At 40.1% G+C, this 144,179-nt stretch overlaps 3 protein-coding genes across 4 annotated transcripts in view; all 3 read left to right on the forward strand.

The window, feature by feature from the left end:
- The window catches only part of LOC133551467 (C2 domain-containing protein 2), a 58,945-nt gene extending 57,857 nt beyond the window's left edge, over nucleotides 1–1,088 (forward strand). For both annotated transcript variants that reach the window (XM_061898186.1, XM_061898185.1), the window contains one exon: nucleotides 1–1,088. This exon is cut by the window's left edge and continues 2,625 nt beyond it. The gene's annotated coding sequence lies outside the window, so the exon portion shown is untranslated.
- Nucleotides 1,089–10,171: 9,083 nt separating this feature from the next.
- prdm15 (PR domain containing 15) lies at nucleotides 10,172–79,452 on the forward strand. The gene is made up of 24 exons (XM_061898188.1): nucleotides 10,172–10,260; nucleotides 10,722–10,761; nucleotides 10,835–10,928; nucleotides 18,308–18,461; nucleotides 23,944–24,093; nucleotides 24,177–24,282; nucleotides 24,364–24,417; nucleotides 29,555–29,755; nucleotides 29,826–30,032; nucleotides 30,109–30,203; nucleotides 30,273–30,360; nucleotides 33,986–34,153; nucleotides 38,241–38,335; nucleotides 38,461–38,592; nucleotides 48,431–48,571; nucleotides 48,658–48,821; nucleotides 57,290–57,369; nucleotides 62,205–62,324; nucleotides 62,401–62,532; nucleotides 62,610–62,693; nucleotides 68,389–68,564; nucleotides 68,630–68,710; nucleotides 68,837–69,046; nucleotides 74,981–79,452. The coding sequence occupies exons 2-24, from the start codon at nucleotides 10,731–10,733 to the stop codon at nucleotides 75,518–75,520; spliced, it is 3,303 nt and encodes a 1,100-aa protein (XP_061754172.1). The 5' UTR covers nucleotides 10,172–10,260; nucleotides 10,722–10,730; the 3' UTR covers nucleotides 75,521–79,452.
- Nucleotides 79,453–100,332: 20,880 nt separating this feature from the next.
- The window catches only part of ripk4 (receptor-interacting serine-threonine kinase 4), a 71,025-nt gene continuing 27,178 nt past the window's right edge, over nucleotides 100,333–144,179 (forward strand). Inside the window, exons 1-2 of the mRNA XM_061898190.1 lie at nucleotides 100,333–100,645; nucleotides 132,653–132,944. Of these exons, the coding sequence (XP_061754174.1) occupies nucleotides 100,464–100,645; nucleotides 132,653–132,944 (474 nt within the window). The 5' untranslated portion in view covers nucleotides 100,333–100,463. The remainder of the gene's footprint in view (nucleotides 100,646–132,652; nucleotides 132,945–144,179) is intronic.

The raw sequence follows: 144,179 nt of genomic DNA on the forward strand, positions 1-144,179 counted from the left end.
TGCTCGAAATACAATTGTATGTCTAAGTCTAAATTTTGGCATGTGGCAAAAAAAAATTGCATTAGGCCTGTGTATGTTTGGCTCTTTAGAACAGTGGTCCCCAATCTTTTTTAGACCAAAACCAGGGGGCAGGGGACTAAGCAGTACAAATAACAATAAAAGGGGGAAATTATTACAAATTATAAATTATATCACACCAAAATAAGCTCATCCTAATGCAGAATAAGCTCGCTGGCCGGCTTACTGTAACAGTGCGATAGTGTGACAGACGGGCCAAAAATTTATTTGTGGCCTTTCAATTGAACCATGGGAGCACTACCTGAGAGGATAAATACTGTGAAACCTGCACCTTTCGATTAGAGCTGTCCTTGTATTTGATTAAAAAATTGATGACGCCTGCTGCGAGACAACCTGAACAGTCCAGGTGTGATGGAGTCAATGACCTGATCAATGAGACACAATGTGTGTGTTTGAAAACAGTATGCAGCGTTTATCCAAGTCTTCCTCAGAGATGTTTAACAATGACTAAATCGACCAGCACAGTGAGTAGGGCTTGTTGTTTACTTTTTAATCATCGGATTACTAGTCCTGTTGTTTTTATCTTCATGCGGTTTTAAATACGTTTAAAAAGAAATCCGGATAACGATTTTATCTTGAAGTAGCTTCATCGTGCAGTAGCGATACATGGCGATGCAAAGCAGCCACATGCAGCACTAAGATTGCCTTACAGTCTTCCTAGCACAAGTCTTGTATTATAGACTTGTTGTTTCTTCCCTCAGCTGCTTTGTTTCCATGCACAATGCCTCGTCTTAACGCCTACGCACAGATGAAAATTGCTACTCGACACAATTGGATACTAGTACGAACATTTTACAAGTGCAAATCCATGACAACACTCTTCTCCTAACTTTAAGAATTGTAGTATTACATTTACAATGTAGTTAAACTAAAAGGGCTACTGAGGTTTTTTTGTTGGCTTTTTTCCACACCGATCCAGATCATCTGTACTGTTCCAGAATTGAACTGCAGTTTTAACAGATTCAACAAGTCATTTAATTTCCATCAATAAACACTCAGACTGGCACGGATTATTTGTCTAGTTCTTTTATTTAAAACTACACTTTATCCATCCATCCATTTCTACCGCTTGTCCCTTTCGGGGCTGTAAATTGGTATGGCAAATATATGGTATTTTTTTTGACATTGCACAAGTACAACAAACATTCCTTTTCACCACAAACCCGTTCAAGATTAGACAAACAAACAGTGTACTGGGAACAAAACAGTAACTGTGATGGGTCGCCACTACGGCGCCCCGTAAAAGGTGGGGAAATAGGCAGACGCTAGGTGAGGATGAGTAAAAAAAAGTTTATATCAGACTGAGCTCCTATTGGGTTACAGGGCCAGTCTGGAGTGAGAAAAAAAACTTCATAGCAAAACCCATATACATTATACTCAAGACTTGCAATAAAAGGTGGGGGGCGGTATCCGGGACGCACGTGATTAGTTCTTGCGGTGTTTGTGTATACCTTCAGCATGGCTCTGTTCCGCGACCTTGGTGCTCTTGCAAACACGATAGCACAGCCATTCAGTCCAACACAAGTCAACAACAACAGGTGTGTGTCCATGAGAGACAGAGAAGGGGTTTATTGCATCTTCACTGCACTGTCCTCCGGGAATCTCGAAGTAATGACCCAGTGATGGACAGTAAAAATCTACATGTAGCAAAGCAACGCAGCTTAACTACAATTGTTCAGTGGCTTAGTTACTTTTAGACTCATTTAGCTATGTAGTTTATCTCAAAGTTACAAAGAAAGAGAAAGGACTGCGAATCCAGACCGCCATAAAAAAATGTAAACCCACAATAATGCGTCTTTTAGGCCATATTTGGACAAATGTATGTGTTTGAGAAAACAATGCCCAAAACCTTACTTTTTGGTTGTTTGCTCTGTAGACCAAAATCATAATTGCTCTCTTCATTTAAGTCATCCAACACATATCAAGGAATGGTTTTACTAACCATTAACCATTACCAACTGTTACCAAACAAGTATTTTTATTTTAATCAATATATAGATGAATGCTATTTTTTTACTGAAGGTAGAGAACATTATAAACAGAGTGGGCCAAAGAGTACAGTGGGGTATGGAGTACCCATAGAGGTACTTGTAGGGTTGTCCCCCAGTAAATGACATGGTTAATAGTAATGGACCTGTTGTATATTTGATGTGATAGGATATGAGGCAAGGAGACGCCAACGAGGAATCGTAGAACAAAAACGTATTTGTTTCAGCGAACCTCCGACTGGAGCTGCAGCTCCAGGAGAAAGAGTGGGCCGGATCTCTTCTAATGTCGTCTTGGACAACTGTCCTTAAATACCTTTTAACCAAAACACCCCGACTCTTCGCAACTCTAGTCTTGTTGTTTGGCCAGTTAACCTATTTCCTGTTATCGGTTTGAGTCAGACCACCTCCAACCATTATCCTCTACCCCTATCTGTGGGGGCTTCCTACCACATGTTGCTAATGTCTTTACTCTTCCTCCTAAACTCCAAATCTACATTCCTGTAGGATCCCAATTTTCTGGGGGCAAAAGTCACCATTATCTGGAGCGCTTGTAATTGACATGTGCACTTTTGACCTTAATAGAATAATCTTCCAAAGGATTCTGTGACCAAATACAAACATATGATAGTTAACAATCATATAAGAAAATGTTACATGGAATAATTCACCTCAGAACCTTATCGGGTCCATTTGTACACTCTCAGTTACATTAACATTGATATTTTACATGTGGGCCCGTATATATAAGTGTTGTTAAAAGTAGCTTTGCCGTGTAGCTTGCTACAATTCTACGGGGATAACTTCCCCTGTACCTTAGCTACATTTAATTGAAAGTAACTTGTAGCTTAGTTTACTACAATTTCCCAGTGGCTTGCCCATCAATACAATGACCTTACCATGTAGCTTACAAACAATCCAGATTGGAATGTTTGTTTAAACGAGCGAAAAAAAATTTTACTTTTCACTTTATCGTCTATTTCTGGTCCTCAAATGTATCATACTTCACCATCAGAGCAGCCGGCGTCTCCAAGATGTTGTCAAAGATCGCAATGTTGTCCTAAATCGCAAAAGTCTTGAGTGTCCACAGTTCTGCCCGCATCCTCCAATTATTTGTGGCAGCTTTGAGGTACCTTGAATGGCTGCCAGCATCTTCTAATATGTCGGTTACTCCAATCAGCAGATGTTATGATATGATTTCGAATAGGTATATATCTTCAACGTCCTTGATTGAAAGGGTCACCAGGCACACAGCACTCCACTTCTTCCAAGAGCCTGTCGTGTTCCGTCAAGACAGGCAGGTTCCGGTGGCGGGCGCCTTTTTGTACGCCGTGGCTTGCTGGGGCAGCGGGCTGAGAGTGAGGGACACATACAGACTGGACAAGTTGGTAGAGAAGGCCAGTAACGTGGTGGGAGTGGAGCTGGACTCTGGCGGTGGTATCAGGGAGGAGAAGTCTAGCAAAACTCCTAGCCATTATGGACAACACCTCCCACCCACTACACTCGGACCTTGCGGAGAGAATGAACACGTTCAGTGGAAGGCTCAGACTCCCAAAATGTAACACGGAACGACACATACCGACAGCCATCAGACTGTATAATGCATATGTTCCTTCTTGACTGCACTTAAATGTAGAATATATTTACACTATTCATTTATTATATATATATATATAATATATGTTGTATATTATTAATTATTATTATTGTCTATTGTGAGCGAACTGTGGTGCTGAATTTCCCCCAGGGATCAATAAAGTACTTTCTATTCTATTCTATTCTCCCCAAACCCGAGATCTTGTCAATTTCGTTGAGAGGCCAGTTGATCAATTTCAGTATTTAGATTTTAGAGCGCAGTGCACATATTATTGCTGAATATTACATCTAAATATTAGGTGTCTTTACATGTATTTTCTTGTACTTTAGTCAAGTCTGCTATTAGCTACTAGGAACTTGCAGCTACACAACAGCTAAGCACACAAGCTAGACATATGTAAATATATATATATATTAGGGGTGTAGGAAAAAAATCAATTCGAATACAAATCGCGATTCTCATGTTGTGCGATTTAGAATCGATTTTAATATTTTTTTTAAATCTTTTTTTTTTTTTGCTATCAATCCAAAAAAACAATACACAGCAATACCATAACAATGCAATCCCATTCCAAAACCAAACCTGACCCAGGAACACTCAGAACTGCAATAAACAGAACAATTAAGAGGAGACACAAACACGACACAGAACAAACCAAAAGTAGTGAAACCAAAATGAATATTATCAACAACAGTATCAATATTAGTTATAATTTCAGCATAGCAGTCATTAAAAATCCCTCATTGACATTATCATTAAACATTTATAAAAATAAGGAACAATAGTGTCACAGTGGCTTACACTTGCATCGCATCTCATAAGCTTGACAACACACTGTGTCCAATGTTTTCACAAAAATAAAAATAAAAATATTTTTGGTTCGTTTAATAGTTTAAACAAATTTACATTATTGCAATCAGTTGATAAAACATTGTCCTTTACAATTATAAACGCTTTTTTTTTTAAAAATCTACTACTCTGCTTGCATGTCAGCAGACTGGGGTAAATCCTGCTGAAATCCTATGTATTGAATGAATACAGAATCGTTTTGAATCGGAAAAATATAGTTTTTGAATTGAGAATCGTGTTGAATAGAACAAATCGATTTATAATCGAATCGCGACTACAAGAATCGATATTGAATCGAATCGTGTGACACCCAAAGATTTGCAGACCTAATATATATATATATATATATATATATCCATCCATCCATCCATTTTCTACCGCTTATTCCCTTTTGGGGTCGCGGGGGGCGCTGGCGCCTATCTCAGCTACAATCGGGCGGAAGGCAGGGTACACCCTGGACAAGTCGCCACCTCATCGCAGGGCATATATATATATATATATCAGTCTATAACAGAACATTTGTCAATATAAACTCGTATCCAATAATTATGGTTGCATATTACGCATACAAAGTCTCCAAGGCAAGCATATGAAAAAGTCTCCAGTATCAAATGTGTCCGCATCATTCAACTGGCTGTGTCATGGGGCTTAGCTTGAAAAATGATTGTGGCCTTTAGGTGTCAACTAAAAGACAGCTTGAGTCATTTCCAAACAGTTAATAATGAAAAGGTAAATGTTTTCCATACTTATCATTGTTTTCTGTTCGAGTGATTTCACTTGATTAAACCATTTCTAACATTCCACACTACAATATTGGTAAAAAATATTGGTAAGAAATACAACCCTATTAAATATGTTAAGCTAGTGATTATTGTTTCTCTCTCAAAGTGATGTAATTTACAGGGACTCAATAACCCAAAAGTAAAATAAATACATTTCTGTCCTGGGAGAAAAAAAAAATCGATTCAAAATCCTCCATCCATCCTTTTTCTACCGCTTGTCCCTTTGGGTGGCGGGGGGTCGCTGGCACCTATCTCAGCTGCATTAGGGCGGTAGGCGGGGTACACCATGGACAAGTCGCCACCTCATCGCAGCGATTCAAAATCCACTTTTAGAAATAAAGTTTTTTTTAGGCCTTGTCCACGCCGTCTCGCTGTGTGCATACGTATGTCATACGTCATCAGCCACGAGGAGCTTTTGTAACCAAAAATTTACTCTGAGAATCGAATCGTCACCCCAAGAAATTGAATCATATTTAATCGTGAGTTGTTGTAAAATTCCCATCCCCAACTGATATAGGTTCTAATTACATAAAAACATTGTACCATCACCAAAAAAATTATATACTTTATTGATTTCACACGTTTCTTCCTCCAACTTTTTTTTTTTCAATGAAAATAAAATACCCGTTTCAAACAAATATGACATTTTATCATGTAGATTTCAATTTGAAGTATTGCCAGAAAAGGGTGATTCTACAGTTACACCTGAAAATCCAAATAAGAAAATTAAAATATGCTAATAGCTTGTTTTTTATTAGTAGTATCAAAATGTTTTCTAATTTTCATTCCGCCTTTGTTTTGTCCACCTACTCCTCCACATTTTTCAACAGTTTAAAACCATTCCAATGTGGAAACACTCCTTGTTAATGATAGGTAATTACTATACTAATGCCAGTTTTTAGTATACACACTTCCGAGTCGAAATATTTTGTATTTTTGGCATGCTAATTGTTAAAATGGTAATTTAGGGGTGTCAAACTAATTTTAGATCGGAGGCCACATGGAGAAAAATCTACTCCCAAGTGGGCCGGACAGGTAAAATCACGACACGATAACTTAAAAATAAAGACAAATTCAGCTTGTTTTCTTTGTTTAAAAATAGAACAACCACAAATGTACAAATCATATTGTTTTTGTTGTTGTTGTTTTTACACTTACTTGTTGCAATTAATAATTTCTTTGTTGTTTTATATTCATACATTCGTATTTTCTGAATCAATTATGTGATAATGATCATCAGTCAACTCATTGGTGTCAATTTTCAATCTATCAAGATAAAAAAATAATACCAAAATCAAATTACAGGATGTTATTTATGTAATTTGATATTTCTTTTCGACTGATGTACTAACTTCATGTGGTTTATTTTTTACATATGTAGCATCATCTACAATGATACAGTCCTGCGATGAGGTGGCGACTTGTCCAGGGTGTACGGTGCCTTCCGCCCGATTATAGCTGAGATAGGCTCCAGCGCCCCCGCAACTCCAAAAGGGAATAAGCGGTAGAAAAATGGATGGATGGATGGATGATACAAAGAATTGTTACTGCGACATCCACACAGCAGTTTCTTTGATTCAAAAATTTCACGTACATTTTTATACTTAGCAAACACATCCAGGAGGCCGGATAAATCCTGTTGAAGAGCCTGATCCGGCCCTCGGGCCGTAGGTTTGACACCCCTGTGGTAACTGTTTCAGCTGATTTTGCAAGTGTACACCAAAGAGTTTAATATTTTTTTTTACCTGACGCTATCTAATTAGTTTAACTGCTAGCAATTCCCTTTTCAGCATTCTACCAAAATGTATATTTTTCTTGCGTTACTAATCAGTTCCAAAAGACAAAATTGTACAAAATTTAAAGGAATTGTTCCCATATAAATGTTAATACAACTAATTCAAGGCCTTTTCAGACCCAAAAATATATGAATACAAACAATGTGAAATAAATATGAATTTAATGTATTTATCAACTTTTAATATCACGTTTAACTTTCATTGATGCCTAGTAGGTGAGTAAGGAGAGGAGACCCACTTTCATATTTCACTACGACTTCGCTCTTGAGTTCAGTAGTGTTGCTCACCTTCTTTATCAAAGTGCTGTCCCTCACAACTTTCTTTGGTACCATGGTGGATTACTTTGCAGTCATACTCAATTCAAAAAAAGTACAGAAATTTTGTTTTGTATGGCACTCGATTGCTCAGAATGATACACCGGGGAAAATAGACAAGTTTGTTGTACACAATGTGTCTTGGTATGATAATCGAGACACAATGTAAAAACTGAGGCAAGATGTTGGCAATTATTTTTGTCCAGAACCGAATCACACAAAAGTGTGACCTAGACAAACCCAAGTACGGTATCATTGCATAATATGGTTATTGGAAATTAATTGGCAGCAAAAGTTTGAAACTGAAAAGTTTGTCTTGATATTAAATTTTGAAAAATACATTTGTGTGTAATATAAATGGGTGCACACCTTTTTTTCTCGGTTGATTATTATTATCATCCACTCTGGCAATTTTTATGAATGCCTTCTTCATTTCAATGTTTATGTATTTTGATACGCAAGCTTCTGTTTTTTTAAGATTCAAATTTTATTTTCAAGGGTTTAATTCTTTTTCAGTTGCAGAACTTTATTCTTCAGATTGTATTTTACCTTTTTCAGAATTTTTTTTCTTTCTAATCAGACTTTTGATCTTTTTGGAAACTATAAAAAAACAAACTCAAATCTCTAAATATATGGATGTGAAAAATAATTTGACAGATGGTGAAACGGGAGAGAATAGACTGAATAAGTACACCTTTAAATGTGTAAAAACTATTTGAAAATTGGGATTAAATAAGTAAATGTTTTGATTGATTGATACTTTTATTGGTAGATTGCACAGTACAGTACATATTCCGTACAATTGACCACTAAATAGTAACACCCGAATAAGTTTTTCAACTTGTTTAAAAACTTGTGTAGATATTTTTCATCAGCATCATACAGTCATCATACAAGTTAATCATCATAGTATATACATTGAATTATTTACAATCCGGGGGGTGGGATGAGGAGCTTTGGTTTATATCAGTACGTCAGTCATCAACAATTGCATCAACAGAGAAATGGACATTGAAACAGTGTAGGTCTTACTTGGTAGGATATGTACAGCCAGCAGTGAACATAGTGAGTTCAGATAGCGTAAGAACAAGTATATACATTAGAAGTACATTAGGTTATTTATAATCCGAGGAGATGGGATGTGAATGGAGGAGGGTGTTAGTAAAGGGTTGAAGTTGCCTGGAGGTGTTGTTTTAGAGCGGTTTTGAAGGAATATAGCGATGCACTTACTTTTACACCTGTTGGGAGTGCCTTCCACATTGATGTGGCATAGAAAGAGAATGAGTTAAGACCTTTGTTAGATCGGAATGTGGGTTTAACATGATTTGTGGAGCTCCCCCTGGTGTTGTGGTTATGGCGGTCATTTACGTTAAGTAAGTAGTTTGACATGTACTTCGGTATCATTGAGGTGTAGCAGACTTTATAGACTAGGCTCAGTGCAAGTTGTTTACTCTGTCCTCCACCCTGAGCCAGCCCACTTTGTTATTAGATGTGTATTTAAATAATTTTATTATATCTATTTATTTTACCATAACTGGCCCTGCGATGAGGTGGCGACCTGTCCAGGGTGTACACTGCCTTCTGCCCGAATGCAGCTGAGATAGGCTCCAGCACCCCCGCGACACCAAAAGGGACATGCGGTAGAAAATGGATGGATGGATGTATTATCTAAAATATTTACCATCAATACTATTTATTTCACAATTTAATTAATTATTTCATGTTATTAAGAAAACATTTTAAATAAATTAAATTTATTTTATTCAATTGAGATGCAGCCTCTTGTTTTCAAGAGGGTTCTAACACGCATGCAGAAAAACATAAAACATGCATCACAACAAAACACAAAAACACCCTGCTCTACCACTTCCACTGGTTTGATTATTTATTTAATGGTTTAAACATTTCAAAATTTGATTAATTATTAATGTAATTATTTATTTCAAGAACATGGGGTCTTTTTCTCTAATGCAGTGGTTCTCAAATGGGTGTACATGTACCCCTGGGGGTACTTGAAGGTATGCCAAGGGGTACGTGAGATTTTTTTTAAATATTCTAAAAATAGCAACAATTCATAAATCCTTTATGAAAGTATTTATTGAAATATGAATGTAAGAAATGCAACAATGCAATATTCAGTGTTGACAGCTAGATTTTTTGTGGACATGTTCCATAAATATTGATGTTAAATATTTCTTTTTTTGTGAAGAAATGTTTAGAATTAAGTTCATGAATCCAGCTGGATCTCTATTACAATCAAAAAGAGGGCACTTTTGGTTGATGCTTTCTTCTATGTGATTGATTAATTGATTGATTGATACTTTTATTAGTAGATTGCACAGTACAGTACATATTCCGTACAATTGACCACTAAATGGTAACACCCGAATAAGTTTTTCAACTTGTTTAAGTCGGGGTCCACGTTAATCAATTCATGTGTAGAAATCTTTATTTATAATTGAATCACTTTTTTATTTTTCAACAAGTTTGTTTGTTATTTTAATGTTTTTTTCCGAATAGTTCAAGAAAGACCACTACAAATGAGCAATATTTTGCACTTTTATACACATTTAATAAATCAGAAACTGATGACATAGTGCTGTATTTTACTTCATTATCCCTTTTTTTCAACCAAAAATGCTTAGCTCTGATTAGGGGTTACTTGAAATAAAAAAATGTTCCCTGAAAAAAGGTTGAGAACCACTGCTCTAATGTACTAGTTTAATGTCTTCCATTCAAATGTGCCTACAACTCCCATGATGCACCGCGCAATGTCTCGCTTCCGGTCCTGCGCTCTGTCTGGAGCGGATTGGAACCCGGAGTCAGGATTCGCTAAATGAAGTGTCTTTTGCAGGAAAGGTAAGATATTTCCCCACATATATACGTCACATTCGGACACTTTCTCGCCACGGTTGGATAAAAAACGCGTCGCCGGTTTGTTTGGTCCGCTTCGAGTCTTCTCCCGCCGCCTCCATTGCTGTGTGCTGGGCGAAGAGGCGCTGCGACTCCGGTTTGACTGTTTGCGTCTCCGGTCCATCCGCCATGCCGACTGTTCTTTGTTACATTTCTGTTGGAGAGCAGACGCTCAGATCGGAGTTAAAACCTGGATTCACTTTTGGAGCTGCTGAAATCCTGGATCTACTCGGACTGCACACGTTATTAACACGCTGCCTCCAAATGTTATTAGCTTCTGTTTGTGCATTCAACACAGCACAAATGGCCTCCATTCCAATAAAAGCACCCGATAAACGCTCTGTATTGCAAATAATTTCAACTGTTATTCTTTCCACATGTTCAATGGTCTTCTCTTGTGTTGCTAGCTTGACAGAATGGCAGCTGAGCCTCCAGAGGAGTTCATCTGTGAGTATTATCCTCACCGGTCAGGTGTCATCATCACTACAAGAGTGTGTGTTTGATGGCCTGTGTGACACAGGGTGTGAGGACTGTGGACAGTACCACGACTCGGAGTGCCCAGAACTTGGACCTCTGGTGACCGTCAAGGACTCTTTCGTCCTCAGCCGGGCCCGGTGAGCGTTTGTCTCAAAGTGTTTAGATGCAGCTTTTGAAACAAAAAGTCCCCCATCTAAGACACCATGTAAAGTCAATCGAACTCTACTCAAAACACACAAAGTACATGTCCGATACGGTCGTAAGAAGGTAAAACATACTAATTGGGAGGAGGAGGAGGCAGAATGCAGCTGAGATCGGCTCCAGCACCCCCCGCGACTCCAAACGGGACAAGCGGTAGGAAATGGATGGATGGAAGGTGTCAATAATGAGATCACTATGCTGTTTTGTTATTACAGTTCATTTCATAGCAAGTCATTCCACAAATGCAAAGATTAGGAGTGTTTCCATACCACTTTTTCATCATGGGATACAAACCCCGTTTCCATATGAGTTGGGGAATTGTGTAAGATGTAAATATAAACGGAATACAATGATTTGCAAATCATTTTCAACCCATATTCAGTTGAATACGCTACAAAGACAACATATTTGATGTTAAAACTGACAAACTTTTTTTTTTTTGCAAATCAGTAACTTTAGAATTTGATGCCAGCAACACGTGACAAAGAAGTTGGGAAAGGTGGCAATAAATACTGATAAGTTGAGGAATGCTCATCAAACACTTATATGGAACATCCCACTGGTGTGCAGGCTAATTAGGAACAGGTGGCTGCCATGATTGGGTATAAAAGCAGCTTCCATGAAATGCTAAGTAATTCACAAACAAGGATGGGGCGAGGGTCACCAATTTGTAAGCAAATTGTCGAACAGTTTTAGAACAATATTTCTCAACGAGCTATTGCAAGGAATTTAGGGATTTTACCATCTACAGTCCGTAAAATCATCAAAAGGTTCAGAGAATCTGGAGAAATCACTGCACGTAAGCCATGATATTACGGACCTTTGAACCCTCAGGCGGTACTGCATCAAAAACCGACATCAGTGTGTAAAGGATATCACTACATGAGCTCAGGAATACTTCATAAAACCACTGTCAGTAACTACAGTTGGTCGCTACATCTGTAAGTGCAAGTTAAAACTCTGTTATGCAAAGCGAAAGCCATTTATTAACAACACCCAGAAATGCCGCCGGCTTCGCTGGGCCTGAGCTCATCTAAGATGGACTGATGCAAAGTGGAAAAGTGTTCTGTGGTCTGACGAGTCCACATTTCAAATTGTATTTGGAAACTGTGAACGTGGTGACCTCCGGAACAAAGAGGAAAATAACCATCCGGATTGTTGTAGGCGCAAATTTCAAAAGCCAGCATCTGCAATGGTATGGGGGTGTATAAGTGCCCAAGGCATGGGTAACTTACACATCTGTGAAGGCACCATTAATGCTGAATGGTCCATACATGTTTTGTAGCAACATATGTTGTCATCCAAGCAACGTTATTATGGAGGCCCCTGATTATTTCAGCAAAACAATGCCAAGCCACGTGTTACAACAGCGTGGCTTCGTAAAAAAATTGTGCGGGTACTTTCCTGGCTCACCTGCAGTCCAGACATATCTCCCATCGAAAATGTGTGGCGCATTATGAAGCGTAAAATACGACAACGGAGACCCCGGACTGTTAAACGACTAAAGCTCTACATAAATCAAGATATTTGATGTTCAAACTCATAAACTTTATTTTTTTGGCAAATAATATTTAACTTAGAATTTCATGGCTGCAACACGTGTCAAAGTAGTTGGGAAAGGGCATGTTCACCACTGTGTTACATCACTTTTTCTTTTAACAACACTCAATAAACATTTGGGAACTGAGGAAACTAATTGTTGAAGCTTTGAAAGTGGAATTCTTTCCCATTCTTGTCTTTGTAGTGCATTCAAATGAATATGGGTTGAAAAGGATTTGCAAATCATTGTATTCCATTTATATTTACATTTAACACAATTTCCCAACTCATATATTGCAACAGGGTTTGTACAATACCGTTAAATAACTCACAACCTGCTCAGTGACCTTGTGGTTGGAGTGACCGCCCTGTGATCGGTAGGTCGTGAGTTCAAAACCCGACCGAGTCATACCAAAGACTATAATAATGGGACCCATTACCTCCCTGCTTGGCACTCAGCATCAAGGGTTGGAATCAGGGGTTAAATCACCAAAATGATTCCCGGGCGGAGCCACCGTGGTGGCTCACTGTTCCACTCGCCTCCCAGGGGGTGAAAAAGGGGTTGGGTCAAATGCAGAGGTTAATTGCACCACACCTACTGTGTGTGAGACAATCATTGGTACTTTAACTTTAAATAGTAGATTTTGTTTTTATTGTTTGCCATTCTCTTAAAGCTAAAATCATGGGTTCCCTAGTCCACACTAATTAGTAGCAAAAAGAATAAAGAAAAAACATGCACCAAACACACACAATCTGTACTGTGTCAGGTCAACCAAACCATAGACATCTTATAAGTAGACGCAGCATTGACCGCTACTGCCTACTGGCGCTGACGAGACGTGGGGCCACCATCTTGGAGTGGTGATCCGCTCCATCCATCCATTTCTACCGCTTATTACCTTTGGGGTCGCAGGACTGTATCATTGTAGGGCTACACTCAGTGCAATTCATTTGGCAGGAGCAATGAACAATCAGCGCATTTAGTTCATCGTACTTCACCGAATACCACTGATTTTCATGCAATTTTTTGTCATACGTGTAGTTATGATAAAGGACAAATGTTTTGGCGTGTTTTGTTATTCATAGTTTGCTTAACAGTAATAGAATATTCTTATACGCTATAAGTGACCAGATGTCCGATATCAAAACTGGGAATAATAATCCCAGAGAAAGGGGGGAAATACAGTCAGCTATTTTTAAGTTGAAGAAACAATATGATTAGGTTATATATACATGGGTATACCCTACATAAACAATTTATGAATACATTACATATCTATATATCTTAGGGACCTATAGACTGTATCTCTGTTGCTGCAGCAGCAGAGAGTTTATTCTGTCTTGACACTTTGTATTGATATTTTGTTTTACATTCTTCCCTTAAATGACCATGTTTACAGTGATTGTTTTGTATGTATTTTTTATGTATGTCACTTTGGATAAAAGCGAATATCAAATACTTAAACAAACATATATAAACACCTGAAAGTATTTATATCAGCTAAAACCACTAATCTGTTTCACTGGATTCAGAATAAAACCAAATTCTGTCTTACAATATTTATCTTCATCATTTATTTCAACGTTATGTTATTCAAGTATGACCTTTTTTAAAAATGTCATTAATTTAATTATAAATGATAAACGGGTTGTGCTTGTATTGCGCTTTTCTACCTTCAAGGTACTCAAAGCGCATTGACACTACTTCCACATTTACCCATTCACACACACATTCACACACTGATGGAGGGAGCTGCCATGCAAGGCGCTAACCAGCACCCATCAGGAGCAAGTGTGAAGTGTCTTGCTCAGGACACAACGAATGTGACGAGGTTGGTACTAGGTGGGGATTGAACCAGCGACCCTCGGGTTGCGCACGACTGCGCCACGCCGTTCAATTAACAAGCAATTCTATTATAGTCATACTCTTGTTTGCTAGCGGCTACGATTTCAGTACTATTGAAGATCTTTGCTCCTTCTCAACTCTGTGGTAATATTCTTTTCACAAAATACAACCAATAGTATGTTGATGTTAAATCTTACTTGTGAAAAGTAATCCCCCTATTCCTGTTTTCAACAGTCCGCTCATTTGAGCAGAATAACGCTGAACACCAGCCCGGCATCTTTGTTTTCTACCTGTCAACTGTCAGTTTAGGCTGCTTGCCGGCTCCTCCTCACCACTTCAAAGTGGCGGCCGAATTTTTCACGTTACAGCAGCCAATGCTGCGTCTACTTATAAGATATCTATGAACCAAACAGTTCCAATTTCCATAAATCCGCCGCCGGGGCGCTAATTAATTTAAAACCTCTTCTCACTCCTGTGCTTACCAAAGGCATGCGGTAAAAGTAAGCATGCGCTAATTATTTTAAAACCTCTTCTCACTCCGGCACTTACTAAAGGTATGCAGTAAACATTTGAGTGTGATGTAAGCTTGGACCTTAAATCCTACTGAATAGCTCTTAATCTTCCCTTTATGCGATTTCAAATTACCGGTATTGAAATCAGCCTCCTCCATTTTGAAAATGATGACAAGGGAAGTGTCACTCGTGACGTCACGAGTTTGACCAGGCGGTAATACTAAGCATGCGCTAATTATTTTGGGAAGCGAGTTTGACCTGGCAGTAATTCAAGGCAGGCGCATACTATGTGCCTATATTTGATCCTTCAAATAATTTTTAATAATATATTGAACTTTCTTTATGTCTCCAATATCAACTTCGTAATACTCTGCAATCTCAATTAATGGCCTTCTAATGTAGTTTTCCAAACCAAGCTCCCATCAGGAAAGTACACTAACACAAAGACGAGGAAATCCCGCTAGCTACCCAGCCAAAATCTTTACAAACTCAAACCTAGTCTTCGGAAAGCATGGCTATGTATACGTATGCGCTATATACCGACAGCATGCATGAGCAACCAGTAAGCTGGCAAACAAGCGTAACCACGGTGCGCTCCCGAGCCGATGTAGGGAATAAGTTAAATGACAAGCTGCAACCTACTCTTAACTTTCACATTAATGCACACAATTCAGTTAGACCCCTGTTGGGAAACACCGCTAAGCCTACCAGGGATTCCTATTTTATTCAACTTTCAGTGCACATTACAAGAAATACACTTAGCTTCTGGATCTGTACTCAAAACTTCAGCACGATACCCCAGGAGCACACACATAAGGCAAATGACGTTGCGGCGTAAACCCTTTTAAAGCGCCAATCAAAAACGCACGTCCAGCTCCACCAAGACTTCACAAGCCAATCGAAAAACAGATACAATGCAACCAAGCGCTCATAACCAAAACCAGATGACAAATTAACCATGGCAAACCAAACGTATACTACCTTACTCAAAATCATGTGGTGCGTAAGAAAATCCCATACTTGATACGGCAGGCCATGGACTGCAATGAAAATGAGCCTGATTTACTATGATCCAAATACCACGTGCTAGACAGCATGTGCAAAAAAATAAAATTGCGTGTACTACGAGTGGTCGTGTTGTGTGTGATCTATGGACGCTGCGTGTGCAATTCAGCAGTTCTGCAGACTGCCTTATGTAACTGAAAAATGTTTTGCATAAGGGGCTTCTACCACGTAGACACTTGATCTTTTTCTGTACAATGTTATCATGCTCCTACCTGCGTGTGATCTGTTAATCCCAATCTAAACAACAGAAACCAATTAATTGTGTTTGCCTAGCTGTGGCTTGCATAACCAACGCATTTGTGTGCCTGGAATGTCTCAAGTCAATCAAATCAATCAAAGTCCATATATATAGCTTTTAATCACTGATGTCTGAAAGGGCTCTGATCCCGCATTAGGGCATGAAAAGTACTCAACCCAATGGGCACAATGAGAAAGCCTTGGAAGGGACCTCAGATGAGGTGACCCCCTCCAGGGTGACCGGTGCAATGGATGCCAAGTGGATACTGTTAATAACGTAAGAGTCCAGTCCATAGTGAGGCCGGCAGGGAATCCTCTTGTATGTACACGAGTCAGCAGCGCAGAGACGTCACCAACTGATGCAAAGAGGAATGGTCCATCCCGGGCCCCGACTTGGAACAGCTAGCGCGTCCTCTGTGGGAACTGATCCGTGTCCACCTGATAAACTCTCTGCGCAGGAGAGGGGGGCAGAGCAGTAAAGAGAGATGGCAGATCAACTGGTCTGAAAATGGGTATATTTAAAGGCTTAGAGTATACAAATTAGTTTTAAAATTGGACTTAAATGCTTCTAGCAAAAAAGTGCAAAAAAATGCATAATGAAATACGTTTTTAATGTAGGAGATATATTATAGTAATATATTTCCTAAATTAAAAAAAAAACAATACAAAAAAAGTCAGCAGACACCAAAACACATTGGAATTTGTTTTAATCAGCCCCTTAAGTCATCCAGCAGCTATAAAATTATAAAAGGAAGTTGCTGAAGAGACAATATATCACATCTTTTAATTTTATTTGTGACTTTCCAAAATGTTGACACACACGAGCAACGATCCTGCAGCCGTGTGTAGAACTGTTAGTTTGTACGTCCTTCTGACACGTGCTCGATATAACACGAAATAGTGCTTGCAAAACAGTGATGGCTGTTGATAAATCACATTGCGCGAGCTAAATATTTGCATTTAATCCTCCCATTATCGTGGGCGCTTTGATAATAAGTATATATTTTGAATATTTAGGAAAACAGACGCAAAATTAATTGCATGCCTTTTTCTGCTCACTTAACAGATGTAATCTACTTTGCACAGTAGATCAGCTTTGCGTGTGCTATCAGGGGTGCACATGTTTTAGTACATGCAAACCTTTAGTAAATCAGGCCCAAAGGGGAGGCGAGATTGAAGTAAAACATGCACAAAATAATATTTAATATAACATAAGAGAATACAACAGTTAACAAAAAGAAAAAACTTACAAATGTACAAAACAAATGTGCAAATGAAACAAGGCTGAGCAGAGGAGATCAGAGCAAGGACTGAGGCCCTGGGGCTCCCAGCTGATACCCATTCTGTAGAACCTGCAAACACACACACCAGGCTCCCCCTAGGCCTGGGCCGTAACCATACTATACCTTCCATCCATCCATTTTATACCGCTTGTCCTTTTCAGGGTTGCGGGGGGTCCTGAAACCTACCTATACCATACAAACTTTATTTATAAAAGCCTTTAAAACAACCACAGTTGAAAAACAAAGGGTACACCACAAACTAAAAAACATACAAACTGAAAAGTAATTGCAAAAGACAGAGTAAAACAGGTAAAATATATAATTAATCAGATTAGATTAAAAAAAACACTTAAGATCAGTCAGATAAAAGGCAGTTTAAAAGTTAAAGTTAAAAACAGTTCAAAGTGTAATGCAGGGTTTAAAGCCAGTGAGTAAAATAAGTTTTAAGGATGATTGTAAAAGTAGCCAAATAAGAGGCCTTTCTCACATGGAGTTGGAGATTGTTCCAAACCCACAACAGAAAAGGCCCTGTCCCAATGAGCTTGCGCTTTGATTTTGGTACCTCTAGGAGCAGCGTAACAATAACATGACAAAATGTGGAAAAAGTGAAGCGCTGTAAATACTTTTCGGATGCACCATTATCAGTTATTTCCTTTTCATGCAGTATTAATAATTTATCATTTAACGTTGTAACACACATTTATAAGTATCCATCCATCCATCCATCCATCTATCCATCTATCATAAAAAACTTCTAGAACAATATGGGCTTCTTTTGGACCTGTTCAATAATGCTTAATATATTTGTACTCTTCTTCTATGTCCTGGTTCAGTTCCTCGCTTCCAAACAGTCTGGAAATCAGGCCAGCAGCAGATCACGGTGAGGGTGTCTTCGTCCAACGACAGCTGGTCAAAAGGACACGATTTGGCCCGTTTGAGGCTAAAAGGGTGCCCGTTTTGGAAAAAGAAGTTGGCTTTCCTTTGAAGGTACTTTTGAAATACAGTACAAGTGAGTACACTCTCTCATAGTCTGGGGCTCCACGAGTGCTGCAGCCACTGAAGAAAACCTAGTGGTGATGGACTGGCTAAGCATGTGTCCGAACTTAAATTCTGTTTAACATCTGTGAAAATATCCATGCTTTGGGCTCAATTGGGACATTTTCACTTGGTGTGTACTCACTTTCTTTGCCAGCAGTTTAGACATTAGTGCCAATGTTGTAACTTTTAAAATAAACCTAAATGTATGTTTTTCTGTCATTGTAAATCTAACAATACACATATTCTCAATTAATCCATTAATTCATTATTATTCCATCTCAGGCAAATTTAATACATTTTTGTACAAACTTTCTATGCTGACGATTTTTCCTTTTTGAGGAACAATTTTTAGCATAGAATGATCAAATACAGGAAATATAACCAGTTGACATTCATCCAAATAACATGTTAACACTAAACAAAATATTATAAAAAAATATTATATTTAAAAAGTGAAAAACAGAAAAAAATATAGATAAGAATTTAACCGAGAAGGACAGGACTCTCTTCCACTCTGGCGTTGCACGCAGTGAGAGGCGACGAGCTGGGGTGGCAATTCTTGTTTCCCCCCGGCTCAAAGCCTGTACGTTGGAGTTCAACCCAGTGGACGAGAGGGTAGCCTCCCTCCGCCTTCGGGTGGGGGACGGGTCCTGACTGTTGTTTGTGCTTACGCACCAAACAGCAGTTCAGAGTACCCACACTGTAAAAAAAAATTCTGTTAAAAAACGGTCATCTACTGGCAGCTACGGCTGCCAAACGAAAACCATAACATTAAAGTAAAACATTGTAAACTAAATAATGATCAAAAACATTATATTTACAGAAATTTACATGAAACGTTTTGCGGAGAAATACCATAATTTTACAGATTTTTAATAAATTATTAAGATCAACCACCTTTAATAAAGTGACGATGCTAACAGTTCTGCAGAAAAATACCTTTATTCTACAGTTTTTCCAAATTATTACGATCAACCACCTTTAATGAAGTGACAATGCTGGCAGTTACACAGAAAAATACCATTATTTTACAGATTTTGTCTGAATTGTTTGGATCAAAGGGTCTCTCATTCACTTTACCTGGGGGGCCACTGGATGCAGGAACTTGATGCAAAGTGGGTTCACCTTCTATGAATGGCTATCCCGCCCTAACAACATACTTACCGATCAACATACTTACCGATCCTACCGGTGACCGTCTCGTAGGAATAACCCGGGCAAACATATCACAGCCGTATATATATATCACAATGATTTGTCACCCTCTGCGTTACATTGTTTACCGAACCATCAGCGTGCCGACTTAAACGCATGATGTGTACGACTTTGACAGACATATGAGAGTGACTGCAAGACATACTTGGTCTACAGCCACACAGGTCACACTGACGGTGGCCGTACAAAGAACTTTAACACTGTTACAAACATGCGCCACAATCTGAACCCACATCAAACAAGAATGACAAACACATTTTGGGAGAACATCTTCACCGTAACACAACATAAACACAAAAGAACAAATACCCAGAATCCAATGCAGCGCTGACTCTTCCGGGCTACACCCCCGGTACCACTCAACGCTTATGTTGGCAACGACAGTGAAACCTGGAGAGGCGTGATTGGGAAGACCGGATCTGAACCCGAGTGGTGTTTTGTTATTGGACTTTTGTGCTCGTCACAGATTGTCCATAACAAACACCATGTTCAAACATAAGGGTGTCCATATGTGCACTTGGCACCAGGACACCCTAGGCCGCAGTTCCATGATCGACTTTGTAGTTGTGTCATCGGAGTTGCGGCCTCATGTTTTGGACACTCTGGTGAAGAGAGGGGCTGAGCTTTATACCGGTCACCACCTGGTGGTGAGTTGGCTCCGATGGTGGGGGAGGATGTCGGACAGACCTGGCAGGCCCAAACGCATTGTGAGGGTCTGCTGGGAACGTCTGGCAGAGTCTCTTGTCAGAGAGAGTTTCAATTCCCACCTCCGGAAGAACTTTGAACATGTTATGAGGGGGGTGCTGGACATTGAGTCTGAGTGGACCATGTTCCGCACCTCTATTGTCGAGGCGGCTGATTTGAGCTGTGGCCGCAAGGTAGTTGGTGCCTGTCGTGGCGGTAATCCTAGAACTCGCTGGTGGACACGAGCGGTGAGGGATGGCGTCAAGCTGAAGAAGGAGGCCTATCGGGTTCTTTTGGCTCATTGGACTCCGGAGGTAGTGGACATACCAACAAGCCTAGCGGTGTGCAGCTTCAGCGGTTGCGGAGGCAAAAACTCGGACATGGGAAGAGTTTGGGGAAGCCATGGAAAATGACTTCCGGACGGGTTCGAAGCGATTCGGGACCACCATCTGCCACCTCAGGAAGGGGAAGCAGTGCACTGTCAACCCAGTGTATGGTGTGTATGGTGTGCTGCTGACCTCGACTGCGGATGTTGTGGATCAGTGGAAGGAATACTTCGAAGACCTCCTCAATCCCACCAACACATCTTCCTATGAAGAAGCAGTGCCTGGGGAATCTGTGGTGGGCTCTCCTATTTCTGGGGCTGAGGTTGCTGAGGTAGTTAAAAAGCTGCTCGGTGGCAAGGCCCCGGGGTGGATGAGATCCGCCCGGAGTTCCTTAAGGCTCTGGATGCAGTGGGGCTGTCTTTGTTGACAAGACTCTGCAGCATCGCGTGGACATCGGGGCGGTACCTCTGGATTGGCAGACCGAGGTGGTGGTCCCTCTCTTTAAGAAGGGGAGCCGAAGGGTGTGTTCCAACTATCGTGGAATCACAGTCCTCAGCCTTCCTGGTAAAGTTTATTCAGGTGTACTGGAGAGGAGGCTACGCCGGATAGTCGAACCTCGGATTCTTGAGGAACAGTGGTTTTTGTCCTGGTCATGGAACTGTAGACCAGCTTTATACTTTCGGCAGGGACCTTGAGGGTGCATGGGAGTTTGCCCAAGCAGTCTACATGTGCTTTGTGGACTTGGAGAAGGCATTCAACCGTGTCCCTCGGGAAGTCCTGTGGGGAGTGCTCAGAGAGTATGTCTGATTGTGGCGGTCCGCTCCCTGTACAATCAGTGTCAGAGCTTGGTCCGCATTGCCGGCAGTCAGTCGGACATGTTTCCAGTGAGGGTTGGACTCCGCCAAAGATGTCCTTTGTCACCGATTCTGTTCATAACTTTCATGGACAGAATTTGTAGGCGCAGTCAAGGCGTTGAGGGGTTCCGGTTTGGTGGCCGCGGGATTAGGTCTCTGCTTTTTGCAGATGATGTGGTCCTGATGGCTTCATCTGTCCGGGATCTTCAGCTCTCACTGGATCGGTTCGCAGCCGAGTGTGAAGTGACCGGAATGAGAATCAGCACCTCCAAGTCCGAGTCCATGGTTCTCACCCGGAAAAGGGTGGAATGCCCTCTCCAGGTTGGGGAGGAGACCCTGACCCAAGTGGAGGAGTTCAATTACCTAGGAGTCTTGTTCACGAGTGGGGAAACAGTGGATCGTGAGATCGACAGGCGGATCGGTGCGGCGTCTTCAGTAATGAGGATGCTGTATCGATCCGTTGTGGTGAAGAAGGAGCAGAGCCGGAAGGCAAAGCTCTCAATTTACCGGTCGATCTACGTTCCCATCCTCACCTATGGTCATGAGCTTTGGGTCATGACCGAAAGGACAAGATCACGGGTACAAGCGGCCAAAAAGAGTTTTCTACGCCGGGTGGCTGGGTTCCTCCTTAGAGATTGGGTGAGAAGCTCTGCCATCCGGGAGGAGCTCAAAGTAAAGCCGCTGCTCCTCCACATCGAGAGAAGCCGGATGAGGTGGTTCGGGCATCTGGTCAGGAGGCCACCCGAACGCCTCCCTAGGGAGGTGTTTAGGGCACGTCCAACCGGTAGGAGGCCACGGGGAAGACCCAGGACACGTTGGGAAGACTATGTCTCCCGGCTGGCCTGGAAAGTCCTCGGGATCATCCGGGAAAAGCTGGACATAGTGGCTGGGGAGAGTAAAGTATGGGCTTCCCTGCTTAGGCTGCTGCCCCCGCGACCCGACCTCGGATAAGCACAAAAAGATGGATGAATGGAATTTAACCGCAAGTCATGATTGAAATATGATATAAGATATGATATATCTTATTTCAAATATGAAATAAAATACTTATAATCTCCCCATTGCCTGCAGAGGATGTGAGTAGTACAACTTCCTGTAGACTATTTGATTTGTGAAATATTCCATATTTAAAAAAAAAAAAAAGTGTTAGGGTAACAGGACTGAGTGAAAACTCAGAAAGACCACAAAATTGTAAATTTTAAGTACATTTATGTTGTTGTTTTCTAAAGAAAATAAACATAATTGGCTCACAAACGTACAAAATAATAAATTTTTGAAGGAAATGGGCATTCATACGCTTTTCTGCTAATTCATGACTTGTGTGCTACCATGTTTTTATTTTTCAAAAATTCACACATTCCCAGGAACTTATATTTTCCTGGACGTTTTCCTAATTGAAATAAATGGACACACTTTTTTTTAACATCCGCATTTATCACATTTTCCAACCAATTCATGCATTCCACCATGAACATATTTCACCCCTCCTGGACATTGAAAATAACCATTTTTTAAGTTCCAAAAATTTTAGATTTTTCAATTTCACTGTTTCCACCCATTTTTCTTTGGACTACTTGTCCCAAATTTATCAACCAATTTCAACAGTTCCACCATCAAAACATTCCTCTTTTTAAAAAATTCAAGCTTGCTATTTTTTAGGTTTTAAAAAAATCCAGGTTTGACAGATTTTTTTACTTTTTCTTGCCACTTATTATCTTTTAAAAAGTGTTGCTACTTAGTGTATACTTATATATACATATCTAGACCTTATTCAAAACATTCCAGAGTTAAAATGCTCTTTGCTAATGTTAGTCAATTGCTAGCATGCTAATGCTAGCCTGTTAGAAGCTTAAAACTAGCATGCTATTATTTTGTTGTAGCTATTTTTGCAGGTATACACTTCCGAGTCACATATTAGGGTACTTGACTCACACTAACATTTCATGCTTGCTTGTGTACTTAATTTTGCAGGTCTTCTTTTTTCTTACCCGAAGCTATCTGGCAAGCATGCTACCTGTTAGCGTTTTAGTTCGGCTTATTTTTTTTAGGATTTTCAATCAAATTTGAACAAAATTAAGATTTATTTTGGTTAGTAAGCCTAACAATGTCCAAGACACTTTTTACTGTAAAATTGTTTTTTTTTACACTTAATTTCATCCTGCATTTATCTGTTTTATTTTTACGGGATGCAAATGCCCCCTATTTGGTGAAATGGTTACGTTCTTTCCATTATATAGAAATGTAATTTTTTGGTGTTGTCCTTTGAAAAGATAACATTATATATGTACAGTGATTCTTCAAAAATACTCACTTTTGTGAAGTGTAACAAAAAGTATTTCCTCTGATAAACAGATCTTCCAGCATGACGGCATGGTGTGTTTTGACACCAGTAGTGAAGACGACTGTAACTGGATGATGCTGGTCCGACCTGCCACAGATCACCAACACCAAAATCTGACAGCCTACCAGCAGAATGATGAGGTGTTCTTCAACACAATCCAGGTGAGTGTGGACACATTTTTCCCAGTAGGTGTCTTATGTGCTCGTGCAACTCATCCTTCCTTCCTGTGCTTTTTGTTGAGCAGGATGTGCTCCCAGGAACAGAGTTGAGGGTCTGGTATGGAGCTTTCTATGCTAAAAAGATGGAGAAGCCCATTCTCAGGTGTCCCACTCAGCCCCTACCCCCTACAGGTAGAAAACCTAATGTATGAGACAACTTTATATTGTGTGTATGTTTCAGCTTGGTCAATTTGACTTTTTTTTTTTTACTAGAAACTAAGGAAAATGCTGCTGTTACACCCCCTCTGGCCAAAGACAACCATGCAGGTAAGCCTCAAAATTCAAGAGCCAAAGTTTACAGAATATTCAGGATTCAAGTTGTCTCTCAGCTAATCGTTGTGAGCAAACATTTGGATTATGTGCCTTCTTTACACTAATTGGCAGCAAATGTCACATTGAACCCTGTAAGATCTGCCCCTAAAGATCCAGTCATACTTGCCAGCATTAGCTTACAGCTAGAGATGGACATAACTTTGTTTTTCCAAGCATGGGAAATAAAGTTTGTGTGAAAGACGGTGCTTAAAAGAAGAAGTGGATTATATTCATTGAATTAAATTCAAAAACATTACAGCGCGTGAAGCAAGCCAACTGGGTGAAACAATTAGAGCATAGCACTGCTAGTCTGCACCATACTGAAGCAGATAAGTCTAACGCCAGCCAAACACCTTGAATAATATCTAACTGGTAGACATTTATCCATGAAAATATGGAAAAGCTGCTGATGGTATGTTTCACGGCGAAACATCTGAAAGGATGTACCTCTCCAACATAGATGCTGAATATTAATATTAAATCATGAAAACTACTGTACTTGTTTGTACTACATTCTACTATATTATCTAAAAGTCAGGGTGTTTTTAAAAGGCATGTTATGTGTTAAAATTATGCTGTTTAGGGGGGCCAAGTACCAATTAAATGGATTTTAATTTGTTTCAATTGCTTGTGTTGAGTCACATGACTTCTTTCCAGAAGTGAAAACCAGTGGTCAACCAAGCTTTAATGGCTGTTGTACAAACTATCTGAGTACAAGAGAAGCTTAGATATTCCTGCAAAAAATTATACTACGCCATGGAACAGATCCCTATACTTTATCAAAAAAAAGTTTGTCAAGCAATATACAGGATTATATTTTAGTTGCGTTCCCAGACATATTGAACTAATGTGCTTCAGGCGCCATTATACGTGACAAAACAGATGGAAACTTGGAAAAGCATTGAGGTCTACAACTTCTTTGTGTGTGGCTGGGTCAAGGAAATTGGTTTCAAGACTACCGGATAAATGTGTATTGTTTGATTTAACTTTGCGTCTAAGCTGCCATGTTTGTTGCTGTTGCACGAGTTGTTCGTTTTTCCCTGTTTTGTCAACATAGTGTATGTGTTGAAAGCTTAATTTATGATTGTTGCCTTTGGTAAAAATGTAACTCTTATTTTTTTGCTCCCATTTGTTTTCTTTTATTTAGACTCGTCGATTTGGTGCTTTTTGAAACATTCGTAGGAAACCTGTCTATCAAGATAATACTTAATTGAGAAATAATAAACATTGAAAGTATATCAAACCTCCTCTCTGAGCTGCCACCTTACCGTGGTAGAGGAGTTTGCGTGTCCCAATGATCCTAGGAGCTATGTTGTCTGGGGGCTTTAAGCCCCCTGGTAGGGTCTCCCAAGGCAAACTGATCCTAGGTGAGGGACCAGACAAAGAGCAGCTCGAAAACCTCTATGAAAAGTAAAAACAAAGGACCGAGATTTCCCTCGCCCGGACGCGGGTCACCGGGGCCCCCCTCTGGAGCCAGGCCCGGAGGTGGGGCACGATGGCGAGCGCCTGGTGGCCGGGCCTGTACCCATGGGGCCCGGCCGGGCACAGCCCGAAGAGGCAACGTGGGTCCCCCCTCCAATGGGCTCACCACCCATAGCAGGGGCCATAGAGGTCGGGTGCAATGTGAGCTGGGCGGGAGCCGAAGGCAGGGCACTTGGCGGTCCGATCCTCGGCTACATAAGCTCGCTCTTGGGACGTGGAACGTCACCTCACTGGGGGGAAAGGAGCCTGAGTTAGTGCGCGAAGTAGAGAAATTCCGGCTGGATGTAGTCGGACTCACTTCGACGCACAGCAAGGGCTCTGGAACCACTTCTCTTGAAAGGGGCTGGACTCTCTTTCACTCTGGCGTGGCCGGCAGTGAGAGGCGACGGGCTGGGGTGGCAATTCTGGTTGCCCCCCGGCTTAAAGCCTGCACGTTGGAGTTCAACCCAGTGGACGAAAGGGTAGCCTCCCTCCGCCTTCGGGTGGGGGGACGGGTCCTGACTGTTGTTTGCGCTTACGCACCAAACAACAGTTCAGAGTACCCACCCTTTTTGGGTACACTCGAGGGAGTACTGGAGAGTGCTCCCCCGGGTGATTCCCTTGTTCTGCTGAGGGACTTCAACGCTCATGTTGGTAACGACAGTGAAACCTGGAGAGGCGTGATTGGGAAGAATGGTCGCCCGGATCTGAACCCGAGTGGTGTTCTGTTATTGGACTTCTGTGCTCGTCACAGTTTGTCCATAAACACCATGTTCAAACATAAGGGTGTCCATATGTGCACTTGGCACCAGGACACCCTAGGCCGCAGTTCCATGATCGACTTTGTAGTTGTGTCATCGGATTTGCGGCCTCATGTTTTGGACACTCGGGTAAAGAGAGGGGCGGAGCTTTCTACCGATCACCACCTGGTGGTGAGTTGGCTGCGATGGGGGGGGAGGATGCCGGACAGACCTGGCAGGCCCAAACGCATTGTGAGGGTTTGCTGGGAACGTCTGGCAGAGTCTCCTGTCAGAGAAAGTTTCAATTCCCACCTCCGGAGGAACTTTGAACATGTCACGAGGGAGGTGCTGGACATTGAGTCCGAGTGGACCATGTTCCGCACCTCTATTGTCGAGGCGGCTGATCGGAGCTGTGGCCGCAAGGTAGTTGGTGCTTGTCGTGGCGGTAATCCTAGAACCCGCTGGTGGACACCAGCGGTGAGGGATGCCGTCAAGCTGAAGAAGGAGTCCTACCGGGTTCTTTTGGCTCATAGGACTCCAGAGGCAGTGGACAGGTACCGACAGGCCAAGCGGTGTGCAGCTTCGGCGGTCACAGAGGCAAAAACTCGGACATGGGAAGAGTTTGGGGAAGCCATGGAAAATGACTTCCGGATGGCTTCGAAGCGATTCTGGACCACCATCCGCAGCCTCAGGAAGGGGAAGCAGTGCACTGTCAACACCGTGTATGGTGCGGATGGTGTTCTGCGGACCTCAACTGCGGATGTTGTGGATAGGTGGAAGGAATACTTTGAAGACCTCCTCAATCCCACCAACACGTCTTCCTATGAGGAAGCAGTGCCTGGGGGATCTGTGGTGGACTCTCCTATTTCTGGGGCTGAGGTTGCTGAGGTAGTTAAAAAGCTCCTCGGTGGCAAGGCCCCAGGGGTGGATGAGATCCGCCCGGTGTTCCTTAAGGCTCTGGATGCTGTGGGGCTGTCTTGGTTGACAAGACTCTGCAGCATCGCGTAGACATCGGGGGCGGTACCTCTGGATTGGCAGACCGGGGTGGTGGTCCCTCTCTTTAAGAAGGGGGACCAGAGGGTGTGTTCCAACTATCGTGGGATCACACTCCTCAGCCTTCCCGGTAAGGTTTATTCAGGTGTACTGGAGAGGAGGCTACGCCGGATAGTCGAACCTCGGATGCAAGAGGAACAGTGTGGTTTTCGTCCTGGTCGTGGAACTGTGGACCAGCTCTATACTCTCGGCAGGGTTTTTGAGGGTGCATGGGAGTTTGCCCAACCAGTCTACATGTGCTTTGTGGACTTGGAGAAGGCATTCGACCGTGTCCCTCGGGAAGTCCTGTGGGGAGTGCTCAGAGAGTATGGGGTATCGGACTGTCTTATTATGGCAGTCCGATCCCTGTACGATCAGTGTCAGAGCTTGGTCCGCATTGCTGGCAGTAAGTCGGACACGTTTCCAGTGAGGGTTGGACTCCGCCAAGGTTGCCCTTTGTCACCGATTCTCTTCATAACTTTTATGGACAGAATTTCTAGGCGCAGTCAAGGCATTGAGGGGTTCCGGTTTGGTGGCCGCGGGATTAGGTCTCTGCTTTTTGCAGACGATGTGGTCCTGTTTGCTTCATCTGGCCGGGATCTTCAGCTCTCACTGGATCGGTTCGCAGCCGAGTGTGAAGCGGCCGGAATGAGAATCAGCACCTCCAAATCTGAGTCCATGGTTTTCTCCCGGAAAAGGGTGGAGTGCCATCTCCGGGTTGGGGAGGAGACCCTGCCCCAAGTGGAGGAGTTCAAGTACCTGGGAGTCTTGTTCACGAGTGGGGGAAGAGTGGATCGTGAGATCGATAGGCGGATCGGTGCGGCGTCTTCAGTAATGCGGACGTTGTACCGATCTGTTGTGGTGAAGAAGGAGCTGAGCCGGAAGGCAAAGCTCTCAATTTACCGGTCGATCTACGTTCCCATCCTCACCTATGGTCATGAGCTTTGGGTCATGACCGAAAGGATAAGATCACGGGTACAAGCGGCCGAGATGAGTTTCCTCCGCCGTGTGGCGGGGCTCTCCCTTAGAGATAGGGTGAGAAGCTCTGTCATCCGGGAGGAACTCAAAGTAAAGCCGCTGCTCCTCCACATCGAGAGGAGCCAGATGAGGTGGTTCGGGCTCTGGTCAGGATGCCACCCGAACGCCTCCCGAGGGAGGTGTTTAGGGCACGTCCAACCGGTAGGAGGCCACGGGGGAGACCCAGGACACGTTGGGAAGACTATGTCTCCCGGCTGGCCTGGGAACGCCTCGGGATCCCCCGGGAAGATCTAGACGAAGTGGCTGGGGAGAGGGAAGTCTGGGCTTCCCTGCTTAGGCTGCTGCCCCCGCAACCCGACCTTGGATAAGCGGAAGAAGATGGATGGATGGAGTATATCAAACAAACTTTTAACAAAGTTATCACCGCAAACTAATGCATTCTTCAACTCGGGGTGTGAGCTGCTTTTTTTGTCGTCGTTTCGTAAAATCTTGCACTCTTCTGATTATTTCTCAAAGAAATTCGAAGAAATGTTTATCCTTATCACGATTTGAACGATTTGTACAGTCAAAAACACAAGCATCGAGCATTTTTTCTTCGAGAAAGGCTAAATGTTGCTTCATACCCATTGGGAACAGAGATAGCTTGACCACCATGCATATATAACGGAATGGAACATGAGCCGAACAGGACGTCCATAAAATCCAAGCAATAGCCAATGATTTTTCATAAAGAGTTTTTTATTTTCAAGATTTGAGCTGCGTCACAAAATCAATTAAACTCATATCCCGATCTATCACAACTGTATATTTTTTTGCAAAATAGATCTTCAAATGCATCCTTTCAACAGCTTTACACCTTGCATCGCTTCTTCCGATCACAGGTCACATGACCGGTGCTGTCGATGAGGTGCTGACCTCAACAGAGGTTCCAAGAGACTTTCAAACATCACAAAAGGACGATGTGGTCGGAGAGGACGATGACGCTCCCGCTGCTCCGCCGCTTGCAAGAAAAGGGTCCATACGTGGGAGAAAAGCAAGGGGCCACAAACCTCGAACTGTAGTTGCCGTGAGCAGGAGTAAAGGTAAGAATAACAGTCAGGCCTGAAAGGGTTCACCAGATGAAGCATAAACAGCACATGATTTGGATTACAGATGTGAAGCAAGCTATTGAGAGCACACAGTCTCTTGCTTTAGAGGTGGCCGCTTCCTCAAAGGGAGGCGGCCCACCCTTGGTTTCGGACGTCGGGGCCGTGCAAAAGAGAGTGCAAGGCCGAGAACACAAGAAGGTGTACCGCTGCTCCCTCTGCAGCAAGGTCTTCCAGAACAGCAGCAACCTCAACAGACACATCCGATCACATGGTACTCGAAACGTACAAGAAACATACCATGCTCTACCACTAAATACCTGAAGAATGGCCATATATGATGTGTCCAGGTGACAAGCTCTTCAAGTGTGATGAATGTGACAAACTGTTTAGCCGCAAGGAGAGTTTGAAGCAGCACATCTCCTACAAGCACAGCAAGAACGGGGTGGGTCACGATGCACCGTTAACACATTGAGTTTCTGTAATGACCCTTTTTTTTATTTCCACTTTACAGCCTGACTTGGAATACAAATATAAATGCAACACATGCGACAAATCCTTCCGCCTGGAAAATGCCTTGAAATTCCACAACTGCAGGACAGGTAAGATGTTCTTTGTGTTTGGTGGAACTACTCTCGGTTGTATACCTGCAGAATGAGCTTAAATGCTAACATGCTTACTAGGGCTGCGAATCTTTGGGTGTCCCACGATTCGATTCAATATCGATTCTTGGGGTCACGATTCGATAATATATCGATTTTTTTCCATTCAACGCGATTCTCTATTCAAAAACGATATTTTTCCGATTCAAAACGATTCTGTTCATTCAATACATAGGATTTCAGCAGGATCTACCCCAGTCTGCTGACATGCTAGCAGAGTAGTAGATTTTTTTTTTAAAAAGCTTTTATAATTGTAAAGGACAATGTTTTATCAACTGATTGCAATAATGTAAATTTGTTTCAACTATTAACCAAACCAAAAATATGACTTATTTTATCTTTGTGAAAACATTGGACACAGTGTGTTGTCAAGCTTATGAGATGCGATGCAAGTGTAAGCCACTGTGACACTATTGTTTTTTTTTATAAATGTCTAATGATAATGTAAATGAGGGATTTTTAATCACTGCTATGCTGAAATTATAACTAATGTTGATACTGTTGTTGATAATATTCATTTTTGTTTCACTACTTTTGGTTTGTTCTGTGTCGTGTTTGTGTCTCCTCAATTGGTCTGTTTATTGCAGTTCTAAGTGTTGCTGGATCAGGTTTGGTTTTGGAATGGGATTGCATTTTGATTAAAAAAAAATAAAAAAAAGATTAAAAAAAAAAAAAGACAATCGATTCTGAATTGCACAACGTATTCGAATCGATTTTTTCCCACACCCCTAATGCTTACTGATAACAATACAATTTGGAAATATTTTTAATCCCAATGTTAAGTACTAGTTATCATGTTTGTTGGTCTGTGTCAAAATTTAGGCAATACTTATAAAAAAATAGCAAAAAATATTTAGATAAAAAAGTATTAATATGAGCCAACGTCTCATTTTATGCCCACATCAACTCTAATGTGAAGCAGTAATTTAAACATACCCTTCAGGAGTTCACAATGTTTCGATCGTACCAATTCACGCACATCCAATTAATCATTATGAATTATGCGCAACGTCACAACTTTGTCCAATGCCCCTTAACTTACCCGCACATTTTGGCCAATCAGCGTAATTTTCACCAACCATATTTATCTCTGAGCCAAAATCAACTGTCTAATTCAGGGGTAGGGAACCTATGGCTCTAAATCAGATGTGGCTCTTTTGATGAATGCATCTGGCTCTCAGCTAAATCTTAGCTGACATTGCTTAACATGATAAGTAATTAATAATTCCGCTGGTAATCACAGTGTTAAAAATAATGTTCAAATTATAAAATATTGTAATGCATTTTAATCCAACCATCCGTTTTCTATCGCACCTGTCCAAGATGTCGCATCAATGGTAAGAAGTTTTGTATTTATTATTGGTTAACTTTAGAATAACAATGTTATTAGAAATAATAAGAGACTTATTATACTCTAAAAATGTTGGTCTTACTTAAAAATGCACGCATTTAAAGGCCTACTAAAATTAGATTTTCTTATTTAAACGGGGATAGCAGGTCCATTCTATGTGTCATACTTGATCATTTCGCGATATTGCCATATTTTTGCTGAAAGGATTTAGTAGACAACATCCACGATAAAGTTCGCAACTTTCGGTGTTAAGAGAAAAGCCCTGCCTCTACCGGAAGTCGCAGACGATGTCGTTACACGTGTGGGGGCTCTTCACATATTCACATTATTTTTAATGGGAACCTCCAACAAAAAGTGCTATTCGGACCTAGAAAACGACAATTTCCCCATTAATTTGAGCGAGGATGAAAGATTTGTGTTTAAGGATATTGATAGCGACGGACTAGAAAAAAAAAAAATGCTAAAAAAAAATAAGTTAAAAAAAAAAACGCGATTGCATTGGGACGGATTCCGATCTTTTTAGAGACATTTACTAGGATAATTCTGGGAAATCCCTTATCTTTCTATTGTGTTGCTAGTGTTTTAGTGAGTTAAATTGTACCTGATAGTCGGAAGGGTGTCTCCACGGGTGTCTTGAGGCACAGTGTCTCAGGGGAGTCGACGGCAGCTATGGTCGGCACAAGCTCAGCTTTTCTCCGGTAAGAACTGACTTTTTGACCACAATTTTCTCACCGAAACCTGCTGGTTGACATTTGGTAGGGATCCATGTTCGCTTGACCGCGCTCTGATCCATCGGAAAGTTTCCCCTCCAGGAATTTTAAACAAGGAATCACCGTGTGTTTGTATGGCTAAAGGCTAAAGCTTCCCAACTCCATCTTTCTACTGTGACTTCTCCAATATTAATTGAACAAATTGCAAAAGATTCAGCAACACAGATGTCCAAAATACTGTGTAATTTTGCGGTTAAAGCAGACGACTTTTAGCTGTGTGTGTGTGCAGCGCTCTTATTTCCCAACAGCCCGTGACGTCACGCATACATGTCATCATTACACGACGTTTTCAAGAAAAAACTCCGGGGAAATTTAAAATTGTAATTTAGTAAACTAAAAAGGCCGTATTGGCATGTGTTGCAATGTTAATATTAATTGTATTCAGTGTTAAAAAATATTATATGGCTCTCACGGAAATACATTTTGAAATATTTGGCTTTAATGGCTCTCTTTCAGCCAAAAAGGTTCCCGACCCCTGGTCTTATTGGAAAAAAAGGTTGTTTCTTGTGTAGATGAGGCAGCAACAACGTGTAACACTTTATCAACTTTTTATTGTCCTGCCGCATAACTCAGACCTACTTCCTGTTCCTGTTTACAGCGCTAATCATTATGAGTAATCTATTTTAAAAACTTTTACTTCTTAGTTTACGTGTATTTACATATTTATTCAAAACATTTTTAACCAGGGTAAGACAATTAAGAACAGATTTTCATTTGCAACGCTGACCAAGCAAAGAGGAGGCATTTACATGTTAGAGCTGTTTAAGTGTGATGATAATCTTGTCCCTCATTTACCAACAAACAATAGCGCTATAGATTGCGCTCAACAGTTCATAAATGCTCTTAGCGTGCTGTGGTTAATGTGTTGAAACATAAATGAATGTTTAAGATGGACAAACAATTTTCACGTTTAAAACTGACGGAATGTTTGCAACTTGTGAAAGACAGGGCTGACTATGGACAACAATGAGGAAGCCTTTTGTGGTGTTTCTTTCTGTAATTATTGTCAGTTTTTACTGTTATAATGAATGAAAACAGTACAGTAGTCTATATGTTCTGAGAATGTGCTTTTACTGCCATAAAGTGTGTACTTTAAGTCTGTGTAGCATAAAATGAGTAAAACATCAATACAGTATTTCTTTTCCAATTTTGATTGGAATTCTGTGCTTTTTGAGGTCAATGTTAAAACTTCACTAACAGATTCATAAAAATTTATAAAATTTTATTAAAAAGAGAATCCTTAAAACATCTACGATTTTGCCGCAACTTACTGAAAAAGCTCCTGCAAATTCAGGCTTTTTTTAGGCTGCGACAATCAAAAAAATCCAGCTAAATCCTGGAGGGACTGATTAAAATCCCGCAGAGTCTCTGAATCCATGTCGTACAGTACTTGCATGTCATTTTAACAGGCCTCTTAACTTTATCATCATATTCCTCTCTCCAGACGACAAGACGTTCCAGTGCGACATCTGCTCCCGTTTCTTCTCCACCAACAGCAACCTCTCTAAGCACAAGAAGAAGCATGGCGAAAAGCTCTACTCCTGTGAGATCTGCAACAAGATGTTCTACCGCAAAGACGTCATGCAGGAGCACCACAGACGACACCGCTTTGGTGAGAAACTTTGAACTTATTCTTATCTTGAAAAGTGTGGGTTTCATCTTCTCTATTATACACCTTTTTTAATGGGCTGTGTAACTTTGCACTTCTGAGATTGTTTACCTGGAAAATTTTCGATGTAGTGGCGGTGGAAGGTGCAACATTATTTATAACACAAATACATACATTTGAACTCATGCAAAAATAACACATAACTTACACTTGAGGGTGTACACAATTCCTTTCCAATTACACAGGGCTAGTAATTATATCATATTAAAATAAGACCCATTACATTCTTGCTTGACAAGGGTTGGAATTGGGGGTTAGATCACCTAAAATGATTCCCGGGCGTGGCCACCACTGCTCCCCTCACCTCCCAGGGGTTGATCAAGGGTGATGGGTCAAATGCAGAGAATCATTTCGCCACACCTAGTGTGTGGGTGAGAATCATGGGTTCTTTAACTTTATATTATATTGTAAATAAAATGTTTGATATACTGTAAGCTACAGCTGTGAATCTTTGGGCATTGCACAATTAGATTCTTAAGGGTAACGGTTCATAATGATTCTCGATTCATAATCCATACTTTTTAATAACATTAGGTGCGAGTTCTATGAATACCGTAACTACATTCCCCCATAAAATAAACAACTGTGGTAAATGTGTCTTACCCTAAGACATAGGTCGGCAACCTTTACCACTCAAAGAGCTATTTTTACCCGTTTCACAAAATAAAGAAAACAATCGGAGCCACAAAACCCTTTCGAAATTTTAAATGAAATAACACTGCATACAGAGGGTTTTTTTTTTTGCTTTGTGCTATGTATTAACCAGGGGTCTAAGACACGCGGCCTGCATCTTAATATGAGAATTTAATGTTAGTGCGGCCCGCGAGTTATATATGAATGCCGCTTGACAGCATCATACTTGCCAACCCCCCAAATTTTCCGGGAACCTCCCGAATTTCAGAGCAACTATTCTCGCGACTGTCTGCTAATTTTCACCCTTCCACCACTAAAACGGGCGTGCTATGAAGGCACTGCCTTTACTGCCCTCTACAATATATACAAATATCTGGCCCAGCCCTGCCACGTGACGTACAGTAAGTGGCTTCTGTAGACACACATTAACGACTGCAACGCATACTGGTTCAACAGCCATACAGGTCTTACTGAGGGTGCCGGTTTACACAACTTTAACACTCTTCCTAATATGTGCCATGCTGTGAACCCACACCAAACAAAAATGACAAACACATTTCTGGAGAAAATCCTCACTGTAACACAACATAAACACAACACAACAAATACCCAGAATCCCATGGCTTCTGTAGACACATATTAATGACTGCAACGCATACTGGTTCAACAGCCATACAGGTCTTACTGAGGGTGCCGGTTTACACAACTTTAACACTCTTTCTAATATGTGCCACACTGTGAACCCACACCAAACAAAAATGACAAACACATTTCTGGAGAAAATCCTCACTGTAACACAACATAAACACAACACAACAAATACCCAGAATACCCTCCCTTGCGTCGGTTGAGGTGGGCGGTGTTGGAGGGGTCGGTGTTTGGTGCTAGCGGGGGTGTATAATGTAGCCCGGAAGAGTTAGAAATGCATGGGATTCTGGGTATTTGTTCTGTTGTGTTACAATGTGGATGTTCTCCTGAAATGTGTTTGTCATTCTTGTTTGGTGTGGGTTCACAGTGTGGCGCATATTAGTAAGAGTGTTAAAGTTGTTTATATCACAACTTTGTGTAACCTTTTTTTTTTTTTATAAATGGTTGATTTATATAGGTTATATAAATCAACCATTTATAAATACACGTCAGTAGGCTAAATGAACCTCTTCAACATCTCAGTGTAACCTGTATGGCTGTTGAACAAGTATGCATTGCAGTCACTTTCGTGTGCCAACATAGGCTGCACACTTCATGTTACCAGCTGGCACGCAGATGGCATGGTGTAAAAGCGGATGCGACGACATGTTCTCTCCCAACTTCGCCACGCCGTCCCCCCGTTTGTGGTTCGCTTTAGTACGGCTCTCCTTATCACGTGATTACGCGCGGATTCGCGAGTTCTCATTCAGTCTGCGTTATTTCGCTGCACAGCAGAGTCGCAACAGAACAGCAGTGGCGATTGCCGGAGAGCGGCGCCATCCAGTGGAAATTCAAGTACTCGGGCAAAGCCTTGCTCACACTGCAGGTCAATCTTGACTTTTTTTGCCCATATGTGACTTTTATCATATTTTTTTCATGTCAATGTGAAGAATGTAATTCAGAATTTTTCAAGTCCGACCCAGGCCTCTTTCGTATGTGGATATAAATTGACAATTTATCTAATGAGATTGCAGTCTGAATGACGGGGTCACATTCATCCAACCAGTACGTTATCAAATGGCGATATGTGTCATTATTCTTCGCCAAAATAGACGGTTGTTAATGTTGACAAATGAGTAGAAAACAGGCAAAAATAAGAGTTTAGGAACTCACGGCAATGTTCCCCAACTCCTGGCTTTGACTGTTTGCCCCCTTGTTGACGTCCCACAAACTGCGAGAGCCAAAATGCTTTTTCTCTTCCTTGTTAATATTATTAGAGCAATAATTCGGTTCAAACATTTTTCATTTTGATTGCACAAAATCTTTGACATTGCCACAAATGCGGAAAGACAGACATGCACTAAAATTGGCGCCATGATATCCTGCCGTGTAAAAGTGACCAGTCCTTCAGTAAGCACACAATGTTGGCCTTTTCTTGTATTTTAGTCATTTACAAAAGATAAACATTGTAAGCCCGCAGCTATGCAACAGCTAAGCCCACAATAGGACACACGCTAGAAAGACGTATTATAAAATATTGCGGTCTAAAACAGCACATTCGTCAATATGAACTAGTATCAAATAATATACCGTATTTTTCGGACTATAAGTCGCTCCGGAGTATAAGTCGCTCCGGAGTATAAGTCGCACCTGCCGAAAATGCATAATAAAGAAGAAAAAAAAACATATATAAGTCGCACTGGAGTATAAGTCGCGTTGTTTGGGGAAATTTTTTTGACAAAACCCAACACCAAGAATAGACATTTGAAAGGCAATTTAAAATAAATAAAGAATAGTGAACAACAGGCTGAATAAGTGTATGTTATACGACGCATAAATAACCAACTGAGAACGTGCCTGGTATGTTAACGTAACATTATGGTAAGAGTCATTCAAATAACTATAACATATAGAACATGCTATATGTTTACCAAACAGTCTGTCACTCCTAATCGATAAATCTCATGAAATCTTATACGGCAAGTTTCTTACGTGAATGAGCTAAATAATATTATTTGATATTTTACGGTAATGTGTTAATAATTTCACACATAAGTCGCTCCTGAGTACAAGTCGCAGCCTCGGCCAAACTATGAAAAAACCTGCGACTTATAGTCTGAAAATACGGTAGATGCACATTACTTTCACATACAAAGTCTCCAGGGCAGAAGCGTACTACAGAGAATCCAGTAACAAACTTATCCGCATCATCCGAAGACTGCTTGATGAGCTCAACTTCATGAATTAATGGGGCCACTAGTTTTGCCAAAAACAAAACAATTATCTGTCCACTTCAATTTAAAGACTGCATAAGTCCATTCCAGATGGTTAATAATAAATAGGTGGGTTATTTTCATACCTACCATTGTTTTCTAACTAATTTCACTTGATAAAACCTTTTCTCACATTCCACATCGCAAATGAATACATGTATGTATGATTCCAGCTGATATCGAATCCATTTTAAAATAGCAAACGAATAACGTACAATTTGTAACAGGTGCGCATTAATGTGGATAAATATCATAAATTTAAAAAAATAACTTGATGTTTAAGGTGTTTAATAAACACATTAAGTGCTTGTATAATATATTTCCTTCTTTACTTTTTGCTTCTGCAAAATGAAAAACCAATAATACACACTAAATTGAATGATTTATACCGGTAATGATGATTAATCAAAGTTAATCTACAGCAGCTCCGTGATGATTAATTCCATTTAAAAAAAAATATATTTTTTTGAAAGGTTAATAAGATTACATTTTGGCAGGATCAAAGCACATGAAGAAAGAGGAGTTGGAGGCCAATGGAGAAGAAGCAAGCAAGTACCGCAAAGAACCTTCACCGTGTCCAATCTGTGGCAAGGTGAGTCTTCTCAATCATGTTTGAGAATTTCCTATTTCAAACCCTCCTCCTTGCAAGGCCAAATACCTGCACGGATTATTGGCATTGACATCCTATTCTCCTCCTCTCATTGTAAACGTGAACAGGTGTTCTCCTGCCGAAGTAACATGAACAAACACTTGCTGACTCATGGCGATAAGAAGTACACCTGCGAGATATGTGGCCGCAAGTTCTTTCGCGTGGACGTGCTTCGAGACCACATTCATGTTCACTTCAAGGTGAGACCAGGATAGACGTGATTAATTAGTGTTCTTTGGTGTTATCATTGTTAGTCCTCAAATACATTTTTACTGTTGCATAGCATATCTACTCAGTGGGCTAGTGGTTAGAGTGTCCGCCCTGAGATAGGTAGGTTGTGAGTTCAAACCCTGGCCGAGTCATACCAAAGACTATAAAATAAATGGGACCCATTGCCTCCCTGCTTGGCACTCAGCATCAAGGGTTGGAATTGGGGGTTAAATTACCATAAATGATTCCCGGGCGTGGCATCGCTGCTGCCCACTGCTCCCCTCACTTCCCAGGGGGTGATCAAGGGGATGGGTCAAATCCAGAGGACAACTTTCACCACACCTAGTGTGTGTGTGACAATCATTGTTACTTTAACTTTTAACTTTACATGTTGGTTCCCTTCAAAGACCAACCTTTTATTCTGATTTGTTTTGTAGAATTCTCAACGAAGCACCTTTCCAAACATTATATATTACTTTTTTCTTAAAACAAGTTAGAAACTGACACATTAGTTAAACCAATAATCTTCTGTAACATCCAGTCCAGTGCATATTGTCCTACAAGATTGTTCAAACACAAACGTGTCTGTCTTTTTTCAACTTTACAGCTGATGATACACAACGACTCAAAATGCATATTGTTTTATCTCAGGCAACAATATTTATGCTAAAAATTAGTTTTTAGCATAGAATTTTCAAAAGTTATAATTCCCGGGCTGTAGAGAGCACTGATATTTAGGCAGCACACAGTTCAGACTTATTTTCCAGGAGTGGCAGAGGGGTAGCACTTAGTTCTGCAGGAGTGGCACCTATAAAACAGGAAGTCTACCCCAGGAGCAGCTGTAGCTTTTAGATTAGTTTACCACAGATACCACCACTAAGTACGGAGTGAATTTTCTTGTGAGACAATTGCTGACATTTTACAATATTGCAAAGTATTGAACAATTACAGTATGTCAGTCAACTTGTAGCAGTCTTTAAGAAGGTGAAATTGTAACATTCATAAACCTTTATTTAAATTTAAACAGATTAAGTCCTCATTCAAATTCACTATTTACACTGTTGGCAACATAATAGTTTAAAATATCACACAGTGTGCCTTTAAGAGTATTTCCACAACAATTAAATAACCTAGACTGAGTAGAACTAGAACCACGGTGAAATAACAAAAGATGGTTGGACTGAAATAACGTTCAAAACAGATCAATGTGCTTGATCTTGTGTTGGCAGGAAAACACTTAAGACTCACGTTTATAAAAAATATATATATTTTAACTAAAATGATTCAAGTGTAGTGAAGGACTACAGATGTTTGCTCATCATCGGTCATCAATCAAAATTGAATGACTGCCACCCGGTTTTAAGATATGTATTTGAAATTATTTAAGCCGTTATGGTGTCCGTAAAACGAAAGAGTTAGCCATTTCTATGCTATTAATTGTAAAGGACTGTTGTAGATCCAATGGTGATGTGCTAAAACCTATTTTTTTTCATGCACATAATAAATACCTGGTGTTACTAAAGTGTTTGGATTTATTCATTAAATCAATCTATTCTTGGTTGCCCAAAAAGGGATTCAAAGTGTTATTTTGATATTGATCTGTGCATAAATTACTAAAGTTCCCTCAGGAGATGTACAGAAGAAATGTGTCGATATCAAAATATTATTTTGAATCACTAAGATGTTGTTTGGGGTTGATTTCAGCTTTTTAAAAGATACTTCATTACGAAACAGTAAAGTATGTACTTATCATATATGTAACTCCCTTATGGGTATAATGGGTACTTCAACACATAATCAGTGCAGTATGTATTTATTATCAAATATATAATTCTCTTGAAGGAATAAATCCAAACACTCTTTAATAATTATTATGTGCACAAACAAATAACATTTATTTTGTATGTAGCTTCTAAACAAAAAAGAGGTTTTTGCACAACATCGGATCAATAACAGTCCTTTACGATCTCATTAGTACCATAGAAATGGCCAATGCTGTCATTTATCGGACATGATAAAAGCTTAAAAGCTTAAATAATTTCAACGTCATATCCGTATAACCACAAATATACATGTTTGTCTTACAGACGAAGCACGGAATATACAAAACCCAAACCAGTGAAGTAGGCTAGTTGTGTAAATCGTAACTAAAATTGCAAATCCTTTTCAACTTATATTCAATTGAAGACCATGCAAAGACAAGATATTTAATGTTCAAAACTTTTTTTTTTTTGTGCAAATAATCATTAACTTAGAATTTAATGGCAGCAACACATTCCAAGAAACTTGGCACAGGGGCATTTTTACTACTTTGTCACATGGCCTTTCCTTTTACCAACACTCAATAAACATTTGGGAACTAAGGAGACTAATTTTTTAAGCTTTTCATATAGAATACTTTCCCATTCTTGCTTGATGGACAGCTTAAGTTGTTTCAACAGTCCGGGGTCTCAGTTGCCCTATTTTATGCTCCATAATGTGCCACACATGTTCAATGGGAGACAGGTCTGGACTACAGGCAGGCCAGTCTAGTACCCACACTCTTTTACCCCAAAGCCAGGCTGTTGTAACATGTGCAAAATGTGGCTTGGCATTTTGGTCTTGCTGAAATAAGCAGGGGCGTCCATGAAAAAGACATCACTTGTATGACAACATATTTTGCTCCTAAACCTGTATGTGCCTTTCAGCATTAATGGCGCCTCTACAGATGTGTAAGTAAGTTACCCATGCCTTGGGCACTAATACACCCACATACCATCACAGATGCTGGCTTTTGAGCTTTGCGCCGACAACAGTCCGGTTGGTTCTTTTCCTCTTTGGTCCGGAGGACACAACGTCCTCAGTTTCAAAAAACTATTTGACATGTGGACTCGTCAGACCACAGAACACCTTCCCACTCTGCATCAGTCCAACTTAGATGAGCTCAAGCCCAGCGCAGCCGGCGACGTTTCTGGGTGTTGTTGATAAATGGCTTTCATTTTGCATAATAGAGTTTTTACTTGCACTTACAGATTTAATGACGAACTGTAGTTACTGACATAGGTTTTCTGAAGTGTTCCTGAGCCCATGTGGTGATATCCTTTACACACATGTTGCCTGAGGTACCGAAGGTCACGGGCTTTCAATACTGGTTTACAGCCATGCTGCTTACGTGCAGTGATTTTTCCAGATTATCGGAACCTTTTGATGATATTACGGACCGTAGATGGTGAAATCCCTAAAGTCTTTGCAATAGCTGGTTGTGAAATGTTGTTCTTAAACGTGTTTTAGATTAGATAGTACTTTATTTATTCCGTCAGGAGAGTTCCTTCAGGAAAATTACAATTTTCAGCACAATCCCATTCAAGATCAGACAAACATTACAGGGAGACAGAACAGGATCGCTGACGGGTCTGCCGGCTTCCAGCGCCCCTTACAAAAAAGATGACATACAGGTAAACAAGGGGGGGGGGTGAGAAAAAAAATAGAAGATTAAAATAAAATAAAAAAATAAAAAATCGGTCTTAGCCTAGGCCCTGGAGTGGGGGTGCAGACTGAGGCCAAGGGAAAAGAACAACTCATAGCCATAGTACACATCCCTCTTCCATGTGTGTAAGAGGGAAACATCAAACATCAAAGAACACAGAGGACATTAAAGACACTAAAGCAGCAGATACAACCAGACACTTCTACATACAGCTATGCATAAAAAGTAAAATAAACATATCCACTGTGGTGGCCTCTGTGGTGTTCCACACCATCATCCGCTGGGGTGGAGGGAGCATGGCCAGAGACAGAAGCAGATCCAACAAAGCAACCAAGACAGCCGACTCCACTCTCGGCTAGTGTCCAGTCCGCATGGATGAGCGAGGATACGTCCAAGGTGACTGAGGTGTTGACGATTTGCTTATGCATTTATGCATTTGATCACAAAGTGGTGACCCTCGCCCCATCCTTGTTTGTGAATGACTGACTGAGCATTTCATGGAAGCTGCTTGTATACCCAATCATGGCACCCACCTGTTGCCAATTAGCCTGTTCACCTGTAGGATGTTCCAAATAAGTGTTTGATGAGCATTCCCCAACTTTTTCAGTCATTTTAGCCCATGTGCCAGCTTTTTTTAAACAAGTTGCAGGCATCAAATTCCAAATGAGCTAATATTTGCAAAAAATAGCAAAGTTTACCAGTATGAACATTAAGTATCGTGTTAAAGACAACAGTGTATTCAATTTAATAAAGGTTGAAAAGGATTTGCAAATCATTGTATTCTCTTTTTATTAACGATCACACAATGTGGCAACTTTAATTGTTTTGGGTTTTGTTCACTTTTGGCAGGGAATTTGTTTTTGGCGCAAGACAGATAGTAGGAAATCATTGATTTGACTTCAGTTGTAGCGATGTCACCATAGCAGTAAAATTGAAAAAAGTCATGTTCACTTACTCCCAGGTGTACACATACAGTATACGAGTTGGAACAAGGTTAAGCCATACATTTTGGTTTTGGCGGTGACTTCATCTCGCAAGTAAAAGCATCTGATTGACTTTCGTTTATAACTACCCCCCAACCCTCTTTCAATATAAGCCATTAAAAAGCTCTGAATGGTTAAATTACAATCTTTTCCAACCCATCGACAAGACAAAATTACATATGATTGGATTTTGTTTCTGTCAACCTGCCTTTGTTTTGATTACTTACCATCCTTTTTTTACCTGCTCTGATGTAGCACAAAAAACAAAACAAAAAAATAATAAATAGATTGCAACCCAGGGCAGGCATTGGCTTACTGACGCTGAGACTGCTACATTATGAAGTATACACAATAAAACATTTAATATTGAGGGTATGCGAACTATTCCTACCGTGTTTACTTCCCTGACCTCAAAGTTTTGTAATACTTCAGAAATATCTAACCATACATTTATTTTCTATCGATGTTCCTCAATCAACTAAAATACATCAAACATGTCAATGTGGCCAACAGTAAATTACTTAAATGGGTGTATTTTTTAAACTGTGTATGGTAATGTTAGAATTTTTTTTAAATGTCCACATAATTTAGTGGGCAAGTTGTGTGTTTTTGTATTACATTTTTAACGTTCTGTGTAGTGGTGTGTCCAGACTTTTTATTTCAGAGGTGGCACCTAATTCTGCAGGGGTGGCACCCATAAACCAGTCAATGTACCCCAGGAGTAGCTGGAGCTAACATAGTAGTTTACCGCGGTTACCACCACCAAGTATGGAGTGAATCTTTTTCTAAGGCAATTGCTGACATTAAACAATATTGGTTGAGCTATTACAGTACGTAGGACATCTTGCAACAATTAGCGCAAAATACAAATACAGTTTATGTGCATGTTCTAAATAATAGTAAAACAAAAATACATAATTATGGACCATAAACATACATTAAAAATGTACAGACTCTGTCATTTACTTGAAAATGCATTTCTTTGGAGCATGTGCATGAAACTGATTTGTTAGGATTAAAAAATAAATTATCAATTGAATTGGTTTTGTCATATGAACAAGATTGCGTCTCAAAATGGCAGGAATGTTTGTTATTAGAAAATGTGCCAATTTTATGACTGAGTTTTACAGTCATTGTGTCTTATCTTGATTTTTTTTTACTATTCATACTACAACTAGGCCAAAAATCTTGCATTCTAAAATATCATATGTTTGTAACAGAGACAGGCACCCCACTAGAAAACAGACTAATGGAAACATTGTAGTACCAGGAGCAAGAACATGTGCTATGCAAAAAAAACTGTTGTACAGAGCTGCTTCCCAGTAGAATAGGCTTTTTTGTGTATTAAAGAAGTCAAATAATGTAAGGGCTTTTAAAATTGAGCTTAATAAGCTACTACACTAAAGACTGTTCCTTATTTCCTTGTGTTCATTTTATACATGATGGATTGTAGTACTGTTTATGTATAGCATTTTATGGGCATATCCTTTGTTATTGAGGGTCTTTTTTATGTATGTATTATTTAGATGTTGGTATTATTTTGACCCTAGAAAGATTAGTGGCTACTATGTAGCTTAACTATTTGCATGCCTATTCCTGACTTGCTCTGTGTGTGGCATGTTTAGCCTCATCCTCCAGTGATAATAAATTACTTGATAATGATACTTAAACTACTAAGAAATAGAGGTGTAAAAAAATAGATTTTTGAATTAATCACAATTCTTGTTCGTAACGACTTTTAATCAATTCAAAGGAATCAAATCCATTAAAAAAAATATACAAAAAAATTGTGTGTTTTTTTTTTTTTTATTGTTTTTTGTTTTTTTTCCCAAACACATATCCTTACCATAACCACAGATATAAGTGTTTGTCCTACCCATAGTAATCAATTGTGGACACACAAAGTCCGAAAGCAGTATATACGTGATCAGCGGGAATCAATTTTTGGCAGAGAATACGTTTTCGGCAGTGAAAAAAATATATACCGGTATATTTTTAATTTTAATTTTTTTTATTGCTTTTTGTCCTGTCCAGCCCCTCAGGCAAATCATATTGTTGATGTAGATGCCCATATTTGCTACTTTAGAAAAGAAAATTGTTGGATACTATATGTTATTGGACGTTATTAAATGTTTGGGTACAATTTTATCAATCAAGAACATTTTTTATGAAATAATATAGAAACTTATCGGAGTTGTTTATCTATTTTATGGAGGAATCTAGTTAATCATAGAATTGGCACCCAATTTTATTTAAAACTTATTGATTTTGAAACCAGTATTGTTTTAAATCGATTCTGAATCGAATTGGTACCCCCAAGAATTGAATCGAATGGTGTGGTGCCCAAAGATTCACAGCTCTACTAAGAAACGCGGTTTGTTGTTATGGATGTGATTATTATTGAATTAGGGGGGCGACTCCACATTGTGTAAGGAGACACACAATAAACTGCTATCTTGTCAGCCCGGGGGACTAAAAATAAATAGTGACAGCGGAAGGGGATCAAGGTTTGAGATCACAATTTAAAGACATTAATCTGCAATGGCGATCACATATTTTTCATGAAAATATGCCGATAATTATCGGTGGCAGACCGATCGACACATTCCTAATTTAATCTCTGAGTCTTTATAAGCCCTCCTCTAAACACCTCCACACACACACTTATTTATAAACATTTCATACGCTCTTAAACAACTTCATACACTCTAAAACCTATGTAATTTTTACATAGATAATTGATTGGGTACTCCATCTACTCAAAGGTACTTTAAAACACCCTGGTAGGAACCTCAAAGTGGAGTGGGTACACTTTACTACAGTAGAATTTGCCACTAGATAAGATCCAACTAATCAGAGCATGCTGTTCAATATCGTGGCCACTGAATGACCCAGCCTTAGGCAGAATCCAGTCCCAAGTAAAGATGACTTTGTGGGTATTATTTAATCTATAGAGAGCTCTCATAATGGTAAAAAAAAAACGCATTAAAAAGGTTGTCTATGCTCTGGCTATCAAAATATTATATTTATATTTGATCATTCCTTTTTTGTGGAACATTTTTTCTCGCTTTCGGAACCGGAGTCAATAATTTGCTATTCGTTGGAGTGTCCCATATACTGTCTAGTGTCATTGTATTCAAAATAGTGGTACAAAATAAACACAAGAAAAGTGTATGAGTATGAGTTTATTTTGAACATGCAAGCATACAACATGATACATCACAATTTTCAGTTTCTCTTTTCAACATGTTCGAAAAGGAGTAGGAAGAAGCAGAGCTTTTTTTTTTTTTTTTTTTTTTGTCCTGTCCAGCTTCTCAGGCAAATCATATAGTTGGTGTAGATGCCCATATCGGCTGTTCAGATTTACTTTACAAAAGAGAAGTGTAGGATACTTCTCTTGTTGCCTTATTTGAATTTGACTTTATTGAATGTGAGGGTGAGAAGCTCTGCCATCCGGGAGGAACTCAAAGTAAAGCCGCTGCTCCTTCACATCGAGAGGAGCCAGATGAGGTGGTTCGGGCATCTGGTCAGGATGCCACCCGAACGCCTCCCTAGGGAGGTGTTTAGGGCACGTCCAGCTGGTAGGAGGCCACGGGGAAGACCCAGGACACGTTGGGAAGACTATGTCTCCCGGCTGGCCTGGGAACGCCTCGGGATCCCCCGGGAAGAGCTAGACGAAGTGGCTGGAGATAGGGAAGTCTGGGCTTCCCTGCTTAGGCTGCTGCCCCCGCGACCCGACCTCGGATAAGCGGAAGATGATGGATGGATGGATGGGATTTATTGAATGTATTTATATTATCATTTGGTGCAGCCGGGCCGGAGCAGGAGGGGATAGAAAGAGAAAAAAAAAAGGAAGACAGAGGGGGAAATTGTGGGGATAAGAGGGGGATTAGACAGAGAGACAAAAACAACAACAGCAAATACAACAATAACAACAACAATAATAAAACAACACCAGCACATACAATATGTACAAATATGATCGTAAAAGTGATAGCAAATAAGCAGTTAGCGAAATAAATAATAATATAGTAATGACAATGAGCATTTTTACACTAAAACTGGAGCAATACAAATACCAATAGAAAAAGCGCTATTGGTCATGAACAAAACCAATAATTTACCTCTATTATCAACAATACAGTTGTTCAAATGCAACAATACGTATACATTATTTAATCCTACCCCTTTTCTTTTACATAACAGTTGCTAAAACTTTTGTTTACTTCCTGTTCTCAATGTCTTCACAATATACTCCATAAGTAATTAAATAAAAATAAATAAATAAATAATTGTTGAAGTTTTATTCCATATGATAAGTAAGATTATTTTGAGAATGAATGGGTGAATAAATTCAGAATGTTTATCATGATTCTTCTTTCTTGTATTTTTAAACACTTTAAGTTCAAAGAGTTTCTTGAAGTGGATCATATTAGTACATTGTTTGATTGCTTTGCTTAATCCATTCCATAGTTTAATTCCACATACAGATGTACTGAAGGTCTTAAGTGTTGTACGTGCGTACAAATGTTTTAAGTTACATTTTTCTCTAAGATTATATTTCTCCTCTTTTGTGGAGAAGAATTGTTGTATATTCTTGGGTAGCAGGTTGTAGTTTGTTTTGTGTATAATTTTAGCTGTATGCAAATCCACTATGTCGTGAAATTTCAGTATCTTTGATTCAATAAATAAAGGGTTTGTATGTTCTCTATATCCAACATCATGTATTATTCTAACTGATCTTTTTTGTAATACTGTTGTAATTAGTGTGGAGGTCACTTTGAACCAGGGGTGTCCAAGCTATGATGGACATAAATTTGGCCCGCAATAACAAACCATGGCAGAGAGCAGTGCATTCATATCATATACAATGTCCAGACATCTAATAACTGTTGTTGCCATTTGGTGATCAACGAAAGTACCTCAACCTCAAACCTCAACATTTTCCTTGAAAGAGTAGCAGCACAGCGTTACTTAAATGATTCCAAACCAAACAACCTTCCAGAGTCATGGTGCAGGAAAAAAAAAATCAGCCAGCACAAAAAGTCAACAAACATGGTCACGCATATCACAACCTGTTCATTGAACTTTGTGGATATTAGATAAAAAACGTCAAATTAACATTAGAAAAAAAACTAAGCAAGCTTGTGATATGTGACATAGTTTCATAATCATAGACACACCTTTTAGTGCTGAAGAATCTAACTGCCTCAAGCGATGTTTTTGTAATTGGGCAGTTTGTGACATAACAATTATTCAAATGTAGCTCATAACACAAGGATTTTGACATATCAAATTTGGTGTTCTGTTCATGTTCTTACTTTTTTTTTTTTTTTTACAAAGTGTACAGACGTATTTAGTACATCTGTTTTGTTGCAGGATATAGCCCTAATGGATGAGCAGAAGAGGGAGGACTTCATCAAGAGAATCGGCATTTCAGTTGGTGACAGCGACGAAAAAGAGGACGAAGACGAGGAAGACGACCCCGAGCGCCATAAGTACAACTGCAAGAAATGTCAGGTTAGCAAGATGTCGGGTTAGCAAAATGGAGTAGCAAATTTGTGATCCTCATGTACAAAAACGTGTCCTCTGTTCATGTCTTACAGATGTCGTTTGCGAAAGGCAGAGAATACCTGAAGCACATCATGGAGCAGCACAAAGAGCGAGGCTATGGCTGCGGGATTTGTGAGCGTCGTTTCGCACTGAAAGCCACATACAACGCCCACCTGGTCATCCATAGGGAGCAGCTACCTGACCCTGCTGTGCAGAAGTAAGAAACGCTAAATGTTGCACTGCTTGATTCCTCCACGGAGTTGATGCACTGCGATCCCTTGGATAATATACATTTACAGTAGATCCATCCATTTTCTACCGTTTCTCCCTCTTGGGTGGTCGGGGGTTGCTGGAGCCTATCCCAACTGCACTCGGGCGGGAGGCACTGTACACCCTGGACAAGTCGCCCCTCATTGCAGGGCCAACACTGATAGACCACATTCACACTTAAAACTCTAGTATCTCAAATATGCGTCGCCTACTGAAATAAGTGAAAATCAGCTTAATTGGTCCTTAGCCCACCAAAACATCACTATTTTTACTTGTAACATTCTTTTTAAAAACAAAAGACAGTATTTTAGATAAGAAATATTGTGTAGTGTAGTGTTGACAATGCTGTGGATACTTCCTATATGTTTGAAACAACTCATCGCCTGTCCATTGCTTTTTTGTACTCATACTGAGAAAGTGAAGTGTGTTCGTAGTCATTGAGAGGAATGTTTTTTTGGGAAATTTCCTAAAAAATGTAATCGAAATCAATTTATAACTATTTGAGTTATGTTGCTAACAAACAGAAAAACAAACACCGGAGGTTAGAGTGCGTTTTGAAAAGCGTGCCACTTTCGTTTTGAGCGTTTCCAAAGCGACACAGAGCCAGCGGGTAATCACCCCAAAAAATGTTTAATGCTGGAAATATGAAGACGCTGAAAAACTACTTGATAAATTCTCAATCCATCCACCCTTGTTTCCACCGCTTATTTATCTCGACGTTGTGGGGGGAATGCAGCTTACACCCTGAACAAGTCCTCTTCTCATAAATGTTCATCCACAAAATACATTTGAAGCCAAATATCAGTTTGTAAGGTATTTACATTATTATCAGTTCAATTGTTAGTTAAATTTTCTGAGAACTACCTTATTCCAGGCTGATATAAACATGTCAGAAAGTAAAAGTTGAAAAACGTTCAAGTGAAAATTATTGTTTTACATGGAATGTTTACATAATCACTTGAAGACACGCAACTGTAAATTGTTTTTTTATAGTATTTGCTTAAAACAGTGGATGTCCCTGCACAATTCTTTGTACTTAAAAATCAATTTTTATGTAGTAATAAATATGATTACAGCATTTTAGCAATGTTTGTGTTCAATTGCAGTGAATAAGCGGTAGAAATGGATGGATGGATGGTGTTTATCCTAAACATTCCTGCCACTTCATTTTACACACTAACAATTATCGAAAGGGGACAAGCGTTAAAAAGTGGATGGATGGATGTATTTTTTGCATAAGTGAAGCATACTAAAATTGTGTCCACAAATACCATACAAGTAACAAGTACTTTGCAAACATTTTACACGTTACAATGAAGGCACAGGTCCAAATATCTACTCAAGTAAAAGTAACTTGTTTTACAAGTTTGCTATTGCATTCAAGACTAAAAGCAGGTGTTCTTTTATAAAACACCAATTGTGAAGTACAAAAATAAGATGAATCATTTAAAAATATATCCAACGTGTTAAACATACTTGACCAATAATTCTGATTCTTAAATTCATCAATTTAAGCCATTCCACCCAATTTTTGCCATTTGTTTCTTGTTACACTCAAAAGATGACATTAAAAAATAAATATATATATTTTGGTAATAGGACTGTGCTGATGTTTCAACTAGGAATGTACGATGATGGAATTTTGAACGGATGACCCATAATTTCCAGACCTTTTCAACTGATAACAATAATCGATATTTATGTACACTGTATATTAGGGCTGGGCGATATATCGATATATTGCGGGTTTGTCTCTGTGCGATAGAGAAAATGACTATATCGTGATATTCGAGTATACCTTTCACGCAGTTGTTTTTAGCTGCGGGCATTACAATACAGGCTCTTCTCACTCCTCCTTGTGTCTCCTTCTCACAGACCGCAAGCGCACAAACTTACACACGTCACATACTGTCTCGTCATACGTCACATATGTATACGCCCTCACGGAGCAGAGAGGTAGCAGACTGGGTAACGTTAGCTGTGATGCTAGCGAAGCCCTGCGAGTGGTAATACGAGAGAAAGAAGGTGCCAATGAAGGAAAAATTAATTCCCCAAAAAAACAGCAGGGGGTCCATCGTTTGGTGGTGGTTCGGCTTCAAGCGGGAAGTTGTTGAATAGACAACTTTAATTTATTAAGTGTGGGGCATAAGCGTTGCTAATAAAAGTAGCATTACTACTAATATGTAGCATCATTTGAAAAGTCACCTGCTATTAACTTTAATAAATACAGTTTGGGTCAATTGACTTAGTTGTGATTTCCTTCTCTGCATGAAAGTTTAAAAGTAGCATATATTAATGCAGTATGAACAAGAATGTTTTAATGTAGACACATAGAATCATCATACTGTTGTGATTATATGTATCAAGTGGTCATTCAAGGCTAAGGCAAAATATCGAGATATATATTGTGTATCGCGATATGGCCTAAAAATATCGAGATATTAAAAAAAGGCCATATCGCCCAGTCCTACTGTATATATTTACAAAAGATCCATTTAACAGTTCATACTTTTACTGTAAATGTACACACACCATCACAAAATATACAAATCAATTGTAGGGGTAATGGTAATGTCTTTGCTTAGTTTACATTAATTTGAATACAAATACACTTCCTACTATAGTTTGGACCCATGCAAATGTATTATATCATAGAGCAAATATATTTTGGAATTTATTGATGTTTCAACCTTCCATTGATTTCCTTGGTAGACAACAATTAACTAAAACTGACTATGATTTCCAACACAACATGAATAAATGGAGCCAATAGAATTAGGCCAATAAGATTCTACATTGCCGTTAACAACAACACCGAAAAAGTAGAGTCACACGTCCTGTTAATTGACAAAAATAAAAGTAATACAATTGTATTTTTCCCTGACCATAAAGAAATTGTGCAATACGTGCCTGCCCCTTATAAAGGCAACATTCAATTGGAGAACACAAAGAAATTAGGTTTTGAATGATAAAGTACTTTTTGTTTTTTCCACTAAGAAATCATAAAAGATAAGTTACAGTTACCTGTGTCTCCAGATGAACAATGAAGGTAAACCTAAACAGTTACTAATTTTGTCATAAAGTTATTTCCCTTTAAGGTATTTTCTTTGAAACTGTTGCCTAGAACCTTTATTTAACCAGATAAGAAACCCATTCAGATCAAGATCTCTTTCACAAGGGTGACCTGGCCAAGATGTCAACAGCACATGTCACAGAGCAGTTTCAAAAATGTAATACATTAAGACATACATCTTAAGATACATAAAAGAGAACTGTACAACAAAGATTTACACCTTTTAAAAACACAGGCACTGTGCAAAATTCTCTTGATCTCTGTCCCTCAGGAAAGAAAGGAAGTCTCCAAATGGAAGTAGTTCAGTGAGTTTCAGTTTCGTCTGCAATGCATTCCATGCCATAGGGGCAGCAATGCCAAAAGCCCTTTTGCCAAATTCAGTCCGTACATGGGGAACAGTTAAAACATACAAATTGTTACAACGTAACGCATAAGAGCTGTTTTTTCTTTGTAACAAAGTACACAAGTATGGAGGTATTAAACCTAAAAGAGCTTTATAAATGATGGTCAGCCAATGTGTGTATCTGCGTGCACTCAATGAAGATAAGTCTGACTTCATATACAGTTGACAGGGGCGGGTGAGACTACGACAGCCACTAACAAATCTTAGTGCTGAGTGAAAAACAGTGTCCAAGGACTGGAGGCATTTAGATGAAGCATTAAAATAAAGCACGTCTCCATAATCCATTACGGGCAGGATAGTCGCTGTCACCAATTTCTTTCTGACTTTAAGAGAGAAGCAGTTTTTATTTCTAAAAAGGAAACCAAGCTTTACCCTAAGCTTGGAGACCAAGTTGTTAATATGGGCTTTAAATGAAAGCTCCTATCAAGAGTAAAACCCAAATACTTGTAATTTAAAGGCCTACTGAAACCCACAAAAGTTCGGCAGGAACAAAATACTCATTAAAACAATTTGATATACCGTATTTTTCGGACTATAAGTCGAAGTTTTTTTCATAGTTTGGCCAAGGGTGCGACTTATGCTCAGGAGCGACTTATGTGTGAAATTATTAACAGACTACCGTAAAATATCAAATAATATTATTTAGCTCATTCGCGTAAGAGACTAAACGTATAAGATTTCATGGGACTTGTCCAGGGTGTACCCCGCCTTCCGCCCGATTGTAGCTGAGATAGGCGCCAGCGCCCCCCGCGACCCCGAAAGGGAATAAGCGGTAGAAAATGGATGGATGGATGGGATTTAGAGATTAGGAGTGACAGATTGTTTGGTAAACATATAGCATGTTCTATATGTTATAGTTATTTGAATGACTCCCACTATAATATGTTACATTAACATACCAGGCACGTTCTCAGTTGGTTATTTATGCATCATATAACGTACACTTATTCAGCCTGTTGTTCACTATTCTTTAGTTATTTTTAAAAGCCTTTCAAATGTCTATTCTTGGTGTTAGACTTTATCAAATACATTTCCCCAAAAATGCAACTTATAAATGTTTATTTCCTTCTTTATTATGCATTTTCGGCAGGTGCGATTTATACTCCTGAGCGACTTATACTCCGAAAAATACGGTAGTTGTCTTATCAGACAAAGTACCAGATATAGTAATCAAAGGACATGGAAAGTCGTCTGTTGTCACATGATTTAAAGAAGCTTTCATGGTTTGCCAAAACTTTTTGGGGTCATTTATATGTTTTTTGCATTCATGCAGGTAAAAATCAGACTTGGCTCTCTTAACAAGCGAAGTACATTTATTTCTAAGCTGGCGAAAGCTAAGCCTGTCAACTTCTGTCTTTGTTTTTTGAGCCCTGGCTCAAGCAACATCTCTCTCTTTGAGAAGGTTTCCAATTGCAGAGGTAAACCGGGGATTATTGTGACCTTTAACTGTAAATTTTCGAAAGGGAGCATGTTTATTGACTATTCGTTGAAATTTGTTATAAAAGTATTTCAACGCTATCTCAATATCAATTAAAGCAACTCTGTTCCACTGAAAGGCAGCTAAGTCGTATATAAAAGCTGGGAGCCAAAAGTTTTTTATATCTCTTTAGCATGTAATAATGGGTTTTGATTTTGTTAGTTTGCAGTTTCTTAAAGCTGTAATTGTACAATGATCACTCAAGTCATTGACAAACACCCCAGTACCAATGTACTTATGGGGAGCGTTGGTTAGAATTAGATCAAGTAAAGATGATTTTGACGTGTTTTTATTATTGGGTCGAGTTGGGGAAGTTATTAATTGAGTTAAATTTAGTGAGTTGCATACAGATTTAAGGTTATCAGAAGAGGAAGTCAACCAGTAAAAATTTAAATCACCAACCAAGAGAAGTTCACTAGCATTTAACCCACTCATAAAGGATTCAAGAGAGGCAAGGGCTTCAGTGGAGGCAGAGGGAGGTCTATAACACCCCACAATTGCGAGAGGTTGGCCATATGAGAATTTAAGCTGCAGGGCAAGGAGTTCAAATTGTTTAGTGATTGACAGTGATGATAATAAAGTAAGATTAAATTAGTTTTTTATATACATAGCCATCCCTCCTCCTTTTAGAGTCTGATTGCATCGGAAGACATTATATCCATTTATAGCAATGTCCTTGTCAGAAACTGCTTTACTTAGCCAGGTTTCTGATAAAATAAATATATCTGCATTGGTTGTTTGAATCCAAATTTTGACCAAGTCTAATTTTGGCAGTAAACTTCTAATATTTAAATGAATTAAACCAAGACCTGACCTAGCTCTAAGTTCATCAGGAGTACTGTTGTTGTATAAAGCTGAGCCTGGATTTGGTTGCACATTGCCTGAATGCAGAAGTAAGAGCAATATAAAGATTTTCCGTTTCATATGGCAAGGTAACCTAATGACAACATTACTTGGTTTCACAATGTCAAAATGAGTCATTTCAGAAGGAGAAAAACATATGTTTAACACAGACATACACCATAACTGAAGCTCTGTAGAATTATTTAGCACTGACCCACATGTGGATATCAATAACCTTTGTGTAAATGCTGTAGTTTCAAAGGACCAGGTGATTGTTATTGCGTTTGGTAGAGTTAAAGGTTGGTGGAGCACCTGGTCAGGTACCCCACTATAATTGCAGAAAATAAGTCCAGGAAAAAGCACCAACATCAAACAGAGAGCTTTTGTCAAAGTCATTGTTAAATTGTTTTACTACCTACCCAGGTCCAATAATCAAAGTTCAGATGTCCAGGCTACAACAGTTGAAAGGCCAAGCTAAGGTTACCAGAGGCCCAGCCTTAGTCAGTCTCAGGCTAGGATAGATCCAGGCTGTGGCAGATGGAAGGCCTAGATGAAGCTAGCAGATCCAGTCTGAAGGCAGTGAGAGGTCAAGCTGGGGCTAGGATAGATCCAGGCTGTGGCAGATGGAAGGCCAAGATGAAGGTACTCGACCCAGACTGTAGGTAGTGGAAGGCCAAGCTGAGACGTGTATAGATCCAGACTGTGGCAGATGAAAGGCCAAGATGAAGCTAGCAGATCCAGGCAGTAGGCAATAGAAGGCCAGGATGAAGCTAGCAGATCCAGTCTGTAGGCAGTGGAAGGCCAAGATGAAGTTAGCAGACCCAGTCTGTAAGCAATGGAAGGCCAAGCTGGGGGCAGGATAGATCTGGGCTGTGGCAGGAGGAAGGCCAAAATTTCAGTTAGCAAAACATCTCCCGGCTTCAGCCAAATCCAACAAAAGCAGTTAGAAATGCCACCTTTTGGAAGTAAGTCTTCATTCATCAATTGTTTCGCTTAAAACTAGTACAATTTACTTAAATCGCCGAAAAATAGACTAAAACAGATAGAAATTCAGACCACTTTGACAAGCAGACAACCAAAGGCAGTGCTCTCGGCCATCTTGGATTGCCTGGTGTACCCAAGGGATGGCCTCTTATCAGACACTTTCTCATGAGTCCTGTCGCTTTACGTTTGCTGTGTTCGCCGCTAATAACGGCAGGTCTCGGCTTTGCAGCACATACAGCTTCGTACTGCTTCCATAAATCTTTCACTTTAGTAAATTTTTAGGTGATTTGTCAGATTTTATTGCGTTGAAGCTCGTTTTTATCCCTGCCCGTTTAATTTCTGTAGAACACGTTTTTCAAAGTGAGTGACATCTATTTTTCCGACATACTAAAGAAAGCTCACACCTGTGTGACTTCCATGCCATGATGCTCTTCTCTGTACAGAAGCCACAACAGAGAGACAAAGACAAACACGGCGATAACAAGCCTTTATTATTTTCTGCTCATTTTATTGGTGGATTTTTCATTATTGGAATTATCAATATGTTGTCAAAATTACCATTATCGTTCAAAAATTATCAGCCGCCGATAATATTTTGTATCCCTAATTTTAGCCCCCAGTCATAATTTAAATATGATGGAATATAATGCACATGAAAATTAATGAGTGAACCTACTTTTGTTCTTCACATGGCCTGCAGGAGATATAAATGATGAAACGTCCTGTGGACCATTTGACTTGTGGACTATTCCACATTTTCTAGGGGGGTAACGTGTTAAAGTACAGGACTTTGTGAAAACCCAGAAACACAACAAAAGTGTACATTTTTACCAAATTATTTTTTTTAATGAACATCAAATATAGTTTAGATAGGAAGTAACACAAATATGTAAAAAATAATACCTTTTACCAGAATTTAAATGGGTTTCTTTCATGGTAAAGTAATTAACATTTTTATTTTAGATAGATTGTATATATATATGGTACTTTATTGATTCCTTCAGGAGAATTCCCTCAGGAAAATTAAAATGTTGAAATTGTATACACTAAATGAGCAATTAAATCAATGTGCAAAACACTTTGCTTGATAAGATAAATAAATTACAAGTCATTGATATGTGCATTTTATATTTGATTTCCTTTGAATGCAAATGACACTGATTTGATGGAATGGTGCGATATCAGTTTATCAACCTCCGCCATCATAATCATGCTTTATTCTGAACATTAAAAAACGAATTACAATGAAAGCTGTTGCAACATTAGTACTGCATGTGTCCGTTCCAGCGGCTCAGTATTGATAAGTTGAAGGTAATTTGTTGCAGACTTTGCGAACCACGGCCACCTGCTGCTCAGAATGAAGGGCCCCTTGAGGGATTAATAAAGTTGTTTGAATTGAGTAGTGAACAATCATGATTATAAATTTTGTGACCTGGCTATTTGTTCCTCACCAAAGAAAGAATCATCAGTGCTTTTCATTTGCATCCATGGATCTTTGACACACACGCAGTACACCTGCAGAGCCTTTTATAAAACTGCAATAAATTGTCCATTTGCTGCAAATACATCATCTTATCAAGTTGTAATGTATTTATCCTCTATGACGCCTAATTATATTATCATCTTTTCCCAAAGGTATATCCACCCCTGTGAAGTTTGTGGCAGAATCTTCAATAGTATTGGAAACCTGGAGAGGCACAAGATCATCCACACTGGTGAGATCACCACATTTGTGATAGTTTATTTATTTCTTGGTGGATTTTAGTTTCCATATTTGAACAGTACATCTAAGCCATTCCACTGAATCGGTGCCATTTGCTTGTTGTTTTTCTGATTAAATAAACTCAAATGTATTTATTTTTTCAAGGGAAGCTTGTTTGCAAAAACATGTTTAATACAATCAGGTAAAAAAGAATCGACTTATCCCTAAAATTAGGTAAAAGTAGTATTGTCGCAGAAATTAATTTTGGGGACACTCATGTCTTTTTCAACAGTACATCGCTCCCTTAAGACCGAAAGCTGGACACTGAAGTGACCGCTCGGGCATTTAGCTCAGTAGCTGGTGTGCTTGTTTCTCATGATAGAAGGCACTGGTTTGAGTACCGAGCAGACAGAAAGCCTTGACTCAACCATGGGGGTTACAACACTTAGTAACTTCCAACCATCCATTTTCTACCGCTTGTCTCTTTTTGGGGTCGCAGGTAGGCTGGAGCCTATCTCAGCGGCACTCGGAAGGAATGCAAGGTACACACTGGACAAGTTGCCACCTCATCGCAGGGCCAACAGAGATAAACCATTGACACTCAAATTCACACACTAGGGCCAAAACGTTCTAGATTAAAAAAAAATATTTCATTCAGTTAATTGTATTATTTTATTAACTATTTTTAATTTTTTTTTTTAAATAAAATCTACCCAAAGTACAGTTAGGATAAGGAATAACACAAGATGTGAAAAATATGACATTTTAGAAGATTTTAATGGTTGTATTTCATACTCCACATTATTGAGACTGGGTAAATGTATGGGGTAAAAAGACTGAGTGGAAAAACAGAAGTGTGAATTTTACCAAATTTTATATTATTTACAAAGTAACAAAACACAAGTGAATTTTTAGCTTAGAATGAGCAAATACATGAAATATAGCTGCATTGCATTTATAATCGCATCCATCCATCCTAAATCCGCTTATCCGGGCAGCAGATAAGTAGAGAAGCCAAGACTTCCTTCTCCCCAGCAACTTCGTCCAGCTCTTTAATCAATCAATTCCTTTATTGTCATTTTCATAATAACACAAGTTATACATGTCAACAATATTTTACTTACTTACCCGTGTAAAACATTGTCTGAGGAGGGGGACCTTAAACGATAGTTTAGTGTGGCTGAAACGGGGCTTAGGTTAAATAATTATTCGTTTCAGGGGTTATCCGGCTTAGTGTAGACATAGCCATAGTCTCTCCACGGTGTCCTGTGTCTTCCCTGTGGTCTCCTACCGGTCAGATGAACCCTAAACACCTCCAAGGGGAGGCGTTGGGGGTCATTCTGACGAGATACCCTAACCACCTCATCTGGCTCCCCTCGATGTGAAGGAGCAGGGGCTTTACTCTTGAGTTCCTCAAGAATGACAGAGCTTCTCACCCTATTTTCATGGGAGAGCCCCACCACATGGCGAAGGAAACTCATTTCGGCCGGTTGTACCCGTAGCTCGACCGGTAAATTGAGAGCTTTGTCTTCAGACTTAGCTCCTTCTTCACCACGACAAACTGATACAGGGTCCGCATCACTGCAGACGCTGCACCAATCCGCCTGTCGATCTCGTGATCCAATCTTCCCTCACTCGAGGTACTTGAACTCCTCCTTCCTCTCCAACCGAACAATGGCACTCCACCATTTTCCGGGCGAGAACCATGGAGTCGAACTTGGAAGTGCTGATTTCCATCCAAGCCGCTTCACACTCACCTCCGAACCGATCAATGGAGAGCTGAAGATGTCAGATGAAACTAGCAAGATCACACCAGCTGCAAAAAGCAGAGACTATATCCTGCAGCCACCAAATCGGATCCCCTCAATGCCCTGACTGCGCGTAGAAATTCTGTCCATAAAAGTTGTGAGCAGAATCTGTGACAAAGGAGAGCCCTGGCGGAGTCCAACCCCCACTGGAAACAGGACCAACTTACTGCCAGCAAAGCGGACCAAGCACTGACGCTGATCCTACAGGGAACGGATTGCCACAGTTGGGCGGTCCGATGCCCCATACTCTCTGAGCACTCTCCACAAGACTTCCTGAGGGACGCAGTTGAAAGCCTTCTCCAAGTCCACAAAGCACATGTAGACTGGTTGGGCAAACTCCCATGCACCCTCAAGGATCATCCTGCCAAGAGTATTGAGTCAGTCCACAGTTCCACGACCAGGCCAAAAACCACGCTGCTCCTCCTGAATATGAGGTACAACTATCCATCGTAGCCTCTTCTCCAGTACACCCGGAAAAGACTTTTGCGGGAAGGCTGAGAAGTATGATCCCCTGATAGTTTGAACACACTCTCAGCATTCCCTTTTCAAGTAGAGGTCCCACCACCACTGTCTGCCAGACCAGAGGCACCACCCTCGATGTCCAACTCATGTCAACCACGACAGCCTCACATCCGGATACTCTCCCGGTGCCCTGCCACCGAGGAGGTTTTTAACAACCTCGGTAACCTCAGGCCCAGAAATAGGAGAGGCTACTGCGGGGTCCCCAGGCACTGCTTCCTCATTGGAAGCTGTGTAGGTAGGATTTAGGAGGTCTTCAAAGTATTCCTTCCACCGATCCACAACATCCCCAGTTGACGTCAGCAACACAGCATCCCCACTATAACCGGAGTTGGCAGTGCGCTGCTTTCCCCCTGAGGCACCGGAGGGTGGTCCAAAATCGCTTCGAAGCCTTCTGGAAGTCGTTCACTGTGGCTTCTTTGAACTTCTCCCATGTCAGAGTTTTGACTCTGCAACTGCTAAAGCCACACACAGTTTGTCCTGTTCGTACCTGTTCACTGCCTCCATGAGACAAATGAACCCGATAAGACTTCTTCAGCTTGACAGCATCCCTTACCATTGGTGTCCACCTGCGGGTTCTGGGAATAAAGCTCCGATCGACCGTCTCGACAAAAGAGGCACAGAGCGTGGTCCATTTGTACTCAATATCCAGCGCCTTCCTTGTAACATGTTCAAAGTTCTCCTGGAGGTGAGAATTAAAACTCTCTCTGACGGAAGACTCTGCCAGATGTTCCCAGCAGAAACTCACTATGCGTTTGGGTCTGCCAGAGGTGTCCGGCATCCTCCCCCACCATACGAGCAGACTTACTACCAGGTGCTGATCGGTTGAAAGCTCCGCCCCTCTCTTCACCCGAGTGTCCAAAACATGAGACCGCAAATCCGATAATACAACCACAAAGTGGATCATTTAACTGAGGCCTCGGGTGTCTTGGTGCCAAGTGCACATATGGACACCCTTATGATTGAACATGGTGTTTATTATAGACAATCCGTGACAAGCACAAAAGTCCAATAACAAAACACGACTCTGGTTCAGATCAGAGCGGCCGTTTCTCCCAATAACGCCTCTCCAAGTCTCACTGTCATTGCCAACGTGAGCATTGAAGTCCCGCAGTAGAACAAGGTTATCAGTTCAGGTACTCTGAACTGCTGTCAGGACCCATCCCCCCACCCGGAGACGGAGGGAAGATACCCTTTCGTCCACTGGATTAAACTCCAACGTGCACGCTCTGAGCTGTGGGGCAGCAAGTATTGCTACCCCCGCCTTTATCCTCTCACTGCTGCCAGCGCCAGAGTGTTAGTGAGTCCAGCCCCTTCAAGAGGACTGGTTCCAGAGCCCTTGCTGTGTGTTGAAGTGAGACCGACTAGATCCAGCCAGAACTTCTCGATCTCGCGCACTAGCTCAGGCTCCTTTCCCCTCAGCGAGGTGGCGTTCTACGTCCTTCTGTAACCGAGGATCGGACCGCCAAGAGCCCTGCCTTCGACTGCCGCATAGCTAACAGAGCACCCGACTTTTATGACCCCTTCTATGAGTGGTGAGCCCATTGGAGAGGGGACCCACTTTGCCTTTTCGGGAAGTGCTCAGCCGAGCTCCATGGGGGCAGACCCAGGTGCTGGCCATAAAGCCCCACCTCCAGCCTTGGCTCCAGAGGGGGCCCTGGTGAAACCTCTGTGCTGGATATAGTGTATTCATAGAAGTATTTTTTGAGCTATTCTTTGTCTGGTCCCTCACCTAGGATCTGTTTGTCATGGGAGACCCTACCGGGGTCATAGAAGCCCCCAGACAACATAGCTCCTAGGATCATTGGGACAAGCGAACTCCTCCACTACGGTAAGGTAAGAGCTCAAGGAGGATAATAGTATGTTAACTCTAAATGCATTACAGTGATTCAACAAAAAAACATTAAAAATAAACTGCTAACATACAAAATGGTAACAGTACTAAGTGAAAGCCCAAGTTATCATATTAATAATAATAATAATTCAATTATGTCCTATTTTGTTATGTTATTGTATTTATCTTAGTTTTATTTTATACGGACAAGCGGCAAAAAATAGATGGATGTACTTAAAGTACAGTTAGAATGAGTAACACAAATACTGTATGTATGGTAACAGGACTCACTAAAAATCCAAGTGTAAATTTTATAACAGTGTGTGAGTAGTGGGAGAAATATGTAAAAGGTATAACAATTCCGAAGGATATTAATTATGTTCAATGGTAAAGTCTAAATTTAGAAAGTGGAACACATAACATTTTATTTTTCCATAGTTCAAAGTACTTTACATTAATTTTTAAATTGTGTTTATTAAATATGTAATTTTATCAATCTGCAGCCCACATTAATTAATTAAAAAAAAAACATTTCATTTTATCATGCATTTATACATTGTATTTTGATTACACCCGGAAAGGGACACACGGTAGAAAGTGGATGGATAGATGCACCGATTGAATGGAATGGCTTGTCTTATACAAACATAATCAGCATGGTAGTTATGAACATTGTACACAATGCAGGGGTGAAGAGCCACAGCTGTGATAAATGTAGCAAATCATTTGCAAGGAAGGACATGCTGAAAGAGCACCTAAGAGTCCATGACGACATCCGAGACTTCCTGTGTGCAGAATGTGGGAAAGGTCAGCTTCTTTATTTTCATCATCAACCATTGATATTTGTTTGGCTTGAAAGGACTTGCTGCTGTTCTTTGTGCAGGCATGAAGACCAAGCATGCTCTGAGGCACCACATGAAGCTCCATAAGGGCATCAAAGAGTACGAGTGCAAGGAATGTAACCGCAAGTTTGCCCAGAAGGTCAACATGCTTAAACACTTGAAAAGACATACGGGTGAGTTATTTCATAATGCTTTTTATGTCCAAATGTGCACTGTGTTAAATAATGTTTGCCTTGTGGATTCCCTGCAGGTATGAAGGACTTCATGTGTGAGCTGTGTGGAAAAACTTTCAGTGAAAGAACCACTCTGGAGACGCACAAGCTCATCCATACTGGCAAGTGTCTGCTCTTATGTGATATAAAACTGCTCATTGCCTCGGGTAGTGACACATGACGGCTGTTTTTTTGGGGGTTTTTTTCAAAAAAAGATAGACGCCAAGTGACTCTGCAGCCTAGTTGACAGAGCGTATGTCCACACCTGAATCAGGTGTTAACGTGGGGAACCTTCGTTAACAGAAACGTAGGTTTTCCTCCTGAAACAAAGGCAAATAAGTGGATTTTTTTTTTTTTAACCGTGGCTTGCTTGTTTGTGTGTGGGTAAAAGTGTCACAAGAAATGTGCAACATTGTCCTTTGTTTGTAAACTTTATTTAAAAACAGAAGATGAAGTTTTTGACTTATAGGTGTTGGTTCCATTGTCGTGCGGCGATATAAGGACATATGCGCACCCTGTAACCTACATGGGTGATGATTAGCGGTGTTTTTGATACAACTTTTTCCACTTCCGATATGATACCAGTATCAGAGCTCCGTGCGATAGTGATATTAACATGATACAATATCATACTTGCCAACCCTCCCGATTTTCCCGGGAGATTCCCGAATTTCAGTGCCCCTCCCGAAAATCTCCCGGGGCAACCATTCTCCCGATTTCCACCCAGGCAACAATATTGGGGGCGTACCTAAAAGGCACTGCATTTGCATGCCGGCCCAAACACATAATATTCACGGCTTTTCACACACACAAGTGAATGCAATGCATACTTGATCAACAGCCATACAGGTAACACTGAGGGTGGCCATATAAACAACTTTAACACTGTTACAAATATGCGCCACACTGCGAACCCACACCAAACAAGCATGACAAACACATTTCGTGAGAACATCCGCACCGTAACACAACATAAACACAACAGAACAAATACCCAGAACCCCTTGCAGCACTAACTCTTGCGGGACGCTACAATATACACCCCCGCAACCCCCTCCCAATCCCGCCCACCTCAACCCCCACCTCCCATCTCCTGAATACGGAGGTCTCAAGGTTGGCAAGTATGTACAATGTAAGCAGGAATCATACGTACGGTTATTATTTTGTAGTATGGAATATTAATAAAACGTTTAATCAATGGAAATTATTCAAACCGAGAACAATGCGTGGTATAAAAAACACTAACCTATTCATTATTACCTGTCTGGAATAGACTTAGGAAGTGGAGTGGCAATTTTTAATTTTTTGGTGACACCTATTGGCCACAATAGTTCATTAAGTGAAGCTGATTACACAGTAAGTTGAATGATGCGAACACGTTTGTTACTGTATACTTTCTAATGTGCTTCTGTTTTGGAGACTTTTTATGTGTAAGTAATATACAACTGTAATTATTTGACACTTGCTTGTATTGATAAATGTGCAGTTTTAGACTGCAATACTGTTCAATTAAGGACAGTTATTACGTATGTCTAATAGGGTTGTGAAAGATAAACCGATTTGACCAGATATCCGGTTTGACAAGTAAAATATTCGACTGTGTCAGTCGCAGCCATCTCATCCAATAAGAATTTGCTGTGAATCTTATAGGGGAACATTATCACAATTTCAGAAGGGTTAAAACCAATAAAAATCAGTTCCCAGTGGTTTATTTTATTTTTTGAATTTTTTTTTCAAAATTTTACCCATCCCGGAATATCCCTAAAAAAAGCTTTAAAGTGCCTGATTTTCGTAATTTCTGAAGCCATCGTCCATTTTCCTTTGACGTCATCCAGTGATGCCAATACGGATAGCTCAGCAAGATATAGCGACATTTGCCCGGCTTTAGACTCAGATTTCAGCGGCTTAAGCGATTCAACAGATAACGCATGTATTGAAACGGATGGTTGGAGTATGGAGGCAGATAGCGAAAATGAAGAAGAAACTGTAGCCATTGAGTGAATATTTATTGACGCTATTCAGCCATGTTTGCCTTAGCATCGCTGGTAAAATGTGCAGACCAACGATCAGAAGTTTCGCATCTTGTGACACTGGATCAACTTAAATCCATCGATTGGTAAGTGTTGGTTTGGCATTAAATGTGGGTGGAGGGAAACGCTGGTTGTAAATATAGTTTCAAATGTACATACAGCTAGCCTAAATAGCATGTTAGCATCGATTAGCTGGCAGTCATGCCGCGACCAAATATGTCTGAATAGCACATAAGTCAACAACATCAACAAAACTCACCTTTGTGATTTAGTTGACTTTATCGTTGCAAATGCATCTGCAGGTTATCCATACATCTCTGTGCCATGTCTGCCTTAGCATCCCCGGTAAAATGTGCAGACAATCCGGCACATTCAATGGGGGTCTGGCGGCAGATTTCTTTGACTTTATCGTTGGAAATGCATCTGCTTTGAGTGTCGCAAGATATCCACACAATCTTGCCATCTCTGTAGTAGCATAGCTTTTGTCGGTAAAGTGTGCGGAACAAACGACTGACCATTTTGTCTGCTTTCCCCACACCCTCGTATTTTGAACAAATTTCGTCCAATTTCTTGCCACTTTCGCATCTTTAGGCCAGTGGTGCGACTTGAATCCCTCCCTGTTAGTGTTGTTACACCCTCCGACAACACACCGACGAGGCATGATGTCTCCAAGGTTCCAGAAAATAGTCGAAAAAAACGAAACTAACAGAGCTGAGACACGGTGTTTGTAATGGGTTTGAGAAAATGGCGGCTTTATTACCTAGGTGACGTCACGTTCTGACGTCATCGCTCTGAGAGCTATAAATAGAAAGGCGTTTAATTCACAAAAAATTACCCCATTCAGAGTTCGGAAATCGGTTCCAAAAAAATATATGGTCTTTTTTCTGCAACATCAAGTTATATATTGACGCTTACATAGGTCTGGTGATAATGTTCCCCTTTAAAGGAGACATATGTAGGAATCCGGCCAAAAAGAGTACCGCAATCACGGTCAAAATTCTGTATTCCCCTCCCTCTCTCCCTGACTGGGGTTGCCAGATGCGCAGCCGAATCCAGCTCGATCGACTGGGGTACTCCAAGGAACTTCAAAATAAGTAGAGCATGCTTAGCACCTTAATGTACGCCCAAAACTAAAGAGGACACATTTTATCAATCAATCATTCAATCAGTTTATTTATATAGCCCTTAAATACAAGTGTCTCAAAGGGCTGCACAAGCCACAAGCCTGAGATCCCACATCAGGGCAAGAAAAAACTCAACCCAATGGGATACAATGAGAAAAACTATTTTACCAAGGTATGCCTATAGGCTATTGTTTCAAACGTTTCAGATTGCCTTATTACTTGGTACATGTAGTCCACGATATGCAATCACAAATGAGGAATTATTTTATCATGTGATTTGGCTGTCTTCATACGTAACATACGTATATGACAGCCGTGCTAATGTTGGAAACCATTTCCTCAGCATATCAGCATATTGAGAACAAAATAGGCACTGACACTACACATATCCACATAGGCTTTATTTGTCGAGAATATGTTTTGCTCTGTCAGTTCGATGACACATTGACATGGAGGCTAACGGGCAAACATTTCCCGTTAGCCTATATGTTGATGTGTCATTGACCGACCTAGCATGCTAAGCATTGGTTGCACGAACATACTAGCTTTGTTAGACAAGATCATAGACTGTAGTGGACAATATAGTTTAAATACGGAATGTCCATTTCCATTAACCAGCATTACAAGTTATAAGAAAACGTAAATGCCTGACTTACCTATCAAGAAGGAAATTGGCAAGTTTGGCATCAGGTGAAAAAATCTTCTCCACATTCAATCATCTCCATCTATCAAAGTCATCCCTGATACTAATCCTCGTTTTATTCCTTGCTTTGTCAGGAATACGTTGACAATCGTAACGAGGCTTTTAGATTTATTAAGGTCTGACAAATTTAGTAACTTTACCAGTGGCAGTATTCAGACAAAAATAGTGGTGCGTAATTTGCAACCTGGATGTAACACACTCACGGACTTTCTAATTGGTCAAAAGGTGGACGGCGGGGCATCGAAATAAAAACAATAACAAGATTTCGAGTCTGTAAATCAAATTTTGAAATGACCATACCCCGGCTGAACTACTATTATCAGTTATAAATATTCAAAAATAACATGATTTATTAACGCCACTGGGCAGCATGGTGGCAGAGGGGTTAGTGCACCTGCCTCACAATACGAAGGTCCTGAGCATTTTTGGGTTCAATCCCAGGCTCGGGATCTTTGTGTGGAGTTTGCATGTTCTCCCCATGACTGTGTGGGTTCCCTCCGCGTACTCCGGCTTCCTCCCACCTCCAAAAACATGCACCTGGGGATAGGTTGAATGGCAACACTAAATTGGCCCTAGTGTGTGAATGTGAGTGGGAATATTGTCTGTCTATCTGTGTTGGCCCTGCAATGAGGTGGAGACTTGTCCAGGGTGTATACCGCCTTCCGCCCGATTGAAGCTGAGATAGGCACCAGCGCCCCCCGCAACCCCAAAGGGAATAAGCGGTAGAAAATGGATGGATGGATTAACGCCACTGATATGTCAAATGCCTTTTGACATATCAGTGCCATTTAATGATGACTTAACATGAAATTCTTACATATGGCTCCTAAGATTAATCGAGTGTGAAATTATAGACCGGATATTGCGCAACACTAGAAATAAGGTGACCTTTTTTTTTCTTTAGTACCACATGAGAACTAACTCTGCCTGCAAAAGATTCACACACTTGCTATGTTAGCTTAAGTGACTGAAGACAAGAATGGACAGGGTTTTTCTTATATTGCCAAGATACCTGTGGCGGTGGAGGCGTGACTAAGGGTGTGGTGAATATGACATCATCTTATTTACATGACACATATTTTTATGGGATGAGGGATTTTTGGAGGTAATCCTCCTTTTTCATTGTCTTATTTACTCTCTGTAAAGCACCAGTTCCATTGGCTGTAAAACAGGCCCAGAGCATAATACTTCCACCACCATGTTTGACGGTAGATATGGTGTTTATGGGTTTAAAGGCTTTACCTTTTCTCCTCCAAACATATTGTTGGGTATTGTAGCCCAACAGCTCAATTTTTATTTCATCTGACCACAGAACTTTCCACCAAAAGGTCTTATCTTTGTCCATGTGACGTCAGCTGAAACTAAAATTTTGCTGTTTGGCCACAATACCCAGCAATATGTTTGGATGAGAAAAGGTGAGGCCTTTAATCCCAAGAACATCATCCTACCATCAAGCATGGTGGTGGTAGTATTATGCATTGGACTTGCTTCGCTGTCAATGGAACTGGTGCTTTACAGAGAGTATATGGGACAATGAAAAAGGAGGATTACCTCCAAATTCTTCAGGACAACCTAAAATCATCAACCCAAAGGTTGGGTCTTGGGCGCAGTTGGGTGTTCCAACAGGACAATGACCCCAAACACATGTCAAAAGTGGTAAAGGAATGGCTAGAATTAAGGTTTTCGAATGGCCTTCCCAAAGTCCTGACTTAAGCGTTATATATATATATATATATAGAGAGAGAGAGAGAGAGAGAGAGAGAGAGAGAGAGAGAGAGAGAGAGAGAGAGAGAGAGAGAGAGAGAGAGAGAGAGAGAGAGAGAGAGAGAGAGAGAGAGAGAGAGAGAGAGAGAGAGAGAGAGAGAGAATAGAGTAGAATTGTGTTATATTAACCAAAACATATTTAAAACAAAAATCAGTGTCTTCTTGTCCTAATTCCACTATTTGCTTGGTCCTGCAGTGGGGAAGACCTGGACGTGTGCCACCTGCGATAAGAAGTATTTGACAGAGTACATGCTGCAGAAGCACGTGCACCTGACTCATGAGAAGGTGGAGGCCCAGTCGTGTCACCTGTGCGGCACCAAGGTGTCCACGCGGGCCTCCATGAATCGTCACCTGCGACGCAAACACCCCGAGGTGAGCCCTGCAGTTGATTGATTTGATTACGCAATGAGACACTAGTCTGTTTTTCACATTTCAAGGTGGTGCCTGTGAGAATTGATGACTTTGATGATCTTCAAGAATGCCAGACGATCAACGACTCGTCCATCAGCATTGTGCAGGTTAGTTTGGTTGACGTTGCTTGTTGTGTTATCAATTATAAAGTTAGCAAACAAAGATTAAATCATTCTGTGAAAGACGAACCCCTCCCAGCATGGGTTCCTGTAATGATCAAATGTCTACTTTAGCTGGAAAAAGACAGTGCGTCTCAGGAAAGACCCAGCCGACCGACCCGCACGGCCAAGAAGAAGCCTAGAGTTGTGAGCGAGCCGGAACTTTCGGGATCAGACGACTACACCGATTTTACAGATTCCAGACAAGAGCCACTGCCGGAATTCAACACAGTGGTCATTGGTGAGGAGATGGAGACCAGCTCTGCAGTGCAGAGTATCCAGCAGGTACATTTGCAGCTTTTAATATCATTTTCTACCGTTCTCCCTTCGTGTACAAACTTTTTTGACTAAATATGTTGCAACCCATCAAGCCTTGTGCACTCACACTTGTTTTTTTGTCAGTCATTTGTTCTGGAAGGCCATTTCAAGAGTTCTTTCCTACATTGTTAATTTTTCATGCATTTATCTTGTACTCTACATGTAGTGTGGGGTAAATAATACCTCAGTGCGTATATGGCATACTCACTAGCAGTATCGACACTGCACTAATGCTGTTAGTGTTCCATAATTGATCATCTGCCATATGCTGGATTAAGAAAGTCCGTAGATTTGACCTGCAAATAAAATTGATTGTTTGTTTCTTTATTAAGATCACCATTAGCTCCTGGAATAGTAGTTACTGTTCATCCTGGGGCCTAAAATTTGAATCTACAACATATTCATACATGGCATTAATACCACATTCAAAATAAAACAAAAGCTCCACATAAATTACCGGTACATACAATACCGTATTTTTCGGATTATAAATCGCTCCGTAGTATACGTCACACCGGCCGAAAATGCATAATGAATAAGGAAAAAAACATATATACGTCGCACTGGAGTATAAATTGCATTTTGGGGGGAAATTTATTTGATAAAATCCAACACCAAAAATAGACATTTAAAAGGCAATTTAAAATAAATAAAGAATAGTGAACAACAGGCTGAATAAGTGTACGTTATATGACGCGTATATAACCAACTGAGAAGGTGCCTGGTATGTTAACGTAACATATTATGGTAAGAGTCATTCAAACAACTATAACATATAGAACATGCTATACTTTTACCAAACAATCTGTCACTCCTAATCGATAAATCCCATGAAATCGTCTTCCTCGATGTCGCTTCTAAACAACTCTGCCAACTCCGAAGAGTATGCGCCGCTTCCTCTTGTTGTTTTCTGCTGCATATTTCACTACGTCCAGCTTGTAATCTGCAGTACATGATTTCCTTTTCGGTGCCATTTTTGTTCAGCCCTTCTCAGTTTTTACAAGTTACCGCCAACGTTGCAATGATCCATTTTAATAGCTACGGCAGTAGCATATAGCAGTTAGCATCCCATGACCCACAATGTACTTCTGCCGTGACCCTCCCCTGCCGAATTCTTATTGGTTGACGTGTGTGTGACGATTGCTGACATTTTCTTCATCTCTTCCGCAAATGAGATACATAATATGATTTAATATTTTACGGTAATGTGTTAATAATTTCACACATAAGTCGCTCCGGAGTATATGTTGCACTATGAAAAAACTGCGATTTATAATCCGAAAAATATGGTAGTTGTGCTAACCAATTACACAATAGCCATTAAAGTACGATTGTTGGCAAAATAAGTCCAAGCTACAACAAAAAGGGTCAGCTTATTTGCATGCTTATTTGTTAATTGATTAAAAAGGGGGTTGGGGAGGGAGTAACATTGTGTACGTTTTCATCTTTTACAAAAAATTAATAAATGAATTCCCAAACTCATATATTTAGCAAAGCTATGTTTTTTTTTTGTTTTGGATTGTTTTTTAGTTGTTTTTTTTGTGTGTGTTTTTTTTTATCAGTAGCTGTCCAGAAAGGAACATGAAACGTGCAACTCCGGTCACTAAGCCAAATAGTTGAGGTGCTAAAAAAATCTATTCACATCCAAATCACGTTTTTTATTCATTCAGATTCAACATCGATTCATCATTTTTGAGAATTAATTAAAAAAATAAAAGTGTCTTTTTTTTGTGTGCAAATTAGTGTTTTGGTTTTTTTAGATATGTTAAAAAATGTAACAACTATTATTGAGATTAGTATTATATTATTGACACTGTTACTTTTATAAATTTTGGGGTTTTGCTTTTTTTAGCATTCCATTTAATAATTATTGTATTTGTATGTCTTCTCAACTGCTTTAGAAATTAAGTATTGTAAAGCGGGGATTGGGTTAGAGTTGTTTTCTTTAAATGGGTTGATTACATTGTGTAATTTTTGGAAATACATTTTTTTAACTTTTGTAACCTGTAATATTTAACCTGTAGCCTCTTTTGAAAAGGTTTTATTATAATTTATATACCAAATAATATATAATAAGAATTGTGTTGAATCAAAAATTTAGCTCAGAACAGCTCAGGCATTGGCTAATCTGTTTCTACCAATTGATTTTGACGGCCAAGTGTTTATCAAACACATAAATAAAAATATACCTTTTCTATTCCAATATCTTTCTTCTGGCCATCCCACTCATGTCTTTTAAAGGTGGATGCTCCTCAGGTCTGCCACCACTGTTAGCCTGGATAACATCTGTTTTCTTCCATGAACTGTCAGCATTTCATGCTGCTGTTTTTGGGGTTTATTTGTGTTTTTGGCCTTCGTAGCATTTTTGTTTTGTATTTGTTTTCAACCCTTTGGGTTATGGTTTGATTTAAACACCTAATGTGATCGAAAGGACAAAAAAGGCCTAATAGCTTAAAATGGGTATCAAAATTATTTTTTGAAATATATATTTTACTTTTTTCACACAACTTTGTTTTTCATAATTTTGACCCATTAAATTTCCATTTATTCAAAAACACATTTTAGGAGGCAGAAAACACATTGGTAACACTTTATAACAAGTGCCTGGTACACACAATTAATAATTGATAAAGCATTAGTAAATACTGAATACAACATTTAAAGAGCATATTTCCCATATGGATACTCATCATTATGCAGTTCATTAACATAGTTATAAATATAACTAATAGCACAGTCAGTCTGTTAACTATATGTGTAAGTACATGCATGTATAAATGAGATTATTAAGTCTTATGTACATACACTTTATAAATGATCTAATAAACTTGGTTTGTCAAACTCAATTTAATTGAGAGCCACTCTGCAATTAGTGTGGGCCTCAGAGGGTCACTTGAATATATAATCACCTCAAGTTATTATTACACAATTGCCTACATATTTATTATTTATACTTACGTAGAAATTGATGGGAGGGCTTCACGGTGGCAGAGGGGTTAGTGCATCTGCCTCACAATACGAAGTTCCTGTAGTCCTGGGTTCAAATCCAGGCTCGGGATCTTTCTGTGTGGAGTTTGCATGTTCTCCCCGTGAATGCGTGGGTTCCCTCCGGGTACTCCGGCTTCCTCCCACTTCCAAAGACATGCACCTGGGGATAGGTTGATTGGCAACATTAAATTGGCCCTAATGTGTGAATGTGAGTGTGAATGTTGTCTGTCTATCTGTGTTGGCCCTGCGATGAGGTGGCGACTTGTCCAGGGTGTACCCTGCCTTCCGCCCGATTGTAGCTGGGATAGGCGCCAGCGCCCCCCGTGACCCCGAAAGGGAATAAGCGGTAGAAAATGGATGGATGGATGGATAGAAATTGATGGGTAACTTGCTTTTGAAATCATAAGTCAGGGTGACAAGCAGATTCTTAAGACATTTTATTTTTACAGAAAATGTTTGGTGTGTATATATATGTTAAAAGTTCTTTGCATGATCAGATGGTATCAAGGTTAATGCAATTGTATGCAGTAATTGCATTTTTTCAGTCAAAATAGAAAGACCCAATATACATTTAGTAAGAAAGATGAAGTGTTTTTTTGGCGCACATGATTACCAGGCTGTTTGTGGGCCATATAAAACGATGTAATGGGCCAGAGCTGGCCCACCGGGCCTTGAGTTTGAGACCAGTTTCATAAATCATTGACAATATAATGTAGATATGCAATCGTTAGGCATTTTATAGACAATGTTATTAAAACAGCAATAAGTAAAACATTCATAAGCGTTAATAAACCGCATACTAGTAATCATTAATGTCAGAAATATGCTTAATAAATTATGAATTCATTATTTGCTAATGCTTAATGAATGCTTAATAGTGTGTACTTATTATAAGGCGTCACACATGAAATACGTAATTTTGAATATACAGTAATAAATCCCGTTAAAAAGCACTCCGTGGTAAGGCAAGACAACCGCCCGGAGTTTCTTAAGGCTCTGGATGCTGTGGGGCTGTCTTGGTTGACAAAACTCTGCAGCATGGCGTGGACATCGGGGGCGGCAAGTCTGGATTGGCAGACTGGGTTGGTGGTTCCTCTCTTTAAGAAGGGGGACCGGAGGGTGTGTTCCAACTATCGTGAGATCACACTCCTCAGCCTTTCCGGTAAGGTTTATTCAGATGTACTGGAGAGGAGGCTACACCGGGTAGTCGAACCTCGGATTCAGGAGGAACAGTGTGGTTTTTGTCCTGGTCGTGGAACTGTGGACCAGCTCTATACTCTCGGCAGGGTCCTTGAGGGTGCATGGGAGTTTGCCCAAGCAGTCTACATGTGCTTTGTGGACTTGGAGAAGGCATTGGACCGTGTACCCCGGGAAGTCCTGTGGGGAGAGCTCAGAGACTATGGGGTATCAGACTGTCTGATTGTGGTGGTTCGCTCCCTGTACGATCAGTGTCAGAGCTTGGTCCGCATTGCCGGCAGTAAGTTGGACACATTTCCAGTGAGGGTTAGACTCCGCCAAGGCTCTCCTTAGTCACCGATTCTGTTCATAACTTTTATGGACAGAATTTTTAGGCGCAGTCAAGGCGTTGAGGGATTACGGTTTGGTGGCTGCAGGATTAGGTGTCTGCTTTTTGCAGATGATGGGGTCCTGATGGCTTCATCTGTCCAGAATCTTCAGCGCTCACTGGATCGGTTCGCAGCCGAGTGTGAAGCGACCGGAATGAGAATCAGCACCTCCAAGTCTGAGTCAATGGTTCTCTCCCGGAAAAGGGTGGAGTACCATCTCCGGTTTGGAGAGGAGACCCTGCCCCAAGTGGAGGAGTTCAAGTACCTAGGAGTCTTGTTCACGAGTGAGGGAACAGTGGATCGTGAGATCGACAGGTGGATTGGTTCGGCGTCTTGAGTAATGTGGACGCTGTATCAATCCGTAGTGGTGAAGAAGCAGCTGAGCCGGAAGGCAAAGCTCTCAATTTACTGGTCGATCTACGTTACCATCCTCACCTATGGTCATGAGCTTTTGGTCATGACCTAAAGGACATGATCACGGATACAAGCGGTCGAAATTAGTTTCCTCCGCCGGTTGGTGGGTCCCTTAGAGATAGGGTGACAAGCTCTGCCATCCGGGGTGAGCTCAAAGTAAAGCCGCTGCTCCTCCACATCGAGAGGAGCCAGATGAGGTGGTTCGGGCATTTTGTCAGTATCCCACCCGAGCGCCTCCCTTGGGAGTTGTTTAGGGCATGTCCAACCGGTAGGAGGCCACGGGGAAGAGACCCAGGATACATTGGGAAGACTATGTCTCCCGGCTGGCCTGGTAACGCCTCGGCATCCCCCGGGAAGAGCTGGATAAAGTGGCTGGGGAGAGGAAAGTCTGGGCTTCCCTGCTTAGGCTGCTGCCCCCGTGACCTGACCTCGGATAAGCAGAAGCAGATGGATGGATGAAGCAATAAATGTTGGAAGGCTGGGGATTAATAGATATACATCTAATTAGTCATGAATTTGTTTTTTGATATATTATTCCAATGTTTTGACAGTGTCAGGCTTACTTACTACACTGCTGGGCTCTTTGGACACACACAGTGTTTTTTCAAAATGAAGTCCTGCAATGAAACGAAGTAATGTTTAAATAAAAAAAAAAAGTTGTTCAAGAAAAACTATTCAATGTGGCCAAAAAAGAGCAAATAATTCCTAAAATGTGAAAAAAAGTCCCACATATAGTTGAAATGGTTTTAAGTTTGTGTGTTTTGGGTTTGGACTTTGCTTAGTATCTGCAGTCGAATGCAATTAAGCTTCTGGTAGAACGAGAGAATCTAGATACTCTGAAGATGAAGATGCATTTAACGTAAGCACTCTAAAACTAAGCACAGTAAGATTCATTTTAATTGTTGCTTTAATTGGTGTTTTCTTGTTGCCTCAGGTGGTGGTCCTGGCTGACCCCAATGCTCCGCCCACTTCTTCTCCCCACAGCTCGGTGAGTCTGAGCAACATCACGGTCACGCCCATCAACAGCACTCCTTCCGCTCAGTTCACCAGTCTGCAGCCTGTAACGGTCGGCCACCTGACGGCCAACGACCGACCGCTCTCACTGGACAACTCCATCCTCACCGTCACCTTCGACACGGTCAGCGGCTCGGCCTTGCTGCACAACAGGCCCGCCGACCTCGTCCCGGAAGCGGCGGTCACCCCGGGGGGCCCGTCAGCCCAGTCTGTGGCGCACTTCATCAACCTCGCCGCTCTTGTCAACCCCATGAGCCACCAGCTGGAGGCCCCGACGCTGGCCTGGAGACCCGTGTCGGCGGCAGACAGCGCCCGGGCTCCCCCTGGGGCGGAGGGGGTCCAGGGGGAGATCCACGAGACCCAGAGTCACGGTCCCGAGGTAGGCCGGCCCGGTCAGAGCCAAACACCCACAACACAGCCGCACAACGGTGCCGCCCAGCAGATGTTCAGCTACTCATGAGGAGTGGGTGTGCGGGTCGCCTCACACTCTTCATATGTAAATATGTCAATTTTAACAAAGTGTACATTTATCTTTTTCACCTGGACAGCCTTTTATCCCTTTCGTGTATTTTGTTTAATAACTTCATCCTGAAATTCACTCCTAATATCCCACGTTTTTGTTAAGGGTATACAAACATACTACTGAAGTACAATCAAACCTGTCAACAGCGACCACTTAAGGGAAACAACAAAAGTGGCCGCTATAAAGCACACAGGTTGTCATGGCGTTGAACATTATGTGATAAAACACTAAACAATTCATATTGAAGCAAGCTTACCCTAAAACAAGTTGACAAGTGATTAACAACTGACCTCTACGTGATTAACAACTGACCGATGCGTTTCCACTTCAGTCAACGTGTCAACTTCCGTCAGCTGACGCTTCGCAGCGAATATGAAAAGGCTTCTTTTTTTACAGAATGGCGTCACAATTTCAGACGGATAAGGTTAGAGCAGGACGGCTGGTGTTTCTTAACCATATTGGTGGCAATGGGGCCAGTAAAAAATAACTACACGTCTGTAATGCATTGTTAGAAAATATTAAAAAAATTTAAAATTTTAATCACGTTTACTTTAAGTTACGATTCAGAGACGATTCAAAATTTTCAAGAACTGATTTTTAAAAAGAGGGTTTTTAGACAAGTGTTTCTTAACCATATGCAACCAGTGAGTTTCAGTGATAGGGGTATCGGGGAAAAATGTTTTCACATCCATATCACGATTATTTTTCATTACGACTCTGAATTGATTCAAAATGTTCCAAAATCTTTTTTTTTAAGGCCAGTGTTTTTTGACTGTAAGACTGCTGCTATGCAGCTGGTGAGTCTTGGTGCTAAAAGTGCTTATAAAAATCAATTCAGATGCGATTATTTTTTTAAATTACAATTCTGAATCAATTCAAAATGTTCATGAATTGATGGAGGAAAAAATAGGCCTTTGATCGCTAAATACTTGCTTTAATATTGTTTGACAAGGTTTAAACCTCTTATAGTATATGTAGGTTAGATATCATTATTGAGTACCTCTAAGATTACAATATGATTGTTATTAGAGTTGGCCCCTCTTGTCTATACTGGAAACATTGGGCCCTGAGATCAAAAAGATTAAGAACACCTGTTTTCGGACATCCCTGCACTTACTCGTTTTGTGTACCGTATTTTTTGGAGTATAAGTCGCTCCGGAGTATAAGTCACACCTGCCGAAAATACATAATAAAGAAGGAAAAAAACATATATAAGTCGCACTGGAGTATAAGTCGCATTTTTGGGGGAAATTTATTTGATAAAACCCAACACCAAGAATAGACATTTGAAAGGCAATTTAAAATAAATAAAGAATAGTGAACAGGCTGAATAAGTGTACGTTATATGACGCATAAATAACCAACGGAGAAGGTACCTGGTATGTTAACGTAACATATTATGGTAAGAGTCATTCAAATAACTATAACATATAGAACATGCTATACGTTTACCAAACAATCTTTCACTCCTGATTGATAAATCCCATGAAATCTTATACGTCTAGTCTCTTACGTGAATGAGCTAAATAATAGTATTTGATATTTTACGGTAGGCTTCACGGTGGCAGAGGGGTTAGTGCGTCTGCCTCACAATACGAAGGTCCTGCAGTCCTGGGTTCAATCCCAGGCTCGGGATCTTTCTGTGTGGAGTTTGCATGTTCTCCCTGTGAATGCGTGGGTTCCCTCCGGGTACTCCGGCTTCCTCCCACTTCCAAAGACATGCACCTGGGGATAGGTTGATTGGCAACACTAAATTGTCCCTAGTGTGTGAATGTAAGTGTGAATGTTGTCTGTCTATCTGTGTTGGCCCCGCGATGAGGTGGCGACTTGTACAGGGTGTACCCCGCCTTGCGCCCGATTGTAGCTGAGATAGGCGCCAGCGACCCCGAAAGGGACAAGTGGTAGAAAATAGATGGATGAATGGGTAATCTAAGTCACAGCAGGGAATAAGCGGTAGAAAAATGGATAGATGGATATTTTACGGTAATGCGTTAATAATTTCACACAAAAGTCAAGCCTGAGTATAAGTCGCACCCCCGGCCAAACTATGATTAAAAACTGCGACTTATAGTCCGTAAAATACGGTATGTTCATACATACTGTAATCAACCAAGAGAATGGATTTTTAAACTATTTCAAAAAAGTTTTACTATAACATATAAACCAAGTAGTATATTGCAAGAATCTTGTTGAATCAATTTGGAATCAGCTCATCACCCCAAATGTCTGAATCGAACTGAATCATGAGTTGTAATAGTCACAGCCCAAGTTGGCGGCGCACTAGCATGCAGCAAATTCACATTGATTGATTGATTGATTGATTGATTGAAACTGGTATTTATTAGTAGATTGCACAGTACAGAATATATTCCGTACAATTGACCACTAAATGGTAACATCCGAATAAGTTTTTCAACTTGTTTAAGTCAGGGTCCACGTAAGTCAATTCATGGTAAACAAACACTTGGAATGTAGGGGTAAAAATCCATCTATCAACATCAATGTCATTTTTTTTTTTTTATTATTAGTGGCTGCTACACCAAGTAAAAAAACCATTTTTGGGGGATTCAGTGCCTCTACTATTCCATGCACATTCAACCAATGCCTGTGAATTATGCACAACTTTGCAACTTCCCCGCTCATTTTGTCCAGTCAGCGTCATTTTCACCAATCACATTGGTCTGCGCGGCGCTCAAACACTAATGTCGGCTGTCTAATCAAAACTGTTTGTCATTTTATGTAGACAAAGCAGAAACAACGATGTGTAACAATATATCCATCCATTTTCAGTTGTCATCCTTCCGCATACATCCGAATTACTTCTTGTTCTCTTCTACAGCGCTAACCCTTCTGGGTAATGTAGTACAAAAACATGTACTTTGTAGTTTCCCTGTATTCATATATGGATTTAAAATGTGTTTATCCAGGGTAAGACAATTTCAAACATTTTTATTTGCAATGCTGACCGAGCAATGAGGCAGCATTTACATGTTAGAGATGTTGATGTTTGATGATGATCTCTCACTGTATGTCATTAACCAACACAAATTTGCGCTACTAATCGCTCTCAACATGCAAGAGCAAATGTGTTAGAACATACATTTATTTTTAGAATATTTTTAAAGCGTAAAACAAACAGAGAATGTCTGCAACTTGTGCACAACAGAGTAGACAGCGGACAATAAGGAAGCCTTTGATAGTGTTTCTTTCTGGAATTATAATTATTTATTGCTATTTTTAGATATACACAATTGAAACAGTACAGTAGTTTGACAATAAACTCTGAATATGTGCTTCTACTGCCATCTAGTGTCTACTTTTGAAGTATGTGTGGTATAAAACATCAATACAATATTTGTTTTTCCATTTCTGTTGAAATCCTGTGGGTTTTTTTTTAGGTTGAGGTTCCAAGGAACTATTCAAACGTTGATAACAAATTACAAAAAGCACAGGGCGATTTAATCTTGATAAAAAGAAATAAGCTTGACAACATAGTTGTTGCCGCAACTTTCTGAAAAAGTGTATTTTGGCATTTTAGTTCAAAACAATCACAGAAAAAGCCTGCAAAATCTTGGAGGGACTCAGACAAGTGGCCGCTAACAGAGGTTTGATTGTACTTAAACAGGACTAGAACACACTACACACCTACTAGTACTTTTAAATATGAAAACAAAAAACGTGTTGAACTTTTTAATATTTACAATGTTTCTTTAACTATTTTCTGCCGGAAGTCATCTTTATTTTGTGTTCCTGTAAAAAGAGTATTGTGAGAAATGATAGCGACTTTATATAGCATTTTTTTTTATTATTAAGCTCTGAACTTTGAATAAAGGTTGGGCGTGTGAAGGCAGCCAGTCTGAACACTATCAGCAGTTTCATTCTTACTGGCTTCTTTTAAAAAAAAAAACATTTTAGTCCTGACTGGACTTCCTCCACTGCTTCAACCATCCATTGCAAATTGAGGAATTAGTCCAGAAAGACAGGGTTTTGGTTACCATGTGTGAGTTTCATAATGTTGCCATCTCCAAAATCTAATCACTTGTTTTGAACAAGTGATTAACGATTGACACTTCCTGAAGGTTTTATCAAAATCTGCTATTAACTTTTTGAGCTATGCAGGTTTCAGACCAAAACCATTATTGGACTAGATCAGACCTGGGCAAATTAATACCCATCCATCAATCCATTTTATACCGCTTGTCCCGTTCGGGCCTATCTCAGCTAAAATCAGGCAGAAGGCGGAGTATACCCTGGACAACTCACCTCCTCATTGCAGGGCCAAAATAATACCTGGGGGCCATTAAGTTTTTCAATCTGGCCTGCTGGACATTCCCCAATCATTTATTTAAATCTTTAAAATGGAAGCTGTAGCTGCCATTATGATGTGCAGTGATGTTCTCAAATTATTGTAATTCTTGAACTATACAAAGAATTTCAATGGTTGGAATGTTTTACATGATAAAGTAGTTACTATGGTAATCTAATTAGTTACTATGGTAATCTAATTAGTTACTATGGTAATCTAAATCAGCAGCACGGGGGTTGGTTAGTGCATGTGCCTCACAATACGAAAAGGTCCTGAGTACCGTATTTTTCGGATTATAAATCACAGTTTTTTTCATCGTTTGGCCGGGGTTGCGACGTATACTCCGGAGCGATTTATGTGTGAAATTAACACATTACCGTAAAATATCAAATAATATTATTTATCTCATTCGCGGAAGAGACGAAGATGTCAGCAATCGTCACACACGTCAACCAATAAGAATTCGGCGGGGGAGGGTCATGGCAGAAATGCATTGTGGGTCATGGGATGCTAACTGCTATATGCTACTGCCGTAGCTATTAAAATGGATAATTTCATCGTTGGCGGTAATTTATAAAAACTGAGCAGGGCTGAACGAAAATGGCACTGAAAAGGAAATCATGTACCGCAGATTACAAGCTGGACGTAGTGAAATATGCAGCAGAAAACGACAAGAGGAAGCGGCGCATACCTTTGGAGTTGGCAGAGTTGTTTAGAAGCGACATTGAGGAAGAAGATTTCATGGGATTTATCGATTATGAGTGACAGATTGTTTGGTAAACTTATAGCATGTTCTATATGTTATAGTTATTTGAATGACTCTTACCATAATATGTTACGTTAACATACTATGCACCTTCTCCGTTGGTTATTTATGTGTCATATAATGTACACTTATTCAGCCTGTTGTTCACTATTCTTTATTTATTTTAAATTGCCTTTCAAATGTCTGTTCTTGGTGTTGGCTTCCTCCCACTTCCAAAGACATGCACCTGGGGATAGGTTGATTGGCAACACTAAATGGGCCCTAGTGTGTTGTGTGAATGTGAGTGTGAATGTTGTCTGTCTATCTGTGTTGGCCCTGCGATGAGGTGGCGACTTGTACAGGGTGTACCTTGCCACCCGCCCGAATGCAGCTGAAATAGGCTCCAGCACCCCCCGTGACCCCGAAAGGGACAAGTGGTAGAAAATAGATGGATGAATGGGTAATATAAGTCACAGCAGCTGAGACAAGGAACCAAGCAGTGTGGGTGAGGATTGTTTCCACAGAGTATTTCCAGAGCGGCCAACCTGAAATGCTGGTGTCAGGGACAGAAGCGGAAGAAGATTTTTATAACAAAGTTCTAAAGTTTAGTGATACATCAGATATATTAGATTGGAGGTGGGGGTTTTTTTTATACTTTTGGCATTCATATTTCGCTGTTTGTTGCATATTTGTTGCATTTCGCTTGATTGTAAAATATTTTGACCAAGAGGGGGTGTGACATTCTTATGTTGTCAATATTCAGTGTTTTATCGGTCATAGTTAATATTATAAATCCAGCATTAGTGTCATGTACTTTCTGGGTGTCTCATTCAGTAAAAAAAATTAAAAATTCCATTACGTTTTTTAAGGCGGTCTGTCATAACCTTTTTACCATTCAATCAGACGTTATAGTGAGGTTTTGTATTGGTGTTCCTAAAAAATAAATATACCGGCTCCCGGACACATTTTTTTTCCCTACATTTGGCCCCCCCAGTCAAAATAATTGCCCAGGCCTGGACTACATTAATTTTAGCCCCGCCCATTGACTTTGATGGCTGAGTTTGACAGGTAAAATAAATCAATAAAGGGCTGACACACACATGTTTACAAATAAACTTCATAAATAATTAAATCAATGATTACTTAAATACAAACCCCGTTTCCATATGAGTTGGGAAATTGTGTTAGATTTCCAACCCATATTCAGTTGAATGCACTACAAAGACAACATATTTGATGTTCGAACTGATAAACATTTTTTTTTGTTGCAAATGATCAACTTTAGAATTTGATGCCAGCAAAACTTGACAAAGAAGTTGGAAAAGGTGGCAATAAATACTGATAAAGTTGAGGAATGCTCATCAAACACTTATATCAATCAATCAATGATTATTTATATAGCCCTAAATCACTGGTGTCTCAAAGGGCTGTACAAACCACTACGACATCCTTGGTGGGGCCCACATAAGTACAAGGAAAACTCACCCCAGTGGGACGTCGGTGACAATGATGACTATGAGAAACCTTGGAGAGGACCGCATAGGGGACCGAAAGCAATGGATGTCGAGCGGGTCTAACATGATACTCCATCCATCCATTTTCTACCGCTTATTCCCTTTTGGGGTCGCGGGGGGGCGCTGGCGCCTATCTCAGCTACAATCGGGCGGAAGGCGGGGTACACCCTGGACAAGTCGCCACCTCATCGGAGGGCCAACACAGATAGACAACATTCACACTCACATTCACACACTAGGGCGAATTTAGTGTTGCCAATCTACCTATCCCCAGGTGCATGTCTTTGGAAGTGGGAGGAAGTCTGAGTCACGGGGAGGACATGCAAACTCCAAACAGAAAGATCCCGAGCCCGGGATTGAACCCAGGACTACTCAGGACCTTCGTATTGTGAGGCAGACTGTGAAAGTTCAATCCATAGTGGATCTAACGTAACCGTGGGAATCAAGTCCAAAGTGGATCCGTCACAGTAGCGAGAGTCTTGTCTACAGTGGAGCCAGCAGGAAACCATCCTAAGCGGAGGCGGATCAGCAGCATAGAGATGTCCCAGCCGATACACAGGCGAGCGGTCCATCCTGGGTCCCGACTCTGGACAGCCAGTATTTCATCCATGGCCACCGGACCGGACCCCTTCCACAAGAGAGAGTGGGATAGAGGAGAAAAAGAAAAGAAACGGCAGATCAACTGGTCTAAAAAGGGAGTCTATTTAAAGGCTAGAGTATACAAATGAGTTTTAAGGTGAGACTTAAATGCTTCTACTGAGGTGGTATCTCGAACTGTTACCGGGAGGGCATTCCAGAGTACTAGAACACGAAAGGAAAACGCTCTATAGCCCGCAGACTTTTTTGGGGGGCTCTGGGAATCACTAATAAGCCAGAGTCCTTTGAACGCAGATTTCTTGCCGGGACATATGGTACAATACAATCAGCAAGATAGGCTGGAGCTAGACCGTGTAGTATTTTATACGTAAGTAGTAAAACCTTAAAGTCACATCTTAAGTGCACAGGAAGCCAGTGCAGGTGAGCCACTATTAATTTTTTGAACTTTGAAGAAACTAGAATTTAAAACATGTTTTCAGTTATTTATCATTATTTAACATGTTCATTTATAGTTTCGATGCCTTCAGTAACAATCTACAATGTAAATAGTCATGAGAATAAAGAACATGCATTGAATGAGAAGGTGTGTCCAAACTTTTGGCCTGCACTGTATGCTAACATGTAACATTCGGATATAAGTTACATATCTAAAGACTTTTTAACAACGTGGATATTACAAGAATGCAAACTCAAACACCTCACACAACATAGATGTAATAACTTACTGACTATACAACATACGTGAGGATCATATGTCTGACAACTGCCAAAAAGAAATATTTCTTGCATTTCACCAGAGGCACAAAAGACAAAAGAAGGCAACTTGATGCTCACTGCTGCAGCGCGTGCCTTGAACAATATCAGATAGCCATATTTGTTCTGACATATTTTTTTTTCCCTTACCTGCAGCGGGACAGGGGTGTGTTAATGATGCATTTATAGACTCTTTAGATATATATATATATATATATATATATATATATCTACATCAATATAAGCTGGAGCTTTTGTGAGACTAATGCAGTACATATTGTGTGTTGTTTTATATTATATGGGAAATCTTCCTTTAAAGGCCTACTGAAATGAGATTTTCTTATTTAAACGGGGATAGCAGGTCCATTCCATGTGTCATACTTGATCATTTCGCGATATTGCCATATTTTTGCTGAAAGGATTTAGTAGAGAACATCCACGATAAAGTTCGCAACTTTTGGTCGCTAACAGAAAAGCCGTCACTCGTTGATGGCTCCTCACATCCTCACATTGTTTTTAATGGGAGCCTCCAACAAAAACAGCTATTCGGACCGAGAAAACGACAATTTCCCCATTAATTTGAGCGAGGATGAAAGATTTTTTTTGGAGGATATTGATAGCGATGGACTACAAAAAAAAAAAAATCAAGTTTAAAAAAAAAAAGGGCGATTGCATTGGAACGGATTCAGATGTTTTTTAGACACATTTACTAGGATAATTCTGGGAAATCCCCTATCTTTCTATTGTGTTGCTAGTGTTTTAGTGAGTTTAATAGTACCTGATAGTCAGAGGAGTTTGTCCACGGGTGTCTTGAGGCCAGTGTCTCATGGAAGTCGACGGCAGCTGTATGGACGGCACAAGCTCAGCTGATCTCCGATAAGTGGTGACTTTTTACCACAATTTTCTCACCGAAAACTGCTGGTTGACATGTAGTTGTGATCCATGTTCGCTTGACCGCTGTGATCCATAGTAAAGTTTCACCTCCGGGAATTTTAAACAAGGAATCACCGTGTGTTTGTGTGGCTAAAGGCTAAAGCTTTCCAACTCCATCTTTCTACTTTGACTTCTCCAGTATTAATTGAACAAATTGCAAAAGATTCAGCAACACAGATCTCCAAAATACTGTGTAATTATGCCGTTAAAGCAGACGACTTTTAGCTGTGTGTGTGTGCAGCGCTCATATTTCCTGACAGTCCGTGACGTCACGCGTACACATCATTCCGCGACGTTTTCAACAAGAAACTCCCGGGAAATTTAAAATTGCAATTTAGTAAACTAAAAAGGCCGTATTGGCATGTGTTGCAATGTTAATATTTCATCATTGATATATAAACTATCAGACTGCGTGGTGGGTAGTAGTGGCTTTCTGTAGGCCTTTAATATGCCAGTCGTAATTCATCATGATTATTTCGTAATGGTTCCAAAAAACGTCCTGCTCAGTGCTTAATTGTGTGTATTGTCTCGTGCTCTTCTTTATAGGCAGGTAGGAGCAATATTTGGCCAAGGGCAGTTTTTTTTCATCTGTTTTTTCCCCAACAGTATGTGGGTTTATCAACATGTAAAATCAAAGCTGTAACGACATAAGCCACGCCCCTTTTAGTTGTGTGCCTATGACAAGCCTAAGCTCGTAAGGGCAAAGTCCGAGGTTGTTTCATTGTTGCACAAGGCCCTGTGTGTTTTTGCCTGAATAAAATGGCAATTAATGAATGATGGGACGCTTCATAGGAAATTTTACCCCAGACAAATTCCTAGCACCTTCCCGCTCCATCTCTGGTAAGAATATAGTTGCAAATACCCCCATATCTGGCAATGGGATCACATTCTGGTTGGTGATCTATCCAGAACAGACCTGGCCACCCTGCGGCCCACGGGCCACATCCGGCCCTTTGTGCGTCCCTATCCGGCCCGTGTGAGGCCAATAATAAATTACAAAATACATTTAATATGTCGAGTGTGCAATACAACGGTGCTGCTTTTGTTTTGAAAAGCGTTATTTGTATTACTTCCGTGTGGACGTATGTGCGTGCGTGATTGTGAGTGAACGTGAACAGCGGCAATCACAAAGTACAAAATACATTTTAAAAAACATCTATGTCGTTGTGCAATACAACTGTGCTGCTTTTATTTTGAAAAGTTTTATTTATGGACGTATGTCCGTGTGTAACCTGTGAGTGAAGGTGCACAGCAACAAGTGATGCCCGTTTACCCCCGAGATGTCAGCTCACGCTAAAAGGTAGGTAGTAGGTAGGTAGGTAGGTCTTTATTGTCATTGTACAAGTACAACGAAACTTTGTTTTCAGCACAAACCTGTTCAAGAATAGACAAACAAACAGTGTACAGGGTTACAGAACAAGAACGCTGATGGGTCGCCAAAGGCGCCCCGTAAAAGATGGGAAAAAGGTAAACGCTGGGGAACGATGAGTAAAAAAATACAATCCAGACTGGGCTCCTAAGGGGGCCCAGTTCGGAGTGAGAAAAAACCTCCATAGCAAAGCACGTACACATATCACAACATACATCTCGAGATATCTAGCACCAGAGGGAATGTAGTTCAAGGTCATGGTGGTAGGCCGCAGCTCTCAGGCGCTGACCATCCATTCATCACCCCTACGGGATTTGCGTCGAGGGCGTCGGATTTAGGGACAGGGGGGTGTATGTGTGGCGTATATTTTTTTGTGTGTGTGTGTGTGTATAAGCCCATAGTGTGTCTCTGTTCCGCGGCCTTGATGTATTTGCCATCACTAGTCCAAAGTTCACAACAACAGATGTGTGTCCATGAGAGACAAAAAAGGGAGTTTGTTGTGTCTTTGCTTGCAGTGATCTTCGGGAGAGTATCGAAGCCAGGGAAACAATCCAAGTTAAAATGATTTGTATGCGAGTGAAAATATAATTTGCTTTTCACTCTAAAATTGTCTATGACTGGTCCTCAAAACTGCGGGCTAGACAGTCCGATGTAATCCACAGTTCTTCCCGCATCCTCCAATCATTTGTGGCAGCTTTGGGGTACTTTGAAGACTGCCAGCAACTTCCAATTTGTCGACAAACCAGAGCAACGCTTACTCCAATCAGCAGATGTCATGTTGTCATAATTCCGAATAGGTGGATATCTTCACGTCGTCGACAGAAAAGGGTCGCCAGGCACGCGGCCCTCCTTCTTCTCCCAAGAGTCCGTCGTGTGTCCAGCAACAACCGCTTCGTCACGACAGCAGGTTCCCCCAAACCCAAGATCTTGTCAATTTTGTTGAGGCCAGTTAAATAGTTCCAATGTTTAGATTTGGAGAGCAGTGCAAAAAGAGGCAACAAGAAAGTTAAGACAAGACAAAACAAAGAAACAAGCAGGAGAGATAAGGGAGAGGAAAGGGAAGCGTCCACCCTCGGTGAGTGCCAGAGAGAATAAAAAAAGAAAAGTTGATGATGAATGCCGTGTTTTTATCAAGATATTTTTGGACTGCCACGTATTTCTTTACGGAAATTAAAAGTAAAGCCGTGTGCTTAATTTGAGGTACGCAGGTTGCTATGTTAAAAATATATAATTTGAATCGCCACTACACAACGAAGCACGAGGACAAAAAGCGGAATCTGTCTGATGAAGAGCGTGCAAGGGAGGCTGATGCGTTGATGGTAAAACTGCAAACCTAACAAGGACTTTTTGCCAATAGTTCACACCCCCAGATATGCAGCCGTCAGGACAAGTTTCGTCATTTCTCACAAAATCGCCAGAAAAAGTAAGGCGTTTTCTGACGGAGAGTTTATTAAGAAGTGCTTATCGGACTCCATTGCGCTGATATGCCCGGAGAAGAGGGGCGCATTTGAGAACGTGTCACTCTCCCGACGCACTGTAACGAGGCAGGTTGAGACCATCGCTGGAGAATTGGAGCTTCAGGTGAAGAACTGTTTTTCGCTGGCTTTGGATGAGAGCTGCGATGTACGTGACACTGCCCAGCTGCTCATCTTCTTACGTGGGATAACTGCAGACTTTCAAATCACGGAGGAGCTGGCAGCCATGCAGTCAATTAAAAGGGACAACCACATCCATCCATTTTTCTACCGCTTGTTCTTCTCAGGGGTTCTGGGGCCTAACCCAGCTGCACTTGGGCGGAAGGCGGTGTACACCCCAGACAAGTCACCTCCTCATCCCAGGGCCAACACAGGTAGACAACACTCACATTCACACACTAGGGCCCATTTAGTGTTGCCATTTAACATATTGGTTAAAAAAACACTAGAAAATACAATAAAATATGCTTGTGGGAAAAAAACATGCCATCCATCCATCCATTTCCTACCTCTTGTCCCTTTTTGGGTCGCAGGGGGTGCTGGAGCCTATCTCAGCTGCATTCGGGCGGAAGGCGGGGTACACCCTGGACAAGTCGCCACCTCATCGCAGGGAAAAACATGCATCAAATTAAATGTAACTTTGATTAAAAAAAGAAAATATATTTTCACGTTTTTTTTTCAATGATGCATATGGTTGGAAAATAGATGTAGAGTTGAAACAAGGATTTAATTTTTCATGGGTGGGATTTAAACATTTTTTGAAAAGACATTTGTGTATAAATAGCACATTTTTATGCTGTATTTCTTGATGTAAGGACATTCAATGTTAATTATCCTCAAAGCCAAACAGTACTTACAACTCCTTACTTTCTGAAAGGCCATAAAAACATTTTCGATTCACATTTCTTTTCACTTTCTTTATTCTGTTTGCTAAATAAACACCTGTCCTAAACAAAAATATCAAACATGTAGTATTTTTTTGTGGATTTTAATCCTATAAAGTCGAGTAACTTAACAGAAATGATGACCGAAATACAACAAAGAATTAATGAAAGGGGGACAAAAAGTCAGCCGTTGCAAGTATCTCTTTGTTCTGCCATCTTGTCCTTGAGCAAGACACTTCATCCTTGCTCCTGATGGGTCGTGTTTAGGGCCTGGCATGGCAGCTCCCGCCGTCAGTGTGTGAATGGGTGAATGTGGAAATAGTGTCAAAACGCTTTACAAGTATAACCCATTTACAATTTAGACGACGTTGCTCTGACTCGCTGAGCAATGAAAATCCTGGCGGAATTTGTTCAACCTGCTGCCATCAGTGAAGAGATGTTGGTCACACAAGAGCAGGACAGAGTTATAAAGAGTTTAAATATTATATTGATTGTGTCCTAAGAGCTGTTCCAAATTAGCCTATTCACCTGTGTGTTCCAAATAAGTGTTTGATGAGCATTCCTCAACTTTCTCGGTCTTTTTTGCCACTTGTGCCGGCTTTTTTGAGACATGTTGCAATCATCAAATTCCAAATGAGCTAATTTTTGCACAAAATAACAAAGTTTAGCAGTTTGAACGTTAAGTATCTTGTCTTTGCAGTCTATTCAATTGAATATACCGTATTTAAGTATAAATCGCTCCGGAGTATAAGTCGCACCTGCCGAAAATGCACAATAAAGAAGGGAAAAAACACATACAAGTCGCACTGGAGTATAAGTCACATTTTTGGGGGGAAATTTATTTGATAAAACCCAACACCAAGAATAGACATTTGAAAGGCAATTTAAAATAAATAAAGAATAGTGAACAACAGGCTGAATAAGTGTACCTTATATGACGCATAAATAACCAACTGAGAAGGTACCTGGTATGTTAACGTAACATATTATGGTAAGAGTCATTCAAATAACTATAACAAATAGAACATGCTATACGTTTACCAAACAATCTGTCCCTCCTAATCGATAAATCCGATGAAATCTTTTACGTCTAGTCTCTTAAGTGAATGAGCTGTATAATATTATGTAATATTTTACGGTAATGTGTTAATAATTTCACACGAGTCGCACCCCTGACCAAACTATGAAAAAAACTGTTGAAAAGGATTTGTAAATCGTTGTATTCTGTTTTTATTTACGATTTACACAACGTGCCGACTTCTCTGGTTTTGTATTTTGTACCTGACAGAAAAGCCACCTGTAATGTTGTCATACTTTCATGTTTGATGACACTAAAGTGAAGTGAATATATTTATATAGCGCTTTTCTCTAGTGACTCAAACATACTTGCCAACCTTGAGACGTCCGATTTTGGAAGGTGGGGGGTGTGGTCGGGGGTGGGGCGGAGGCGTGGTTGGGGGCGTGGTTAGGAGGGGAGGAGTATAATTTACCGACTCGAGTATTTCATGTATATTTCATACATATATATATATATATATATATATACAATATATATATATGTATGAAATACTTGACTTTCAGTGAATTCTAGCTATATATATTTATTTTATTATATATATAAATAAAATAAATACTTGAATTTCCGACGGGACCTATCAAATACACAGTAATAAAACACAGTTGTTCTACTAACTGTACTGTGCTTGCTGGGTACTAAAAAAAAAATAACAACACTTACCTTTCACTATTTGAGTAACCTTTGATCTGCCATTTGCGTACTGGCGAGCGATCTCCGAATCCAGGAACATATCCTTCACGGATTTTTTGTAGACATCCGCAAATGAGAAGGGGATGTTGCTTCCAGCTATCAGCATAGCCATCTTTGTCTCAGCATAAGTTACACCATCGGGTATCCATTTTGCAAGGTGGCCCATAATACTGTGTTGTGAACGGTGCTGCGCTGCGGACGCTTTGTGCTTCGCTGACCGTTCATGACTGAGTATATCCGTTCGGCCACCGTGTTCAATGGAGAAGTCTGTTCTACAAAATTAACAGGCAACATAGCTCTTCTCCTTCGAACTCTCCTGGATAAACTGAAATTATTGTTTCCATTCGTTTTGGAACTTGCAAGCATATTTCTTCATTTTGCTCGTCGAGGGTGTAATATATTGGGTTGGAGTCAATAACCAGGCGACGTGATGAAGTTACGTCTCTTTATTGTGGGCTTCAGAACAGACTCCCTAATGCATGTTCTTTGACTGCACTTAAATGTAGAATATATGTAGAATATATTCAAATTATTCACATATTATATATTATACATATAATATATTATATAATATTATTTTTTATTATCAATGTTTATATTTTGAGCGAACTGTGGTGATGAATTTCCCCCAGGGATCAATAAAGTACATTCTATTCTATTCTATGTACAGTAGATGGCAGTATTGTCTTCTTTAAGAGGGTCACAACATTGCTGAGTCAGGTTCTCATGGAGCTGGAGGGGGCGTGGCCTCCAGCTCCACCTGAATTTTGGGAGATTTTCGGGAGAAAATTTGTCCCGGGAGAGGCGCTGAATTTTGGGAGTCTCCCCGAAAATCCGGGATGGTTTGCAAGTATGGACTCAAAGCACTTTACATAGTGAAATCCAATATCTAAGTTACATTTAAACCAGCGTGCGTGGCACTGGGAGCAGGTGGATAAAGTGTCTTGCCCAAGAACACAACGGCAGTGACTAGGATGGCGAAAGCGGGGGTCGAACCTGGAACTCTCAAGTTCCTGGCCAGGCCACTCTGCCAACCGAACTATACCGCCTCGGTATAAAGCGTTCTAATTTTACAAAAGTACAAAAAGGGGAAAAAAGTGACATATATTACATATCCAAGTCTTCCTAAAGTTAAATAAATACAAATTTAAAATGATGAATAGAATATACCGCACCGAGTTTTTGGAACAAAACGTTAACATCATGGTTGGCAACTCTTATTATGGGCCTGCTGCAATGCCAGCGTTCATTATTATTATTGCTCAAACTTCAGCTTTTATTTTTTTATTCTTATTGTTGTTCCGCACGTTTCTCTTATGTCCACTACGAGACGAACCCCCCACATATGTTATACCGTCGAAAAGGTCTTGTTCGCTCCGATGGCACCCTAGAGTCATATGACTTGGTATGTGTCACTTGTTAACCGTTAGTGTGCAGACGTTAACATGTTAGCACGGTAAAAATAAAGTACTAACTTTTTTTTCAAATGTTACACTATTTTCTTGAATTCCGCAGCGATACACCTTGCAGTCACATAACTTGGTATTTGATACAAGCTAACCGTTACCATGTTAACGTTAGTAGGCTAGCATTCCACTATTAAAGTGCGAGCTTTTCAGCTATTTTTGCAACCGTTTACCCGACAGTCATTCAGCGACAATAAAAATGGGGCCCATTACCTCCCTGCATGACACTCAGCATCAAAGGTTGGAATTGGGGGCTAAATCACCAGAAATGATTCCTGGGCGCGGTCACCGCTGCTGCTCACTGCTCCCTTCTTTTCCCAGGCGGTGATCAAGGGTGATGAGTCAAATGCAGAGAATAATTTCAGGTGTGACAATCATTGGTACTTTGACTTTATCTTAACTTTAACCTGGTATATGACACTTGTTACTCTGTTAGCATGCAAATGATAGCATGCTAGCAAACTAACTTAAGTTTGCTAACTTTTTCATCTAATTTTACCATTTTTTTTCTATTTCCACAGCCAGACTTAAACTTTTCTCTCATATAACTTGGTATATAGAACATGCTGACTGTTCTCATTCTATCGTTAGCACACATGCTGAATGTTAGCATTTTTATGTAAACACGCAACTGTTTTAGGCTAGCCCTGTGACTCATTTTGTACAGTTACACCTAAAACTCACGCATTCAGACACTCGGTCTTGCGGCGACCCCCGGCCAGAGGTTCAGAGCACAGACAGCAGGCCCATCGAAATTTCTGCGGGAATTTTCTAGTATCTGGTAGGTAGGTCTTTATTGTCATTGCACAAGTACAACATAACTTTGTTTTCAGCACAAACCCGTTCAACAATAGACAAACACACAGTGTACAGGGTTACAGAACAGGAACGCTGATGGGTCGCCATAAGGCACCTCGTAAATGATGGGAAATAGGCAAATGCTGGGGGAGGATGAGTAAAAAAAATACCTTAGGAGCCCAGTCTGGAGTGGGAAAAATTCTCCATAGCAAAGCACATATTCTTATTACAACATACCACTGGAGACTTGCAACACCTGTAATACTATAGAAGAGTGGTTTTCAACCTTTTTTCAGTGATGTACCCCCTGTGAACATATTTTTAATTCAAGTACCCCCTAATCAGAGCAAAGCATTTTTGGTTGAAAAAAAGAGATAAAGAAGTAAAATACAGCACTATGTCATCAGTTTCTGATTTATTAAATTGTATAACAGTGCAAAATATTGCTCATTTGTAGTGGTCTTTCTTGAACTATTTGTAAAAAAAGATGTAAAAATAACTAAACACTTGTTGAAAAATAAACAAGTGATTCAATTATAAATAAAGATGTCTACACATAGAAGTAATCATCAACTTAAACTGCCCTCTTTGGGGATTGTAATAGAGATCCATCTGGATTCATGAATTTAATTCTAAACATTTCTTCACAAAATAAATCTACAACTTTAATATTTATGGAACATGTCCACAAAAAATCTAGCTGTCAACACTGAATATTGCATTGTTGCATTTCTGTTCACAGTTTATGAATTTACATTCATATTTTGTTGAAGTATTATTCAATAAATATATTTATAAAGGATTTTGGCTATTTTTAGAATATTTAAAAAAAATCTCACGTACCCCCATTTGAGAACCACTGCTATAGAAGATCAATCAATCAATCAATGTTTATTTATATAGCCCCAAATCACAAATGTCTCAAAGGACTGCACAAATCATTACGACTACAACATCCTCGGAAGAACCCACAAAAGGGCAAGGAAAACTCACACCCAGTGGGCAGGGAGAATTCACATCCAGTGGGACGCCAGTGACAATGCTGACTATGAGAAACCTTGGAGAGGACCTCAGATGTGGGCAACCCCCCCCCCTCTAGGGGACCGAAAGCAATGGATGTCGAGCGGGTCTAACATGATACTGTAAAAGTTCAATCCATAGTGGCTCCAAGAAAGCAGCGAGAGTCCCATCCACAGGAAACCATCTCAAGCGGATCAGCAGCGTAGAGATGTCCCCAACCGATACAGGCGAGTGGTCCATCCTGGGTCTCGACTCTGGACAGCCAGTACTTCATCCATGGTCATCGGACCGGACCCCCTCCACAAGGGAGGGGGGGACATAGGAGAAAGAAAAGAAGCGGCAGATCAACTGGTCTAAAAAGGAGGTCTATTTAAAGGCTAGAGTATACAGATGAGTTTTAAGGTGAGACTTAAATGCTTCTACTGAGGTAGCATCTCGAACTGTTACCGGGAGGGCATTCCAGAGTACTGGAGCCCGAACGGAAAACGCTCTATAGCCCGCAGACTTTTTTTGAGCTCTAGGAATCACTAATAAGCCGGAGTCTTTTGAACGCAGATTTCTTGCCGGGACATACGGTACAATACAATCGGCAAGATAGGCTGGAGCTAGACCGTGTAGTATTTTATACGTAAGTAGTAAAACCTTAAAGTCACATCTTAAGTGCACAGGAAGCCAGTGCAGGTGAGCCAGTACAGGCGTAATATGATCAAACTTTCTTGTTCTTGTCAAAAGTCTAGCAGCCGCATTTTGTACCAACTGTAATCTTTTAATGCTAGACATGGGGAGACCCGAAAATAATACGTTACAGTAATCGAGACGAGACGTAACAAACGCATGGATAATGATCTCGGCGTCTTTAGTGGACAAAATGGAGCGAATTTTAGCGATATTACGGAGATGAAAGAAGGCCGTTTTAGTAACGCTTTTAATGTGTGACTCAAAGGAGAGAGTTGGGTCGAAGATAATACCCAGATTTTTTACGGAGTCACCTTGTTTTATTATTTGGTTGTCAAATGTTAAAGTTGTATTATTAAATAGAGGTCGGTGTCTAGCAGGACCGATAATCAGCATTTCCGTTTTTTTGGCATTAAGTTGCAAAAAGTTAGCGGACATCCATTGTTTAATTTCATTAAGACACGCTTCCAACTGACTACAGTCCGGCGTGTTGGTCAGCTTTAGGGGCATGTAGAGTTGGGTGTCATCAGCATAACAGTGAAAGCTAATACCGTATTTGCGTATGATGTCACCTAGCGGCAGCATGTAGATGCTGAAGAGTACAGGGCCAAGGACCGAACCCTGGGGAACTCCACACGTTACCTTAACATAGTCCCAGGTCACACTGTTATAGGAGACGCACTGCATCCTATCAGTAAGATAAGAGTTAAACCATGACAGGGCTGAGTCTGACATACCAATTCGTATTTTGATACGCTCTAATAAAATATTATGATCGACGGTATCGAAAGCAGCGCTAAGATCGAGGAGCAGCAACATAGATGACGCATCAGAGTCCATCGTTAGCAATAGATCATTAGTCAATTTTGCGAGGGCTGTCTCAGTAGAGTGATTTGCCCTGAAACCGGATTGAAAGGTTTCACATAGATTGTTAAACGCTAAGTGCTCATTTAGCTGCTCTGCAACAATTTTTTCGAGGATTTTCGAAATAAAGGGAAGGTGAGACACCGGTCGGTAGTTTACCATGAGGTCAGGATCGAGGTTAGGTCTTTTAAGGAGAGGATGAATAACCGCTTTTTTGAATGCAACGGGAACAGTGCCCGAGGAAAGTGATAAGTTTATAATATTTAGCACTGATGGACCTAATAATACAAAAAGCTCCTTGATAAGTTTCCCAGGAAGTGGGTCAAGTAAACATGTTGTTTGTTTTATTCCATTTACACGTTGTAACAATCCTTCTAATGTTATTTCATCAAAACGAGAGAAACTATTTTGGATATTTGCAGTATCCGCCGTATATACAATCGTATCTGTGTTACTATAACCCAGTTGTAGCTGGGACGCATTGTCTTTAATCTCCTTTCTAATAAGTTCAATTTTCTTATTAAAGAACTTCATAAAGTCATCTGCCGAATGGCTGGAGCTACTGGAAGGAGTCCCTTGTTGGGTTAGCGATGCTACTGTACTAAACAAAAATTTTGGATCGTTTTTATTAATGCGGATGAGATTTGAGTGATAATTAGTTTTAGCTAAGGTAAGCATGCGTTTATAAGTTATTAAACTATCACTCCATGCTTGATGGTGCACCTCAAGTTTAGTCGTGCGCCATTTGCGTTCCAGCTTTCTACATAATAATTTCTGAGCTCTAGTTTCTTCAGTAAACCATGGCGTACGCCTTTTTGGAGCCTTTTTTAACTTCAGCGGTGCTATACTATCAATGGTTTCGCGCAGGGCGTTGTTAAAGTTGTTAGTGAGGTTATCAATAGAGCCCACATACTTTGGGAACGGTGCCATTACCGAGGGCAGTAGGTCCGCAAGAGTCGTCGTTGTGGCAGCATTAATGTTGCGGCTGCTATAGCAGTTATTATTATTATTAGCTTGCCGAACATGAGTCTGAACTTCGAATTTTATAAGGTAATGATCGGACATTACTTTAGTATACGGGAGTATCATAACTTTGGAAACGGTGATACCTCTGACAAGCACTAGGTCTATCGTATTACCGCTGCGATGCGTCGGTTCATTTATTATTTGTGTAAGACCACAGCTATCAATTATAGTCTGGAGCGCCACGCACGGTGGGTCCAATGGGGTATTCATATGGATATTAAAGTCCCCCATTATAATTATATTATCGGCGTGCGTCACTAGATCAGCAACAAACTCTGAGAATTCACTAATAAAGTCCGAATAAGGCCCTGGGGGGCGGTAGATAACGGCCAGGCACAGAGGCAGAGGTGTGGCAGACTTCATAGAAAGCACCTCAAACGATTTATATTTATTATTAAAGTTAGGACTAAAGTTAAAGTTTTCGTTGTATATTAGTGCGACACCCCCTCCCCTTTTGAGGTGACGGGCAATATGCGCATTCGTATAGTTAGGAGGGGATGCCTCATTTATCGCAAAAAAGTCGTCTGGTTTAAGCCAGGTTTCGCTAAGACCGATGACGTTAAGGTTGTTGTCTCTAATGACCTCATTGACTAATAACGTTTTGGGAGACAAAGATCTGATGTTTAGAAAGCCCATATTATAGGTAGTGGGCTGTTTTAAGGAGTTGTTGATAAAATTATCCGTAGTAGCAATATTAATAATGTTGCGTTTATTATGCGCAGTGTACTTAAAATAATTACGACCATATCTAGGAATTGATATGACGGGAATTTTCAGATTGTCTACTTGGCGCTGCGATAAACTGAACGCATCATAATTTGCCACCTCAGTAGAACGCATGTCTAACTCTGACGTAGTCATAGACACAGTAGAAAAAACATTTTGTGAGTTGTGTATTATTCTACGAAAATTGCTATGTGTACAGGGATCATCCAGCCTGGCGCTGGCTAGTTCTAACTTAACTGACTCCATACCCAGGCTAGCAGGCTCTGTAATTGCCTGTGACCGGGCTTGCTCTAGTGCAGTTAGTCAAATGTGGCTCAATGCGAAGTCTATGTTCCGAGACAAGAGGATAGCGCCTTCCTGGTTAGGGTGAAGGCCGTCTCTCCTCAGCAAGCCAGGTTTGCCCCAGAAAGAGGGCCAATTATCAATAAACGTAAATCCCTGTTGTCTGCAGAAGCTATCCAGCCACTTGTTAAGAGAGACTAATCTGCTATATCTCTCATCATTGCCTCTCCCAGGCAGGGGGCCAGAGACAATTACTCGATGCCTGGACATCTTTCTGGCGAGATTACAAGCCCTGGCTATGTTTCTCTTTGTAATCTCTGATGTGAATCTTTTATTTTTTTCTGATGCCGTACATTTAGTTTGGAAGGAGATCAGAAGTTGACTAAAAGACAAAGAAAAAGAGATGTTTCAATTTACTATAGAAAAGATCATATTTGGTGTATTTATGAAACATAACAACGTACAAATGACTATTAATGTTAGTATGTTGCAATATTTTTTTTTCCATCCACACAAATCGATTTCTTAAAGTGAAACCCAAATTCTCATTGGTTTTATGATTTCAAATTATTAATAGAATTTTGGAAAATTGTAAAAAAATAGAAAGTCCTTAAATTATTGTCTTTATTGGAGAAATTAATTAATTACATATTACAGAACTGCTGAATTACTCATTCACGGATGTTATTTTCCTATAAAAGAGGTCAGTGGGTGAATGTATATAATTGAAGACGCTCTGACGTGGGAAAGGAGTAGGATTAAATACGCTTTATGTGTTGTGAAACCGCGCATGACTGCCGTTTTGTTACCCCAGTGATGCAAGAACCAGGAGAGGTGAGAGCAGGCAAGATAACTTTAATACTCATCAAAAACAGAAAATAAAGCAGTCTAGCAAAATTGTTCCAAACATATGTTTCTCATCGAGCACTGAGGAGTGCTGGAGTGTAAACATAAATAGACCTATGTTGATTGGCAGCAGGTGTGGACCGGCTGCCCATCGACGGCAAGTGAGGAGAAACAGTGCTCCGCGGAACAAAACAGGAAATATTACAAAATAAGAGCACTGACGGGAAGTAAATACAAAAACCAGGAAACAAACAGAAATTAAGTGACAGATCGTCACATTATGCTTCTTCCTACTCCTTTTCGGACATGATGTGATGTGAAATGATGTGGGATTGTTTGATGTATTATGTTGTAAGTGTGTTCATGTTCGAAATAAACTAAAAGAAAGAAAGAAAGAAATTTACGTTTTTTTTAAAAACAATTTTTTCCTTCTGCTTCTATTTATATTGTTTCTTGGCATTGATTAAAAAATGTTGTTAATGTTTAAAGACATTGTTTGGAATATTGTAATGTATTAAACGTGCCTTCATTTGTGTGTTTATTGTCAACATACACTGTTTAATTTTTCAACTTGGACAATTTCCTTCACAAATGAAACTCTCAAAAGTCATCCTCATCTTCAAATCTGGAGACAAACACCACTTCAAAAATTACCGTCCCGTCTCCTTTCTGCCACAGTTATCAAAAATATTGAAAAAAATATTTGATAATAGACTTTGTGGCTTCTTTGAAAAGCACAAATTATTATCCGATTTTCAATATGGGTTCCAACAAAATAGGTATACTTCATTAGCCTTAATTGATTTAATTGAGAACATTACTAATGGTATCGAGAAGAATACATTTTTTTTTAGGATTTTTTTATTGACCTGCGAATGGCTTTTGATACCATTGACCACCAGATTTTGGTAAATAAACTGGAAAACTACGGCATAAGGGGATTGGCAGGGAAATGGCTGGAGAGCTACTTAAATGAGAGACAGCAGATTGTTCAGATGGACCAACATCAATCTACACTCATGAATATAACCTGTGGAGTCCCCCAGGGCTCGAAACTGGGACCCACACTATTTATAATATATATCAATGAAATATGTAAAGTATCAACGCTGCTGAAGTTCATCCTCTTTGCTGATGATACTACAATTATATGTGCAGGTGACGACGTGAAGCAACTTCTGACTTCTGTAACTGAGGAGATGATAAAGTTAAAAACTTGGTTAAATACAAACAAATTGTCTCTGAATTTAAAGAAGACCAAAATAATGCTCTTTAGCAATCGCAAAAGTAATATATTGTTATTGATGATACACCAATAGAATATGTTCAACAAAATTATTTCTTAGGAGTGGTAATAGATGAAAATATCTCATGGAAGCCTCATATAAGTTAACTGAGGACAAAAGTTGCTAAATGTGTTGGAATGATGAGGAGATCATGTCATTTATTGAACACCAATGCTCTGCTGTTATTGTATCATTCATTTATTATGTCCTATTTAAACTGTTGTGTTGAAGTCTGGGAACATTGTTATAAATCACATCTACAGCCTTTAGTCACTCTGCAGAAAAAGGCCATCAGGATTGTGTCCAATTTTCACTACAGACATCATTAAAATCCACTATTTATGGACTTAAAGCAACTTAAACTGAACGATGTGATCAACTTTAAAACTGCTCAAATTATGTTTAGGGAATCCCAAATCTCTCTACCATCCAATATACAGAACCTATTCCATGATAGAGATGATCACCATAGTTACAGTTTAAGAGGAAACAACAAATAATATTTGCCTGAATTTAGAACCAGTTTAAAATCAATCAATGTGCATTTCAGTGCGTGGAGTCACTCAGTGGAACAACTTAGGGGACAAGTTAAAAACGTGTTCTAAGATGATTCAATTTAAAACACTGTTTAAAAAAGAAGTACTGAAGAATTACGAGGAGGAAACAGAGTGATGCCCTCAGCCAGGGATGCCGAAAAGGAGGGGTAAAGGAGATGGATTCTAGGGGCCCATGATGGAGGGGGGCCCAGAGAGGCCCCTAATGATGATGAAATTATATGAAATTATGTGGTGGGGGCCCTGTAAAGATTCTTTTAATGAGGCCCACAATCCCTAGTGTCGCCCCTGCCCTCAGCACAGAACGATAGGAGAAAGGTGTATGGTCAGAGAGTGTTTGGGCCTGAGTGTGTGTGTGTGTGTGTGTTTTGTCTCGTCTTGTCTTGTCTCATAGTATTGTTAGTTTACAGGAGTTTTTCTTGTTTTTGTTTATAGAGTATTGTTATAGTATTATATTGATTATGTTAAATGTGGAATGAGTGAGAGGGGTTGGGCTATTATAAGCATCTGCTTCATCCAACCCCTTTTCAAGCCTTGCATAAATATCTTTGCCAACATGTAAAACAAAACAAAAAAACTGTGTTTAGTTGTACTGTGCAGGTTTGAAATAAATATTTCAATTCAATTCAATTAAAAAAAAACACGTATTCTATTCATCGGGTGTATCTACTTCTATTTATGGATAAAACTGCTTTAGAACCTATATTATTCAAGATTACTTTGAGGAAAATCAAATCGATTGTGTACGACAAATCTCCTGAAAATAACATAATTTAACCTCAACGTACGATAGGACGTCACTTCCGGTGCCGCCTAAGTACAGCAGAAAGTGACGTCGACACGTGGGGCTCCGGCAAGCCCGCGCCTACACCTGGAAAGAGGGCGTGGCCATGTCGGGAGAAAACACGGAAGAGAAGCGAGTGGAGGAGAGTTGTTGTTCATGAAGGCTTCCACACGGAGCTGACTGACGTTGGCGGGTTTGTCGGGTGAAAGATGGATGTGCCAGACTCCCCGCGTGGGATTATGGGCCTGCTTCGAACCTTTGACTCCTCAAAGTTCTGCAGTTGGGAAAATATCGGCTCAGGTGGATTTGGACAAGTGTACAAAGTTCGACATGCGCAGTGGCAAACATGGCTGGCCATCAAGTGTCCTCCCTGCCTTCATGTGGGTGACAAGTAAGTGTCTCTGGCTTTCTTTTAAAACACCTTCATTCTTCAACAATATGTCCCTCTTGTCAGCTGTGTTCCACGTTAGCTCGGTGGCGGATACATCGCTACTTTGAATACTTAGAGGAAAGTTCCTGAACACCTACTATGTCGAAGCATGTTTAATACTTTAAAACATCCATCCATCCATTTCTACCGCTTATTCCCTTTTGGGGTCGCGGGGGGCGCTGGCGCCTATCTCCGCTACAATTGGGCGGAAGGCTGAGTACACCCTGGACAAGTCGCCACCTCATCGCAGGGCCAACACAGATAGACAGTATTTGCACTCACATTCACACACTAGGGACCATTTAGTGTTGCCAAACAACCTATCCCAATATTTGTAATATACTGTTAAACAAATCCATCCATCCATCCATTTTTTACCGCTTGTCCCTTTTGGGGTCGCGAAAAAATGTTGAGTGTAAATACTGTTTGTAATGTTGCAAGTCAACACATCAACAACCTCGTCCGAATTTCACATGAATTGAACTTGACATAAAACATATGCAATGGGAAAATGCTGTAAATTAAAAAGGCTGTAGCAGTGGTTCTTAACCTGGGTTCGATCGAACCCTAGGGGTTCGGTGAGTCGGCCTCAGGGGTTCGGCGGAGGTCAAAACACACCTGACTCATTGTGTAAATTAAAACTTTTCCCTATCGCTGTATTACGGATACGGCAACAGCTGACTGATTTGCAAGTGTGTAATTTGTTGTGAGTTTATCCACTCTATTGGTTTTGTTGTTTGAACAAGGTGATGTTCATGCACGGTTCATTTTGTGCACCTGTAAACAAACATGGTAACACTTTACTATGGGGAGCATATTCACCATAAATTAGTTGCTTATTAACATCCAAATTAGTAAGATATTGGCTCTTAACTAGTCATTACTAAGTATCTATTAATGCCTTATTCGACATGGCCTTATTATAACCCTAACCCTCTAACCCTAACCAAATAACTCTAAATTAAGTCTTTATTACTTAGAATATGTTCCCTATACTAAAGTGTTACCAAAAACATATAACTTTGTCTTGAATTTAAAAAAAATATATTTTTTTTTTCGGTGAATGTGCATAGGAAACTGGTGGGGTTCGGTACCTCAAACAAGGTTAAGAACCACTGGGCTGTAGGATCCAAAACAAATGCGAAAATAAAAGGTGAAGTGAATTATATTTGTTTAGCACTTTTCTCTAGTGACTCTATTGTAAGCATTTCACCAATCTCGCGCACTTTGCAAATTATACGTCATTTCCATTGTGCGCAAGCAATTTGCATATCGCAAGACAAGATTTAAGACGAGATTTTGTGGATGGTTTAGTCAGTAACCCTACATTATTTCCATCCATCCATCCATCATCTTCCGATGGTTCATATGGCTCTAATATGTCAGAGATGTACTTTGGCACAAGAAAATACTTCTACACAGGCGGAGCGGCTTTAAAATCTATTCTATGAGCGCCAGGAAGCCAGTGTAGTGACCTAAACCCTGGACTAATATGGTCACATTTCCTGATTCTCGTCAGGACTCAAGCAGCAGCCTTTTTGGATGTACTGCAGCTGCTTTACAGCTTGTTTAGAGAGGCTAATGAGACTGCCATTACAGTAGTCTTACCTGCTGGAGACAAAGGCATGAATCACTGTCTGTTACTCTGATTAAGATATTGTTTATCTGATTTTGGCAATGTTTTTCAGGTGGTATAAAGCTGCTGATGTTATTGACCTAATGTGGCTGTTAAAGTTCAAGTTTGATGAAAGTTTATGAAATAAAATGATAGTGTCCGGGTTACCATGGGAATGTCAATGAGTGCATGTTTTGGTCATTGAACTTTTTCAGGAATGTGATTTTATTCAAGTATATATCACGATATATATTGCTGCCTCCTGCAATAACGACATAAATCTAAATATTTCATTTTGAGTATAAATGATAATAGAACCACCTAGCTGTTGACGTACATGGAAACATTGCATCATTTCCAGTTGTATTGTTTTCTCAAAGCTATTATTATTATCTTTGCTAAATTGCTGTTAATGTCTGATTACTTTCTGTCGTAACATGGTTCTATCTACACTTCCCTTAATAAACACTGATTCTTGTGTTGTTTGGATACTTCACAATCACATTAGTTTTGGGTGGTACATTATTCCTCATTCCCTTTTTTTCCTTAAAAAAATCAATAGTAAAGTAAGTCAACATAAGAAAAAACTACCATTAGCTGTATTTTTAAATCCTTTGGTTGTTGCCTTTAAAGTCCTCCTGCATCCATGGATGTATTTCCTGAATTTGTAAAACAATAACAAAAATGACCCCGCCTTCTGCCCGAATGCAGCTGAGATAGGCTCCAGCACCCCCTGCGACCCTAAAAGACCCCAGTAGAAAATGGATGGATGGATGGATGAATGGACAAAATAAGATTTTTAGATTATAAAAATACCAATGTAATTACTTCAATATCGGCCGTATACTTACACAATACCTAATATCGTTAATATTGATATTTGTTTTGATTCGCCCACCCCTGTCTACGTGGAACAGCTCTCGCTTAGTGATGAGCATGTCTAACTAGGTCCTATGATGTGTGTAATAGTGTTGTTAACTATACATCCGGTTATATATCCAGTTCGAGTGGTGGCCGGTTCTACTATGGCAGTTGCAGTTCCCTCAGTCGATAAGATTCAGCTGTGAATCCTTAGCTTAATCCAGTCTAGACACATAAACTGATTATCGCGCCGAACTACAAATCAGTTGACGATTTTTGTCTTTAAACCGACACCAGAGCCAGGGTTGTCCGTAAAAAGAGTCACGCACTTGTTACGTCACTTACAGTGGGGGAAAAAGTATTTAGTCAGCCACCGATTGTGCAAGTTCTCCCACTTAAAATGATGACAGAGGTCCTTAATTTTCATCATAGGTACACTTCAACTGTGAGAGACAGAATGTGAAAAAAAAATCCAGTAATTCACATTGTCCATCCATCCATTTTCTACCGCTTATTCCCTTTTGGGGTCGCGGGGCACATTGTAGGAATTTTAAATAATTTATTTATAAATTATGGTGGAAAATAAGTATTTGGTCAACCATTCAAAGCTCTCACTGATGGAAGGAGGTTTTGGCTCAAAATCTCACGATACATGGCCCCATTCATTCTTTCCTTAAAGGCCTACTGAAATGAGATTTTCTTATTTAAACGGGGATAGCAGGTCCATTCTATGTGTCATACTTAATCATTTCGCGATATTGCCATATTTTTGCTGAAAGGATTTAGTAGAGAACATCAACGATAAAGTTCGCAACTTTTGGTCGCTAATAAAAAAGCCTTGCCTTTGCCAGAAGTAGCAGACGATGTGCGCGTGATATCACGGGTTGTAGGGCTCCTCACATCCTCACATTGTTTATAATGTGAGCCTCCAGCAGCAAGAGCTATTCGGACCGAGAAAGCGACAATTTCCCCATTAATTTGAGCTAGGATAAAAGATTCGTGGATGAGGAAAAATAGAGTGAAGCACAAAAAAAACCAGCGGCGGCAGTGGGACCGTTTCAGATCTAATTAGACACATTTACTAGGATAATTCTGGAAGATCCCTTATCTACTTATTGTTTTAATAGTGTTTTAGTGAGATTGTAAAGTCATACCTGAAAGTCGGATGGCTGCGGTGAACGCCAGTGTCTCTCAGAGAAGCGAAGGGGGAGCCAAGATCACAGCTGCCTTTTTGAGCTGCAGGAGGAGGTCACGTAATCCACTGAAATCTCCGGTAAGAGCCGACTTAATATCACAATTTACCCATCCAAAAACTTGCTGGCTGACGTAGAGAAACATGTTCGCTTGACCGCTCTGTGTTAAAGCTTCAAAACAAACAAAGAAACGCAGGCTGTGTTTCGGTGCTAAAGGCAGCTGCAATCCACCACTTTCCACCAACAGCATTATTCATTATAGTCTCCATTATTTATTGATTGGTGGAATGTCATGTGGTCAGATGAAACCAAAATAGAACTTTTTGGTATAAACTCAACTCGTCGTGTTTGAAAGAAGTAGAATACTGAGTTGCATCCCAAGAACACCACACCTACTGTGAAGCATGGGGGTGGAAACATCATGCTTTGGGGCTGTTTTTCTGCTAAGGGGACAGGATGATTGATCCGTGTTAAGGAAAGAATAAATGGGGCCATGTATCATGAGATTTTGAGCCAAAACCTCCTTCCATCAGTGAGAGCTGACCAAATACTTATTTTCCACCATAATTTACAAATAAATTCTTTAAAATTCCTACAATGTGAATTCCTGGATTTTTTTTGTCACATTCTGTCTCTCACAGTTGAAGTGTACCTATGATGAAAATTACAGACCTCTGTCATCATTTTAAGTGGGAGAATTTGCACAATCGGTGGCTGACTAAATACTTTTTTGCCCCACTGTACGTAACTGGAGACAAGACTAGACATAGTTAAATAGACCGAGTGTTGGTGAGACTAGGAATTCGTGGACAGTTTATCTTTAAAACAACGCAATAGTCACAACCAGGTCTTCAACTGGAGATTATTTTGATAGTCAACTCGATTAGGCAACGATTATCTTAAAGATTTGTCAATTAGTTGCATAATAAAGTGAATACATATTTAATGGCTCTAATTTTTTCATTGACTTCTAAATGCAGCTTAAGTTGTTTTAGGCGTGTGCTTACTACAACAAAGATGACTAATTCAGACATACATATTTATTTATACTGTCACTGTGCTGCTCATTTAGCTGTTACAAACATTTAAATTACTATTGAAATGTTTATTTAAAAGAAATGGAAGGCATAGTGCTAAAAAAAACAGGTAACCTTGTTAAAGTATTTAAAAACAGTTGAAATAGCAACAATGAAAACCAACAACTAACACAAAATCTAACTTCCACAAAGAAAAAAGCATTTTGTGATGTTTAAAAAGCTGCACACTTTTATATTTACTATTGATTAACTCTTGGCAGTTTAAGCACTCTAATAGAATCAATTTGTATAATATTTATTTGATTAATTCTTAAAATGTTGGCTGTTTAATAGATTGTATGTTGAATCTTATGATACCTCTGCATTGGTGCCTTTCTGTCTGGCTAAAATGATAGTTATTTTTCACACAACTTTGCCTCACTCTTGTTAGTAGAGGTGGGAGCACTAATCAATTTTTTGATTAAACGCAATTCAGACTTGGATGATAATAAAATCGACTTATTTTTTTCAAAATAATAGGGTTGCAATGGGGTGGAAAGTTTCCGGTACATTTTTGGAAACTTTCCGGAAATTTACCACGGGAAATGAAGCTCAGGAAGTTTGGAAATATTGACCATTTTTTGATTATTCAAATGTACACAGCCTTTCCGCCTACATTGGTTGGGGTGAATTGTCTCCACACATGGACAATTGATAGAAATAGGATAGATTGATAAATGAACACTCAATCAGCATGCTAAACCAAACTATAACCTATATTCTTGTACAAACCCCGTTTCCATATGAGTTGGGAAATTGTGTTAGATGTAGATATAAACGAAATACAATGATTTGCAAATCATTTTCAAACCATATTCAGTTGAATATGCTACACAACATATTTGATGTTCAAACTGATAAACATTTATTTTTTTGCAAATAATCATAAACTTTAGAATTTGATGCCAGCAACACGTGACAAAGAAGTTGGGAAGGGTGGCAATAAATACTGATAAAGTTGAGGAATGCTCATCAAACACTTATTTGGAACATCCCACAGGTGTGCAGGCTAATTGGGAACAGGTGGGTGTAAAAACAGCTTCCCAAAAAATGCTCAGTTTTTCACAAGAAAGGATGGGGTGAGGTACACCCCTTTGTCCACAACTGCGTGAGCAAATAGTCAAACAGTTTAAGAGCAACGTTTCTCAAAGTGCAATTGCAAGACATTTTGGGATTTTAACATCTACGGTCCATAATATCATCAAAAGGTTCAGAGAATCTGGAGAAATCACTCCACGTAAGCGACATGGCCGGAAACCAACATTGAATGACCGTGACTTTTGAATCCTCAGACGGCACTGTATCAAAAACCGACATCAATCTCTAAAGGATTTCACCACATGGGCTGAGGAACACTTCAGAAAACCACCGTCACTAAATACAGTTCATCGCTACATCTGTAAGTGCAAGTTAAAGCTGTACTACGCAAAGCAAAAGCCATTTATCGACAACATCCAGAAACGCAGCCGGCTTCTCTGGGCCCGGGATCATCTAAGATGGACTGATGCAAAGTGGAAATGTGTTCTGTGGTCTGACGAGTCCACATTTCAAATTTTTGGGGGAAATATTTGACATATTGTCATCCGGACCAAAGGGGAAGCGAACCATCTAGACTGTTATCGACGCAAAGTTCAAAAGCCAGTATCTGTGATGGTATGGGAGCTCATTAGTGCCCAAGGCATGGGTAACTTACACATCTGTGAAGCACCATTAATGCTGAAAAGTACATACAGGTTTTGGAACAACAGATGCTGCCATCCAAGCACCGTCTTTTTCATGGACGCCCCTGCTTATTTCAGCAAGGCAATGCCAAGCTACATTCAGCATGTGTTACAACAGCGTGGCTTCATAAAAAAAGAGTGCGGGTACTTTCCCGGCCCGCCTGCAGTCCAGACCTGTCTCCCATCGAAAATGTGTGGCGCATTATGAAGCGTAAAATACGACAGCGGAGACCCCGGACTGTTGAACGACAGAAGCTCTACATGAAAGAAGAATGGGAAATAATTCCACGTTTAAAGCTTCAACAATTAGTTTCCTCAGTTCCCAAACGTTTATTGAGTGTTGTTGAAAGAAAAGGTGATGTAACACAGTGGTGAACATTCCATTTTCCAACTACTTTGGCACGTGTTGCAGCCATGAAATTCTAAGTTAATTATTATTTCCCCCCAAAAAATTATGTTTATGAGTTTGAACATCAAATATCTTGTCTTTGTAGTGCATTCAATTGAATATGGGTTGAAAAGCATTTGCAAATGATTGTATTCCGTTTATATTTATACAAACCACCATTACTAAAAAAAAAAGTAAAAAACAACAACACACAAATAATAAAAGAAAAAGAGCAAACATGTGGAACGTAAGAAAAACAAATTAAGGGCTGTTTTTTCCTTTCTAAAACATCTATATTTTTCCGTGGGTTGATTTGTAATACTTTCTCGTCTGCACCCCTGACTTAAAAAAAAATGTGCATTTTCCTTCTGTAAGCCGCTTAGATCTGCACCTTTCACCCAAAAAATCACTTTACATCAGAATTTTAAATCCTACTTATTCTGAATTTATACAGAATTTTCAAAAATCAATTGTTTAAATTGGTGTTCACATCCCCACTCTTTACTTGCTGTACCTAATAAGTCCTACGTCAGCAGCCAAGAGGAGGTTTTGTAACTTGCAACCTGTTTTAAAAAGATTCTGTTGTAATTTGTATACAACATAATAAATAGATTGCAAGAATCGGTATGAATAAAAAATCGCGTTGCATCGTCAATTCAATCATCAACCGAAGAATCTGAATCAAATTAAACCATTAACTGTTTTAAGACTCACTCTTTGCCAAAAATAAACTTTCATTCTAATTGTGATTCTTATTTATTACAATTCTGAATTGTTTCAACATTTTTCAAGAATTACATTTTTTAAATCGCGCAGCCAAGAGGAACTTTTGTAACCTGTTTTAAAAAGATCCTGTTGTAACTTATTTTCAACACAATCAATAGCTTGCATGTTGAATCGTGTCTAAATTCAATCGTCACCCCAAGACTTTGCATCAAATTGAGCCATGGATTGTTTTAAGATTCACCCTGCACCAAAAAATAAATTCACATTCGAATTGTGATTCCTATTAATTACAATTCTGGATCGATTCAACATTTTCAAGAATCATTTTTTTAAAAGAAGTCATACGTCAGCAGCTTTTGTAAACTCTAACCTGATTTGAAAATATTTTGTTGTTATTTTTATACCAAATAATGTATTGTGAGAATCATTTTGAACCGAGAATTGTGTTTAATCAACTCTGAATTGAATAGTGAGTTGTTTTAAGATTCACCTCCTTACTTCACACTGCCCATGGATTGACCCAGGGTCCACGTACTGAGAGTCGAGGGTCCTATTTGAAGGAGACAAAATCTCAAGATGTTAACTTGTTTTCCAACGCAATTCCTAAGGCGTCTGGGAGTGAGTTTTACCGACATACTGTATTTGTCTTCCAGCTGGCATTTGTCACAATTTCTCAAACCTTTTGAGCTCACCACTTGTCTTTAAAACACACATCCCACCTGTTAGCCCAGCTAAATTCCCATTTTCCTGTGAACTTGCAGAATTGTTCCTGTGCATTGCTCCTTGTTCCTGCTGTGTTCATGCCAGTGCTGCTCATATATTTTCTGTTACGCCCCCCCTCAAGGTAGAAAAAAATATTTTGCACCTCCCCCCCCATTCTTCTTTGTGATTATAAATAGTATAACTTGTCCATAAGATTGTTGTAACTATACCGCTGCATAATATTGTGAGCTTATTAACATTAAAGGACACAACACACCGGTCCTTCCTCGTCTCCCAACGTGGTTACACTGAGCCAAGAGCTTCATGATATTCTGATACAGCGAAAAAAGCATGTTCCTTGAGGTCACACGCCCTGTTGGCATCGCACTGCACCCACCCAGGGTGGCCCGCCCCAGTATTTGAGAAAGACTGGTTTATGGTTAGAGCCTTTTGCACTTGCACCATCTTCCCATTGCACGTGTTTTATGTAGGGCTGGGCAATAAAATTGATCTTTTTTTTTTCCTTCTTGGTTGGACGAAAGCGGAAGTTGCGAGGCAAGGTTGGTTGCATAAACAAAGGCACTCGCTCTCTGGTGTTTGATCTGGTAACCTGATCACTGATCAGTGGACTTGACATTCTAACAGCCAATAAGGTAACAGTATCAACTATCAAAGTTGGTTTCGCCATCTTGTTGTGTCACGGCTGAGCCTTTGCATGGAGTTAGGAGAGAAACCAAAATTTAGTGCTGTCGAGACTGACAAAATTGTCGATAAGAAGAAAAGTCACCTTGATAGTATGACAGTTGTTCGGGTTTTTGAAAAACTGATAAAGTAAGACCAATTGGGTCTGTAAATTTTGCAAGGCCGCTAACACCACACCACCTTAGCCACGCTTCCCCTTGAGCACAGCTGTAACTTTCCGGCACTAAAAAGTTAAAGTACCAATGATTGTCACACACATCCCCCTTGTTCACCCCCTGGCAGCAGCAGTGGCCACGCCCGGGAATAATTTTTGGTGATTTAACCCCCAAAATGCAGAAGATAGTTCTTCTCAGGTTTCTAGGTTTATATTTAAACACTTTGCGCTATTTTGTTTTTTGATGGATTGAAACTTTTATTAGTATATTGTACAGTCCAGTATACTGCATATTCCATACAATTTACCACTAAATGGTAACACCCGAATTAGTTTTTCAACATATTTAAGTCGGGGTCCACGTAAATCAATTCATTGTTGCACTTTATTTAGCATTTATTACATGTTCTTTATTTTTGAACCATAATTTTCAGACGTATTTTTAAGGGTTCATTTCAGAATTTTGTTTACATTGATTGTTTTTCATAGTTGTGTTGATGTCCTGTCTCCCTTGATAGCTGAGGTTATTATAAATAGAGGAAGGTTACATTTAAAATAAAAGTGTTAACATTTATATATTTTCCTCCTGTTCGTTATTTTCGATAAAATAAGAGGATGTCGTTGTGGCTTGTACAGCCCTGTGAGACACTCGTGATTTAGGGCTATAGTAAAGTAAACATTGATTGATTTAAGTCATGAAAATATAAATAATTATCGATATCGACCGATATAAAACACTTAAACCATAATACAGTTTTCAGCCATATCACCATATGCGTGTTTTTTTGTTTGGAAATATCTGATTCACACACTGATTCTGTGTCGCAGTGAAACTCTCAACTCGCCAAAGTGTAAAGACATGCAAATGTATCGTCCAATCAACATTAATGTAATAAACTAACAATAGGGCTCGAAAGTGTGACTGTGTCGTCGAAACCAAATGCATTGTGGTTATTGCTGGCATATCAATGGCTTATTTACATTGCTGATTGCAGGATTGGTCCCAAAGTTGTGTTCTTTTCTCTAACAAGTTCAAAACATGGCGCGGACGTGCAACGTATTTAACCACCTCAATGGTTGTCAAGGTCGCTTCACGGAAGAAATATGATTTGGCGAGATTTGTCTCATTTCCAGCGTAGAAGCAAAGCCAAGGAAATTGGATTAATAACCTGAATAGCAACCGTGAGATTATAAAACATTACTTTTAACACCATCCCCTGGTACATGTTGGTGTGTTCACAGCAATTTCACACTGGTAAGTTTGAATCATTGTTTCATTCTGTTGCACACATAGCATTTATAGAATGGTAGCTAAGATAAGTTAAGCTATCTGCGGGTTACGAAAAACGTACAGTATTAAGGAAAAAATAAATTCGGTATTTTTTGGATTATAAATCGCTCAGGAGAATACGTCGCAACGGCCGAAAATGCATAATGAATAAGGAAAAAAACATATATACGTCGCACTGGAATATAAGTCACATTTTTTGGGGAAATTTAATTGGTAAAATCCAACACCAGGAATAGACATTTGAAAGGCAAATTAAAATAAATGAAGAATAGTGAACAACAGGCTGAATAAGTGTACGTTATGTGACGCATAAATAACCAACTGAGAAGGTGCCTGGTATGTTAATGTAACATATTACGGCAAGACTCATTCAAATAACTATAACATATAGAACATGCTATACGTTTACCAAACAATCTGTCACTCCTAATCAATAAATCCTATGAAATCTTCTTCCTCGATGTCGCTTCTAAACAACTCTGCCAACTCCAAAGGTATGCGCCACTTCCTCTTGTCGTTTTCTGCTGCATATTTCACTACGTCCAGCTTGTAATCTGCAGTACATGATTTCCTTTTCGGTGCCATTTTTGTTCAGCCCTTCTCAGTTTTTATAATTTACCGCCAACGATGAAATGATCCATTTTAATAGCTACGGCAGTAGCATATAGCGGTTAGCATTCCATGACCCCCAATGCACTTCTGCCATGACCCTCCCCCGCCGAATTCTTATTGGTTGTTGTGTATGTGACGATTGCGGATGTGTGTTTGACGATTGCTGACATTTTCTTTGTCTCTTCCGCGAATGAGATAAATAATATTATTTTATATTTTACGGTAATGTGTTAATAATTTCACACATAAGTCGCACCCCCGGCCAAACTATGAAAAAAAACTGCGACTTATAGTCCAAAAAATACGGTAGTTCAGTGCACAGTGAGTTTCATCCTTAAAATATATTTAGTGTGAATGACAGTCTTTTCTTTCTGATGCAAAATTCTAAGTTCTTGCACACACCCAAGGTTGGTTTGTTCGTGAGCCTTTAGCGACTTAGCAGTCCGAAATGTTTTCCCTGTATAAAAACGGACTCCGCTTGACGATCAAGATACAGGACACTTTCGACAGCTTGTTCAAATGTCATATATTTCCCAATTTAAAAGATTTTTTTAGGGGACGATCCAGTTTAATTTTTCTATCCTGTCCCTTGATTTTCTTTCTTTCATAGAATCCATTTATTTCAGTTGGTGGCTCTCTCACAATACCGCTGGTTGAGTACAGAAATGTAATCAAAAACCTTGTCCAGCAACAATGACTACCCAGCCCCCACAATGCATTGCATAATCACATACAATTTCGAGCCTTATGTAAAGCAGGCTTTTTTACATAGTTTTTTTAATCATCATTATCAATCTTTGACTGACTTTATGCAACAATTGTGAATAAATTGGGCTAAACAATTAGTTTAAAAAAAATTAATTACAATAATTATACATGTGTAAAAGTGATTCGTAAAATGAAATGCACTACTTGGCTGCAACCAGCTGAGGCTCTGTTGAGTCTAAAGACAGAATTACACTTGTAGCGCAATTCAAAGCATGCAATAAACTGGAAGCAAAGACAAATGTTATCATGCGCAACATTTACAAAGTACATTTTCATTCATTCATTCATGTCATTTTTGCTGTGACCCGATGTTCTGTTGAAAAAAGCCACTAATTGCGTAACTCGACAGGGATCTGTTGAACTACGCTACCATGTCATATTTGCTGTTTAATTTTGTTGTACATGGGCACGACTTGTAGTTTGGCGGTGCAAACGCAACCTTTGTTTTCACTCAAAGTAATATTCCTGTTTAAAGGGTAATGAAAAATGAAATTTAGCTACCATTGTTTGCGTGAATGTGAACTTTGTCACGCTGTATTTGTAGGTATGGTTACTGGTCAGAATATACAAGGAAAGAAACATAATATAAAATCACTACTTATTTGTAAACAAGGGACTCAAGTCGAGGCAGTAATGTTACTTTCGATGTGTATTTTGTTCAAGACATTTTAAATATTTGCATTTGTGCGCATGCCTACGCATGGTCAATAACGATGGGTAGCAGGCATTGACAGAACACCCGTTTGGAGGCACTTTTGTGTTGCAGAGCGGAAGTCGTGTTTAGACAAGAATAGAAGCTGTAGAACAGGTCTAACACGTCTTGTGTTTAAAGGGAAGGAACATTGTTTGGTTCTGAAGAGCTGCTGATGACTGATTGCAATCAAGTGTAGTATTGAGCAACAGGTCATAAAAGACGTCTGGTCTTTTTTACTCAACATGGAGGGAAAACAACAAAACGTATTACTTTTTCCTGGAATTATCGATCTTATTTTAGCTGCAAAAGTGTCATGTAATCTGCTTTTTTCAGGAGCATATTAAGCCACAGATGTGATCGATCTTTGCTGATTAATGCATTATAATCCCCTCTGGCTGATTATTTATTTATTTAATTTATCCATCTGACAGAGAAAATCTAGCTGCTGATAGTGAATGTTCATACACAATGTGGAATTGTTTCTCTAAGTTAATAATCATCACCTCCATTGCGGAAAATAAACTGCATTTCTTACAAGTCCTAATAGTGTATATTCATACACGGTGTTGAGCCGTTGCCCTAAGTTACTAATCATTACCTTTATTACAGCAAATAAACTGCATTTCTAAAAGTGTTATCACTGGAGGACAAGGCTACACATGTTGCACATCGAGTAAGAAGGCGGGTTTTTCTCTGTGCGATATAGAAAATGACTATATCATGATATTCGAGTATGCGTCCTCACCCAGTTGCTTTTAACTGCGGGCATTAAACTACAGGCTCTTCTCCCTCTTTCTTGTCTCCTCACAGAGACATAAAACAAGCGCACCTTCTCACATACGTCACATACTGTCACATGTGCAACGTCACACGCTCCCGCTGAGCAGACAGGTAGCGACACGGCAACATTAGCTGTGATGCTAACGGTGCGATGCAAGTGGTAATACGAGAGAGAGAAGGTGCTAATCTGGTAACAAATGGAGGAAGAATTAATTCCCAACAAAAATAGCATGGGTCCATTGTCCAGCGGTGGTTTGGCTTCAAGTGGGAATATATTGAACAATTGTGCGGCAAAAGCGTTACTACAAAAAGTGGCAGCACTGCTAATTTAGCATCATTTGAAAAGTCACCCGCTAGAGAATGATGAGTGCTTGAAACTCTGCATGTCAACATCTCTGTTCGGTGCCACACCAACAAAATGCCCAAGCAACCATTTTCATCTCCACATCAACACCGTATGAAAAAATATTCAACAACAGAAGGAGATAATGTCCGCAGTAACCTACCACATTGCGAAGGACATACACTATTTAATTTACTATTATGCAGCTAGTTTTTATTTGACAGTTATTGGAATATCTTGTGTGACATCATGCACAAAAGTGCAATATATTTGTTTTTAACTGTTGTAGTGGTGGTTTTGTACAAAAATTGCACTTTAATTTAGTGTGGTTTTGATAAGTCATCTTGGTGACATCATGCACAAAAGTGCACTAATAACTTGTTTTAAAATGTCTCTGACAATCTTGCACTTTCTGTTTTGAAATGACATGAATGTTTGTGCCACTGCTTAATAACTGTTTTATAAATACAGTTTTGGTAAATTACCTTAGTTGTGATTTCCCTCTCTGCATGAAAGTTTAAAATGAAGATATATTAATGCAGTATGAACAAGTCTGTTTTAATGTAGACACATAGAATCATCTTACTGCTGTGATTATATGCATCAAGTGTTAATACAAGGCTAAGGCTAAATATTGAGATATATATCGTGTATCGTGACATAGCCTAACAATATCGAGATATTAATAAGAAGCCATATCGCCCAGCCCTAATACGACGTACCCAATTGTAATAAAATAGCATTTTTTAACAACATTAGTAACACCTAAATAAATTTGTGAAATTCAAATTAAAACAACCAGTACCAATCTAAAATATAAGTTATTTTGACACTTGGTGCCAAGGCGGTCACATTCCTCTCCCCTCTCTGTTTCTGCCTGCTTGCAAATGTCTTTGTCTCGTCTATACTTTTAAGAGCCTCTTTTTCTGCGTTGTCCTCTAAACATGGAATTACAAAGCTGAACTCTCGAGTCAATTGACAAAATCTGCTCGACGAAGAAAAGAGGTTCGGAGCAACCTGGCTGCCCTGACGGAATGTTGGCTGCTGGGTACGTGAGGAACTCGTGGTAAAAAAGGAAAGTCCTGTGCCTCTCAGTGCTTTCTGTCAAGGACGTGGAATACAGCTATCTATTTAGAACTGTAATTGCATTGCATCTGCTGATTGGGCAAAAACGTAACTTTGTACAATGCATGCAAACAAATAATAATCTACAACAATGAGGATAGTAAAGTGCAAACTTAAAACTTCTGTCTTGACAAAAATACTTCTGTAAACAAGAGTAGCATTGCACATTGCATTTAAATAAACACACTCCAATAAATCAATAAAGATACCAATAATAAATAAATCAATCAGATCAATAAAGTGCAAACCTAAAACTTATGTTTTCAATAAAATACTACCTTAGATAAAAATGTAGTATTGTACATTGTATGCAAATAAATAATCAAGTAAAACATTAAGATAACTACGTACCGTATTTTTTGGACTATAGGACGCGCTTAAAATCCTTTAATTTTCCCAAAAATCGACAGTGCGCCTTATAACCTGGTGTGCCTAATGTTTGGAATAAATCTGGCTGTGCTTATCGACCTTGATGCTATTTTATTTGGTACATGATGTAATGATAAAAAGTGACCAGTAGAGGGCAGTCACACATAAGAAGTACATGTAGCCTGCAAGATGACACCAGTAAACAACACAAAAATATTAAATTGAGAATATAGAACATTACACACAGCGCTCAAAAATTTGTCCAATTGTTTTAGTACGACTTTGGTAAGCTATGAAGCCGCACCGCTTGATGGATTGTCGGATCATTACGACTACTGTTGTCAGACGCACGCTGCTTCAACATACGGGTATTTTTATGGTGTGTGTATAATAACTGCAAAATGGCCCCTTTTAGCGGACATTATCTGGCGTTTTGTTTCGCAATATTATGCAAAAACAACTTTTCTTACTTTCTGGTACCTGCTGATGTGTATTTGGGATCTGCATAAATCCTGAAAATCCGTGCGCATCCGCTGTTGTCTTCCATCATCTGACACCATAGTCAAAAGCTTCTTCTTTGTCTCTATCTTCTTGTTAGGGAGAATTCGTCCTTTGCTGTTGCCATTTCTATTATAAAGTAGCGTAAAATTCGAACTTATATTTGTCATTGCACTTACTAGTGAAGCTCTAAAAACTACTAATGTAGCGGGTTTACATTATTCACCCACGGAACTTTAGTTATTGGAGAGTTGCAAGCTACAAATATGACAAGGATAAGACTCTGTCGGAATGGAGCCCCCGAACATAAGACAAAACGGCGCATACTGAAGAAACGGTCAGAAAGCGACTTGAAGACAGTCTGTAAAACATAAACTGTGCAACATTTTGACCAAAGAACCACCACAACATGTTATGTGGACAACAAAATGAGTTTTAAATGTCGAAAAAAAAAACATATGACCCCCTATGGTGCGCCATTTGAATGAAAACAGACATGAATAGATCTGCTTATGGGCAGTGAGCCCTATAATTTGGTGCGCCCTATGGCACGAAAAATAAGCTCCTGGGGGCAAAAAAAAAATGTCGGAGCTAGTGGAGAAAAACATCTATTTTTTATTTTTTAAACTGTCTCCAACAAAAAAACTTGAATTCATCGATAAAACCGATATACTGCCCAGGCCTTGTGCAGAGCAAGGGTGGTACTCGATTGTCCAGCTGGTAGAGTGGAAAGACAGAACAAAATGAAACACATTTGAGCAAGGTGTGTTTTGATGCGATGGAATGACGTCGGAAGGCGACTGCAAACCTGTCAGTATATTGCTTCAAAGCAATTTTATGGTATAACTTGGATTTTTCACTTTTTTGAGTGGAGTAATATTGTCTCATCGATGACTGGACGGCAGATGAAGCATGTACACTTCAAACTGACACTAACTCTTATTAGTGTGTGTGACTTTGAGATACTTTAGAGGAAATATTTTTGCTTTACAAACTTTTGTGTGGCGTTGCTTCCATTTTCATGTTTATTCTAAGCTGATTTTTTATGCGTAGAAGCGAAAGCTGAAGGGAATGTGACAGTATGTCATAATTATGACGGTCAGCTGGATAAAAAATAAATACTGATTGCTTTATCATTTGTCCAGAACCTTAACCATCCAGGAACACCGACCCACTTAGGAACCTAGGAACCGGTACTAAAAAGTACTGGTACGCAGTGTCGATCCCTATCCCTACACCCAAACTTTTTTTGTCAAGAATTGATGAAGCACAACCCGGTGTGTCATTTTGTTATTTGCTAGTCATGCTCACATTACTACTTCCTCTGCACTTCCTTGACTGACACAGCAGGTAAAGAACAAGGAGAGGCGACAGCGCAGGCACACTATGAGGAAATCATTTTAAAAAGAGATTCGAAGAATGAGTTTATGTTATTTATTAACCTCCCTGGCTTCAATAAATGTCAGATTATTATTTAGGGTCTTTATTTATATTCTTACCTATAATGTTTAGCAAAACTGACTTACCTCTTCTGTTAGCCAACTTTAACTTTGCCAGCACATTCCTAAAATACAAGCATTCCTTATATATACACCTCATTAAGAGATGATATTTGTAAATCATAGCATGAATGGTGTGTACTGTTTAGTGGTGTCAGTAGCCATGCCGATTTTGGACTGATAACAGTAGCTGTGCAAAGATTAGGCAACAGAAAAGGAGAGCTCTCAGTCATTTGCAGAATTCTAAGCTCATATAGAATGTCCTATGTCACTATATTTACATTCATTATAATTACACACATTACGTATGCAGCTTTCATCGGCTCCAAGGTTACTTTTATGTCATCTTGCAGCCTGTCCAGGCTGAAATTAAGGGTACTGGACTTTGTGTTCAGCGTGAAACAATGTCAAACATTACAGCTCAGTGAGCAAAGTGTGTGCCTCAAAGGTTAATGTTTTCTTTAAAGGTGACTTCATAACAAAGCACATTACAGGTGTAGTTCAAATATAAATACATTGTTGAATTTTTAAAAAATGGTAACTGCATCATTTTATTGGATTATCTGACTCCCGACAATAGTTTCAGCAGCACTGTTTTTGTTTTTTGAATTTTGGTGGCTCACAAGTCAACGGTGTGCAAATAATAGGCTATATATATATATATATATATATATATACACATGTATGTATATCTATATTCTGTATGTGTATATATATATGTATGTATGTATATATGTATGTATGTATATGTTTATATGTATATATATATATATATATATACACATGTATGTATATCTATATTCTGTATGTGTATATATATATATGTATGTATGTATATATGTATGTATGTATATGTTTATATGTATATATATATATTTATATATGTATGTATGTATATATACATGTATGTATATATATACTGTATGTGTATATGTATATGTTTATATGTGTATGTATATATTTATATATATGTCTGTATGTATATGTTTATGTGTATATATATATTTATATACGTATGTATGTATATATACATGTATGTATATATATACTGTATGTGTATATATATGTATATGTTTATATGTGTATGTATATATTTATATATATGTCTGTATGTATATGTTTATGTGTATATATATATTTATATATGTATGTATGTATGTATATATACATATATATATACTGTATGTGTATATATATGTTTATATGTGTATATATATATATATATATATATGTGTATGTATATTTATATATATATGTATGTATGTATATAAATATATATATATATATGTATATGTATATATATATATATGTATATATATATATATATATATATATATTAGGGCTGGGCGATATTGGCATTTATTAATATCGCAATATTAATGTGTAGCGGGAGCTACACTCAATACAACAGAAGAGACCTGCAGCGCATCGTGAAAACAGCTGGGAAAATCATTGGTGCACCACTCCCATCTCTTCAGGACTTATACACCACCCTCCTCATCCGCAAAGCAATCACAATTGTGAGTGACGCAAGCCACCCTGCACACAACCTGTTCAGCCTCCTTCCCTCTGGAAGAAGATACAAGAGCCTACGCTCTCGCACCACCAGACTCACCAACAGCTTTCACCACCAGGCTGTTAGGCTGCTGAACTCTCTCTCCCCTTCGCGTCCCCCCCTCAATCCTCAGCCCGATCCAACATATATATATATATATATATATATATATGTATATTGTATGTGTTTATATGTATGTATATACGTATGTATGTATGTATGTGTATATATATGTGTATGTATGTGTGTATATATATATATATATATATATATATATATATATATACACACTGTATAAATATACTGTGTATATGTATGTATGTGTGTGTATATATATATATATATATATATATATATATATATATATATATATATATACATATACACCGTATTTCCTTGAATTGCCTCCGGGGCGCTAATTAATTTAAAACCTCTTCTCACTCCGGCGCTTACCAAAGGCATGCGGTAAAGGCAAGCTTGAGCTAATTATTTTAAAACCTCTTCTCACTCCGGCACTTATCAAAGGCATGCGGTAAATTTAGGCCTGCCCTTAAAAATTTGAGTGTGATGTAAGGATACCATCATGAAAAGCATATTTAATTAAAAAAAAAAACGTTATTATGGTCTTACCTTTACTTATAAATGAAGTCCATGCGCAGCTCCTTCTGATCAAAAGCATGTTTATAGAAGTCTTCCTTATCTTTTTTCAGTTTTAAAAGTCTCTCTGTCTCGATGGAGATCTTCCTTTATTACCTGCTGCTTCGATTGAAAGTCCAGTTTAGAAAACTGTTTCATTTTAGATATGTAACCCTCCATGTTAAAAGTGCAAGCGAGAGGAAAAAATAAACACACGCTGCTCACTCTTGCTGCTTGTTGTCACTTCTTCTGCAGCCTAGTAGTCTCAAGAAGGATCACTAGCGCCCTCTACCACCAGGAGGCGGGAGTCATTTAATGACTCATACTTGACACAGACAGCTACGGTATATTAATAAAACATAGGTGCTTACTTTTCTTTTTAGCATATTAAATAGCTTGGACCTTAAATCCTACTGAATAGCTCTTAATCTTATTCCCTTTATGCAAATTCCAGTAATTGAAATCAACCTCCTCCATTTTGAAATTGATGACAGGTGAAGTGTCACTTGTGACGTGACGAGTTTGACCCGGCGGAAATCCTAGGCATATTTTAATTATTTCGCAAAACGAGTTTGACCCGGCGGAAATTCTAGACATGTGCTAATAAATATAATATTTTGCGAAACGAGTTTGACCCGGCGTTAATCCTGAGCCAGCGGTAATGCCAAGCATGCGCTTTTTTTTTTTCCTTTGTCATGAACAAGGGACGTTTTTGTCATGAAAAAGGGAGGTTTTTGTGGTTGGTGCACTAATTGTAAGTGTATATTGTGTTTTTTATGTTGATTTAATGAAAAAAAAAATTATTATTATTTTTTTTTAAAATAAAAATTAATTTGAAAATTATTCTGCGGCCCGGTGGTTGGGTACCACTGCCTTAAATGAATAATTATTGAGCCTAAGCCCTGTTTCAGCCACACTGTTCAGCCTCTTCGGACAAGTTTTTTTACACTGGTAAGTGTGCCTTGTATTTCTTGAATCTCTGGCTCTCAGCTTTGTATGGACTCATTGATTGTTTACAAACTGAGTTCGGAGAAGAAATGACACCAGAAAGACTGCGCCCACACATGAAGTTACGCCAGCTTTATAATAATGCGGTTTTGTAACTCGGAGCTAACCACTGCAAATATGAAGGCGAGTCATCCAGACATGTCGGGTTTCTCCTTCCGTCTGTACAGACGCTTGTGGAAATAACACGTGAATACCTTAAGAGAAAGGGATTGCAGCTATTTGGGATACAACGCTTCTCAGACAGCAATATAACTTTTCAATGTCCAGGTCAGCTGTGATTCTGCTTAGCAAAAAACTTTGTCCATTTGTCATGGGAGAGTCAACGAGAATGCGGGCCCCTGTGGATGTGATGAAAAAAGGTAGCACATGCTTTGTATTACCTGGCCTCGGAGAGGAGACTAACTGCAGAAAACGGCAAATGCTTTTGGACTGGCATAGCAGATTGTATCAGTTATTGTCTGCCATTTATGTCGCGGACTCAACGTCTAGGTCCAGAGTATATGAAGTCCCCAAAAACAAATTGACAATGAAGGTGAAAACAAAAGAGTGATCTGTGTTCTGACCAGACATATCGCATTGTTTACGTGTCTAATAAAGATTTGATTAATTTCAGTTGTGATTCACTATAATAGGGCCCCACAGCACACTGGATTCCAGTTAATTTAAATACCACAACACTGGAAATTGTTCAGACAAGTTACATTTAAGAACTTGCACACAAAGCAACACTGGAGGTGACTATGACGTGTATATTTTCCGCGCATGCATATTAGCTTGCGTTGCGCCGGCGGTCTGAAGGGGGAGGGGCTCTTAAACGGTGGCATTGTGTGTGTGTGGACACGGATAAGGTTAAGTGGGATTTACCCTGGATAACCGGCTTAGTGTAAATGGGGCCTTCTTCTGGAGGCTACAATGCATGTTATTAATTTAATTCACATAAAAAACCCTTTATTTTTAAGGTGTGGAGGCCATTAGTTACATTAAGGGGAAACCCTGTACAATCTGTAAGATAAATGAAATGTTCAGTATTAAGGCTTTCCCCTCGATTGCCTAGATATCTGTGGTGGTGCGGGCGTGGTTTCGGGTATAATGGGGTTGTGGTCACCAAGAAATCATTGTGTTATTTGCTATGATGATATGATTGTCTTTACAAAGTCTTAAAAATGTGTACATATATTTAAAAACAAATTATCTGTATGTTAATTAGTATTAACATATAGATTGCTTTTCTATTACCATATATCGTTTTGCTCTTTTTTCAGTTTTTGCTGCTTATTGTACAGTGTACGTTGTCGAGAAATTTTCAAATGTCTAGAAACTTTAAGTGATCTTTTTCTTTATTACAAACATTTAGCAACAAATTTAGTATTTTCTTTGGTGTTATTACAAAACCCAAAAGCAGTGAAGTTACCACGTTGTGTAAATCGTAAATAAAAACAGAATACAATGATTTGCAAATCTTTTTCCAAGATGGTCTGCCCACTGGGTGTGAGTTTTCCTTGCTCTTATGTGGGTTCTTCCGAGGATGTCGTAGTGGTTGTACAGTGTTCGTTAAAAAAGGAAACCAAGCACACACACAGCTCTTTTTACAGATAAAATCATTAGACACAGATGAAATCGCAGTAAGTCGGCCCCATTTCCAGTGAGGATTTTACTCCGCCACGGCTGCCGTTTGTCACCAGTTTTGTTCATAACTTTTATGGACATAATTTTTTAGGCGCAGTCAGGGCGTCAAGGGGATCCAATTTGGTGGCTGCAGGATTTTGTCTCTGCTTTTTGCAGATTATGTGGTCCTGCCCGCTTCATTTAGCCAGGATCTTCAGTTCTTACTGGATCGAATCACAGCTGAGTGTGAAGGGACCGGGATGAGAATCAGCACATGCCAGTCTGAGTACATTGTTCTCGCCCAGAAAAGGGTGGGAGGGCCTTCTCCGCGTAGGGGAGATTGCTGTCCGCGGGTACATCTCAGATAGATTGAAGAACGTCCACATCGCAGACATGCTGCCTCGCTACATACAATTCTGTGCATATTGCCTATAACATCGTAGGTCTGGACGATATGGACCAAAACTGATATCCCGGTATTTTTAGTCCGAATGGCCATAAACGGTGTATGTCGGTATCTTAAACAAAACATGCTAAGAGCTCAAACTTTTCCTGAGTGTTTAATGGCTAGATAACCGGTGTTGAGAGTGTTGCTTATTCTTATATAGTAATTAGTTAGCTATTACTATGTCAAAGCCGTTTTTGTTAATTTTGTTCATTAACGTTATGTGCGGGCACAGATAAATTTTCTACTCTCTCACTGTGGTAATTGTCGCTGGCTGTTCAGTTTGAAACTACTCTTCAGTTTGAAACTACTCTTCAGCCAACCAGCCGCTACTTTAGGTTAGTCCACGCGGGCTATGGAGAGAAACACTTTCAAGTCGAGGAGTGCCTAAATGTTTGACAGACCGAGCGAGCAGCAGAGAGGAGCTTTTACTCGCTCCTGTGAGCTCATAATAAAGAAGGCTAGGTAAACACGCGAGTTGTGGGGGTGAGCCAAAGAGAATGCCCTGTGCTTTGTCCATCTAGCGCAGAGAAGACCAAACAGCTGTAACAAAGGCACATCAAAAGATGCTGGTGTGGCGGTATTGTCATAACTTTACACCTCTTTCTAATACTCTACACCATCAATACATCTTGTTTCAGTGGTGGTGGGTCAAAGTTTTTTTTCTGGCAGCCAACTTTTGGGTGCATCTGTTGCTGGGCTGGATCTGCTCGTCCCGACTACACTGCGTTGTGTTCAGGTGCGGCACGGATGGATTTTATAACCCAGGTTTATTTTAAATCACAAAAGGAGATGTGTTTGCGCTCCTTCACTGCCAAACATGCTTTAGTCAGGTGGAAAGCAGACTGACTTAATATTTTTAAATTAGGGCTTTCAAACGATCAAAATATTTAATCGCGATGTCGCATGTCATTCATAGTTAACTCAAAATTATTCGTAATTATTCGCCAAAAGATATACTTTTTTAATCATTGATAAGTGTGACCTAGACAGGTAATTTTAAAGTTAATACAATGACTGGAAAATGTATTTGCTTTAATGAAATGTTTTTAAAAGTTTTGCTTTTTGAAACAGCTCAACATGAAAAGGATATAAACCCAATTTTAAAGAGAATATAAAAATACTCGCAGTGCGTTGGTGTCTTGCTAGATTTTCCATTTTGTAGTAATACGGAATTTGTAATACTACTTTAGCAGTTTCACGCATTAATAACACAAAATGTGGATTGTTACAATCATGCTTTGATTGTCAAAGATATTAGGTGATATTTCTTCATAAATACATGTTTCTGATGTTCTGTACTTTACATCTTGTACAAGTTAGTTGGATGATGATTATAGTAGTAACTTATTTTGAACAAGTTAAAAACATAGCAAAATGAAATATAATGAGAAAAAGGAAATACTCTTGATAACAATATAGTAAGGTGCAGAAATAGAAACAACTTTTTCACAATGAAAACACATAAAAAGGAAAACAATACATAATGGTAGGGTTTTTCATATCCAAAAAGGAGTGGGAAGAAGTGAAACTTATTTTCTCCCAACCCTTTTTTTTAATCAATCAAATACCTAGCTTTCTTATCATTATTTTTATATACAATGATAAATTGACCGGTCTTATTACAATAAATAATTAATAATCTTTTACCCACTTTACTCACTTTTCTTTGGCACAAAAATACAGTACATACGTACAATATACACATTCTGTATATAGTCACATGAATACAAGTACAAGTACCTTCTACCAACTTTGTCACGCCCGTTGTGTCCTTGAGCAAGACACTTCACCCTTGCTCCTGATGGGTCGTGGTTAGGGCCTTGCATGGCACTACTAAGCATGCGTTAATTATTTTGCGAAGCGAGTTTGACCCGGCAGTAATTCAAGGCAGGCGCATACTATATGCCCTTCGGCAATTCAAGGAAATACGGTATTTGTATTTAGCCGACGCACAGAGAATAATCTTATTTCCAAAATATGTATCATTCCGCTTTTCCTCCCTACAGCAACACGGAGGTCTGCGAATAATAGCCGGGAAAGTACCGGGATAGCGAGCCCAATAAAGTGACAGCTCCCGGAGTGTTATCCGGCGTCATACAGAAATATATGTAGTGTTCATCATGTGATGCAATGCAAATTAAACAATAAAAAAAACAAATACCGGTTTGAATTGGTCTAGGTTATCGGGGACTGTTATCACTGACGGACAGTTGTCGCGGTGTGACTGCAGCCAGCCATGTAAGAAAACCCTTTTCTCCATGGCAACTTTTCTGACACTTTCCCTCATTTGCCACTTTTCCATTTATGCAGGGGTATTTTAGAGCCAAATAACACAAATCATCTTTGTCTGGAGCCAATGGCAGTGAATTGTTTTTTGCTTTATATTTAATTTTTCACTGTTAGTAGTTTCACAAGATGTTTAAACTTCAATAGTTTTGATTGTAAGAAAAAAATATATGTTTGCGATCCCTATATCCTGCCTTATGAATGACCCTTATTTCTTTTTTCTGTAGGGTGATGAGTGGATATAGTGTGCTTATGGAATTATTGCCTCAAACTTCTGCACAATAGTGCAAGTTAATGGCATCCATATCTCTGCATGACAATGTTTAACCTTCTCTACCTACTTATTAAGAAAATGTGATATTCAGCCTGTTAAACATTCTGCAATTTCGGACGATCAATCAGAACAGGTTATAAAAGGATATGTAATTTTGATGGTAATATTGTGTAGTGAACTGTAATTAATTAATGTGGGCTGCAGAGGGCAGTGGCAGGCATGCCTGCAGTATTACATAATCGTAGTCTCAGTGGTAGTGAAGAAGACTAGATTGTTCAAAGATACATTTATTTAGGTCGAAATATCACATAACACAGAGTAACATAATAGCATGATTTATTGTAAGACAATTTTTCGTTGTCTTGTGGGTTAGACCAAATATGAAGCGTACCGCTATTTTTGGGAAGCCGCTAACCGAACGTGTTTCATTGGTATGAGAAAAGACTGATTGATTGATTGATTGATACTTTTATTAGTAGATTGCACAGTACAGTACATATTCCGTACAATTGACCAGTAAATGGTAACACCCAAATACGTTTTTCAACTTGTTTAAGTCTGGGTGGACGTTAATCAATTCATGGTAATTCATGACATGTTTTGATGAAAATCTCTGTTAAAAGATATCAAGATGCTGATTAAACAGCATAATTATTGCACAGGTGTGCCTTTGGCTGCCAATGATGAAAAACTGCTCTGAAATATGCACTTTTGGTTTATTGGAGGTCTGGGGGGAGGGTCAGAAAAGCAGTCAGTATCTGCTTTGACCACCATTTGCCTGACGCAGTGCAACACATCTCCTTTGCATGGAGTTGATCAGGTTGTTGATTGTGGGCTGTGGAATGTTGGTCCACTCCTCTTCAATGGTTGTGCAAAGCTGCTGGATATTGGCAGGAATTGGAAAATGCCGTTGTATACACCGATCCACAGCATCCAAACATACGAAATGAGTGACATGTCCGGTGAGTATGCTGTTCATGCAAGAAGTGGAATGTTTTCAGCTTCCAGGAAATGTTTACAAATTCTTGCAACATTGGGCCATGCATTGTCATTCTGCAACATGAGGTTATGGCTTCAGAATCTCGTCACGGAATCTCTGTGCATTCAGAGGGCCATCGATAAAATGCTCTTGTGTTTGATGTCCATAACATACACCTGCCCATACCATAACCTCACCCCCACCATGGGCCACTCGATTAATAACGTTGACATCAGCAAACCACTCTCCCACAGGACGCCACACACGCTTTCTGCCATCTTCCCATAACAGTTAAAACCGGGATTCATCCTTGAAGGGAACACCTCTCCAAAGTGCCAGACACCATCAAATGTGAGCATTTGCCCACTCAAGTTGGTTACGAACACGAACTGCAATCAGGTCGAAACCCCGACTAGGACAATGAGCAAGCAGATGAGCTTCCTTGTGACGGTTTCTCACAGTTTGTGCAGAAATTCTTTGGTTATGCAAACCAATTTTTGCAGCAACTGTCCGGGTGGCTGGTCTTAGACGATCATGGAGGTGCACCTGCTGGATGTGAAAGTCCTGAGCTGGTGTGGTTTCACGTGGTTTGCGGTTGTGAGGCCGATTAGATGTACTGCCAAATTATCTGAAACGCCTTTGCAGACGGCTTATGGTAGATAAATTAACATTCCATTCACGGGCAACAGCTGTGGTGGACATTCCTGCAGTCAGCAGGCTAACTACACGCTCCACCAAAACTTGGGACATCTGTGGCATTGTGCTGTGTGATATCACTGCAAATTTCAGAGTGGCTGTTTATTGTGGGCAGCCTAAGGCATACCTGAGAATGACCCTTATTAAACAACATCTTGAAATGCCACACCTGTGAGGTGGAATGGATTATCTTGACAAATGAAAAGTGCTCACTACGCAGCTTCAGACAGATTAGTGAACAATATTTGAGAGGAATAGGTCTTTTGTTTATATAGTAAACGTTTTAGATCTTTGAGTTCTAAAACAAAACAAAAAATGGGAGCAAAAGCAAAAGTATCGCGTTTAGATTTTTTTTGTAAACATGTTTTTTTCCGTCATAGATTTTAGCCAGGATCAACAACCGGTTATCTGCTTCAGGGATGCTATGTGGCAGTTGAAAATATTGCCACTGCAGTTAAACGCTTTCAGATTTGTAAACATTTATTGTGTCAGTGCTTCTTCTCATATGACGACTTAATTATTTCCAGAAGCTTTTTTAATCAGCTTTTTTATTCGTCTCTTGGAGCTGGGAACATGTATTTAGCAATGTAATGGGACACCGCTTTAGTAATAGTGCACCATTTTTCCTTTCATGCAACAGTCAATAGGAAAAATAATTTAGCGGTGATCCTTGTGGGTTTGTGCTGCTTGGGCTGTTTTAGTGCTTAACTTCACATTGTGGAGTTTGTGTCAGGTTTTAAGATGGTGACATTTTTTTTCCCGTCTTACTGGCCAATTCTTCCGTGTTAGAAACCCGTGTGTGAGCCTGCCTTTTTGCAAGGTGGAGGAGTAACACAGTTCTCTAGCGCATACACGTTGATCATTGACACTTTTGTGTCAATCACTTGTCCATTTGTGTACAGATGAGCCAAAATATTAATTCTCTGTTTTTTTGGTGCAAATGAAAAGGTTAAAATCTGTAGTAGCCGTTGTGCTCTTTTTTTTTTACTCGCACGGCCTATTTGAAGTCGCAAATGCAAGTAAAATGCTAGCCCTGTATGTGTAGGAATTCATGTACAAATTCACATGATTTCAACCAGATCTTGTGAATTTTAGGAAGTCCTTGTTGCTAGATGTCCAGCAGGAAACATTGCTCTATATGAAAATGGCAGCTAGAAAGTGTTTTTTGGATATAAGAATTGTGTATATATCGTATATTTCGAACTATAAGTCGCAGTTTTTTTCATAGTTTGGCCGGGGTTACGACATATACTCCGAAGTGACTTATGTGTGAAATTATTAACACATTACCGTAAAACATCAAATAATATTATTTATCTCATTCGCGGAAGAAACGAAGAAAATGTCAGCAATCGTCACACACACGTCAACCAAAAGAATTTGGCGGGGTAGGGTCATGGCAGAAGTGCATTGTGGGTCATGGAATGCTAACTGCTATATGCTATATGCTACTGCTGTAGCTAGTAAAATTGATCATTTCATCGTTGGCGGTAACTTATATAAACTGAGAAGGGCTGAACAAAAAAATTGGACCGAAAAGGAAATCATGTACTGCAGATTACAAGCTGGATGTAGTAAAATATGCAGCAGAAAACGACAAGAGGAAGCGGCGCATACCTTTGGAGTTGACAACGTTGTTTAGAAGCGACATCGAGGAAGAAGATTTCATCGGATTTATCAATTAGGAGTGACAGATTGTTTGGTAAACGTATAGCATGTTCTATATGTTATAGTTATTTGAATGACTCTTACCATAATATGTTACGTTAACATAGCTATGGAATAGGACTGAGTCAGATGATTGCCGCTTTTGCTGTCAGGAATCTGAATCCACCCTGCATTTGTTTTGGTATTGTCACATTGTGTCTTCTTTTTGGGTGGAAGTTGAAAAAACGTGTTCAAGGATTGGTTTGTTTATGAAGCTTGATGTAGTTTCTGTTATTTTAGGAGAGTTTATTGACAAGCATGACTTAGTCAATTTAATTATAGTACTTGGTAAAAGGTTTATTTTTAAGGCCAAAAATAGATATTCACTTAGTATTACTTTCTTTAAAACATTTATTCAGTATTTTTTTAACTTTAGAAAGATACATGATTGACAATGATAATGATGCCAAAAAACATGAAAAAAGATGGGAAATCCTTAAAAGTTTATTATGAAAATGTAATAATGTTTATAGATATGCAACAACAGCAACATATATGCTATCTGTTGTTGTGTTCCCTATTTTTGAGTGTACAAAATGAAGGTGTGTGTTGAATCTGACTTGGACATAATATGGACTATACACAAATGCTTTTTATGAAAATGTAATTTTATATGCAATCTGTTGTTTCCCTAATTTTTGTTGTTGTACATGGATGAGGGTGTGTGTTGCTGAGCCCCACTTTGACATTGTCTGGACTGGACCTGGTTTTAAAAACCTTTTAGACAAGTCTAATTCCATTAACAACCAGGTCTGATGAAGATAAGGTTATTTTTTTTATTTTTTATTTTTTTAATAAAATAAAATGAGATTAAAAAAAAAGGAAAACAATGACATTTTTTTTTGGATAAAAAAGAAAGTAAAATCATATAAAACAGTTAGATAAAAAATAGTAATTAATGATAGTGTTAGTGAACCGGCGAAACACACAATCATGTGTGTTTCAGGGACTGTGTCCCTTGCAGACTGTGTTATATATGTTGTGGGAACCAGCATTTTGGTAGCAGAAAGAAACAACCCTTTTTTGTGTGAGTGGGTGTGGATGGGTGTGAATGGGGGAGGGAGGGGTTTTCTTTTGGGGGGTTGATGCACTGATGGAAAGTGTATCTTGTGTGTTTTTGTGTTGATTTAATAAAAACAAACAAAAAAAAACAACATAGCAGGCACGTTCTCAGTTGGTTATTTATGCGTCATATAGGCACGAGCGCCCCCCGCGACCTCAAAAGGGAATACTGGTTTGACACCGAGCTCACCCATATCAGTAAAAGTGATGGCTGCAATCTTGAAGATTTCAGCCATCTCGAATGTTTAATGACACATTTAGATTATCCAAAATACATTTACCAAGTACTATGTATGGTGAATAAGTCTGAAACATCATATTATATCCATCATTCATAAGCAAACAGTGGTTACTGACAGCCATTTTGAAAGATGGCTGCCATGGTCGCCATTTTGAAAATTCATGATGGCTCCATATCCAAATGTTTTAAAAATGCCTTCAGCTATAAGTGTACCAAATCTCATGCTTTTATCACAAAATGCACGATCGTTCTGGTTACCAGCTGCACTATCTACTCTCTCCATTTCACAGACAGTTGTTCATTAAACAAAGCATGGTTCCTTATTGGATCGTTAAATATTCATCCCATTATAGCCAATTCTTCTTTCCTGTTGGCTGAGGGAGAGACTGCCACATTAAGAGTTTTAGCCAGGAGGAGAAAAATGTAGATTTACGTTGTACACAATTTAAAAAGTATAGCGTTTTTTTGTGTTCAAAATTCACACATAAAAAAGATAGCAAAGAATTAACTTAAAATAAAGTCAGCAGGATCAGAGCCATTTAAGGTTGTTTTACCAACTTTTCTGATGTTCTACCCAAACAAATAACCATGACGTTTAGTATTGGTTTAGTTAAAGCAAGCATGGTCACATGTAAAATTTGTTACATTTAGGAACAATGTGTTTATTTTACACCACATGTCACATCAATCAATCAATCAATGTTTATTTATATAGCCCTAAATCACGAATGTCTCAAAGGACTGTACAAACCATTACGACTACGACATCCTCGGAAGAACCCACATAAGGGCAAGGAAAACTCACACCCAGTGGGACGCCAGTGACAATGATGACTATGAGAAACCTTGGAGAGGACCTCAAATGTGGGCAACCCCCCCCCACCCCCCCTCTAGTAGAACCGAAAGCAATGGATGTCGAGCGGGTATAACATGATACTGTGAAAGTTCAATCCATAGTGGCCCCAACACAGCCGCGAGAGTTCAGTTCAAAGCGGATGCAAGACAGCAGCGAGAGTCCCGTCGACAAGCGGAGGCGGATCAGCAGCATAGAGATGTCCCCAACCGATACACAGGCGAGCGGTCCATCCTGTGTCCCGACGAGCGGTCCATCCTGGGTCTCAACTCTGGACAGCCAGTACTTCATCCATGGTCATCGGACCGGACCCCCTCCACAAGGGAGGGGGAGACAGAGGAGAAAAAGAAAAGAAGCGGCAGATCAACTAGTCTAAAAAGGAGGTCTATTTAAAGGCTAGGTTCAAATTAGTCTGCTGGGGGATATCAGTATGGAAAATAAAATGTTGAACAGTATCAGATATTAACATCGGATATTAGGGTTGTGCGTTTATACAATGTGAATGACATGAATTTGGCCGACAATAGAGCTTTTACTACTATCCTTATATCGTGATAATGCATGTTGGTGACACATTCTGGCCATGCCCTGAAAATTTGACAGCGAAAAACGAGCAAACTTGTTCTCGACGCACCGTAGAATTCTAGATAGCGGCTAGCGTGGAACAAGTAACTGCATACTGCAAAGTGTTTAAAAAAGACAGCAGCACAAAAAACTACTTTACGAGGCGAAGATGACCCCAACTCCCACTAAAAAGCAGCGTATGGGTGAACACAATTTCGAGCTACTTCCGGTTTCCTACGGTAGCTGCCGTCTTGGCGAGGTGAAAACAAACACTACTCCCTTGCTTGCTTTGTGCGTAAATACTGAGTTACCCTCTTAAAATTGTGACATTTTTTGCCTTGTCTGTGTGATTTTTTTTTTTTCTTTCTTTTTTTTTTATGCCGCCATGCTTTTTTTTTTTTTTCCAACCAGTTAGTGCTAATGCAAAACACCGCTTTGAAGAGAAACTAGCTGCTGTTGGGCTGGAAAATTGGCTTTGAAGGCATCCTGTTGATGTGTGGATTGATTGATGGATTTGATTACCAGTCGAACTAGAGCTATTCAACAAGGAGATTACATTATGGAAAACAGTTCTACACAATATAGTGTGCAGTTGTATATTTATGATTTATCAATGGGAATGGCACGCAAGCTCAGTCCTATCATGCGTCATTAGCATCGTTCAGTCGTTTTTCTCTTACAACTGAACACTATATTTTGTTTAAATATTTATATTTCATATTTTATTATTGTATCAAAAAAATCATACATATGCTTGTTGCGGCTCAGCAGTGCACTCCATTTCACCTCAAAGGTTGCAAGATTCCTGTTTTGCTTTGGCCATCAAACAGTTTGAAGGTCGTTTGATTTCAATAACCCAACAAGAATCAATTTAATCAATGAAAACTCTATGTCCACTTAAGTCAATAAAACTGATCAATTCCTTTTTTTTGCCCAGAGAACGGTTGGAGCTGCTAGAGGAGGCCAAAAAAATGGAGGCAGCCAAATTCCGCTACATTCTGCCAGTCTATGGAATTTGTGAGGACCCTCAAGGCTTGGTCATGGAGTACATGGAGACCGGCTCGCTGGAAACCCTGCTGGCCACTGAGCCGTTGCCTTGGGAGCTGCGCTTCCGCATCATCCACGAGACGGCTGTGGGGATGAATTTCTTACACTGCATGAACCCACCGCTGCTCCACCTGGACCTGAAGCCTGCCAACATCCTGCTAGACGCACACTATCACGTCAAGGTAAGCCCTCCACCTTCCACCCATGGTTGATCACAACAGAGTATGCACGGTTGCGGGAATCCTTGCATGTCAGCCATGCGGAGAAGAATGCTGATTCACTAAAAAGCATTTTATTTATTGAAACTTACTGTAGTGCCTCACTGGAAGCAAATAGCATTTTAAAAAGCAGGATAGATCACTTGATCTTTAATTTGTACAAGAAATGCATATGAGAGGAAAGCATATTGCAAAATTCAATATGACCAAGGGTTCCCCTTGGATTGCTTATATATGTGGCGGTAAGGGCGTAGTCAATATAGCATCTTCATATATAGGACGTCATGAATAGTTTAATTGGTAATGATGCATATATTAAAAAAAACAAAAAATGCTAAACAAATGCCATATGTTTATTTAAAAAACACATCTTTGTTATTAGTATTAACATACTGTATATTTTTTCTTATATCGTTGTGCGTTTTTATTCAATTTTTGCTGCTTATTGTAAAATGTAACACAGGCAGCGCTATATTCTGCCCTCCCTGAATGTTAGAATTGCCAAATATGTAAACAGTCCTTTGAATTAGCGATGAAAATACTTGAGGTGGTTTATTGATATTCTCCAGAATGAAGTCACTGTAAAACTAAAACACACAAAGCAAAGTACATTAATACACACAAAGTGCACATACATTTAGAACCATGTTAAAGCGATACAATTATACAAGAGGAAGGTTTGCTCTAATGCCGCGAGCGTAATGCATAATGGACCAGCTCATCGACAGGCGAACACAAATTAGCAGGGCACATACAGGATAGACAAACACTCATTCACACTCACATGCACACTTATGGGCAATTTAGATACTTTCAGTTAACATGCAGGTTTTTGGAATGCTGAAAGGAAGCCGGAGTACCCGGGGAAAACCCACGCACGCTTCTCCCACACAGAGATATGTAAATAAAGGTTCGAAGACGCACACGGTAAGAAGTTAGATGTTACTGTTGTTTTTTTTATTATTATTATTTTATTTTTTTTTATTATTATTTTTTATTATTAAATCACCATAGAAAAAACACACAACACTTTCAATTAGTGCATCAGCCCCAAAAAAACCCTCCTTCCCCCATTCACAGTCATCCACACCCACTCACTCAAAAGGGGTTGTTTCTTTCTGCTACCAATATTCTGGTTCCCACAACATTGACAACACTTTAGCTACTGTTGGTATTAATATTACATTTTCACATGCTTGAACACGGAATGCACAAATGAACTTGAAATACCTTTCTCTTCTACTTTTGCCAAGTGGCAACTCCATTACAGGGTATATCTGGTGCGCAACCAGCTGGGGATTCAGATGAATAAAATAAGGCATAAAATAAAAATGTTATTATATTTGACATGTTTTTCAAATTAATTATGGCCAATAGTGCTTAAATGATAGACCAGGGGTCACCAACCTTTTTGAAACCAAGAGCTACTTCTTGGATACTGATTAATGCGAAGGGCTACAAGTTTGATACACACTTAAGTAAATTCCCAGAAATAGCCAATTTGCTCAATTTATCTTTAATAAATAAATCTATATATGTATAAAAATATGGGTATTTCTGTCTGTCATTCCGTTGTACATTTTTTTTCCTTTTACGGAATGTTTTTTGTAGAGAATAAATGATGAAAAAAACACTTAATTGAACGGTTTAAAAGAGGACAAAACACGAAAAAAATGCAAATTTAATTTTAAAATATAGTTTATCTTCAATTTCGACTCTTTAAAATTCGAAATTCAACCGAAAAAAAAGAGAAAAACAAGCTAATTTGAATCTTTTTGAAAAAATTAAAAAACAATTTATGGAATATCATTAGTACTTTTTCCTGATTGAGATTAATTTTAAAATTTTGATGACATGTTTTAAATAGGTTAAAATCCAATCTGCACTTTGTTAGAATATTTAACAAATTGGACCAAGCTATATTTCTAACAAAGACAAATCATTACTTCGTCTAGATTTTCCAGAATAACATTTTTTAAAGAAATTCAAATGACTTTGAAATAAGATTTAAATTTGATTCTACAGATACTCTAGATTTTCCAGAATATATATATTTTTTATTTTAATCATAATAAGTTTGAAGAAATATTTTACAGATATTCTTCGTCATAAAAACAGAAGCTAAAATGAAGAATTAAATTAAAATGGTTGTAATTTTGCTCTAAAATTGTCTTTCTGAAAGTTATAAGAAGCTAAGTACAAAAATAAATGAATTTATTTAAACAAGTGAAGACCAAGTCTTTAAAATATTTCCTTGGATTTTCAAATTCTATTTGAGTTTTGTCTCTCTTAGAATAAAAAATGTCGAGCAAAGCGAGACCAGCTTGCTTGTAAATAAATACAATTTAAAAAATAGAGGCAGCTCACTGGTAAGTGCTGCTATTTGAGCTATTTTTAGAACAGGCCAGCGTGCGACTCATCTGGTCCTTACGGGCTACCTGGTGCCCTCGGGCACCGCGTTGGTGACCCCTGTGATAGACTATATAATGCAGTGATTCTCCATGTACCACTAGTGGTCCGCGGGCCCCATGGTACGCCAAATAATCACTTGATTAAAGTACAGTGTTTTATTTTCCTCTGGTCAAACACAGTAATATTATTCAAACTGTATTTAATGTTACAGTGGCCAAAAATATTAAATATACTTGTCAAATAAAACCTCTGCCTTGTTTTTAATTAGTGCTTAGACCCACTGCGCTACTGTATTTGAATGGTGGTTGTTATGGTGGTACTTGGAGAGCCCAAAATTTCTGAGGTGGTGCTTGAGAACCAATAATTTAAGGAATATACTGTAATTTCATGGGGATAGGTTGAGTGGCAACACTAAATTGGCCCTAGTGTGTGAATGGGAGTGTGAATGTTGTCTGTCTATCTGTGTTGGCCCTTTGATGAGGTAGCGACTTGTTCAGGGTGTACACCGTTTTCCGCCCGAATGCAGCTGAGATAGGCTCCAGCGACCCCGAACGGGACAAGCGGTAGAAATGGATGGATGGATGGATGGAATTCCATACAATACATGGTTACCCCTCAATGTTATTGAATGTGGCCCAGTGCCAGGGTAATGTCATTGTCGCCACACCTTGCAATTTGGGATTTTTTTTACGTAAAAACAAATTAATGTAATATAATTAGGGGTGTCAAACAATTGAAATATTTAATCGTGATTATTTGCATTGTTCATAGTTAACTCAAAATTAAGATAGGCACCAGCGCCCCCCGCGACACCGAAAAGGATAAGCGGTAGAAAATGGATGGATGGACGGATAATTGCGATCAATCCCATATATATTTAATTTTTGGTGTCTTGCCAGATTTTGTAGAAACACAAAATTTGTATTTCTGCTTTAGGAACACTTGCATTCAGAGGAAGAGCTACACGTCTTTGTTTAATTAACAGTTTCACGCATAAATAACACTGTGGATTGGTATGATCATGCTTTGATTGTGGAAGATGTTTGGTAATATCCATCCATCCGTTTTGTACCGCTTGTCTCTATTGGGGTCGCGGGGGGGAGGGGTGTTTGAGCCTATCCCAGCTGTAATCTCTGATATTCATAACTGAATAAATACCTCTGATATTCTGTACATTACCTGTTGTAGAAGTTAACGGTCTTCATATAGCTGCATGACAAAGTTTAACCTTCTCAATTAATCAATATGATGTTGTATTCAGCCTGCTAATTGTTTTGTAATTGAGGACTCGACCAGAACATGTTATGAAGTGATTTACACAATATTTCAGCCAGCCAGAAAGACCTTTGGCCCCATATTCCTCAACTGATGTACTACCATAAATGGAGTGCTTATCCAAAATAAACCACATATTTAGCATATTTAGGTGCAAATATCAAAAAATAACACTACGAAACATTGCTGACATTTCTGAATTTGAATCAAAACAATATCCAATTATTTGTATAGTAACATGTTTGCAATTGTTTTGCAAATGTCTTCAACATAAAAACACCTAACTACCACAATGCAGTGTTATTTTGTTAGTATTGCACAAAATAAAACCCGGCTCAATGGACACCTTTCTTTTTTCATCTGTGCTGGGGTTTCACGGATCGGTGCGGCGTCTACAGTAATGCGGACGTTGTATCGATCCGTTGTGGTGAAGAAGGAGCTGAGCCGGAAGGCAAAGCTCTCAATTTACCGGTCGATCTACGTTCCCATCCTCACCTATGGTCATGAGCTCTGGGTCATGACCGAAAGGATAAGATCACGGGTACAAGCGGCCGAAATGAGTTTCCTCCGCCGGGTGGCGGGGCTCTCCCTTAGAGATAGCTTAGAGAAGCTCTGCCATCCGGGAGGAGCTCAACGTAAAGCCGCTGCTCCTCCACATCGAGAGGAGCCAGATGAGGTGGTTCGGGCATCTGGTCAGGATGCCACCCGAACGCCTCCCTAGGGAGGTGTTTAGGGCACTTCCAGCTGGTAGGAGGCCACGGGGAAGACCCAGGACACGTTGGGAAGACTATGTCTCCCGGCTGGCCTGGGAACGCCTCGGGATCCACCGGGAAGAGCTAGACGAAGTGGCTGGAGAGAGGGAAGTCTGGGCTTCCCTGCTTAGGCTGCTGCCCCCGCGACCCGACCTCGGATAAGCGGAAGATGATGGATGGATGGATGGGTTTCAAGGAGGCAATTAAGGCAATTAAGTTACAAAACAAATGAGCAAAAGAGTGTGGAGTAAAATTAAAGACCTTTTCATCCATCCATCCATCCATCCATCCATCATCTTCCGCTTATCCGAGGTCGGGTCGCGGGGGCAACAGCCTAAGCAGGGAAACCCAGACTTCCCTCTCCCCAGCCACTTCGTCTAGCTCTTCCCGGGGGATCCCGAGGCGTTCCCAGGCCAGCCGGGAGACATAGTCTTCCCAACGTGTCCTGGGTCTTCCCCGTGGCCTCCTACCGGTTGGACGTGCCCTAAACACCTCCCTAGGGAGGCGTTCGGGTGGCATCCTGACCAGATGCCCGAACCACCTCATCTGGCTCCTCTCGATGTGAAGGAGCAGCGGCTTTACTTTGAGTTCCTCCCGGATGGCAGAGCTTCTCACCCTATCTCTAAGGGAGAGCCCCGCCACACGGCGGAGGAAACTCATTTCGGCCGCTTGTACCCGTGATCTTATCCTTTCGGTCATGACCCAAAGCTCATGACCATAGGTGAGGATGGGAACGTAGATCGACCGGTAAATTGAGAGCTTTGCCTTCCGGCTCAGCTCCTTCTTCACCACAACGGACCGGTACAACGTCCGCATTACTGAAGACGCCGCACCGATCCGCTTGTTGATCTCACGATCCACTCTTCCCTCACTCGTGAACAAGACTCCTAGGTACTTGAACTCCTCCACTTGGGGCAGGGTCTCCTCCCCAACCCGGAGATGGCACTCCACCCTTTTCCGGGCGAGAACCATGGACTCGGACTTGGAGGTGCTGATTCTCATTCCGGTCGCTTCACACTCGGCTGCGAACCGATCCAGCGAGAGCTGAAGATCCCGGTCAGATGAAGCCATCAGGACCACATCATCTGCAAAAAGCAGAGACCTAATCCTGCGGTTACCAAACCGGAACCCCTCAACGCCTTGACTGCGCCTAGAAATTCTGTCCATAAAAGTTATGAACAGAATCGGTGACAAAGGACAGCCTTGGCGGAGTCCAACCCTCACTGGAAATGTGTTCGACTTACTGCCGGCAATGCGGACCTAGCTCTGGCACTGATCGTACAGGGAACGGACCGCCACAATAAGACAGTCCGATACCCCATACTCTCTGAGCACTCCCCACAGGACTTCCCGAGGGACACGGTCGAATGCCTTCTCCAAGTCCACAAAGCACATGTAGACTGGTTGGGCAAACTCCCATGCACCCTCAAGAACCCTGCCGAGAGTATAGAGCTGATCCACAGTTCCACGACCAGGACGAAAACCACACTGTTCCTCCTGAATCCGAGGTTCGACTATCCGACGTAGCCTCCTCTCCAGTACACCTGAATAAACCTTACCGGGAAGGCTGAGGAGTGTGATCCCACGATAGTTGGAACACACCCTCCGGTCCCCCTTCTTAAAGAGAGGAACCACCACCCCGGTCTGCCAATCCAGAGGTACCGCCCCCGATGTCCACGCGATGCTGCAAAGTCTTGTCAACCAAGACAGCCCCACAGCATCCAGAGCCTTAAGGAACTCCGGGCGGATCTCGTCCACCCCTGGGGCTTTGCCACCGAGGAGCTTTTTAACTACCTCAGCGACCTCAGCCCCAGAAATAGGAGAGTCCACCACAGATTCCCCAGGCACTGCTTCCTCATAGGAAGACGTGTTGGTGGGATTGAGGAGGTCTTCGAAGTATTCCTTCCACCTGTCCACAACATCCGCAGTCGAGGTCAGCAGAACACCATCCGCACCATACACGGTGTTGATAGTGCACTGTTTCCCATTCCTGAGGCGGCGGACGGTGGTCCAGAATCGCTTTGAAGCCGTCCGGAAGTCGTTTTCCATAGCTTCCCCGAACTCTTCCCATGTCCGAGTTTTTGCCTCCGCGACCGCTGAAGCTGCACACCGCTTGGCCTGTCGGTACCTGTCCACTGCCTCTGGAGTCCTATGAGCCAAAAGGACCCGATAGGACTCCTTCTTCAGCTTGACGGCATCCCTCACCGCTGGTGTCCACCAAGGGGTTTTAGGATTGCCGCCCCGACAGGCACCAACTACCTTGCGGCCACAGCTCCGATCTGCCGCCTCGACAATAGAGGTGCGGAACATGGTCCACTCGGACTCAATGTCCAGCACCTCCCTCGTGACATGTTCAAAGTTCTTCCGGAGGTGGGAATTGAAACTTTGTCTGACAGGAGACTCTGCCAGACGTTCCCAGCAGACCCTCACAATGCGTTTGGGCCTCCCAGGTCTGTCCGGCATCCTCCCCCACCATCGCAGCCAACTCACCACCAGGTGGTGATCGGTAGAAAGCTCCGCCCCTCTCTTCACCCGAGTGTCCATAACATGAGGCCGCAAATCCGATGACACAACTACAAAGTCGATCATGGAACTGCGGCCTAGGGTGTCCTGGTGCCAAGTGCACATATGGACACCCTTATGTTTGAACATGGTGTTTGTTATGGACAAACTGTGACGAGCACAAAAGTCCAATAACAAAACACCACTCGGGTTCAGATCCGGGCGGCCATTCTTCCCAATCACGCCTCTCCAGGTTTCACTGTCGTTGCCAACGTGAGCGTTGAAGTCTCCCAGTAGGACAAGGGAATCACCCGGGGGAGCACTTTCCAGTACTCCCTCGAGCGTTCCCAAAAAGGGTGGGTACTCTGAACTGCTGTTTGGTGCATAAGCACAAACAACAGTCAGGACCCGTCCCCCCACCCGAAGGCGGAGGGAGGCTACCCTTTCGTCCACCGGGTTGAACTCCAACGTACAGGCTTTGAGCCGGGGGGAAACAAGAATAGCCACCCCAGCCCGTCGCCTCTCACTGCCGGCAACGCCAGAGTGGAAGAGGGTCCAATCCCTCTCGAGAGAAGTGGTTCCAGAGCCCTTGCTGTGCGTCGAAGTGAGTCCGACTATATCCAGCCGGAATTTTTCGACTTCGCGCACTAGCTCAGGCTCTTTCCCCCCCAGTGACGTGACGTTCCACGTCCCAAGAGCTAGCTTCTGTAGCCGAGGATCGGACCGCCAAGTGCCCTGCCTTCGGCTGTCGCCCAGCTCACAATGCACCCGACCTCTATGGCCCCTGCTATGGGTGGTGAGCCCATTGGAGGGGTGACCCACGTTGCCTCTTCGGGCTGTGCCCGGCCGGGCCCCATGGGAACAGGCCCGGCCACCAGGTGCTCGCCATCGTGCCCCACCTCCGGGCCTGGCTCCAGAGGGGGGCCCCGGTGACCCGCGTCCGGGCGAGGGAAATCTGGGTCCATGATGTTTCTTCTTCATAAAGGTCTTCGAGCTGCTCTTTGTCTGATCCCTCACCTAGAACCTAGAACCTAAAGACCTTTTTGTTTTTTTCAAAAGTATTGAACTACAAATGAAAGTGAAGGAAAAACTTTACATTGACATTACAAAGTACAGTAAGAGGAACAAAGCTGATTATGCAAGTTAAGCTTTTGCAAGATAAAAAGCAAAGCCAACATATTCTTATACAGAAGGCTTTTTACCTGGAGCAAACGTAGAGGATGACGATGTCGCTGTTATCATCACCAAATGTTAACGCCTTTTCTTCCCACGTGTTGTTGGTTTTAGCCGAGTCGCTGGAGGTGCCAAGTGCAGGGGGTGCAGCCGCACATCAAACTTGGCTGCACTCTTTAGCCGTGAGAAAAATCCTGTGTTTAACCAGGTGCTTCGTCAGATTGGAATTTTTTTCATGCCGCTTGCCTTGATTTTTGCAAGCATAATCTGCATCGCCATCGCATGCGGAAAACACGAGCCACACTTTAGAGCATTTTCTATTTGGCATGTTTGGGTTTTTGCCATGAAACATTAATCGGTTGCAAAATTACTAAGAGCATGTCTGCTGCAAAATCGCCTGTTTTCCTCTAAAGTTCTAGCAAGTACTCGCCACTCACAAGTGTTAATTTAAACCGAGTGACGTCGCGCGCAACCTCGCCACCGAAACATGACATCGCTGGATCTTACCAGTTAATAGATATTACCTGCTGGTTTCGGTCAGTACCAAAAAGTTCCGGATCCGGCACCCATGTGACAGCATTATCGCAATAGAAGACATTTATATTTTGTAAATGTAGTTTAACCGGATGTATAGTGAAGCACTTTTATTTTGAAGCTAGAATAGTGTGTGATTGGTTTGAGAAAGTGTCTTGACATGTTTTGATGTCAAATCAACAAGTTGCAATAAAAGTCTCCTTTTGACTGTCTTTCATTTCTGTTTAGAATTAATGCTATCTTACTTACTACGGTTTAGCTCGGTTGGTAGAGTGGCCGTGCCAGCAACTTGAGGGTTACAGGTTCGATTCCCGCTTTTGCCAACCTAGTCTCTGCCGTTGTGTCCTTGGGCAAGACACTTTACCCACCTGCTTCCAGTGCCACCCACACTGGTTTGAATGTAACTTAGATATTGGGTTTCACTATGTAAAGCGCTTTGAGTCACTTGAGAAAGTCACTTCACTTCACTTCACTACAAACCCCGTTTCCACATGAGTGGGGAAACTGTGTTAGATGTAAATATAAACGGAATACAAATATTTGCGAATCATTTCTAACCCATATTCAGCTGAATATGCTATAAAGACAACATATTTGATGTTCAAACTGATAAAACATTTTTTTTTTGCAAATAATCATTAACTTTAGAATTTGATGCCAGCAACACGAAGTTGGGAGAGATGGCAATAAATACTGATAAAGTTGAGGAATGCTCATCAAACACTTATTTGGAACATGGCAAAGGTGTGCAGGCTAATTGGGAACAGGTGGGTTCCATGATTGGGTATAAAAACAGCTGCACAAAAAATGCTCAATCTTTCACAAGAAAGGATAGTGCGAGGTTTACCCCTTTGTCCACATCAACATGAGCAAATAGTCGAACAGTTTAAAAACAACGTTTCTCAAAGTGCAATTGCAAGAAATTTAGGGATTTCAACATCCATGATATCATCAAAAGGTTCAGAGAATCTGGAGAAATAACTCCATGTAAGCTGCATGGCCGGAAAGCAACATTGAATGACCGTGACCTTCGATCCCTCAAATGACACTGTATCAAAAACAGACATCAATCTCTAAAGGATATCACCACATGGGCTCAGGAACACTTCAGAAAACCACTGTCACTAAATACAGTTAGTTGCTACATCTGTAAGTGATAGTTAGAGCTCTACTATGCTAAGCGAAAGCCTTTTATCAACAACATCCAGAAACGCCGCCGGCTTCTCTGGGCCCCGAGATCCTCTAAGATGGACTGATGCAAAGTGGAAAAGTGTTCTGTGGTCTGACGAATCCACATTTCAAATTGTTTTTGGAAATATTCGACATTGTGTCATCCGGAACAAAGGGGAAGCGAACCATCCAGACTATTATCGACGCAAAGTTCAAAAGCCAGAATCTGTGATGGTAAGGGGGTGCATTAGAGCCCAAGGCATGGGTAACTTACACATCTGTGAAGGCACCATTAATGCTGAAAGGTACATACAGGTTTTGGAACAACATATGCTGCCATCTAAGCGCCGTCTTTTTCATGGACGCCCCTGCTTTTTTTAGCAAGACAATGCCAAGCCACATTCAGCACATGTTACAACAGCTTGGTTTTGTAAAAAAAGAGTGTGGGTATTTTCCTGGCCCGCTTGCAGTCCAGACCTGTCTCCCATCAGAAATGTGTGGCGCATTATGAAACGTAAAATACGACAGCGGAGACCCCGGACTGTTGAACGACTGAAGCTCTACATAAAACAAGAATGGGAAAGAATTCCACTTTCAAAGCTTCAACAATTAGTTTTCTCAGTTCCCAAACGTTTATTGAGTTGTTAAAAGAAAAGGTGATGTAACATAGTGGTGAACAGGCCCTTTCCCAACTACTTTGGCACGTGTTGCAGCCATGATATTCTAAGTTAATTATTTGCACAAAAAAAAATCTTTATGACTTTGAACATCAAAAATCTTGTCTTTGTAGTGCATTCAATTGAATATGGGTTGAAAAGGATTTGCAAATCATTTTATTCTGTTTATCTTTACACTTAACACAATTTCCCAACTCATATGGAAACGGGATTTGTCAGTCACAGTAACAATCCAAATGTTATGTTATCACTGCACTTTAACCATAATCTGAACACAGAAGTTAGGCACAACCTACCTCTGAACGACCCACGCAGCAGAATTTTGCTGCAGGAATGTTGCCTCTTGTCATAAGGAAAAATAGTCCTTTCTTTTCATTGCTTTGAACCTGATATTTCCACAAGGTAGCCGTTCCTTTGTCCAGCCAAGTTCCCCCCGCTATGGCATGGCCCTAGAGTCAAAAAGGACACGTGCGTTTATTGCCTGTGTTATCGCGTTAACTTTGACAGCCCTAAATATAATGTATTGTAGCTTCCAAAAAAAAGTCACAAAGTCTGACGCTAATTTTAACTTTTATTGCCAATTTTATGCTACTAAACATCTTATTACAACAGGTTTTACCTCCCGTGCAAACATTTTCGTCTCCGTGCTCACCTGAACACACAACACTTCCTCATTCTCCAGTCTGCTTTCAGGCTCAGACAGC

The sequence above is a fragment of the Nerophis ophidion genome, linkage group LG04 (assembly GCF_033978795.1).
Source record: "Nerophis ophidion isolate RoL-2023_Sa linkage group LG04, RoL_Noph_v1.0, whole genome shotgun sequence".
Lineage (NCBI taxonomy): Eukaryota > Metazoa > Chordata > Actinopteri > Syngnathiformes > Syngnathidae > Nerophis > Nerophis ophidion.

Excerpts from the sequence above, each read along its gene's own strand:
- prdm15 (XM_061898188.1), top strand. The coding sequence starts at position 10,731 with ATGGCAGCTGAGCCTCCAGAGGAGTTCATCT. Across the intron at positions 24,094-24,176 it reads TGTTCTTCAACACAATCCAG|GATGTGCTCCCAGGAACAGA; the intron begins GTGAGTGTGGAC and ends TTTGTTGAGCAG. Across the intron at positions 38,336-38,460 it reads CGTGTCCAATCTGTGGCAAG|GTGTTCTCCTGCCGAAGTAA; the intron begins GTGAGTCTTCTC and ends AAACGTGAACAG.